This window comes from Lepidochelys olivacea (genome assembly GCF_965140295.1).
Source record: "Lepidochelys olivacea isolate rLepOli2 genome assembly, chromosome: 3".
Lineage (NCBI taxonomy): Eukaryota > Metazoa > Chordata > Testudines > Cheloniidae > Lepidochelys > Lepidochelys olivacea.
In genome coordinates this window covers 16036985-16181163 of record NC_140413.1, presented here as the reverse complement: position 1 = coordinate 16181163, position 144179 = coordinate 16036985, and the positions used below count along the sequence as shown (strand labels likewise).

At 45.5% G+C, this 144179-nt stretch overlaps 1 protein-coding gene across 1 annotated transcript; it reads left to right on the top strand.

The window, feature by feature from the left end:
- Positions 1 to 63022: 63022 nt before the first annotated feature.
- On the top strand, positions 63023 to 142619 carry ADGRF5 (adhesion G protein-coupled receptor F5; the record flags this gene model as incomplete). The annotated part of the gene is made up of 22 exons (XM_084624260.1): positions 63023 to 63126; positions 63867 to 63920; positions 86617 to 86758; positions 107944 to 108007; positions 108576 to 108746; positions 110684 to 110863; positions 112735 to 112850; positions 115214 to 115272; positions 115636 to 115772; positions 116428 to 116640; positions 117066 to 117281; positions 120247 to 120408; positions 120578 to 120790; positions 121546 to 121758; positions 124126 to 124275; positions 127101 to 127306; positions 128831 to 129010; positions 130139 to 131530; positions 133445 to 133486; positions 133586 to 133645; positions 136871 to 136955; positions 142335 to 142619. 22 exons carry the CDS (start codon positions 63023 to 63025, stop codon positions 142412 to 142414), a joined length of 4239 nt encoding a protein of 1412 aa, XP_084480386.1. The 3' UTR covers positions 142415 to 142619.
- Between the last annotated feature and the right edge of the window lie 1560 nt (positions 142620 to 144179).

Below are 144179 nucleotides of genomic sequence, written 5' to 3'. Positions count from 1 at the left end.
CACACACGGCTGGGCAACAGAATTTGGTTTCTAGGCAGCCATGGTAAGGCACAGGGTACATGGGTTTGGCTTCTTATGCATAACGTGTGGGAAGGGTTTCAAACTGCAGTGCCATCCTTTCCCATAGCAAGCAATGGGTTGGGTTTCACATTTAAAAGGAGAGGCTGCGGTTTTTGGGTGGATGTGCAGCACACCCCTCCCCTCACCCCGCAGCTTGGCTATTCTCTGGGATGATCCCTTCACCCTTCCCCCCGCCGCGTGGCTATTCTCCGGGATGATCTCTTTTAGCCAAGCGCAAACATCCCAGTATGAATGGAGTAAATCAAACATTAAACACTATTGCTTTTAAAGCCTGTACTATAGTTACAAATGTGCACTCACCAGAGCTGCCTTCTCCGGCTTCAGGGTCGGGGATCCTGCCTTTAGAGGGTATTGGGTCCAGGGTGATGAAAAGGTCCTAGCTCCCAGGGAGAACGGATTCACTGCTTGCCTGTTGTGCATTCTCCTCCTCCTCCTCCTATTCCTCATCCACAAAATCCTCCTCCCTGTTGCTTGAGACTCCCCCCTTGCAGGTGTCTACAGACAGTGGTGGGGTAGTGGTAGGGTCCCCCCGTAGAATGCCATGCAGCTGATCACAGAAGTGGCATGTATGGGGGTCTGACTTGGAGCACCCATTTGCTTCCTTTGTCTTTTGGTAGGCTTGCCTGAGCTCCTTAACTTTCACGCGGCACTGCTGTGTGTCCCTGTTGTAGTCTCTCTCCAACGTGCCCTGTGAGATTTTGGCAAATATATTTGTATTTCTTCTTTTTGATCGGAGTTCTGCCTGCACAGATGCTTCTCCCCATACAGCAATCGGATCCAGTGTCTCCCATTCGGTCCATGCTGGAGCTCGTTTGCAATTCTGGGGGGACTGCATGGTCACCTGTGCTGCTGAGCTCGCCACGCTGACCAAACAGGAAATGAAATTCAAAAGTTCCCAGGGCTTTTCCTGTGTACCTGGCTAGTGCATCGGAGTTCAAAGTGCTGTCCAGAGCGGTCACTTTGGAGCACTCTGGGATAGCTCGCGGAGGCCAATACCATCAATTTGCATCCGCACTACCCCAAATTTGACCCAGCAAGGTCGATTTTAGCGCTACTCCCCTCACCGGGGAGGAGTACAGAAGTCGATTTTAAGAGCCCTTTAAGTTGACGGAACGGGGTTGGTTGTGTGGACACATCCATTTTAAAATCGACCTAATGCAGCTAAATTTGACCTAACACCATAGTGTAGATCAGGGCACAGACTAAGCTAGCCTCCTCCCCTAGAAAAGGTCCTTCCAGATCAAGGAAAGATCAGGTACATCAAGAATGCAGCATGCTGTGCCTTGTTGTGCATCTTCTATGTTTTTCCTTCATCATGTGTCCAGTTTCCAAGCAGAGCTGGCCGAGACATGGGATTTCCAGTTTGTGGGAAATTGCAACATTCCAGAATCTGGTTTTGTTCTGATTTGGGCTGAAACCACATTTTTCAAAATTATCAACATACTAGAAATTAAAAAAAAAAAAATTTTAGAAACATAGATGCATGATGATTCGAAAACAAAATATGCTCCCTAGGGCAGGCTAGAGCTGGGTTCCCAGGGCCTCCTGGCTCCCAGCTACATGGCAAGGAGTCTGAAAGCCCTAGCAAAGTGGAGCTGCCCCTAAGCCACAGAACCTGGGGTCCCCAACAGCCTGCCAGGAAACCAGACAGGTTTCTGACTGATCCTTGCCTCTGATTTGATGAAAGTTCAGATTCAATGAGTTCCTGACCAGCTCTAATTCCAATATGTGCTGCTTTCTATGTCCCCTTATGCTGTCTCGCACAGCCCCCTTAACTCGCATTACAATTGCATTTTCCAGATTGCCAGGCCACTGAATCCTGAGAGATATTGCACTTGGTGTGAGTAGTGTATGCAATAGTTAGACAGATTTCCAGTTTCCATTCTAAACCCTTTTCTCAGCTGCTCAGATCTTTTAAAAAACAAATCTCTTTGGGGTTGAAATTTTTGCATGTTTGATCTCAGCTCAGTGCATGTGCGTGTGAATGTAAACTCAGAGCAAAACAAAACAGGTTTAATGGCCTGGTGATATGTGAGCACAAAAAAATCCATATATTCCTCCTATATGTTGCTATCAGAAATTTTGCACTCAGATCAATTGTATTTTGTAGAGCTCCTTGAGACATGAAATTCAAGACAACTTTGCTACATAGGCATTAGAAATTTTGTAATTAAAAAAAAATGCGTATCCAGGAAGAATATGTAAAAGATGCTCTCATGTAAGGATGGATTTTCTGCATGTAACCGTTAATAATTTTAAAGCTGCTATACCAATTTCCTTCCAATGTGGCTCTATTTTGTAAATCTCTTTGAGATTTATAATTCAATCCTATTTGGAAAAAAGTAATTTCTTTAGATGTAGAGTCAACATTGTTTAAATTCCACCAGTTGAAACTTACTTAATTTTTTAGATCAGTTCAAAGCTAAAGCAATTTTTAACGTTCAGTGTTTTAGCTTTTGAATTGATTTGAATTGGATCTGGATATTAAGTAGTTTAAACCACTGTAAGGAGTTAGAGCAGGTTAAGCAGAATATTATGTTTTCAGACTTTTGGTTAAGGACGACTGGATTCTGAGGGAATCAAGCTGAATAGCTCCAGATTAAGGAACTGACACGCTTGGCTCTTCTTTCTAAAACCTCTTTTTTTCTCTTTTTCTGTTAAAAATACAAACAAACAAAAAAAGTAGGGAAATCAAATGCCCAAATCTAGTATTAATGCAACATTAAGGTTGAAAACAAACAAAAAACACAGATCACTTGGTGTTTAGAAAATCCCCAAAGGCAAGGTTGCTCTGAAAACAACCTTGTTGCATCTCTATAATGCCTGATATTTTTGTTTTCCTTTTTCAGTGTAAAACCCTTTAAACTACAGGTCTGTTCTGAAAAGCACCTCTATAAGAATTCCATATGAACTCCTGGTTTCCTGTGTTTTGATGATTTCAATTTCAAATACACTCACATTAAAACTAGAAAGATGAGTTTCTTTCTTCTGCCAAACCTCCAAACTCAGGCCTGGCCTACACACCGATTTTGGACTGATAGGGCTACATCAGTTAAGGATGTGATTTTTTTTTACCACTATCGTTATACTGGTACGAGCCCTAGTGCGGATATTATAGTGGTATCAAGGTCTCTTATTCCCCTTCCAGAAGATCATTTATACCAGTATACCCTCCTTCCACACTATGGAGAATGTGCTGCAGCATAGTTAAAAGTAGTACAACTTCTGTGTGTAGACATAGCCTCAGTCTGGAATTTGTCAAGCTGGGTTCTTTCCGTCTTGTGCATGATCACTGGTTTGGTTTGCAGGTTTTTCAGGCTGAATTGGGCCCTCCATTCCACCTGCGCAGCTGCGTTGCCTTCAAAGGGTTTGCACAAGTGTAACTGATGTTTCTGTAGTTGGAACTAAGGGCTTGTCTACACTTGGAATGTTACCGCGGCCCAGTTGCAGCATGACAGCTGCGCCGCTATAGCACTTCAGTGTAGACGCCACCTACGCTAACAGGAGGCGTTCTCCCCTCCGCGTAGGTAACCCACCTCCCTGAGAGACAGTAGCTAGGTCGACAGAAGAATTCTTCCATTGACCTACCATTATCTACACCGGGGGTTAGGCCGGCTTAACCACTTTGCTCAGGACTGTGGATTTTTCAAGTGGCTACTTTTTAGTGTAGGCAATTAGTAAACAATTCTGCTGGTGATGATGAAGGCGGTCCCGCTCCCTTTCTCTTAGGCCTGGTCCACATGGAAAATTGACACAGCTCCAGTGCTCAGAGATGTGAAAAAACCCACACCTTGCCCCCCTGAGCACTGTAACTAGGCCAACCTACCCGCCAGTGTAGGCGCAGCTAGGTCAGTGCTTCCGTCGATCTAATTACCGTTCCTCAAGGAGGTGAGTTCCAACAGTGATGGCAAAACCCCTTCCATTGCTGCAGGCTGCATCATACGACATGGCTATGCTGGCATAGCTACAGTTCTGTAGCTAGTGCTAGCATGAGTTAAAAGCTGTGAGAATATCTGTTAATCACGAATGGGCTCAGTTTTGCCAACTGTGATCACTGGAATCATAGTTAGCTGGGTTGTAATAGTAGCCCATCAATTTCAGAAGAATTAGTCAAACAGGAATTGCTGTACCGGATCAGAGCAGTGCGTTGAACGGTCCAGCAGCTTGTCCCTGGTGCTTTAGAGGAAAGTTCCAGAGCTCTATAGCGGACAGTAGTGTCTTGGCAGAATCAGGGCAATCATTCAACCGAAAATCTCAGGGGGCACACAATGGGGTCCAATAAAAACTTCGGATTAATGATTTGATTAGCTGACAAGAGTTCAGTGGCAGGAGGGAATGTTTTTGTAGCACGCTGGCTTAGTTCATGTGATTATATCGCCCTCTAGTGGAATGCAGCACGCCGTGGTGTAGGACCTACCGTTGACACATAATGACAGAGTTACTCCTTTGGTTCAAGTGCTGCTGCCTTGTGCTTTCAGTGCTGAAGATCTCAGATCCCATCCCTTCAACACTGTATCTATATGTAAGTGTTAATTTCCCCCATTTATAAAGTGATGTCTTTCTTCTCCCATCTCCCTCTTCCACTCCTACCACTTCCCTCATTCCCCAAAGAAAGCCTGCCTCACGTCTCCTGGTCTCACTCCCATCTCAATGCCTTCTCCTATGAAGGGTGCTCCCTCCTTAGCCCAGCATGCAAGATTATCATAGAATATCAGGGTTGGAAGGGACCTCAGGAGGTCATCTAGTCCAACCCCCTGCTCAAAGCAGGACCAATCCCCAATTTTTGCCCTAGATCCCAAATGGCCCCTTCAAGGATTGAACTCACAACCCTGGGTTTAGGCCTGCTCAAACCACTGAGCTATCCCTACCTTCTCTTCAAATCCTGCCTCAAACATTGCTTCTTCTGCAAAGCGCACCCAGAATCACCCGGGCCTTTATGCAGACATCTTCCATCTCTTTCACAGTGCTCTTATTAACAGAGGGCATCGGTGTGCATCAGACTGGACAATATGTTAAACACACTGAACAATCCATCTAAGGGCCTGATCCTGGAAGATGCTGAGCTCCTGTTGATTTCCACAGGAACTGAGGGTGCCCATCATCTCCTGGAATCAGGCCTTTAAGGTGCAGAACAGAGCAGGGTATTAACTCGTGGCTCAGGTGTTTTGTGGAATGGGCAGAGCTTGAAGAGGTTTTGGACAGAAGAGAAGAAAGCTGCTTGAGGAACATTAATTCGGAGGCTTTTACGAACACGAAAGGTGGCATTAAAGTAGGCACACACTGAACACAATGCACCAGTGGTGTGATCAGATTCCAGTCTATTGAGGAGGCTGGTTCTGCAGGGCCTTACAGCACCAAGGAATTTGGTAGAAAGGAGGATGATGTCCAGCCAAAATTTTCCAAAGTAACCTGAGCTTTTGCATGCCTCAATTTTTGGATGCCCAATCTGAGTAAGGAGCCTGATTTTCAGTGGGCAGGTGTGCAGCATGGTCTGGAAAGCAAGTCTTTTAAACGTGCGCATCCAAAATGGAGGCACCCAAAGCCATTAAAAGTCTTGGCCTTAATTACGGGAACCCTTAGGCCTGATTTTCTGCGGCTATGTAGCCGGGGTGAACATTTATGCCCAAGCATTCTGATCTGGTAGCCTGTTCTGCCCACTTTGCACTGGTGTAATTGAAGACGCAAGGCGCAGGGCGATGGAGAACGAGGCCCTTTTCCCCCTAAAGCAGCTTGCGAAGGAATGGCTTGTGTGTGTTTAAATAAAAAAAGAGTAATTTGAGTGTAAGGAACATGCTGGGCTCAACGGTATCACATACCCAAATTCTTGCTTGCAAATCAGCTGCTGAGGAGATCGCATGGAAAGTTTACTTCCTGATTTTAGAACATGACACTTTTATCATTTTTTTAAAAAGGTGCTATCTAGGGAGATGGGCTAGATCTATGTCGAAATCATCAGGATGGAATATTTCATGTTCTTTCCATATTATTGGATGGGATTCATCCTCACTCCATTTCACTAGCCTCAGGTATTGTGTGACCAGGAGAGCTGGTCAAATATTTAGTCATCGGAATAATCACAGAAAATGAACAATTGCAGAGAATTTCCTTCCCTGTCTCCCCCCCCCCCTCCCCCCAGCCACTCCCTGCTTGGTAAACAACAGATCTGGCTTCAGCTTCACTGCTGTGTCTTTTTGTACCATCTTTTTGAAGGATCATTGCCCTCTGGAGGCTGAAACCGGAACAGCAAATGCACGAGAAAGAAAACAAGGGACGGAACAAAAGGCCAGTCCAGAGCTTATTCATCTGAATTTTAGTATTTGTTTGTAAGTAACAGTTGAAATAAACACATATGCAAATATTTGCTGGGTTCCAGAATGATTTCACTTTAAAAGTTGCCATAGTGAGGTACTGTAACGGAGCAAAAAAATAAACAGATTGACTCCTAGGAATACAGCTGTGCTCTTAGCCCAGATCTGTTCCCTGCTGAATATTCTCCAATCCAGATATAAGTGAGAATCATGGCACTTCCATTGGAAGGCAACTGCACGTGAAAAATGGCACTAAACAGACAGCAGTTCCTGTGCATTTAGCTTTCTTCAGAATATTAAACTCCCTCTGAAAATGATGAGCTTGTCTGTACAGCTGATTGGAGAAATTCCACTGAAACCATATTGCATCAGAAGATGCGGGTCCATTGAAACTGAGATGCAAAATAGGGCTGATTTTGTTGGATTTTTGTTTTGGAAGAAACCCCGGGGAAAAGGTTCCAATAATGTCAAACTACCTGTTTTGACATTTTTGGCACAAATTGTTTTGTTTTTTGTTTTGAAACACTTTTTCAGTTTGCAGTTGGTTTGGTTTGGTGTTCTATATTCAAATATAACTACAAAAATACAAAGTTGACATTGAAATAAAGTGTTTGGAATTACTCAACTCTATTTTTAGGGGAGTTTTTCTTTGTGGAAAATTTAGACATTTTCAGTTTTTCGTGTCTATTCGTAAACCAGGCCAAATTCCCTGAAATCCTTTTTAAAATGGAACTTCTGACCTCTGCACATCCTCAGTCATTGTCTCACTAAATGGTTATTTTAACATTCAGATTCCCTTGTTGTTTGTACAGTGTTATGCACACAGATAGAATAATGTTCTTATATTCTCCTGTGTGATCCTTATGTGTTCATGTTAAGCGGAGTTGGGCCAGAGACACAGCATTAAGATCTGGATTTGTTCTGGTCTAGGGCTTTGACCCAGGTTATTACAATTACAGAAATAATGGCTGTCATGAAGATGAGGTAGGCAGTGATTTTTGTTCCCCGGCTCCAGTCACCTCACCTGGGTCAGGATTACAAAGGTGAATGATTCTAGTGGCTTCTGACTGCAGTGGTAACTACTACAGTGGCCAACTGTAACATTTGGATCTGGATCCTGGTTCTGATTTCAGTACCACTCCACACTGGATCTGACATTTTGGTTGTGACTCCCATCAACCAAAATTATTTCCAAAGGTTCAGCAGTGGAAATGGCTTCCTCCAATCAGGCAGTGACAAATGAGAGACTCAGACAGATGCTGCGGCTGCATCTCTGGCCTTGTGTTGTTTTATATGAATGAGCATTGGTTAAAGAGAGGGGAACTCATTGCTTTCGTGCTGGTGCAAGCCAATGGTACCCTTTTCAACATTAAATGTCTCTGAACGTGGCCCTCAGCAGATCCAACTGGTGGAGGCTGAGGGCATCCCTTTATATGCGTGCTGTTTGATTGGGTCCACACCTTCTGAGAATTGCTTAGCTATGGTTCTGTGATTAATTGTTCTCCATGTCCACTGAAGGTAAGACAAGAAATAACTAGCTTAATCTGCAGGAAATTCTCCATATCAGCCGCCCTCCACTGCCCCTCTTAAGTTGGTAAAAGTGCTCTAGGTGCGGACACGCACCACAGAGAGAAGGAGGGGAGTGTGGACATGAACCACCGGCACTGTAAGTCAATCTAACATAGGTCGAATTAAGTTAGTTGTGTAGACGTGCCTCAGAGCTTCCTAGTTCTCTGCTGTTCCACACGTGACCTTCCCTGCAAATTATTTAATGATGGTTAATTAGCATAAAACCATGAACGTCCATTTATGGACAAAAGTCTCTGCCCCAACTGGTGGCGGGAGTAGGAGATGGTGCTGCATCTAACCTGGCAGCTGTGCTTAGAGTACGTGGGAGAATGAGCTAAAATTCCCCAGGATACGTATGGGACCCTCCAGCAGCTGGGGCCAGATGGCCATCCCTTGAGAAAAATATACAGTGTTGACAATAAAGCACCACAACACTTGCACAGGAGCCAGATTCTATCCCATGAGTGGCATTTACCTGTCTGGGACAGGTGGGCTTGTCTAGGCACCTTTTGGCTTTCCTTTTCCTCTTCCCATTTCTTTTTTGTGCTCTGATCAGTCCAGCCGAACTCTATGGCATGTCATCGTCTCTCTGACATCTAGCTCATCCCTGTTGCCATCTTGCTAAAAATACAAACAGTGCAAAACGTGCAAGGATCCTGCAAGGAACATGCCTGATTAAGGACATATCTTCTGTATTAATCCTTGCATTGTGAATTCTCTGTGCATGAGTTTTCCATCCCAGTATTATCCATGCATTTTTGCCACCTTTACAGCAAATTCAAATAATAGATGTTAAGGCCAGAGAGGACCACCATGATCATCTTGTCTGACCACCTGTATAACACAAGTTATAGAACACCTGACCTGCATAACACCAGATCTGTACAACAGGAGTCATAGAATTTCAGCCCCTGATTTCTGCAGTAAGCCCATAACCTTGGCTAAGCAACTGTGGTTGCTTCAGCCTAGAAACACCTTGCCCCTGAAACGTCCGAGCAGCATAGAGATGCTTAGTTCCTTTGGCTTGGGATTTTTTATCCCGCTCCTGCCATGTGCTCTGAGCTGCAAACTCAGCTGATGGAAGGAGTCCACTTTCATGACTCATCTTCACATGGAGGAGATCAGAACAATAAAAGTCCTTTTGTTGATGGTTTCTCAACCCAGATGAAGAGTGTTTCCAGTTGTAAGATGATCCAACGAGAGCCTGTCTGGTATCCTTTGTTCCCCTCTGCCGGAAGGGGCATCACAATTTCTGTAGAAGAGCAGCTCTTCACACTAATTATGTCTCTCTCCTGTATGGCGATTCATACAGTCCTAGAGGCTCACAATCAAACCACTCAAATATTACATTGCAATACAGAATACAGATATTACAAGTAAGATTCACGCACACAGCAACTCAGAGGCATTCAGTAGGGTCTAAACCCTACACATTTCTTATCATTCTAATACCGATTTTATTAACATTAATCCACAAACAAGCCACACAGATTCCAGCTACGCATTTGTCAGTGTTCAGCTGAGACATGGGGACCTTGGCACAAGCTGGTGCCTGGTCTGCCAGTGTCACATCCTGATTGATTTTTTAGAAAGCCCCCAATCTTGATTCATAGACTTCAGATGATGGAGAATTTCCTGCAGATTAAGCTAATTATTTTTTGTCCTAACTTCTGTGGACACGGAGAACAATTAATCACAGTCCTCTTTATAACAGCCCTTCACATATTGGAACACTCCCCTTATTTCATCAAGACTAAACATGCCCAGTGTTTTTTTAACCTTGCCTCATAGGTCAGGTTTTCTAAACATTTTATCATTTTTGTTGCTCTCCTCTGGATTCTCTCCAATTGGTCCACATCTTTCCTAAAGTATGGTGCACAGAAATGGACACAGTACTCCAGCTGAGGCCTCACCAGTGACGAGTAGAGTGGGACAATTACTTCCCATGTCATATGAGTAACACTCCTGTTATGGCACCCCTGAATGATATTAGCCTATTTTTCAACTGCATCACATTGTTGACTCATATTGAAGTTGTGATCCATTATCACCCTCATCTTTTTCAGCAGTACTAGCCAGTTATACCTCATTTTGTATTTGTGCATGTGACAGAGTGGACTAGGCCCAGGGACCCCTGCTGGAGGCTTCAGGGTCCTACCACACCCTGTCCCAGAAAGGAGCAGAAGAGAAATCCTCCAAGTGGAGTAGAGCAATCACAGGGAAGCAGCCAACAAGAGAGGCTTCAGGGATCATCCCAGCAGGGCCATATAAAAGGAGCTGCAGAACAGAGCACTAGTCAGTTGCTGCCTGGAGTTGGAGAAGAGAGTATTGGCTTACTGGGTAGCTGAAAGAACAGCCCGAACATGGACAGCTCAGTGTAGGCAGGTAATGGGGGAGCAAAGAAGGCTGCTGGGACTGAGTAAGGACCGAGCCCAGAGAGGGCTTCAAGACGACAGTGTCACCAGGGAGGACGTCCTGCAGGTGTTGCCCCAGACCAGGGCCAGGACAAGTTAAAGACTGTATGCCCTGGAAAGGGTTTGTTCTGTTTTGCATATAGACAGTGTGTGTGTCTAGCCTGCAGGGCTGAGTCCTGAGAAACCATGGATAGGGCAACTATAAACTGAAAGACTGCAGACACATCTGACCAGAAGGGGGCACTTGTGAGAGGTGGGTGCCATGCTGTTACAGTGCATTTGGTTTTTCCTTCCAAAGTATACTATTTTTTATGTCTTTATTGAATTTTATCTTGTGAATTTCAGACCAATTTTCTAATTTGTCAAGGTTGTTTTGAATTCTAATCCTGTCCTCCAGGGTGCTTGCAAACTCCTCCTAGCTTGGTGTCATCCACAAATTTTATAAGCATACTCTCCACTCCATTATCCAAGTCATTAATGAAAATATTGAATAGTACTGGACCCAGGATGGATGCCTGAAGGATCCCATTAGAGAGATCCTCCCATTTTGGCAGTGAACTATTGATAACTAGACTTGAGTATGGTCTTTCAACCAATTATGCACCCCCTTATAGTAATTTTAGCTAGATCACATTTCCCCGATTTGCTTATGAGAATGTCATTAGGGACATGCCTTACTAAGATATAGCTATATCATGTCTACAGATTCCCCCCCATATCCACTAGGCCAGTAACCCTGTCAAAGAATAAAATAAGTTTGGTTTGGCATTATTTGTTCTTGACAGATCCATGTTGGCTATTACTTATTACCCTCAGGTGCTAACAAATTGATTGATTCATAATTTGTTGCCGTATCTTTCCAGGTACTGTATTGAAGTTAGGTTAACTGGTCTATAATTCCGTGTTTCCTCTTTGTTCCCATTTAAAGACAGGTACTATGTTTGCCCATCTGTGGTCCTGTGGACATGAGTTCTCAAAGATAATTGCTAATGATTTCAAGGTGGCTTCAGCTAGTTTCTTAAGTACGTTACAGTGAATTACATCAAGCCCTGCCAGTGTGAATCCATGTAAATTATCTAAATATTCTTTAATGTATTCTTTCCCTGTTCTGGCTTGTGTTCTCTCCCCCCTGTTGTTATATGAATTGTGCTAAGCATCGGGATACTATTGTTATACCAATAACAAAACCAGCAGGATCTTATTAAAGGGAAAAAGGCAAAATACCACATTTATTGTGAATACAGAAAGAATCATAGTAAGCAGTTAGTTATAGCTAGAACATTCCATTTAATCTCATATTTATTCACACATTCATTCATACACACACACACACACACACACAGGTTCTGCAAGGTTGTTATCATAGTTACCAGCCATAGAGTTGCTCATGCCAAGCCACTGGCCAGGTGGCCTGGACATGAGGAGGGAGCAGGGCAGATGCTCATCTGATGCTCCTGGAAGTTGGTTTGCAGAATCGGACCCCAAAGTTCTCACTTTCTAGAGTCCATTTTTATAGGAATTTCTTCCTATGCCAGTCTATGAGAATTGCTTCATCATGCTGTTGCTGAATCAATCAGCAGATAGCACATTCCTGATGGCTCCGTGCTGCTAGATGTTATCTTGTTCTTTGGTTCTCCCATTCTTGAGGCTGTTGGGTGGATTCCAGTCTGCCCTCCGGGGGTCCTCTGGTTATTTTCACTTGACACCTTCTTCAGCTGATGGACACTGGATTCTTAGGCTGGCACCTCCCTGATCATTCAGTTATTATCCACACCAAGCATCCATCCACATACATCCTCTATTTCTATTTTAATCACAATTGTTAATACAACAAAAGGGCGGGGAGTCTCTGGGTGCTGTTTCTGTTGTTACAGAGTATTGTTTTGAGTCTCTCTCTGTGTGAGTAGTTGTTATTACAAAGAATTGCTTTGAGAACAGACTCTGTCTTAGAATGTACTAACGCAATTAGCAGCTTGCAAGCTTCACACATAGAGAGAGAGAAACAGTACCCAAAACCAAGAGACCTCTTAATTAGTAATACCCTGGAATTTAAACTATGGAGAATCAAACTCATTTGTGATTTTAATACAGAACTTCTTTAATATGATCCAACATAATTAACCTGTTTAGTGAAGTCTGGGGCAGCCTTCTTGATGTCACCTCTTATTAGCTCCCCTTCCCTGCTAAGCAGTGGACCTACACTTTCCTACTTCTTTCTCTTGCTCCTAATGCATTTATAGAACTGCTTCTACTGTGCCTTTTATGTCCCTTGCCAGGTGTAACTCATTTTGTGCTGATTTTGTCCCTACATGCTTGTGTTATTTTGTTTACCACACCCATTGGTAAGTCTTGTGTCTATGACTGTAGCAGAAAGATCCGATGACAAGCTGGCCTAGTGGTCAGGTTATGGCCTTATGGTTTTTGTCAGGCTAGAGGGGGCCCTGGCTCCAGCCTCAATCATCCCTGCATGCTTCAATTGCTCCCCGAGAGGTTCTGTCGCTACAGAGAAGCTTGGGGTGGCAGAAAAGGTTGGGGAACATAGGCCCATCAACTCCACCAGAACCTGACCCAGGGCTGCTTGGGATTTATCAAAGCATCAGGTGCAGTTATTGAGCCACCCCAGACTATGTTTTCCCCTGGGTCACTTCTTCCCAGTTCTGTAGCTTTTGTTGCACAGTCTCCCACATTTTTCTGGGTAACAGTCACAGGCGGGCTGGCACTTTGTGGATGAGTTCAGTGTCTATATGATAGAACACTAGGTGTGTCTGGTCTGGTGTCGCTGAAAACACAGAGGCGATATTGCTAATGAATTTGTGTGACTGCTGCCCCTGTTTGGGTTGTAAGCCTTCCCCGACTGATATGGTCCACAACTGGGGCACCATCAGGGGCTGAGTTTGGGCTCAGGAGGGAACACAGAGACATCCCTCTCATTCTTTCCATGCCTTCAGGCAGGTGACATGATATATTTGGGTGGCTTTCCTCGTGGTGCTGGAACAATTTGTATCATGGGGGTGCTGAGAGCCATTGAACCAAACTGTAAACCCTGTATATGATGGAAACCACTTCAAGCCAGCGGGTGATTCCTCACCCCGAGTACCCCTAGTTCTAGCTCCCCTGGTCTTTCCTCTTCCTGGGCTGGCGAACTTTGTAATCTACTGTTCCGACCCATCTCATTATTTCAAAGGGCCTGTGCAGCTGGGCCAACAGCTTGGATTCAGAGATGGGTGGAGCCCTGCAAATCTGCGGATATCCACTTTACATCCGTGGCTATCCCGCATCCGTGGATGTGGTTGTATTGTTCCCCATGTTTGCAGATCGCGGATTGCTTGCAGATATGAGATTCCTGCATGTACTTCAAAGAGACACAGAGCTTCCCTCCCCCAAAGAGAGAGAAGTGTGACATAGACCAACACACACAGCAGAGTCCACCTCCTCCCTATAGAAAGAGAGACTAAATATTCCCTCTTTTCTCCCCTCCCCCTGCCCTGAACATATACAGAGAAAGGGGAAGAGATAGATCAACACAGGCAGCAAAATTCCTCGTGCTCCGATCACCACAGTTTAAGCAGCCAAGTAATTTAGGAAATCTCTCCCAACTCCATTATTGCCATATCAGGACAGTTGGAGAGGGAGGCAGTGGCTTCCGCAGTCAGGAAGCCATAGTTGCAGACAGCTGCTTCCCTGCCTTTGAGATCCTACTTCCAGAGAAGGTGGAAGTACAAACCTCTCCTTATGTGACGCTCACTGTATCTTGACACAGCTCTGCAACCGGGAACATACAACCTAGAAACCCTTTTAATGGAGCAACTGCACTGCGTCTGCCTAAGGGAAATGAAATGCCCTGGAGAGGGATCTCCATTTAGCCCTGAAGTGCTTAATTTGTATTGAAAGAGTGCTGGAGCTCAGTCCTGGCAAGTCCTGTCTGGGCAGCTGGAAAGCACGTGCACCCCTCTCCTGCACCCCAGTCCTGTGCCCAGGTGGGGAAATTGAGCTGGAGCACAGAGCACGTGTTGCTACTCGTTCCCCTTCGCCCCAAAAGCCTTCCTAGGAGGATGACCTGCTCGGCACTGTCACCCTGCAGTAGTATTCCCCTTGCATGCTTCCACAGGGAGAACAGACTCACTGTCCCTTGCACTAGCTGGACAATTTAAAGTATTATTGGCTTCAGTTACCTCCTTATCAGCAACATACTGGGCAATACAGATAATCCCCTAACCTAGGTTGGGGGGCTCTGTGATCATTTAAAAGACCCACGGCGCCTGCTAGAGGAAGAACAGCCATACTGGATCAGACCAAGGTCCATCTAGCCCAGTATCCCATCTTCCAATAGTGGCCAATGCCAGATGTCCCAGAGGGAATGAACAGAACAGGTCATCATCCAGTGATCCATCCCCTGTCGCCCACTCCCAGCTTCTGGCAAACTGAGGCAAGGGACACCATGGCATTAGTACTCAAGGCCTTTTTTCCCCGCAACATCATCGGTAACACATTACACCACATGCAGCTCACGGCTTGTTTGATTGAGACCTCATTGGGGCTTTAACTCACTGGAATATTGCAAACCTGAGCAGGGAAACTGGTAGTTACAGGACAAGGAGGCAAAGGTTCCCTTCTCAGCCCCTGACATCCCAGCTGTTGGGAAAACACTGCAAACCTCGAGTGATAAGGGCAGGAATCTGGATGGAAACACACTGCTCATTTATTCAACACACGACTTGCTATAGGGGAAAACCAACCCTAAGCCAAAGGTCTGGTGCAAAAACCTGGGATTGCTGAGCGTTAAGTGTGGTGACTTTATAAGTCACAAGCAACTAGGTAGCAGACTTCTTTATTTTATGATTTTTGTGATTTTTTTTAAGCATTGACTTGAGACATTTATTTTATTATTTTGTGTGTAAAAGGCTGTTTGTTCTGATGCCTGTTGTATAATAAGATAATAATAGTGTGTGCATTTATTAAGCCATATAGCTTTCTTATACTGTACACACGCACACAGATAGACACAGAGAGGCACAGTGAGATAGTGTGCTGGTGTGGCATGGATGTGGATACAGATAAGAGATGGAGTGCGGATTAGAGGTTGGATAGAAATTGATTCTTGCGGATGTAGATCAGCTGCCGATCCAATTTTCTGTAACCGTGCAGCACTCTAGAGAGGTAGTAGGAGAAGTTCTTGGTCCCCCTGTTGGAATTCTCAGATACTGGTGTAACACTGACAGACCCCTGTTGTCAGCAGGCAGGATCGAACCTGGGACCTCCAGAGCTTAGTCCATGAGCAGCTACCGTATGAGCTGAAAGCCAACTGGCTGTTAGCTAACCCTGTAGAGCAAACTCATTAATCTCTCTAAGAGGTCTCGTTGCCACTAGATGGGACAGAACACCCCAGGAGGTGTGTGGGTTATGTAGGCACCTTGTTCTAGTTCTTCTCCTGTCGTGTTGTGCCTTCAACAAGTTCTCTTTTGCAGACTTGCCCGGGGATTTTAGCTTCTCTCTGAACTATAATACGTACTGACTTGCTTTGTAGACTCGACTGCAGTGAGTGTGAAAGTAGATGGAACTCAGAATGCTCTACTAGCCAATAGCTGCAAATGGGGATCCATGTTTATCGTTTTCTAGCATAGTACATTTGTACCACTAGGTGTCCCCTCCTGCCTATAGGACATGGATCAAACATGGGCATCAGCTTGGTTAAAACATATATAAAGATGCCCCCTTAATTTAAAGGCACTGAAGTATCACATTGTCCAATGATCAACTTGGAAGTTATGGAATTTGCATTCTGCTCATGCACAGTTGTGGAAAAAGGGAGCAAGAGGTGGAATAATACAATGGCAAAGTTGTGGGAAAAACAGCAGAGAGTAGACAGAGGGGGAGGGAGAGAGAGAGATTATGGGAAAACAGGTGCTCAGACTGGGGAGAGAGATTCTAATGAAAACAAACACAGGTGGCCAGATTTTGGGTTCTGGCTTGGGTGTGTTTAGCACAGAACATCAGAAGGAGGAAAGGCCCACCTTTGCCTCCTTTACACTCCCTCACTCCAATCCTGGGGCCATTTAAGCCCTCAGTGCAATTTAGAGTGACCTCAGGACTGTTCAAAGTTGCACCCAGGTGCAACAGCCCCCAAGAGGCCACTCCAGTAGCTGGGATGTCCCAGAATGCACTTCAGTCACACCCCTGATATTCTCTACACAACTAAATGGTCTCAGAACCATGCAGGGATTTTCTTAACAGTTGTCCATGCCACCTTTTTGGCAGCCCCTAGCAGACAGAGGGGAGTCAAGGATCTGTCCCCAAATAGATACAACACAGAAGACATTCAAGTCCTGTCTGCATTAGAGACATTTGCACCAGTGAGAGCTATTAGACCAGGTCATTCTCAAAATGTTCAATAGTGCAGATTACACCATAGCAGAGCAATGGCCTATTTATTATGATCACTGCTTATTACTGGCATTATAATAGTGCCCACAGCTCCTGAGTGAGAGAGTGTGTCTCCTTTCTGCACTCTGCAAGCTGAACGGAGGAAGCTGTCACAAGCCAATGGCTGGAAGCTGAAGCTAGACAAATTCAGACTGGAAGTAAGGTGTAAATTTTTAACTATTGGAACAATTTCCCAAGGGGGGTGGTGGATTCTCCATCACTGACAATTTTTAAATCAAGACTGGATGTTTTTCTAACAGATCTGCTCTGGAAAATTAATCTCGGGAGGTTCTATGGCCTGCATTATCCAGGAGGTCAGATTAGATCACTGAGGTTGCTTCTGGTCGTGGTATCTATGAATCTGTGAACCTCCTCTCCCTGGTGCTCACTGGCTGTTTTGTGCAAATACCTCCACTCCGCTCCCCCATGGTCTCCAGCCTCTCCCTGCTTTTGTCTTTCCAGCTAGCTAATCCCCTCCTAACATAACCACACTGAAAGAAGTTATGTAGCCAGACAAAAGCAAAAAAAGAAAAAAAAAATTGCACAACTCACGTGGCCATTCGCTGCCAACACTGGGTCTCTCTGCTTCCCCCCACTTTATGTCTGTCTTGTCTGTACTATAGACTATAGACTATTACCCAATTTCACAGACTGGGAACCTGAGACACAGACAGATTAGGTGCAGATGTTTGGGTTCAGGCTGGAGTGTGGGTTCTAGGACCCTGCAAAGTGGGAGTGTCCCAGAGCTCGGGCTGCAGCCCATGCCCAAACATCTACACCCCAATTAAACAGCCTCTTAGCCCGAGGCCCACGATTCCAAGTCAGCTGGCACAAGCCAGCTGCAGGTGTCTAATGGCAGAGTAGACCAACCCTAAGTGACTTGCCTGAGGTCACACACCAAGTCCATGGCAGAGCGAGGAACTGGTGGTTTCACCACTGCATGAGCCCCACCATGCCTCCCCTTTGCAATCATGTGGCCCACCTTCCACTTGTAGCCCCATAGAAAAATGACACTATGTGGAAGAGGAATATGCAAAACATTTAATTTTAGCTGTTTGTGGTGGATGTTGCAATTGAAAGCAAAGAGGAGCCAGCACCATGTGGACAGCCAGCTCTTTGTGGACCACCAATGAGTGCTGCTCAGCTCACTCTGGGGGAGCCTCCTCTTTGTGAGCAGACTGTCTCCAGGACAAGAAGCTTACAGAGCTTCGACCTTCCTGGGTCTGACCTCAGAGCATTCAGCATCCCTTTCCACACCGTGCACGTCCCACAGCGAGTCTGCCAGGGCGGAGCTCCTGTGGAAGCCAGAGGGCCCCACACCCCAACTCCTCAGTCAGACATGACTCTCAGCCAGCTGGTAAAGCAGAAGGTTTATTAGTTGACAGAAACACGGCATAGAACAGAACTTGTTAGCACAGAAATCAATGACTTTCAGCCAAGTCTCTCTTGTGGGGAGGGGAGCCAAGAGCCAGGGCTCTGGTCCTCCCGCTGCGCCCCAAGCCAGCCAAGACTTACCTGCTTCCCGCTGCCTGGCCCCTCCTCTGCCTGTTGCTCCTCCTCCAGCCTTTGTCTCGCTTCGTGGGCCAAGAGTCACCTGGTCCCATCCCGATCCTGGGTCTCAGATGACGAAGGAGCGGCCATAGCATCTGTGCAGACAGCTGGAGCAACCCCCACAAAAGTCACACACCCTTATTCCCACCACCTAGACATTGGTGCAACAAACCAAGGCTTGGGGACACCATGTTAAACATGGGAATAGTATCCCAAATGGAGTAGTGGAAGTCCCATTGTTTTGAAACTTAACTAGACAAAGCACTGGAACCTGCATAATTAGGACAATCATACTCCTTTGTACACCCAGTTATGACCGTTGCATGTGAAATTTGTGTCATTAAGCAGGTAGATGTGTAATCAGGCCACTTGTACACACCCTTACTGTAATTGCAGCAATGGCACGTGCAAATTAGGTGCATATTACCCACCATTTTTTTGAAAACGTACACTTAAATATTCAGTGATTTTTCTCTGTCCCTCTTGATCCATCATTTAACTCGGAATATTTATGAAACTGTAATTGACAGGCTCACTCTGCTCACATTTGCTTTTAGATGTGTTCAGTGTTTTATTGAGAGTCCAGCACGACTCGGGTCATTTCAGAATTCCAGACAGAGTTTACAGGGCTGGCAATTAGACAAAAAAAAACTTCTTGGAACTTGTGAACTGAGCAGATGTTTTTCTGAAGCCAGTAAGAGGCCATACACATGAAAGGCCACAGTGCCAATACCACAAAGCCACAAAATCAGAGCAGAACCACCCTTCAAATAGCCAATGTGCAAGAGCATGTGAATGCAGAATAGCAATTCCAGCCAAAGACCTGAAATTCATTACCGATCAAAAATCAGACTTTTTACTTGTGCTAAAATAATTGGAAACAGCCCATATGCCTGTTCCACTTATCAAAAGAGGCTGGAGCCATAAGAACATCATGATTCATTTTTTGGTGCTGTAAACATTGCCAGCTTCCTGGATGTATTTCCGAGTGCCAGTAAGTAGAGTTGCCTGCTTATTTTACGGGCAGTGCTAGTTGTTTAGATCTTGTCTGTGCACGTCAACATAGCAGTTGCTTAAACAGGTCCTATGGCATTCTGCATCTGAATAAACAGGATTATGAGACAGCTTCAGTTGACAGCAGAGTGTGGCATAGCTTGACCTGCTTTTTCTGCTCCAGAATCTAAGCATTTTTTTTTATTATTTAAAGTAATTCTCTAGTCTTAATGCCAAGAAAACCTTCAAAACATTAAGCCAGTGCTATTGATGCAGTGATGTCTGATTAAGGGCTCGGCTATATGGGGACACTCAAGAAAGTTAATTCAAATTACCAAAAGGTATAAAGTTTGAAGTGTGAATTTAAAGTGGGTTAGTTAAACTGGATTAAGCCCCTGTGTGGACACTCTCATTCAGAATTAAAGTGCATTAAGTGAAATCAAATGAAGGCTTTAATGCAGTATAACAAACCTACTTTTAATTCACACTGTTAGATAATTTGGATTAATTTTCCTGAGTGTTCATGTGTAGACAAGCCCTGAGTTTGCAGACAGTCATCAGTAAATGTATAAAGAATCTGTGAGAGCTGAGAACTACCCCTTTTCATCTCAGGGAGGTTGTTAACTCGGATGCCCACTAGTGATTATAACGATTTCTCTGCTGATCAAAACGAGTATCAAAAAAGAGGGGGAGGAGGATCATTGAAAGATCTTCAGCATCTAGTGTGAATGGTGTCTAACTCTGACGTCTCAAGCGGGTGGAATCTGGTTTGTGGGTGGAGCTTGGAAGACTCCTGTTTTCCCCTCACAATGGTGCAACGTAATTCCAAGAATGCACACCTTTCCAGCAGGTGGTTCTAAAGCCGATTTCAGATATGCCCAAGAAAGGGGGACTTTGGGGGTCTGTCTACCCTGCAATTAAAAATGCACAGATAGCCTGTGCCAGCTGACTCAGGCTTGTAGAGCTCAGGCTAAGGGGCTGTTTAATTGCAGTGGAGATGTTCAGGCTCGGGTTGGACCGGGGGCTCTAGGACCCTGTGAGTCCCAAGAGGGAACACCTTCACTGCAATTAAACAACCTCTTAGCCTGAGCCCCGTAAGCCCGAATCAGCTGGCAAGAGCCAGCCATGGGTGTCTAATTACAGTGTAGACAGACCCTCCGTGGCTCAAATTCATCCTAGGTGTAGCTCTGTTGAAGTCTTACCCATATGCAAGTGTTACTCTAACAATATTAAACATCATGAACAGGTGTAAACATGTAATAGGAGACAAAATAGGAACAACATGACTATTGTATTGGTGCTGGAGCTGGCCATATTGAAATCTGCAAAGTTCCAACTGGAAATAAGATGCAAATGATTAATAGTGAGGGTCACCAACCATTGGAGCAGGCTTCCAAGGGATGTGGTAAAGGTTTAGGTGGATTCTTTAATCAGGACTGAATGTCTTGCTGCAAGAAATGCTCTTGCTCAATCACAAATTTTTGGGCTCAGTGATGGAATCTCTGATGGAAATTCTAGGGCCTGTGCCATGTTGTAGAACTGATTTGCAATTGTTCATTTTATTAATATAACTTATGAAACTTCATTCATTCATAAAACCAGGTACCCCAATAACTGACTAACTGACAGTGTTAAGAAAAAGTTAGCACATGTGACTCCATTTTGGTTTGGGGCCCACCATTGTTTAAATGCCAGCACATCATACACCAGGAGGAGTAATCCTTAGATATTGAATCCCTGTGAAAATCCTCCTCCTTGTCTCCAGCCTGCCTTGACTCCCAGTATCTGGTTTCTGTCTCTAACTCCCTGTCTCTTGGCCTTGATGTGAGGCCTCCCCTCCTGATAATAAAAGTTACTGATGCATGGCTTTAGGACCATGCTGTGTAATTAACATACTGGTATAGCACGAGGAATGCACCAAGCAGGGATAGGTGGTAGATAAGACAAGGGTTTGTTTATTGGCTAAGGTTTCCGATGCACGAGGGCAACATGCTTTGCTAAAAGGTATATAACCTTTGTATAATCTGCATTCAGGGTCCCCTCCTGGCTAGCAGGGGGGCACCACGCTCGAGCGTAATAAACTTAGTGTCTTTTGGGAACTCTGCAGTTGTGGACTTTGTTTCTGTGCCTCAGCCTAGATTCGAACTGTGCGTGTCCTATCAGGTATAATTCGCAGCATTTGTGTGCATGTCCTACCAGGTGTAATTCGTAGCACTTGTGTGCGTGTCCTATCAGGTATAATTCGCAGCAGTTGTGTGTGTGTCCTACAAGGTGTAATTCGTAACAGTTTTGGCGACCCAGATGGGACTCTAGGCTCGCCCCAACAAGCGAGACTACACTCCTCCTCTCGAACAGCTCCAGCCGGCACAGGGTGAGTTCACCTTTAAGAACTCCGAGGGGGGCGGTGTGAGCCGTCGCTTAGGCGATAAGATGGCACATTTTGTGTTCTTTTGGTAGCCCATTATGGGTTCTGGGCAGAGTGTAAGTAAGGGGACCCCTCTGGCTGAAATTCTCGAGAATTGGGGGAATATCTCTGGCACCCATGGGTTAGGCAGGAAGAAAGCTGTTATTTTATGTAAGGTTGAGTGGCCAGCACTAACAACTCAAACATCTGTTGAATGGCCACCGGATGGGTCCTTTGCTGGGGATACATTAACAGCGCTTAGAAGAAGGCTGGAGGACAAAGCTCCAGCCCAAATGGATTATTGGTATGTATGGGACAACTGGGCTTATGCGCGTGCGAAAGGATGTCCTCTTTCCTCTTCCTTTTCCTATCTATCTCAGGGGTCTTCAGCCCCGCTCTGTGCTATGCCTGTTTCTTCTCCTCCCCGGCCTGTTTCTGCCCCTCCCCCGGCTTACCCTCGGCTTTCTGACTTATGCCTATCATCTCCTTGCTCGCCGCTCGCCACCCCCCTGCCCGTCGGGCCCACCATTGACCCACCGGTTACTCTGCAAGCTCCCCTCATTCAGCAACCCCTTGTTACTCATAGTACGGACGGAAGTGAACGGTTTGCTTTTCCCTATGTTCACCGCCCTTTTGGCCCAGGCAATTTAGTAACATGGCAACAGCAGATGCCTCGCCTGCGTGACGATCCAGAGAAGGTTCTGCAAACCATTCGGTTTGTATTTACTGCATTTAATCCTACATGGGGAGATGTCCAGGTAATCCTGGACACACTTTTTACCCCTGACGAGAAATATTCCATTCTGGATGCTAATAGGCGCTGGGCAGGGGAGGATAGTACCCGGGCTTCTTGGCCCCTGACTGATCCCAATTGGAATCCTAATGTGCCTACTCAAATGGGCCTTTTAAAGGCGGGTAGAAACGGCCTTTTAGAAGCTGTACGTAAAGCTGGTAGTAAAAGGGCTAACTGGTCTAAAATTCGCGAATGTCAGCAAGAGCTTACTGAGCACCCCTCCGCCTTTTTGGCCCGGTTGTCCAAGCAAGTTCGTGTATATGGGGGCGGTATAAACCCTGAGGCAGAGGAAAACCGTCCTGTGATGGTCTCCTTTTATGTTGATCAGGCAGCATCAGATATAAAAAAATATTTTTCTAAGCATGTGCCCGATTGGCCAGGAAAACCCCTCCAGGAGGTTGTCCGCCTGGCCACCTTTGTGTTAACGGCAGGGACGAGGAAAAAGCACGGGAAAAACGTAAACAGAAGAAGGAGGAAGTAAGAATGTTAGCTGCTGCCTTGCAGGCTCCTTCGGGAAACCAGCATTGGCGAGGGCGCGGAGAGATGAGGGGAAGGGGGCATGGATGGGGGACAGGAGGAGGGGGAGGTTGGGATAGAATGAGGGACGGGAATTGTAATTATTGTAAACAACCAGGGCACTGGAGGAAGGAGTGTCCCCTGCTTCCCCGAGGGGCTCCTTGGAAGAGCCAGGTAGAGGCTAAGCCTTCTTTTCCCCCTAACGCCCCCCAGAACCTTGTTAACCCCCAGTGACTAGAGGCGGAGGTTTTGGGGACTTTGGGAGAGTTGGAATGGGACTTGGGATTACAGTCACAAATTTATTTAAAGGTTGGGGAACACCTTGTGCCTTTTCTAGTAGATACTGGGGCCACCCTCTCCACTTTAACTTTTGTTCCGGGCTCTCTGTCCGATACCAAGGTTTGGGTGCAGGGTATAGAAGGTAATCCCTGCCCGGCCCCTTTATCCTACCCTGTCCCTATAGAGCTTGGTTCTTTAAAGCTATCACGTAGGTTTGTTGTAATGCTGGAGGGCCCCGCAAACCTCCTCGGGCGGGATGTGCTGGGCAAATTGGGGGCACATATATATTGCGCCCCTGAGGGGCTCCGCATGTCCGTCCCGGACTCGGCGGTTGCTTCTCTTATGGCATCGGTTACCCCTATTCCTGGTGTGCCCTCTGAATTGTTCAGTGTTCCCCATGCTTTGTGGAGCACAAATCCTACTGATGTGGGTCTTCTTAAATCAGCAGTTCCAGTGAGCCTGAAAACAGGGGGCGGACCGCCTCCGTCCGTAAAACAATAACCCTTGCCGAGGGAGGCGGAAGAAGGCATCTCACTCCTTATTGACAGCTATTTGACTCAGGGGGTTTTAGTCCCCTACAGTTCGCCCTGTAATACTCCCATTCTTCCAGTAAGGAAGCCTAAACCGGGACCAGACGGGAGTCCAGTCTATCGATTTGTTCAGGATCTTCGGGCTATAAATGGTTATGTTATAGCCCCCCATCCAGTTGTCCCTGATCCAAGCACTATTCTAACGCTAATTCCTCAGTCAGCCACTTGCTTTACTGTCATAGATTTGTGTGCAGCATTTTTCAGTATTCCTTTGCACCCTGATTCTCAATATTTATTCGCATTTACCTGGAAGGGTCAGCAGCTAACATGGACGCGTCTTCCCCAGGGGTTCTCAGGATCCCCTACTATTTTTTCCCGGATTCTCACCGAGGATTTAAAAGACATTGTTTTGCCTAGTTCGTCTGTCCTGGTTCAGTATGTGGATGATTTGCTCATCGCTGCCTCAGATTATAACGCATGTTTAATTGACTCTGTTGTTTTGCTTACTGCATTAGCTAATAAGGGTCATCGTGCATCCCCATCCAAGTTGCAGCTATGCCTAGATCAGGTAATTTATTTGGGTTTTGTAATTAGACCTGGGGAGCGCTTACTATCCCCTGATAGGGTGCGGGCAATCCAGGATGACCCACGTCCGACTACAAAAAAGCAGTTACGGGCTTTCCTGGGGGCTGCAGGGTTCTGCCGACCCTGGGTCGTGGCTTTCGGAGAATTGGTAAAACCGTTAGTTCAAGCTACTACATCACTGACCCTCGATCCCGTCTCCTGGACCCCGGAAATGGAAGATGCTTTTAAATCCGTCAAAAAGGCTCTGATCTCTGCGCCCGCCTTGGGATTCCCGGATTACGGTAAACCATTTTCTCTTTTCACTCACGAACGGCAGGGAGTGGCTAGCGGCGTCCTTTTGCAATACCTGGGGGGTCGCCCACGCCCCGTAGCCTATTATTCAGTACAACTGGACCCTGTGATTCAGGGCTCTGTCTCCTGTGTACGGTCTGTTGCTGCTGCTGCTGTCATGGTTGAACGGTCACGACCTATTGTTTTGGGGCACCCTCTGACTGTCTGGGTCCCTCATGAGGTTGAAATTCTTTTAAAACAGCATTCTACACAGGCATTGTCTCCACAGCGGGCTCATAAATATGAGCTAATCCTGTTGGCCGCTGACAACGTTACTTTACGCCGCTGTAACATCCTCAATCCAGCCACAATGCTACCCCTCCCAGAGGACGGTACCCCTCACCATGTATGCATGGATGTCGTCGCGCAGAATGGTAAGCCCCGCACGGATTTAGCGGACTCCCCTTTAGTAGAGCCCGATTTACTTCTTTTCACAGATGGGTCCTCGTACTATTTAGATGGCCACCGGGTCTCGGGCTATTCGGTTACCTCTCAGGCAGACGTTATCGAGGCTGCCCCCCTACCGCCTTCCTTCAGTGCCCAGGGTGCAGAGTTACACGTGCTTACCAGGGCTTGCTTATTGTCTTCAGGAAAAACTGTTACCATTTATACGGACTCTAAGTATGCTTTTGGGGTTTGTCATGCTACAGGCCAGCTCTGGAAGCAACGAGGATTTTTAACCTCCTCAGGCACAAAAATTGCTAATGGCCCTCTAATTTCTGCCCTTCAGGCCCCTCGTCAGGTGGCGGTGGTTCATTGTTATGCGCACAGGCAGCCTAACTCTTTTGTATCCCAGGGCAATGCATTAGCTGATTCAGCCGCAAAGGCTGCAGCTCTACAGCCCCTTCTGGTTTCAGCTTCCCTCCCCCTGGATGTGTCCTTCCCACCTGCTGACTGGACACTGCTGTATGCTGACGTATCCTTGGAGGAGCTGCATGACTGGAAACGCTGGGAGGGATCTAAGGGCTCCGATAAGGTTTGGCGAATCGGGAACAAACCTATTCTCCCCCGTCGTTATCTACTCGCAGCTGCTCATTATTTTCATTCCCTGGGTCACGCTGGTATTCAGGGCACGGCGGCTGCCATACTAAAGTTCTGGGCAGCACCGCATGTTTATCCCGCGGTAAAGCGAGTTCTTGGCTCCTGCCCTACTTGCCTGGCCTTCTCTGCTAAGACTCGGCTCGATGCCAACTCAAAAGGGGGGAGACCCTGGGCAAACTTCCCGTTTCAGTGCTTGCAGATGGACTACGCAGAAATGCCTAAATGCTCAGGGTTTCACCACCTCCTTGTTATAGTGGACCAACTTTCCGGATGGCCTGAAGCAATACCAACCAGAAAGGCAGATGCAAGATCTGTGGTCAAGTTCTTAATGAAAGACATTGTACCCAGGTTTGGTGTCCCTGAAGTCATTGATTCAGATCGGGGCTCACACTTTACTGCAAAGATTTTGGAGGAACTGTACCGGTGCTTGGGGATTATTCGACAGTTACACACCCCGTACCACCCCCAGTCTGCAGGTCAGGTGGAGCGCATGAACTGAACGATAAAGACAATGGTAGCAAAGTTTTGTAAGGAAACTGGACTTAAGTGGCCAGAGGCCTTGCCTATAGTTTTATGGCATATAAGACGAACGCCATGCATGCCCCTAGGCCTGTCCCCATTTGAGGTACTGTTTGGGAGACCAGCTTTGGTCCCGGGAACTTATGTTCCTGCACATGCTAGCCTCTTGGATGGAGATGAAACTTTGGCCAGATATGTTGCTAGACTGCAAAAGGAGCTGACTGACAACCAGTCTGAAGCTCAGTTGTTTCAAACCGCACCCTTAGGGTTACAGGTTCATTCCTTTAAGCCAGGGGATTGGGTAATGGTAAAAAAGATCCCCCGCACCGACCCCCTGGAACCCTGGTGGGAGGGGCCGTACCAGGTTCTGTTATGTACTTATTCTGCTTTAAAAGTTGCAGGTAAAGGTTCCTGGATTCACCATAGCTACGTCAAGTTGGCAACAGAACCCCCACCTGACCCTGGCGAGCCAGCAGACGAGCCACTTCATGAATGAACACTATAACCAACCCATGGACTGAGCTTTCCAGCTACTGGGACCTTCATAGCCCACCAGGACTTTTTGTGTTCCTGTTTATTGGACTTACATTGGGGGTAGTGTTTTTCGTATGGTACAGGGGAGGGTGTCGACATTGGTATGGTTTGCCTGGGGGATCCTCTCCCTATTCCCAAGTCCAGTACAAGGATGGGAGGGCAATAGCTTCTTAAATTTAACCCGTGCTATCAAACAGGGTGTAAATCGTACGCAGTGTTGGATTTGTATTCATACCCCCACATATTTAGGTCAGGGGGTCCCGTTGGTAGGGGTACCTATCCCCCTTAATCGAACGCTCCAAACTAAGCTATGGGCAAACACTACATTTAACTGGAATGTTACAATCCAAATATGGTCTATTGATATGGTGGCCCAGGGTAATTATGCTTTATGTGTGTCACGACGTAAGGGCATAGAAAATACAGTTTTTGTAGGGAATTTTGTGGGGTGCAAGGACACCACCCAAATCAGCTCTGGTGCGGGAAGCCCCTCTACCTACTCTAGGACCCCGTGGCCGGTCCCCGAGGGGTCTGGCTGGTATTGGTTATGTAATCACACAGCCTATAAGGTTCTCCCAGCAGGATGGTGTGGTCCATGTACCTTAGGGGCTATAGTAGCCGCCGTGACAGTACACCAGAACCTGACCCGGGGAGAGATCCGCAATCTAGTATGGAGGGACCGACGAAGTATTCCTTTAAACCCCCTTTCTTATCGGCCCAAAGGCTTTCACTCCTTTGTGCGTTGGTTTCTGCCATGGTTGGGAGTAAGCGAGCTGGAAAAAGCTATAGTTAACATTTCAGCTGCTTTGGAACTAATGGCAAATGCTACTGCAGATGCTCTCTCTGCCCTTCAAATTGAAGTCACCCAGCTATCCCAAACTACATTGCAAAACCGCCTAGCCCTGGATTATCTCCTTGCAAATCAGGGCGGGGTTTGTGCTCTGGTCAATTCAAGCTGTTGTGTATTTGTAAATCAGCACCATAGGGTGGAAATGACATCCACATCCTCAAGCAACAGGCAGCCCTATTCCACCACATCAGCCTCGACACTACCAAAGCCGGATTCCAGGAGGTCTGGGACTGGCTCACCTCATGGCTACCGGATGTGGGGACTTGGGGACGGCGTATTTTGTATTTACTTTTTTTGACTGTTATTGTTTTTGCGTTATTTTTTGTATGCATACAATGCTGCAGTATGTGCTGTCGGCAGTTGCTAACCCTGCAGTGCGGTTACTCAGCCCCGATATAGCTTACTGACGTACAAAAAAAAAAAAAGGGAGGACTGTTAAGAAAAAGTTAGCACATGTGACTCCATTTTGGTTTGGGGCCCACCATTGTTTAAATGCCAGCACATCATACACCAGGAGGAGTAATCCTTAGATATTGAATCCCTGTGAAAATCCTCCTCCTTGTCTCCAGCCTGCCTTACCTCTCCTAGGTGTAGCTCTGTTGAAGTCTTACCCATATGCAAGTGTTACTCTAACAATATTAAACATCATGAACAGGTGTAAACATGAAATAGGAGACAAAATAGGAACAACATGACTATTGTATTGGTGCTGGAGCTGGCCATATTGAAATCTGCAAAGTTCCAACTGGAAATAAGATGCAAATGATTAATAGTGAGGGTCACCAACCATTGGAGCAGGCTTCCAAGGGATGTGGTAAAGGTTTAGGTGGATTCTTTAATCAGGACTGAATGTCTTGCTGCAAGAAATGCTCTTGCTCAATCACAAATTTTTGGGCTCAGTGATGGAATCTCTGATGGAAATTCTAGGGCCTGTGCCATGTTGTAGAACTGATTTGCAATTGTTCATTTTATTAATATAACTTATGAAACTTCATTCATTCATAAAACCAGGTACCCCAATAACTGACTAACTGACAGTGTTAAGAAAAAGTTAGCACATGTGACTCCATTTTGGTTTGGGGCCCACCATTGTTTAAATGCCAGCACATCATACACCAGGAGGAGTAATCCTTAGATATTGAATCCCTGTGAAAATCCTCCTCCTTGTCTCCAGCCTACCTTGACTCCCAGTATCTGGTTTCTGTCTCTAACTCCCTGTCTCTTGGCCTTGATGTGAGGCCTCCCCTCCTGATAATAAAAGTTACTGATGCATGGCTTTAGGACCATGCTGTGTAATTAACATACTGGTATAGCACGAGGAATGCACCAAGCAGGGATAGGTGGTAGATAAGACAAGGGTTTGTTTATTGGCTAAGGTTTCCGATGCACGAGGGCAACATGCTTTGCTAAAAGGTATATAACCTTTGTATAATCTGCATTCAGGGTCCCCTCCTGGCTAGCAGGGGGGCACCACGCTCGAGCGTAATAAACTTAGTGTCTTTTGGGAACTCTGCAGTTGTGGACTTTGTTTCTGTGCCTCAGCCTAGATTCGAACTGTGCGTGTCCTATCAGGTATAATTCGCAGCAGTTGTGTGCATGTCCTACAAGGCGTAATTCGTAGCACTTGTGTGCGTGTCCTACAAGGTGTAATTCCTAACAACAGTGAAGCTGCTTGTTAAGAACCACAGCTGTTCAAGCAGCTGCCCTTGTAAGTTTCACTTTCAATCCAATTGCTGCCTAAATCACTGAAATTCACACTGCTTCAATATTGTAACTTCTGATCCCTGTTTCTCATTCCTTATGCGTGTCTATATTGTAACTCAAACTCCATTTTAACTTGTCCCACACTCCATTTTGAAATGTTCCCTCCATTTTGTAAAAGCTTGCTGCAACCTTCATTTTTGCAAAACCCTGCCGTAACCTGATTAGTTTAGTTTAGATGTGTGAATGAGGTATGTATGGATAATGGGATTAACCTCCAGCGCCAGCCTGTCCTGATGAAATAAAGTTCAAACACCAACAGCTGAAGATGCAGACAACAGCCCTAACCAAGTGAGAAGGGTCCACCCCCCCCCAAAAAAAAGAAAAGAACAACAAAAGTACAATGGAAGGAAGATCAAAATCAGGTTCCAGGCTGAAAGTCATGTCTGCAATTGATGGGTGATCAATCACACCGAACCCAGAGGCAGCGTGACACAGCAAAACCTATAGACTTTGGATTCAAACTAAAAACCTATAAAAAAGATGGGTGAGATGGAAGACTTTGGGTAACGTTCTGCTTCCAGCATCAAGGGGCATTGGTGCGTGCCCGACAGAGACCCAGCCCTTCCTCGTGCCTGGCTTTCCTGGCCAGTTAGCCACCATGAGCTATGATCCCGAGCTATGATCCCAAGCTGTGAAATCAAGCCACAAACTCAAGCTACGGTCTGGACTGGAAACTATCTAGCAGCTGCAGAATATTGTGTGTGTGTGTGTGTGTGTGTATAGATACTAGATATTAGTCTTAAATCAAATTGTGTTATTTTAATAAACGTGACAGCTTGTCTTGTCCCCTGAAACGATCCTGTGTAGTTTTATCTGTGTAAAAATGTAAGAGGCCAGATCACAGGCTTCTGAATCTCTGAAAGTATTTGTTGCAGAGAACTTATTTGTTCTTTTAGTCCATTCATGAATTGCCCATAAACATGGTTTTTTCTAATGTTTGCTATTCAACATTGCTCAGCAAGTGGTTTTTTGACTAATCACAAACTCTTAGCAGCAAGTGTGGCTCTGCAGAATAAGAGTATTTTCCCACTGAAAAACATCATCCAAACCATCACTGGGAACTGATGTAGAGAGCTGCATACAGGAAGCCATTTGCAGTGCATGACAAGTTTTATGGGTCCTACAAAACCCAGGCACTATGTTACATATTCTTGAGTGGCATTTGCTGGCACTTTATCTATTAACTCTTGACAACTGTACAGACACAGAGCACTCTCATAACAAATGTGCCCATTTTGTGACCCATATTCACATGCAAGAATAAAGCTTTCCAAAAGAAGGAAACAATGGAGCGGAGGCCTCTGTGCACTGCAAACGGTGAAAGGAGGCAGTTAGCAGCAGCGGAAAGTATCCTGCTCAGTTCCTTTATGGCTACAGAAAAGGGAGAAAAGGTGAACTCATGGGTGCTAGAGCTGCTGGGGGAAAAAAAAAAATCAAATTTCATAACGTTTCGATTGGGGGCGGGGGGAAGGAGACAAACTTGTCCTGCAAATGAGTGACAATTGGTTCCTGGTTTTCGAGCACATCTAGTATGACACACAGCCGCTGGCAAGGTCTGACATCCTCGCTGGCTGGAGCTAGAAGGAGAGCACTGCACCAGCTCGTGTGCCCTTTACCACGCTCCTTCTGTAGTGCTACTTGTCCAGAGTCGCGGCTTGCTCAGCCTCTACCCAGGTCACGTGACAGGTTATCATGCTGACTCCCCCAAGGAGTAATAATAAAAACCCTAGCTCTTATCCAGTGCACCAGACCTCAAAGCACTTTACAAAGGTGGTTACCCACACACTCCAGGGCACCCACCTTTACCTAGTTTCTAGGGCTCAAGGCGTAACCTGGTTGATTGAGACACCCCCACTCTTTCCCAGTTCCTACGGCTCGGGGCCACCCATACCCAATTCCTAGGGCTCAGGGTGTAATCTGGTTCATTTAACTACCCACCCTTACTCTTCCGTGGGCTCAGGGCGTACTCTTCTATAGGTTTGCAGGATCTTTTTACCAGTGAAAGAGCCTTACACAGTAATATCCTTATCCTTTATTTATTAATAATTACAAAGTAAAATACACACACTGAGCATACAGTGCTAAGCTCATCAATCCTGATCACACAGGCGAACTTTCCCTGTTGGCCAGGGAAGGTTGGTCTCTTCTGGGTTCTGGTTGCTGCACATCATGGTCATGCAGAGGATTCTTAGCAGTTCTGATTTTAGGCTGTGTCTTGAGGGTTGAGTTCTTCTTCCTTCAGGTCTTTCCTTCTTATTATTCTTCTTTTTCCCCCATTGGGTCTCCATTTTGGACCCCAGTGTAGATAGTGAAATCTGAGTCCTGCTTAGCTGTATCTTAACCAATCATTTTACTAAAATATTACAAAAGCATTCTTTGACCAATCCTAACATATTGCAAAATAATTCTTCAACCAATCATACCCCACCACCTTAGTTGATTTGCATAACTAATGATCAAAGAACCAGACAGAGACCATACAGATAAACAATAGAGAAGCAGGCACAATAAAGGCAAAACAATAGAAGTAGAGATTTTACAAGCACAACTGTTGATAAGTGATTCCATGCCAGACGGCATGCCATCAAACAAAGTTTTCTTTAAACATCTTAAGAGATTCCTTCCTTATCTGGTGAGGGTGGGGACTATTAGGTGGGGCGTCTTCTTAACAGCCCGGTATTACATTGTTTTGATATAATTTAGAAGGAATCTGAGGATGGGACTTTCTGCTTCTTGGCTCATGGCTGCTGCTCTCCTAATATGACTGCAGCAAAAGGCCTCAGACCTTACAAGCTCAGTATCATTATCCCCATTGTACAGATGGGGACACTGCAGCACAGAGCAGTGAAGTGACTCCCCCCAGTCAACCCGCACCATTTAATCCAGTGCAGCGGAAATGGCTTTAGAAATCCACATTGCAGGAAATGGCCACTATTTCCTTGCTAAAAGAACAAGGAGTACTTGTGGCATCTTGGAGACTAACACATTTTATTAGAGCATAAGCTTTCGTGGGCTACAGCCCACTTCATCGGATGCATAGAATGGAACATATAGCAAGAAGATATAGATATACATATATATATATATATACATACATACATACAGAGAAGGTGGAAGTTGCCATACAAACTGTAAGAGGCTAATTAAGATGAGCTATTATCAGCAGGAGAAAAAAAAAAACTTTTGTAGTGATTAGTGTGTGAGTTGCTTGTTACCTTTGCTTCTGGAAATGTAGCCTGAATACACTGATGATGACTCTGTATTACTTATTCCGTGTTCTGTACGATAGCTAGCTTGTTTCTGATGCTCGTTATGCTGATTTGCATATATATGAATATGTTAAAGGAGCATCAGATGAAAGAGCCAAATTGGCTGAAAGCTTCATGGATGGGGACAATCAAAGGAAACCCGTGAGGTGGCTGCAGTCCCACTTGGCAGAGGGAATTTCCTTTAAGGGATGTTCTGGCTTCCTTAGGTCAGAAGAAGGCCAATGTGCTAGATATTGGACATATTTTGGCTCCGCATCAAAAATTAAATACCAAATTTTCTTCCAACAAACATCCAGGGCCAGACACACCCTGTACTGTCCAAGCTGGGCATTGCTGAAACGAGGCAGAATCCCTTCCCCCAAAGTCACAGAATGGCTGGGGAGCTGCTCCATGGTGCGGCCTCATGGTGGCCAACGCCTCTGCACACTCCTACGTAAAAGGAGAACCTGAAGATTTCTGTGGTGGGATTTGTGGCCCTGCCCTTGCCCCTCCCGCAGCCCACCCATTCCCATTACCCGCTGCCCACTGTGTGCTGCCATGCAGTGAACTCTTGGAGAACCAGATTACCAGCTGCACCAGGGTTGCCCATCCCCACCCCTGGGTGGCCTGTGAAAATTCCCCACCCTCTTCCACAGCTGATTCTGCTGCCAGGGGGACCTCTGCACAGATGGGGTCTAGCTTTGTTCTTCATTCACTCTGTGTGTGGGTGTGTGTATAAACCCCTTCCATTGCCATAGGAAATTTTTATGCTTTGGTGCTATAGCAGCATGGCTGTGCCTCTGTAGCGCCCATAGTGTAGAGGTGGCCTAGCTGTATCTTCAGTTTATGTAAGAGCTACCCCCTCTGGAGCCTACCCCCCTATCTCCGCCCTATCATTTTTACTGCAAGGTCTCCGAGGCAGGGGCCTGTCTGATCGATTCAGCTGTGTGTCCCCCATGTGCACTTGTAGTGTTGTACAAATAATACAGACAAGATTGTGCAGTTCATGCCAACGAGCCCTCGCACATAGTCCCTTGGAGTTTGCTCATTTGAATAAGAGCTCGCACTTAGAACTGGGCAAATGGTGGGGGTTTTTTTTCTTGGTTTTTTTTCAGTTTGGTGGCCAACCAAAAAAATCCCCCCAAAATTGTTTCAGGTCAACCCAAAGTGACCATTTTTCCTCCCCAAAATGAAAAACCAAACACAAATTTTGTTTTGGGTTGAACAAAAGTTTCAATCAATTCAAAACAATCTGATTAATTTTGTTTCCAGGTATCTCTAGGGGGTGTTTTGCAGGAATAGCAATGTCAGGGGTGTGCTTTTTGTTAGCCAATGTATCTATGCCAGCACAACTTTGTGGTATAAACCTGACCTTAAAATGATGCCAATGGTACAGAGTCGCACCTGGTCACATAGGAATGAACTTTTTTCTACAGAACAGAGCAAATCAGATGCTTATTACGATACAAATACTTCCTTTTAATAATAAAAGAAGACTTCACTGGGTTTTAATGAGTGCTACAATCTCCATGACTGACCCTGTAGCTCATTCCAACCAAGTTAATTCCAGCCATGTACCTACAATGAAGATTTGTTTCCAATTCAAGGAAATCAGTTTGGTAACATAACAAAAATGATAGTATTCTCTAAACACAGAAGGAAGAGGGAAGCAAAAGATATACACAGTAATGAAAGCAACCAAGCAGAGGATTTAGTAGGATTAGTTGTCCTTTAACTGGTAGATCAGCAGCTGTATGCAAAACTGAATTAAAATAATTGTATGAGCTTCCTGTTTGCCAAAGCGGTGTTTGCAATCTTCATGGTATCTGCAATACAATAGTGTCTGGAGTCTGATGCCTGCTTAAACCTGTGGGGCACTTGCAAACCAGAGCAAATTTCCTCCTTGGCAACTCATTACATAAGAACCTAAGAACGGCCAGACCGGGTCAGACCAAAGGTCCATCTAGCCCAGTGTCCCGTCTTCCTACAGTGGCCAATGCCGGGTGCTTCAGCAGGAATGAACAGAACAGGGAATCATCAAGTGATCCATCCCCTGTCACCCATTCTCAGCTTCTGGTAAACAGAGGTTAGGGACACCATCCATGCCTATCCTGGGTAACTAAATAAAGCCGAATTAAAAAAAATGTTGAAATTATTTTTAAGAGAAAATTGGATTTTTGATGAAACAACAGTAGTAAATATCTCCAATAATCAGTGATGGAACACTAGATGGGGAGGGTTCTGAGTTACTGCCTTAGAATTCTTTCCCAGGTGTCTGGCTACTGGGTCTTGCCCACATGCTCAGGATCTAACTGATCGCCATATTTGGGGTTGGGAAAGGAATTTTCTGCTAGGTAAGATTGGCAGAGACCCTGGGGGTTTTTCACCTTCCTCTGCAGCATGGGCCATGGATCACTAGCAGGTTTAAACTAGTGTAAATGGTGGATTAGAATAATAGAATCATAGAATATCAGGTTTGGAAGGGACCTCAGGGGGTCATCTAGTCCAACCCCCTGCTCAGAGCAGGACCAATCCCCAACTAAATTATCCCAGCCAGGGCTTTGTCAAGCCTCACCTTAAAAACCTCTAAGGAAGGAGATTCCATCACCTCCCTAGGTAAACCATTCCAGTGCTTCACCACCCTCCTAGTGAAAAAGTTTTTTCCTAATATCCAACCTAAACCTCCCCCACTGCAACTTGAGACCATTACTCCTTGTTCTGTCATCTGCTACCACTGAGAACAGTCTAGATCCATCGTCTTTGGAACCCCCTTTAAGGTAGTTGAAAGCAGCTATCAAATCGCCCCTCATTCTTGACTTCTGCAGACTAAATAATCCCAGTTCCCTCAGTCTCTCCTCATAACTCATGTGCTCCAGCTCCCTAATCATTTTTATTGCCCTCCACTGGACTCTTTATAACTTTTCCACTTCCTCCTTGTAGTGTGGGCCCCAAAACTGGACACAGTACTCCAGATGAGGCTTCACCAATGCCAAATTGAGGGGAATGATCACGTCCCTCGATCTGCTGGCAATGCTCCTACTTATACAGCCCAAAATGCTGTTAGCCTTCTTGGCAACAAGGGCACACTGTTGAATCATATCCAGCTTCTCATCCACTGTAACCCCTAGGTCCCTTTCTGAAGAACTGCTGCCTAGCCACTAGGCCCCAGTCTGTAGCAGACTAGGGACCTAGATTCTCTGTAACTTGAAGTCTTTAAATTATGATTTGAGGACTTCAGTAACTCTCCCAGAGGTTATGCGTCTATTACAGGAGTGGGTGGGTGAGGTTCTGTGGCCTGCAATGTGCAGGAGGTCAGACTAGATGATCATGATGGTCCCTTCTGGCCTTAAAGTCTATGATTCTGCCTTCCTCAAAATTTTTTGATTTTTTTGTGCTGGAAAATGGAAATTTTTTCTGTCAACATTTTTTAGTTTTCAGCCAAAAATGTTTTTTTTTTTTTTGAGTTTTTGGATTTTTGACAAATAGTTAAAATTTTCTGTTGAACATTTATTTTCATTGAGATTTTCCACAAACCCCATTTTCTGAGCAGCTCTATTCTTGAATACTGACGAAAACTGCTGTCCACTTGAATTAGTTTCCTATTCCGTTCAAGTTTTGCAGTGTAAGAACATTCAGAGTTCTGCCCACTTCCGAATGGCTGGCACTTTATTTAATTATGATTAGGGCCCCGTGTCTGTCATGGAGATCGAGGAACTCACAGATTCCATGACCTTCGGCAACCTCTGACTTCTGCAGAGGCCAGTGTGGCTGATTCTAGGGCCACCCAAGCAGCTGCGTCCTGGGTCAGCTGCTCAGGGGACCCCGGGTACAGCCACACCAGCTGCTGCTGAAGCGGCCCTGGACAGCAACCCCGGGATGGCTGGAGCAGCCGTGGTCTGCTAGCCCCGGCACCGGTCCCCAGGCGGCTGGCTGACCAGAGCAGCCATGGTCCATGGCCCCTGGCAGCTGGTGCCACTGGCCCCGGGTGCCCCGAGCCCCTGGCATCTCCCCCCTGGAGGCAGTATCATGTTAAGAAAACAACAGAAACACTTCAAGGAGAGCAAAGGAAAATTTGCCTGGCTTGCTTTGATTCCAGTACAGCCTGGTGTCAAGTATCAGAGGGGTTGCTGTGTTAGTCTGTATCCACAAAAACAATGAGGAGTCCGGTGGCACCTTAAAGACTAACAGATTTATTTGGGCATAAGCTTTCGTGGGTAAAAAACCCACTTCTTCAGATGCATGGAGATCATAGAATCATAGAATATCAGGGTTGGAAGGGACGTCAGGAGGTCATCTAGTCCAACCCCCTGCTCAAAGCAGGACCAGTCCCCAACTAAATCATCCCAGCCAGGCCTTTGTCAAGCCTGACCTTAAAAACTTCTAAGGACGAAGATTCCACCAACTCCCTAGGTAACCAATTCCAGTGTTTCACCACCCTCCTAGTGAAAAAGTTTTTCCTAATATCCAACCTAAACCTCCCCCACTGCAACTTAAGACCATTACTCCTTGTTCTGTCATCAGCTACCGCTGAGAACAGTCTAGAGCCATCGTCTTTGGAACCCCCTTCCAGGTAGTTGAAAGCAGCTATCAAATCCCCCCTCATTCTTCTCTTCCGCAGACTAAACATCCCCAGTTCCCTCAGCCTCTCCTCATAACTCATGTGTTCCAGTCCTCTAATCATTTTTGTTGCCCTCCGCTGGACTCTTTCCAATTTTTCCACATCCTTCTTGTAGTGTGAGGCCAAAACTGGACACAGTACTCCAGATGAGGCCTCACCAATGTTGAATAGAGGGGAACGATCGTGTCCCTCGATCTGCTGGCAATGCCCCTATATATACATCACAGAATGCCATTGGCCTTCTTGGCAACAAGGGCACACTGTTGACTCATATCCAGCTTCTCGTCCACTGTAACCCCTAGGTCCTTTTCTGCAGAACTGCTGACGAGTCATTCGGTCCCTAGTCTGTAGCGGTGCATGGGGTTCTTCCATCCTAAGTGCAGGACTCTGCGCTTGTCCTTGTTGTACCTCATCAGATTTCTTTCCAATCCTCTAATTTGTCTAGGTCCCTCTGTATCCTATCCCTACCCTTCAGCATATCTACCTTTCCTCCCAGTTTAGTGTCATCTGCAAACTTGCTGAGGGTGTAATCCACACCATCCTCCAGATCATTTATGAAGATATTGAACAAAACAGGCCCCAGGACCGACCCTTGGGGCACTCCACTTGATACCGGCTGCCAACTAGACATGGAGCCATTGATCACTACCCGTTGAGCCCGACAATCTAGCCAACTTTCTATCCACCTTATAGTCCATTCATCCGGCCCATACTTCTTTAACTTGCTGACAAGAATACTGTGGGAGACCATGTCAAAAGCTTTGCTAAAGTCAAGGAACAACACGTCCACCGCTTTCCCCTCATCCACAGAGCCAGTTATCTCATCATAGAAGGCAATTAGATTAGTCAGGCATGACTTGCCCTTGGTGAATCCATGCTGACTGTTCCTGATCACTTTCCTCTCCTCTAAGTGCTTCAGAATTGATTCCTTGAGGACCTGCTCCATGATTTTTCCAGGGACTGAGGTGAGGCTGACTGGCCTATAGTTCCCAGGATCCTCCTTCTTCCCTTTTTTAAAGATGGGCACTACAATAGCCTTTTTCCAGTTGTCCAGGACTTCCCTGGATCGCCATGAGTTTTCAAAGATAATGGCCAATGGCTCTGCAATCACATCCGCCAACTCCTTTAGCACTCTCGGATGCGGCGCATCCGGCCGCATGGACTTGTGCTCATCCAGCTTTTCTAAATAGTCCCGAACCACTTCTTCCTTCACAGAGGGCTGGTCACCTCCTCCCCATACTGTGCTGCCCAGTGCAGTAGTCTGGGAGCTGACCTTGTTTGTGAAGACAGAGACAAAAAAAGCATTGAGTACATCTGCATCTCCAGGCATCTGAAGAAGTGGGTTTTTTAACCCATGAAAACTTATGCCCAAATAACTCTGTTAGTCTTTAAGGTGCCACCGGACTCCTCGTTGTTTCAATACAACCTGATCTCTACTCACTGCTGCAGACAGAGTCTGATCATGTTGCTCAGTGTCGCCCCCGCCAGACACACATTTCAGATGGCAGCAGCGGAGCTGGTCAAAATGTTTTCACTGGAAGATGGTCCCTTTGGAAAATGCGGTTTTGTCAAAACAGAGATTTTCCATGGGATTTCAGCAGCAACAACAAAATTCCACTTGGATGAATCACAACAAAACCTCATCTTTTCAATCAACGTTTCAAAAAGGAAACAGAATTTGTTGTTTCAAAATGGCAAATTGTTTTGCTTAGGTGGATGAACGGTTTCTGAACAGGATGACATGGCGGGAGCTGCAGGGTCCCACCACCTGCCGCCAATGGTGGCTAGGAGTCCCCCACTGCCTGCATCAGCCAGGGCGCTGCTAGATCCCCCCGTGGTGGCTGGGAGCTGCAGGGTTGGCGGGACCCTATAGCTCCCAGCTGCGGCGGGCTGAAGTCACGGAGGTCTTTGGAAGTCACGGATTCCGTGACTTCCATGACCTCCATGACAAAATTGTAGCCTTAGTTATACTGAATCCCAGAACAGTTCCCTTTTTCTTTCCCAACAATCGTTTCTATGCTAACTCCCTTTTGTTCCCTTGGAAGAGTGCAGATGCTTTAGGAAACTAAATGCAGATGCTGAGTGTTCAGGCATACATGGACAGGACTGAGAAGTGCACAAGGGTCATTCACTGGAATGCCATCTCTGCTACACCTGACATCAAATCCTAGCCCACTGAAGTCAAATGGAGTTTTGCCATTCATTTCAGTGGGCTTGGATTTCATCCCAGTGTTGTAGACCTGGTATAAAATTTTTCACACAAGAAACTTTCTGGTTGGAAAATGTGGTTTTGTCACAATCAGTTTCTCACTCTGGCTGGAGTGGCCACAGCCATGAATGCCAACTTCAGGGAAAGGAGTACCTGTGGCACCTTAGAGACGAACCAATTTATTTGAGCATAAGCTTTCGTGAGCTACAGCTCACTTCATTGGATGCATACTGTGGAAACTGCAGAAGACATTATATCACATTATATCACAAAAGCTTATGCTCAGATAAATTGGTTAGTCTCTAAGGTGCCACAAGTACTCCTTTTCTTTTTGCGAATACAGACTAACACGGCTGTTACTCTGAAACTTCAGGGAAGACTGTCAAAAAGGCAGGGCAGCGACCTGAAATGGATTATATGTTCTGTAATTAGATTTCATCAAACTAGTAACAAGTATGAATTCTTCAAGCACAATAACAGTTTTGCCATGGACTAACCAATTTATTTGAGCATGAGCTCTCATGAGCTAAAGCTCACTTCATCGGATGCATACCGTGGAAACTGCAGAAGACATTATATACACACAGAGACCATGAAACAATACCTCCTCCCACCCCACTGTCCTGCTGGCAATAGCTTATCTAAAGTGATCATCAAGTTGGGTCATCTCCAGCACAAATCCAGGTTTTCTCACCCTCCGCCCCCCCCCCCCCACACACACAAACTCACTCTCCTGCTGGTAATAGCCCATCCAAAGTGACCACTCTCTTCACAATGTGTATGATAATCAAGGTGGGCCATTTCCTGCACAAATCCAGGTTTTCTCACCCCCCCCCACCCCCATACACACACAAACTCACTCTCCTGCTGGTAATAGCTTATCTAAAGTGATCATCAACTTGCAATCTGTCAGCACTGAATGTCTCTTAGGGCTAACCCAGGTTGACTCCGGGATCTCTGTTTCCTAGCTCCAGCCCTGTGACAGTCCAAAGAGATGAAATGTCAACTATTTTTATTTCCTTCTTCCAGAATTCAAGTTGAAGGAGATAAGCTTTCTTGCACGTAGCACCTTTATTGGCTTGAGAGGGCCATTAACCAAGTTTTTGTATCAAAGCTCCATTTAGTTTTGATAGTTCTTCTTGATGGGTGGTGGACTATTCCTCCTGACAGGTTGACAGTTTCAGAGCAAGTATTTTTGCAGTTATAAAGCACAATTTACATATCACTTTATAGCATGGGATACAAAGATTACAAGTGAAATTGATGCATGCAGCAATTGACAAGCATTCCATAGAATCATAAACACTGAACACATTCGTATAAGTCTAATACCTTTCTTGAACAATGCTAACATACAGGTGAGCTGGCCTGGTTTCCAGCTATGAATTTGTCAGTGCTCAGCTGACACTTACAGCCTTGGCAAGGGCTGGCACTTGGTCTGCCAGCATCATACAGTTTTCTGGAGGAAAACTGTTGATTTCAAATGGAAAAATTAAAAATGATTTTTTTCTTTTTGAATCAACATTTTGAAACAAAACACATTTATTTGATTCATTGCAACTTAAAACAGTGTTTTGATTCAGTTTTTGGAAACCAAAAAAAGTCTCTTTTTTCTTTTTTCAGCTTTTGGATTTGGTTAGGGTCCTGCCTCCTCCCCCCCCCCCCCCACACTTTTTTCTCCTTTTTTAAACTCTTGCCCCAATTTTTACACTGGGGAAATTGGGAAGAAAGGTTTTAAAAAAATGAAAGCAGGAAAAACCCTATTTACACACCAGTTCTTATTGTTTTACAACTTCTTCCCACTGAAAAACATTTTTAAAAGTCTGAAAAGTGGGGTTTTCACTTTTTTTTTTTAACCTTTCTCTTTTTTCCAGCGTAAAAAGCCGAGCACGTGTACTGGATCAGGCTCTGCAGGCAAATTGAGCAGAGAAACTTCTCCCTTCCCCCAGTTTGTGCATTGCTCTGGGGCTTTGGCATCCAGATGCCCAGCCTGGGGTTGCAGTGTGCAAGCTCAGAGGCAGGAATATAGGCACCTAGGGAACTTTTACAGTAAACATTTAAGGGCCAAGCAAGGGCCAGCTGAGGACAGGGGTTGTGATTCTGGGATTTAGGCCTCCAAAGTGGCAGTCAGGTGCCTGAGTCCTTTTGTGAATCTAGCCCTGGGGGTTGTTGATAATGCAAAGGACCCAATCCTGTCAGGTGCTGAGCTCTGTAAGTGCCCAGCAAAGTCAGTGGGAACTGCTGATGCTGGGAATCCCAGTGGCTGAGTGCCAGACACTGCTAAATCAAACTGCCGAGTATGAAGTGTCGTTACCAGGGAGTATGCAAGTTGTTGTTGCTGTGTTGGTCCTGGGATATTAGAGAGACAAGGTGGGTGAGGTAACTTCTGCTGGTGAGCGAGACAAGCTTTCGAGCTTACACAGAGCTCTTCTTCAGGTCTGGGGAACATACGCAGGCCACGTCTACACTATAAGCTTACATCCGTAGAACTATGTCATTCAAGGGGTGTGAAAAATCCATACCCCTGAGCGATGCAGTTATATCAACCTAAGCCCTGGGGTAGACGGCGCTATGTCGTTGGGAGGGCTTCTTACCTCAACACAGCTACCACCTCTCTCAGTACGGTATTAACTACGCTGATGGGAGAAGCTCTCTGGTCGGCAGAGTAGTGTCTTCACTAAGGGCTTCCCTCCACTTACGGGGGATCGACACATGGTGATCGATCCACCAGGGGTTGATTTAGCAGGTCTAGTGAAGACCTACTAAATCAACCACCGATCGCTCTCCCATCAACTCAGTACTCCACCGGAACGAGAAGCATAAGGTAAGTTGACGGGAGAAACTCTCTGGTCGACCTAGTGCGGTGTAGGCTCTGCATTAAGTCAACTTAAGGTACGTCGACTCCAGCTACGTTATTCACATAGCTAGAGTTGCATAACTTAGGTCGACTTCACCCCGTCCTGTAGACCTGCCCTGAAGTGCTACAGTGGCTCAGCTGCAGCTTTGGAAGAGTAGATCTGCCCTCACGGTGTCACAGCTAAATACAGGTGGGACAGATTGTTTAGCATAAGTAGTTAACTCATTTCAAGGGACCACTCAAGGTAAAGTGGCCTGTGAACACCCCTCCAGTCTGGGGAGAGAGGGGGAGGCAGCTGGGGGAATTGTTGGAGATTGTTGAGAGTGTTGGGAATCTAAAGCGGGGGTCGGGCACAAATTCTTTTAATTATGTAGAGATCAAGGTGATAAATTCCTTCCAGTAAGTGCCCCAGGTGAAGGAGCTGGCTTGTAAACAGACTGTAAAAGATTACGTGCTTCATCTCAACGGGAAATGAACGAGGCTTTGCCAAGTTGGCTAGGATTTTTGCAAACCAAACAACTCAGTGCTGCATTCCTAACCTCTCCTCTCCATCTGAGTCGGCACCTCTGCCCCTAGCACCATTATCCAGGACAGAAGCAAACTTACTATAACAAAACAGCATGCACTCATGATGAAGAAGTGGGAAGGGGTGGGAAAATTCGGTGAAGAGCCTGTTTCAGACAAAGGTGAGTAATAAAAATAATCGTTTCATAAAGAAATATATCTCAGCAGTTCCCCTTTCAGGAAGGGCAGTTGGTAAATAACATGTAGAGGAAATAGACACATTTCAGGGGCAGTGGGAGAAAGGAGGAAACACCATTTGTTCTGAGCTGGTTCTCGATTGACCCATGTGTGTCCGAAGGGCCCAAGGAATCTCAGCCTCTCACACCTCCCAGACTCTCCACCAACCACTCCAAGGGTAATGTCTGTGCTGCAGTCTGACACCCGCTGCTGGCGTGTGCCAGCTGACTTGGGCTCGCAGGGCTCAGGCTCCGGGGCTGTTTAATTGTGGTGTAGATGTTCAGATTCAGGCTGCAGCCTGAGCTCTGGGACTCTCCCACATCACAGAGTCCTTAGCCCAAGCCCTGTAAACCTGAGTCAGCGGGCACAGGCCAGCCATGGGGGTCTAATGGCAGTGTAGACATACCCTAATTGGCACAGTCTGGCCCCCTAGAAGAAGGTGGCTTGGGTGAAGCTAAATCTAGATCAGTTCCATTTGAAGGTGACTCATGGCACCTCTGGGCAGTGCCAGGTATTTAACAGAAAGCTAGAGCTATGCAGCTCCTGTCCTCGTGCAGCCCTCCTCTCTGCCGGGAGAGATGCAGGCTCTGATGGGTGTTCATACCAGTCACTGGGGTCAAAGGGGAGTGGCCACTCCCTTAACTCCACCCACTCCCATCCTGAGCATAAGTGAAGTCAATGGACCTGATTCTGCTCTCACTTGCACTAGTGTGTAAACGAGGAGTGAGTCCATGGACTCCCATGGAATTACACTGGTGTGAAATTGGTGCCAATGAGAGAAGAATCAAGCCTCGTGTTTTGAGAGTCCCGAAACCTCTTTTCAGATAGATCGAGCAATGTTTTTAGCACTCATTCCCCATGTCAACTGATCCTGTTCAGCACAATTCCCCCCACCCCAAGTGACAGCAGTGATTTTTATTTCATTGTACATAACACCTTATTGATGATTTAAAAAAATTTTTTTTGCTAATTATAAAGCAAGGAAGCCCGGTCTTGCACTAGTAAAATTGCCACATGCTCTGGTTCAATAATAACTAACCTCACAATGATACAGCCCATAGACTATATATTTCAGGATACACTAATGTGGTATGATAGCAGGATTGTCAAGTCGTTCATTCCCTTTTTTCTTGGAGGATGTGCAGTGGGACCTTTCCACCTCTATCTGTACTATAAGTAGATTTTCTATAATCCTGCCAGATTGCCAGTCATCTGTAGAGTCTTCCAGGGAAGGCAAGATCAGAATTTCTATTGTAACAAACAAGCAAAAAAGATAACCTTCGAAAGCACACAGACTGTAATCCTACGAGGGATAGCCTGCCCGTGGAGTGCTGCATCTTCACTGGGACTCACTGGGGCAGAGCCTCAGCTGGTGCAAGCAGTCATAGCTCAATTAGAATCCATGGAGCTATGATCATTTACATCAATTGAGGATCTGCCCTACTGACTTTAACGCCAAGGCCCTGATCCTGCAAACCCTTATGCATATGCTTAACTGTACTCCCGTGAGCAGTCCCCTAGATTTCCATGGAATTACTCCTGTGCATAAAGTTAAGCGCATCTGTATGTGTTTGCAGGATTAGGCCTGATCCTCTACATTTCCAGCATTTTACATACAGCATAATAAAGAAGAAAGAATACCAGCCCAATATGTTTTTTCCTCTGTAGGTCACCTCTGACTTTACTCTCTAACCCAGTCCAGTCTTGCCAACTAAACTGCAGGTGTTAAATATTGAAATGATATTTACTTTTCATTTTTGCTTCTCTTTGCCCTTCCTGGTGGTGGCTGGGGCCAAACGTGTCAGAATACCGTGTGAGAGGCTGTTGTGCTATTTCCTGCCCAATGAGATTTGCACGATACTACTGTTCTCACGAAGGAACCTCTGCTTGAGTGCCTGTTCCATTACCTGCTGCCAAACCTTCTCCCTCCCTTGTGTCCAGTCTCTCCTGAAACCTCAAGGAGGCAGGCTGTTAAGTGAATGGAGGTGTTGACCTATCCTCCACAGGCACAGGTTCTATTCTTAGCTCTCATGGAGGCCCGCTGTGGTACCTTGAGCACCTTACGTCACCGCTCTGTGCCTCAGTTTCCCCATATGTAAAATGAGGATCATGGTACTTAATTGACTTTGCAAGGTATGGAGGTACTCCAATAAAAGGGATTATTGTTACTGGGCTCTAAAGCCCCCTCCCCCCCCGATTTTATAAATCATAACAATACAGCCAATTTGGCATGCTCAAGAGATTTGAATAATTCCCTCCGAGATACTTCTTTCAGTGCAAGCTTTTGTGGTTTAACTTATTGCTACTCTGCTACCCACAGGAAATGGTGTGGAACCTGATGGGACTTGCTTCAGTAACAAAGCTGTTGTTCCCATGAAGGGAGTAAAACCAGTATCGCTGCATACCAGTGGGTTGCTTTGGGTCCTGGTAGATGCTGGTGCTGACAGGCCTGCTGAAGACAGATCATATTTTTATTAAACTCATTGAGATATCCAAGCTAGTTATTGAGCTGGGCCTTATCTGACCCTTTGCAATGCTGCCTGGGGAGGGCATTCAAAGTGCATCCTGCTCTTAAGGAAGTAAATGACTCCAACAGGAGCAGGACTTGTTACCTTCAGCAGTTCTACACTCTGGAATGTAAATGGATACACAGATGTGTAGCTAAGGGCCTGTCTGTCTACATCATTACTTAGTGCATGGCAAGCTACAGTGTGAATCTACAGCACACTAGCTTGCCACACATTTCTTCTTCTTAGTGTATGTGCAATGTGCCTCAGGTGGCACGTGACCAGGATTTATCACCGAATTTGATCCGCTGGTTAGATCATTAGCTTCCTTGGCTGGGGCTGGTACTGACGGGGAGTGCAACGTGAACACTCATCCATGCCCCCTGCGGAACATCCAAGCATATAGCAGAACTTTTAATGCACAGTAGCAAGGTTCACGTGGCCAGTTAGTGTGTGTCAAGCTGGTGCAGTGCAGATTCACATCGCCGCTTGCAGTTCACTCAGTCTTCGTGTAGACAAGCCCTATCTCTCTTCTATAGTGTGTACCTGTGGTATACATAGTTAACACGACATGTAAGCAGTCCCGGGTTTACAATGGCTCCAGTGGCTCCATGGAGCCGGGCCCATGCTCAGAAGGGACCCCCGGCCTGCTCTGCTTGCACTGTGCCCCGAGATCCTGCTGGCTCCCCCTGCCCACCATTTGCTCCTCTTGGCCTGCCTGCCTGCTGCCTCCTCGGCCCCACCCCCCGCTCCTCTCTGCCTGCTGGCTGGACCCCAATGCCGCTCCGGCTCCGGGCAGTCTCTGCTTCCCACGGCCTGCCCCACCTGTCTCACCAGAGCTGAGCTGCCTGGGATTGGTGCAGAAGCCCAGCCAGTCTCAGCTAGGTGTGTATGTGTGTGAGGGGACAGGCTTGGATGGGCCCCTCCAGGCAAGTGTGTCTTGAGGGACCCTGGCCTGGCTGATTGCGCCACTTCCGAGGAACCGGAATGATTCCCGGCCCTGGGACCAGCCCTGGCTGCATTGCCAGCTCAGTCTGGCAGGTGCAGTCACCTCCCAGCAGGGCCGGTGAGTGTGGCTGGGAGGCAGGGCTTCGGGGAGTGGGTCTGTGGAGAGTCTGGGGGGGCGGTGCGGGGCTGTGAGGGGGCAGGGAAGATCTGGGTGTGTTGGAGCACTAGGGAGTGGGGGTTCTGTGGGGGGTGCTGGGCAGTTGTGGTGGGGCTGTGGGCAGGTGTGGTGTTGTGCACGGCGCTGTGCATTTGTGGGTGGGTCTGGGAGGGGCGCTGGCCATAGGGAGTTGTGGGGTGTTGGGGGCTGTGTGGTGTGGAATAGGCCCAACCCCGAGGGGAAGGGACATGCTGACAGCACAGGGCCAGGCGGACCACTGTGCATCTGGCAACTGACGGTTTGTAAATAGTGTCCTCGCATTGGGCGGAGCAGGGCCGCTCCTGCCATGCCATGTCCCATTGCCTCTGGCTGACCCCTCGCTCTGGGGACTGAACTCCCCGCGCCATGCTACACTGCCTCCATGGGGGCCCACAAAAGGTTAATCCAGCCCTGCATGTAAGAACATAAGAACGGCCATACAGGGTCAGACCAGTGGTCCATCTAGCCCAGTGTCCTGTCTTCTGACAGTGGCCAATGCCAGGTGCCCCAGAGGGAATGAACAGAACAGGTTCATCCAGTGATCCAACCCCTGTCACCCATTCCCAGCTTCTGGCAAACAGAGGCTAGGGACACCATCCCTGCCCATCCTGGCTAAAAGCCATTGATGGACCTATCCTCCATGTATTTATCTAGTTCTTTTTTGAACCCTAACCCTTTTATAGTCTTGGCCTTTACAACATCCTCTGGCAAAGAGTTCCACAGGTTGACTGTGCATTGTGTGAAGAAATACTTCCTTTTGTTTGTTTTAAACCTGCTGCCTAGTAATTTCATTGGGTTCCTAGTTCTTGTGTTATGAGAAAGAGTAAATAATACTTCCTTATTTCCTTTCTCCACACCAGTCATGATTTTATAGACACCTCAATCATATCCCCCCTTAGTCATCTCTTTTCCAAGCTGAGGAGTCCCAGTCTTATTAATCTCTCCTCATACAGAAGCCGTTCCATACACCTAATAATTTCTGTTGCACTTTTATGTACCTTTTCCAGTTCCAACATATCTTTTTTGAGATGGGGGCAACCAGATCTGCATGCAGTATTCAAGATGTGGGCCTACCATCATTTTATATGTATAGTTGGGATTATGTTTTCCAATATGCATTGCTTTGCACTTATCAACATTGAATTTCATCTGCCATTTTGTTGCCCAGTTGCTCAGTCACCCAGTTTTGTGAGATCCTTTTGCAACTCTTTGCAGTCAGCTTTGGGCTTAACTATGCTGAATAGTTTTGTACCATGTGAAAATTTTGCCATTGCAGTACTTACCCCTTTTTCCAGATCACTTATGAATATGTTGAACAGTACTGGTCCCAGTGTAGACTCCTCTCTATTCTGAAAACTGATCATTTATCCCTACTCTTTGTTTCCTATATTTTAACCAGTTACCAACCCATGAGAGGACCTTCCCTTTTATCCCATGACTGCTTACTTTGCTTAAGAGCCTTTGATGAGGGACCTTGTCAAAGGCTTCCTGAAAATCTAAGTACACTATATCCACTTGATCACCCTTGTCCACATGCTTGTTGACCCCCTCAAAGAATTCTAATAGATTGGTGAGGCATGATTTCCCTTTCCAAAAAACATGTTGACTCTTCACCAACAAATTGTGTTCATCTATATGTCTGATAATTCTGTTCTTTACTGTAGTTTCAGCCAATTTGCCCGGTACTGAAATTAGGCTTATTGGCTTGCAATTGCCAGGATCACCTGTGGAGTAGGTTTGCCAGGCGTCTGGTTTTCAACCGGAACACCTAGTTGAAAAGGGACGCTGGTGGATCTGGTTGGCACTGCTCACAGGGCCATTAAAAGTCCGGTCGGCAGCACAGCGGGGTCTTGGGGCTAAAGCAGGCTAACTGCCCTGGTTCCACGTGGCTCCCAGAAGCGGCTGCCAGGTCCCTGTGACTCCTAGGCACATTGGCGGCCAGGGAGGCTACTTGTGCCTCCCCTGCCCAAGTGCCAGATCCACAGCTCCCATTGGCCAGGCACTGTGATCAATGGGAGCTGCAGGGGGGACACCTGCAGGTGCAAGGGCAGCGCATGGAGCCTCCCTGGCTGCCCATGTGCCTAGGCTCCACAGGGACATCTTGGTCCCTCCTAGGAGCCCTGGTAAGCATTACCATGACCCCGCACCTCACACCCCTTCCTGCCCGGAGTCCCTTCCTGTACCCAAACTCCCTCCCAGAGCCCAGACCCCATCCACACGCCAACACCCTGCCCTAGCCCTGAGACCCCTCCTGCATCCCAAACCCCTCATTCCTGGCTCCACCCCAGAGCCCATACCCCCAACCCCACACTCCAAATGTCTGCCCCAGCCTGGAGCCTCTCCTGCATCCCAAATCCCTCATCCCCATCCAAGAGCCCACACCCCCAGCCGAAGTCCTCACCCCTCTCCTGCACTCCAACCCCTGCCCCAGCCCAGTGAAAGTGAGTGAGGGTAAGGGGCCTCGGAGAGGAGGCAGGGCAGGAGCCGGCCTCGAGGAAGGTGCGGGCCAGGGGGTAGGGCAGGGGTGTTCGGTTTTGCGCGATTAGAAAGTTGGCAACCATAGAATCATAGAATATCAGGGTTGGAAGGGACGTCAGGAGGTCATCTAGTCCAACCCCCTGCTCAAAGCAGGACCGATCCCCAATTAAATCATCCCAGCCAGGGCTTTGTCAAGCCTGACCTTAAAAACTTCTAAGGAAGGAGATTCCACCACCTCCCTAGGTAACGCATTCCAGTGTTTCACCACCCTCCTAGTGAAAAAGTTTTTCCTAATATCCAACCTAAACCTCCCCCACTGCAACTTGAGACCATTACTCCTTGTTCTGTCATCTGCTACCACTGAGAACAGTCTAGAGCCATCCTCTTTGGAACCCCCTTTCAGGTAGTTGAAAGCAGCTATCAAATCCCCCCTCATTCTTCTCTTCCGCAGACTAAACATCCCCGGTTCCCTCAGCCTCTCCTCATAACTCATGTGTTCCAGTCCCCTAATCATTTTTGTTGCCCTCCGCTGGACTCTTTCCAATTTTTCCACATCCTTCTTGTAGTGTGGGGCCCAAAACTGGACACAGTACTCCAGATGAGGCCTCACCAGTGTCGAATAGAGGGAAACGATCACGTCCCTCGATCTGCTGGCAATGCCCCTACTTATACATCCCAAAATGCCATTGGCCTTCTTGACAACAAGGGCACACTGTTGACTCATATCCAGCTTCTCGTCCACTGTAACCCCTAGGTCCTTTTCTGCAGAACTGCTGCCTAGCCATTCGGTCCCTAGTCTGTAGCGGTGCATTGGATTCTTCCGTCCTAAGTGCAGGACTCTGCACTTGTCCTTGTTGAACCTCATCAGATTTCTTTTGGCCCAATCCTCCAATTTGTCTAGGTCTCTCTGTATCCTATCTCTACCCTCCAGCGTATCTACCTCTCCTCCCAGTTTAGTGTCATTTGCAAACTTGCTGAGGGTGCAATCCACAACATCCTCCAGATCATTTATGAAGATATTGAACAAAACCGGCCCCAGGACCGACCCTTGGGGCACTCCACTTGATACCGGCTGCCAACTAGATATGGAGCCATTGATCACTACCCGTTGAGCCCGACAATCTAGCCAGCTTTCTATCCACTTTATAGTCCATTCATCCAGCCCATACTTCTTTAACTTGCTGGCAAGAATACTGTGGGAGACAGTGTCAAAAGCTTTGCTAAAGTCAAGGAACAACATGTCCACTGCTTTCCCTTCATCCACAGAACCAGTTATCTCGTCATAGAAGGCAATTAGATTAGTCAGGCATGACTTGCCCTTGGTGAATCCATGCTGACTGTTCCTGATCACTTTCCTCTCCTCTAAGTGCTTCAGAATTGATTCCTTGAGGACCTGCTCCATGATTTTTCCGGGGACTGAGGTGAGGCTGACTGGCCTGTAGTTCCCAGGATCCTCCTTCTTCCCTTTTTTAAAGATGAGCACTACATTAGCCTTTTTCCAGTCGTCCGGGACTTCCCCGGATCGCCATGAGTTTTCAAAGATAATGGCCAATGGCTCTGCAATCACATCTGCCAATTCCTTTAGAACCCTCAGATGCAGCGCATCCGGCCCCATGGACTTGTGCACGTCCAGCTTTTCTAAATAGTCCCCAACCACTTCTTTCTCCACAAAGGGCTGGTCACCTCCTCCCCATGCTGTGCTGCCCAGTGCAGTAGTCTGGGAGCTGACCTTGTTCGTGAAGACATTGAAGGCAAACCTTGTTCGTGCAGGCAAAAAAAGCATTGAGTACATTAGCTTTTTCCCTATTGTGGAGCCTTTTTAAATGTTTGCTGTTACATTAGCTATCTTCCAGTCATCTGCTGTAGAAGCTGATTTAAGTTATAGGTCACATACCACAGTTAGTAGTTCTGCAATTTCACATTTGAGTTCCTTCAGAACTCTTGGGTGAATACCATCTGGTCCTGGTAAATTATTACTGTTTAATTTATCAATTTGGTCCAAAACCTCCGCAATCTGGGACAGTTCCTCAGATTTGCCACTTAAAAAGAATGGCTCAGGTGTGGGAATCTCCCTCACATCCTCTGCAGTGAAGACTGATGCAAAAAACATCTTCTCCACAATGTCCTTATCCCCCTTGAGTGATCCTTTAGCATCTCAATCGTCCAGTGGCTCCACAGGTTTTTTAGCAGGCTTCCCATTTCTGATGTACTTAGCAATTTTTTTTGCTCTTACTTTTTTGAGTCTTTGGCTAGCTGTTATTCCAATTCTTGAAGTTCATGAGCACAGATACTGAGATATCTGGGATTATTCACGTTCAGCCAAATAGCAAGCTATTTGGGCCGTTGCAGTTCCTGCAGAGTCCAGCTGCTTAGCGCTAGCGTTAAACTTCATTTTTGAAACTTGGAGTGTTGCTGGGTGCTGTTTAACAGCTGTGTTGCATCCCAGATGTGGCTGCATTTTAGTGATTAAAGTACTCCTGTAAATATTTGCAAAGTTTTTTTGGCATCCTTTGCCATGGGCAACATTTTCAAATGTGCTTAAATCATTGAAAGCCAATGGGACTTAGAATCCTAAGGGCTAGATCCAAAAATGGGATTTAAGTCCCATACTGCCACTTTAGTTGCTTGAGTCCAAAATTTAGATCCTCAAAAAGGCCCTCACCTGCTGCATAATCCTGTAGGTGCCCACATTTCCACAGGTAAAGTCCCCTAAATTTCTGCCCAGGGGAATGCACAAAAGTACCTAGGTCCTGATAACACTGAACTAGTTGGCATTTAACTTACCTAAGCCCCAGCACAATTCCCAAACTAGGTGCTCCTCCTCGTACCTCATATTCATTGGAGCAGGGACTAGATGTGGGGTTGCCCAGATGAGTGCCTTAACCACCAGCCTATAGAGTCACTCTAATACTCTCTCTGCCCCAATGAATATTTGAGTATTTCATACACAATTCATAGATTCATAGATTCCAAGGCTACAAGATACCATTGTGATCATCTAGTCTGATCTCCTTTATAACACAGGCCACAGAACTGCCCCAGAATAATTCCCAGAGCAGATCTTTAAAACATCCAGTCTTGATCTAAAAGTTGTGAGTGATGGAGAATCCACCACAACCCTTGGTAAATTGTTCCAATGGTTAATTATTCTCACTATTAAAAATGTACAACTTATTTCCTGTCTGAATTTGTCTAGCTTCAACTTCCAGCCATTGGATGGTGTTAGACCTTTCTCTTCTAGACTGAAAAGTCCATTATTAATGATTTGTTCCCCATGTAGATACTTATCAACTGTAACCAAGTCACCCCCTAATCTTCTCTTTGTTAAGCTAAATAGATTTAGCTCCTGGAGTCTGTCACTTTAAGGCATGTTTTCTAATCCTTTAATCATTCTCATGGCTCTTCCCTGAACCCTCTGCAATTTATCAATGTCTTTCTTTAATTCTGGGCACCAGAACTGGACATAGTATTCCAGCAGTGGTCACACCAGTGCCAAATATAAAGGTAAAATAACCTCTCTACATGAGATTTCCTGTTTATGCATCCAAGGATCGCATTAGCTCTTCTAGCCACAGCATCACACTGGGAGCTCATGTTCAGCTGATTGTCCACCACATCTCCCAAATCTTTTTCAGAGTCACTGCTTCCCAAGTTCGAGTTCCCCATCCGGTATGTAAAAACTACGTTCTTTATTTCTAGATGTATACATTTAGCCATATTAAAATGTATATTGTTTGCTTTTGGCAAGTTTAGCAATCAATACAGATCACTCTGAAACAGTGACATTTCTTCTTCATTATCAATCAGCACCCCACACTTTTTGTGTCATCTGCAAACTTTGTCAATGGTGATTCTCTTGGCAAGAATACTGTGGGAGACCGTATCAAAAGCTTTGCTAAAGTCAAGGAATAACACCTCCACTGCTTTCCCCTCATCCACAGAGCCAGTTATCTCATCACAGAAGGCAATTAGGTTGGTCAGGCATGACTTGCCCTTGGTGAATCCATGATAACTGTTCCTGATCACTTTACTCTCCTTGAAGTGCTTCAAAATTAATTCCTTGAGGACCTGCTCCATGATTTTTCCAGGGACTGAGGTGAGGTTGACTGGCCTATAGTTCCCCGGATCCTCCTTCTTCCCTTTTTTAAAGATGGGCACTACATTAGCCTTTTTCCAGTTGTCCGGGACATCCCCAGATCACCATGAGTTTTCAAAGATAATGGCCAATGGCTCTGCAATCACATCAGTCAACTCCTTTAGCACTCTCGGATGCAATGCATCTGGCCCTATGGACTTATGCTCGTCCAGCTTTTCTAAATAGTCCCGAACCACTTCTTTCTCCACAGAGGGCTGGTCACCTCCTCCCCATGCTGTGCTGCCAAGTGCAGTAGTCTGGGAGCTGACCTTGTTCATGAAGACAGAGGCAAAAAAAGCATTGAGTACATTAGCTTTTTCCACATCCTCTGTCACTAGGTTGCCTCCCTCATTCAGTAAGGGGCCCACACTTTCCTTGATCTTCTTCTTGTTGCTAACATACCTGAAGAAACCCTTCTTGTTACTCTTAACATCCCTTGCTACCTGCAACTCCAAGTGTGATTTGGCCTTCCTGATTTCACTCGTGCATGCCTGAGCAGTATTTTTATACTCCTCCCTGGTCATTTGTCCAATCTTCCACTTCTTGTAAGCTTCTTTTTTGTGTTTAAGATCATCAAGGATTTCACTGTTAAGCCAAGCTGGTCGCCTGCCATATTTACTATTCTTTCTACACATCGGGATGGTTTGTTCCTGCAATCTCAATAAGAATTCTTTAAAATACAGCCAGCTCTCCCCTACCCTCTTTCTCCTCCACTGGGATCTGGCATCCAAATCCTCCGTTTGCCAAGTTTAGTTCAGTTGACAGTGACCCCCCTCAATCCGGACAGGCTAAGTACAGTCCTGCTGCCCTTTACTCATACAATAAGGGAAAGAACATTTCATTACCCCTCACAGGCGCTGGCTTCCAACTTGCCTCGGGGGTGCTCAACACCCACTCAGCCCCAGGACCTGGCCCCCTTCCACCCTTTCCCCAAAGCCCCCACTCCTGCCCCACCCCTTCCCCCCCACTCTGCCTCCTGCCCCGAGTGCACCCCATCCCTGTTCCTCTAGGGTGACCATATTTCCCAAAGGAAAAATGGACCCCCTGCAGAGCTGGCCCGAGCCGCTTGCCTGAGCCCTGCCCCCCCTGCCCCCATGTGAGGCTGGCAATGCCACTCACCTGCCTGCACATTCCTCCGCACCACACCCCACTTTTTTGGCAAAAGAGGGCATTTGTCCTGTTTGCTCTTGGCGACTGCCAAAAAAGTCAGGACGGCCAAGATAGGGCTTAAAAAAGGGACGGTCATACCCAAAACAGCACATATTGGACTAGATGACCTCCTGAGGTCCCTTCCAACCCTGATATTCTATATGGTCACCCTACGCTCCTCCCCCACCCGTAGGAGGTGCTGGGAAGGTGGAGGAGGAGTTGCTGGGAAGGAGGAGGAGGAGTTGATTGGAGGGGCTGCCGGTGGGCAGGAGGTGCTGGCGGGGGGTGGAGGGGGAAGGGAGGGAGGGGAGCTTGGCTGCCGGTGGGTGCTAAGCACTCGCTAATTTTTTTCCGTGGGTATTCCAGCCCTGGAGCACCTGCAGAGTCAGTGCCTATGTTACCCCCACATTCAAATTTTTATTAAAGATATTGTTAAAATTATATAAGACACAGGTTAAGGAAAGAGTGTCTGTACACCTGGGTATAGTGCTTAAATTATCCAAAAGTACAAAGGATTGGTTTAAAAGTAATACAATACATATAGTACATAATCAGCAATAACCCAAATAAGATTAAAAATTTAATGATACAATTTAGAGATTAGCATCCAAATATTCGGGTACATCATGAAAAGGTATACAGAGAGTTGGTTGTGGAAAGCAAATATATCAATGGGTGAAGATTGTCCCTCAGTAATACAGGATAGGTTGACCATTAGAAAATACAATCCATCAGAGAAGTATTTCAGTTACTTTCCCAACTATGCTTCTCATCGGCATTCTAGCTCATCTCTCCTGGTATTGCCGATATCTGGTGATGTGTTCTAGGTAGATGTCCCTCAGCCACCTGATGGAGTCCAACACCATGAGTTGCCACGTCAGCTGAGCATAGCACTGACCAATTCCACATTCCTGCAACACTCACTCATTGCTGGGGTCCCGTGCGCCCAGGACTCTGCCGATCAGCGCGTCCGTTTGAACTTGGTAACCCCTAGCTCACAAGATGTCGGCCAGAGGGACTTATTTCTCCAGTTTTTGATATCGGGCATTGTGACGTCCACCATGACGATCTTCTTTTGGTTCTCGTTGGTGATGACAATGTCCGGTCGCAGTTGGCTGTTCGTTCTGGGGATGGCGGCATTCATGACCACCTTCCCCACAGGTGGCAGGGTGGCTCTGACTAGGCAATCTTGGATGGTGCTGTGGTGCAGCTGCCAGGCTCTGGAATGGGACTTGCAGCTACACAAGACCTGGGGTAGCATCTCATTGGCACAGCCACGCTTTCTGCATTGCTTGTCCCAATTCCAATAGCGGACGGCTCCGTGCAGCAGGACACAGTTGAGCCAGGCCCTGTGGATGAACCTCCAGTCAGCAAATTGCATGAAGCTGCCCCAACCCCCTGGGAGGAAGTGGTTGTTGGCATCCCACTTGCACCTTGTTTCAAAGGCCTTGCCCAGGTCTGGCTTCCGTTTCAGGTTTTCCATGTACTGGCAGCGGATGGCATCCTTCAGGGTCCTCTCCAGCATGGTTCTAGCTCTCAGAGTGATGATGGTTTGCTCTGTGTTCTTCACCTGCGGCACCAGGACTCCCAGCTCCTGGCGTTCCTTGCACCATATCCAGCAGCAGCTGATACGCTTCTCCAGTCACCATGGAACATTGCGGGCACGAGTCCAGAGTGAAGCAAAGTCTCCCCCGTCTCTTCCAAATTCACCTTCCAGGGAGCCGCTCAGGTATGTGGCGACATCTTGGTTGGAGTGGTCCTGTCGATTCACTTCCTGATTACATCATGCATAGCACTCTCCATGATGTTCCTCACCATGGCGTTTGAGAGCATCAGAAAGCATAAGGCGTGAGTGATCACTGCAACGTCGCACAGATCACCCATACGAGGGACATTGGTGCCGCCCTGCCTGTGTGAGATGTACATCAGTTCATTGTTGGCTGTCAGGGGAAGAAACATCTACTTCTTCACTAGCTGCCTGATGGTGGTGTCTGCCTTGTTCAGAGGTACCTTCACCATGGCAGATCTCCTCAGGACAAATGAGATACAGGGGATCAGGAAGGTATTCAAGGCATTGATCTTCTGCCATGGTGCCAGTACGGAGGAGTTGATCCTGGCCACATCTCATAGGATCTCCTCAGGTGTCTGCTGGATGCGGAAACCTGTCGGCGTGCTGAGATGTTGGTATGCTTGACCATACTCAAGGAAAATTATGGGACCATCGTGGATCTGAAACAGCACCATCTGGACCGAGTCACTTTTACTGCCATCGATATGCAGGGATGCGCACTTCCTGGCATTGAAGCACAGTCCCGTCCAGTTGGCAGCCTGGCTGGTGATATCGAGCATTTGTTGGAGAGTCTCAGGGTTGTCTGCGATCAGGTCCAGATCATCTGCATAGGCCAGGATAGTCACTCTATTGCTGTACAGGTCAAAATCGCCTAGACCGCTGGAGATAGCTCAAATGAGCAGCTCCATGGCTAAGTTGAAAATGATGGGGCTGAGGGGACAGCCTTGCTTCAAGCCTAGGAATTTCAGATGTCTCTCCTTCCATGGAGCAGATGGCAGTGGTGCAGCCTTCATACAGTTCCCCAACCAGTAGGAGGAAGTTTCCAGACATCCTGTACTCTTGTAGCATGGCAAAAATGTGCTGGCGGGGGCATTGATCCAAAAGTATTAGCCAGGTGGAGCCACCCTACTGCATACTGCCTCCATGCCCTCCTGGCCATGTGGATGACAATCTGAAGAACAAAGTTGTGTTCACAGCAGCCTTTGCATGACATGAAGCCCTCCTCGATGGAGCTGATGGCTCCTCCGTTCACCAACCAGTCTGTGATCCTAGCTGCGAGGCAGCTGGCATTCAGTTTGTACATGGTGGAACAGAGAGAGATGGGTTTCCCGTTGCTGGGGTTGTTCCCCTCACCTTTCTTGTAAACAAGCACTATCATAGACTTCTTCCAGGAATTAGGAGTACGGCAGAACTGTTTGCATTTGTTGAAAATGGCAGTTAACACCAGGCAACCCGGGTCTCGTTTTTTCAGGAAGTTATAGCGAATGCCATCTTTTTCTGGGGCTGTGTTTTTTGTCTTTGTAAGTCTGTTCATTACTTCCTGTGACGTAAAGTCTTGTTCCAGGTCCCACTGGGTAGTCAACCTGGGGGTAGAGGATGAAGCCCTGGACACGGCTCATCGTTCTGAGCTACCCGGTCAAACATACCTTGAAGTATGAGAATAGTCTCTCGGATGGGATTGCGGAGTAAGATGGGGGCCTGTTGAGGATTGCTCTCCTCGCCTCAGGGTGGTTTGACCGGTAGAGCTGCTGGATCCTGGCTGGTGTTCCTTCTCCTGGCTTCTCGGATGTTGTCTTTGTTATGGCTCGATACAGGACTTCTGTGAGCAGTCGGCGTGTTCTCCTGAGTTCCCTTCCTCCCAGTTACGACTTCTGCAGACAGGTCCTTAGTGAGTCTAAGAGGAGATCAATGTCGTCAAAGGAGGCTGTCCTCCATCCAAGCAGCTTGCCATGGTGTGGCAGCCCTCACCATCAGCTGCTGTGCTTCCAACTGCTCAATCTCCACAGGTTCAGGCTGTAAAACTGCTGAGGAATTGGCCTGTTGCCGCTTTTCCTCCTCCTGGTGTTGAGAACTAAAGGGATTTGTAACCCAATACCTGCCAAAATGGGTCACTTTGGCAACACAGCTGTGTTTGCTGGATACCTAGGCAGAGTAGGTGTGTTCATGTAAATACAGTCTAGTCCTGAAGTCTTCCCTCCTTGCTCATCACTAGATGTCAGGGGAGAGCTCATTCAAAAAACTGCTTCCTATTGTCCTTGACTCTTCTGGCCATAAATTGTGTCCCTTTGCTTCACTTATCAATTTTCTGCAACACTGAGCTGCTGATTTATATTCATCACTATCAATTTCCCCTTTCTTTCATTTGTTATATATTATGTTTTTATTTTTTTATAGCTGCCTTCACTTCCCCTCTAAACCAGGTCATTTATTTTTAAGCCAGTACAGCCTTCTTCCTTGAATGTGGCTTTTGGAGAATCTAATAAAGTGTTCTTAAATGATTCCCAATTATCATTCACATTTTGTGATTATATTCTTCCTCCCAGCTGATTTGGCTTATAATTGTTTTCAGCTTTGTGCAATTGGCCCTATTCAAGCACCACGTGTATCCATATAGCTGGTTTGGACTTTACTCTGTTTGCAAATTATAGATGTGATCAAGTTATGATCTCTTGTACCTAAGCTACCATTAATTTATAGTTCTGTGGTCAGTTCCTCTTGACCTGGTAAGAGAGTAGAACAACTTCAACAGGAAAGTTTGAGAGCTTCTCTCACCTCCCCAGTCCCAAATAGTTTACCACCGGGTGGTTAGGGCACTCGCTTAGGAAGCAGGCGAGCTTGGTTCAAGTCCCTAGTGCATATCAGATAGAATAGGGATTTGAACCCAGGTCTACCACATCCTGGGTGAGTGTTCAGCCACTGGGATTTTGGATATAAGCAGGGCACCACTAGTGGCTAAAGAGCTGACCTGACTTAGGTGCTTGCCTCCAGGCAGAGGTTACCTTCTGTGAAATCTGAGTGGAGGGAAGCATCTGCCCCTGATTGACAGCTGGTCACCGATCTCAGTAGAGGGGTAGGGATTACGCCACTCACCCTCTCCTGCTCATAGGTGTCTATCTCTCCCCAGGCATTCTAGGGGGTGCCCAACCCGGGAGCTGGGCATTCCAAGAGGCAGCAGGGTGCCCGAACATTTGATGTTGCAACACTGAGTGTAAGTCTCCTTTGTGGATCGAGCCCCCCCATCCCCAAAAGAGTCCAGGTCACATATGACAATGGGACTTCGGCTCTTAAGCCAGTCGCCTTTTCTGTTTCATAGAATCACAGAATATCAGGGGTGGAAGGGACCCTCAGGAGGTCATCTAGTCCAACCCCCTGCTCAAAGCAGGACCAATTCCCAATTAAATCATCCTTCTTGGCAACAACGGCACACTGTTGATTCATATCTAGCTTCTCATCCACTGTAACCCCTAGGTCCTTTTCTACAGAACTGCTGCCGAGCCATTCGGTCCCCAGTCTGTAGCGGTTCATTGGATTTTTCTGTCCTAAGTGCAGGACTCTGCACTTGTCCTTGTTGAACCTCATCAGATTTCTTTTGGCCCAATCCTCCCATTTGTCTGGGTCCCTCTGTATCCTATTCCTACCCTCCAGGGTATCTACCTCTCCTCCCAGTTTAGTGTCATCTGCAAACTTGCTGAGGGTGCAATCCACAACATCCTCCAGATCATTTATGAAGATATTGAACAAAACCGGCCCCAGGACTGACCCTTGGGGCACTCCGCTTGATACTGGCTGCCAACTAGACTTGGAGCCATTAATCACTACCCGTTGAGCCCGACAATCTAGCCAGCTTTCTACCCACCTTATAGTCCATTCATCCAGCCCATACGTCTTTAACTTGCTGGCAAGAATACTGTGGGAGACTGTGTCAAAAGCTTTGCTAAAGTCAAGGATCAACACGTCCACTGCTTTCCCTTCATCCACAGAACCAGTTATCTTGTCATAGAAGGCAATTAGATTAGTCAGGCATGACTTGCCTTTGGTGAATCCATGCTGACTGTTCCTGATCACTTTCCTCTCCTCTAAGTGCTTCAGAATTGATTCCTTGAGGACCTGCTCCATGATTTTTCCGGGGACTGAGGTGAGGCTGACTGGCCTGTAGTTCCCAGGATCCTCCTTCTTCCCTTTTTTAAAGATGAGCACTACATTAGCCTTTTTCCAGTTGTCCGGGACATCCCCAGATCACCACGAGTTTTCAAAGATAATGGCCAATGGCTCCGCAATCACATCCGCCAACTCCTTTAGCACTCTCGGATGCAACGCATCCGGCCCCATGGACTTGTGCACGTCCAGCTTTTCTAAATAGTCCCGAACCACTTCTTTCTCCACAGAGGGCTGGTCACCTCCTCCCCATGCTATGCTGCCCAGTGCAGTAGTCTGGGAGCTGACCTTGTTCGTGAAGACAGAGGCAAAAAAAGTATTGAGTACATCAGCTTTTTCCACATCCTCTGTCACTAGGTTGCCTCCCTCATTCAATAAGGGGCCCACACTTTCCTTGACTTTCTTCTTGTTGCCAACATACCTGAAGAAACCCTTCTTGTTACTCTTAACATCTCTTGCTACCTGCAACTCCAAGTGTGATTTGGCCTTCCTGATTTCACTCCTGCATGCCTGAGCAGTATTTTTGTAGTCCTCCCTGGTCATTTGTCCAATCTTCCACTTCTTGTAAGCTTCTTTTTTGTGTTTAAGATCACAAGGATTTCACTGTTAAGCCAAGCTGGTCGCCTGCCATATTTACTATTCTTTCTACACATTGGGATGGTTTGTCCCTGTAACCTCAATAAGGATTTTTTAAAATAAAGCCAGCTCTCCTGGACTCCTTTCCCCCTCACGTTATTCTCCCAGGGGATCTTGCCCATCAGTTCCCTGAGGGAGTCAAAGTCTGCTTTTCTGAAGTCCAGGGTCCGTATTCTGCTGCTTTCCTTTCCTCCTTGTGTCAGGATCCTGAACTCGACCATCTCATGGTCACTGCCTCCCAGGTTCCCATCCACTTTTGCTTCCCCTACTAATTCTTCCCGGTTTGTGAGCAGCAGGTCAAGAAGAGCTCTGCCCCTAGTTGGTTCCTCCAGCACTTGCACTAGGAAATTGTCCCCTACATTTTCCAAAAACTTTCAGCGCCACAAACTGTCAAAAAATGAAGCAACAGGTAAAATAGGGTTTGCCTTGTGTTGAAATTAAACTCTCCATCACTTCCATAGGCAACTCCCCCTCCTGCCCCACACACTGCCTCACTTTCCCCCAAGCACAGGAAATCCCATGGAGAAGGTTTTCACTCTTACATTTCCCTGGGCTTTCTCCCTCTCTCCAACCAAATGCTAGCTTAGTGTTTCAGACCAACAGCAGAGGAGAAGGCAACACACCTCTGCTCTCTAGACACTGTGAGAACTGAGACTGTGGGGAAAATCGGCCCTGCCCATATGGCAGAGAGCCATTCAGTTCCATGTGGTATTTACTGGCGTTCCACCCTGAACTGTGAATGATAGGATAGATCCTTATTGGCAACAGAAAGTGGAAGTTGGGATCTTTGTTGGATGTTAGTTTGGTTTGTTCACTTAAATCTAAAGGCTTTTTCTCACTCTGTCTGTGTCTCTGAAAATTGCTCTCAGGCTGTTCTACTATTTTTCCCAAATGGTTAAAAAACAGGTGTGTCTTCCTGATGTCACTGAGCTATAGAGGATTCTTTGGGAAAACAAAGGACAGAGATTGAGACTGAAGCTCACACTTGGCCAGGAAGTGTCCTACCCATTGCAGGAGAAAGATTGCTCAGAGAAGCCAGGCACTTGCTTTCCTTCAGGTAAGGACTGAGCATGTTGACTGTAACAACAGTCATTTCCCCTCATGCCATGAAATCATTTGAATCAGGAAAGTTTTCAGGGCCTGACTCTAAGCTCATGGTGCAAACCTAGAATAACTCAGTCAGAGTCCATGGGACCCTGTGCAGATTTACACTAGCATAATTGTCAAAAGAAATGTTTCATTTTAAGGTGATAAGATGACAGCTCCCAGCATGATATTTTCAGCTTGTGGCAGTGGGGACTAAACTAAGTAACCTTCTGCTATGTCCTTTTGGGTAGATTTTAACTGCAACTATGACTAAGCTAGATAAAATTCAGTGCATCAGAGATGATAGGAGGTGCTGTATTAAGGAGGCACTGGTTTTATGTAGAAAACAAAATTAAACATGTTCCTACAGTTACTTATCAACCTCTGAGAAATTGCAAGAACTATAAAAAGAACTTGATTGTTCAGCCTGGTGATGACAAAATAACGTTCCCCTTGCTAAATCTCTCCTTCGGCTGGGGTTTGCAGTGTAGATAAATGTGACATATTCCATTCAGATTATGCCATAATCATTTATTTTAAGCATGATCTCTTGCAGTCTGGCTCTGCCACTTTCACATTAGACCAAGCAGGGTTTTAAAGGACCTTGGATACGCAGGACCTTGGATACAAAGTGCAGCACAGGAGACCTTAGCATGGGACGTCCTTTGGGTTTCACAGTTATCTTTATTTTCCATCACTTTTTCTACTCTCTCTGGGTTTTTAGTAACTCGTTTATCTGCTGTTAATTTGTATCCTGGAAAAGCAGCCATCATCCTGTGTTGGCTTTTCATCAGTATCAAGTTGTGAGTCAGTGGGAAAGCACAGATGCTTTCGGGGTAGATCACCTTCCTTTGACATGCCCCTTGTGGAAGGATCTGATGATCCTGACTCCAACACTGTAGTCTCATGTAAGCATTGATTTAGCAAAGATGAAACCCTCCAAGCGCTATTACATTTATGCGGCAGCATTATCTAGTGGTTAGCCCAGGGGACTGGAAGTCAAAAGACATGGATTTTATTCCTGATTCTGCTACTGGGCTGCTATGTGACCCTGGGCATGTCACTTCACCTCTGTGCTTCAGTTTCCCCATCAGCGAGACAATAATGTTCAGGTATGTTTGTAAAGAGCGTTTCAATTTTGGGAAGAAAGGTGCTATATAAATGAAAAATATTATTATGAATTCTGTTTTTATCATCGTTTTATCAGGAAAAACAAGTCTGTAACTATGGAAAGCAGTGGATCAGAACTATAAAGGAGATCAGTATTAATTTGTGGAAGGCTAGAGTTTCTTTTTCTAATGAGTTATCTGTTGCTATTATACCCTAGAAGGTGCATTTTTCAATCCACAGATTTCCTGCTTACCAAGAAACTTTTTCAACATTTTGTTCACTTCCATTATCTTGCAATGTTTTGTACCAAGCCCTTGAATGAAAAGTGAAATGAAGAAATTAGGGCCAGATCATCAGCTGGTGCAAAACAATGAAGCTCCATTGAAGTGGATGGAGCAAAGCTGATTTAGCAGAGGACCTGATCCTAGGAGTACAACTTACTGTGAATCTGGCATTTGTTGTTATCAAACTTCCCCAAATCTTATCGCCTGAGTTTGGCTCCTGTGATTTTGATAACAAATAAAAACCCCCTTCTTGAAATGGCTGAGCTGTAACTAAATATGTTTACTCTGGTCCCCTTACATTTGCTTATTGTTTTATCTCTTCCTAGCTGAAAAGATCAGTTTTCTAATGTCTGAACTAGAGGCGTGGGAAATTCCTCAATCAAGGCAGAGCTTCCTCTGATTGTTAAAAAGCCTGAAGCTTTACTAGAGTCTCTGCACTCTTTAACCCATTCACCTAGAGCGAGAAAAGCGGCCCCAGCATCTCTGCCTGTGGATGACATCTCTGGCGTGCTGTGAGTAAGGTGGGATTGTAATGAGGGAACATGGATGTGAATCATTTCAGTCAAAGCCACACCAGTATCTGGAACTATATTTCTCTTTGCAGTGCATAATTAAAATGGACTATAAGGTGGATAGAAAGCTGGCTAGATTGTCGGGCTCAACGGGTAGTGATCAATGGCTCCATGTCTAGTTGGCAGCCGGTATCAAGTGGAGTGCCCCAAGGGTTGGTCCTGGGGCCGGTTTTGTTCAATATCTTCATAAATGATCTGGAGGATGGTGTGGATTGCACCCTCAGCAAGTTTGCAGATGACACTAAACTGGGAGGAGAGGTAGATATCCTGGAGGGTAGGGATAGGATACAGAGGGACCTCGACAAATTGGAGGATTGGGCCAAAAGAAATCTGAGGTTTTAGATTTGGTTTTGGTGAGTAGTGAGGACCTCATAGAAGAAATGGTTGTAGGGGATAGTCTTGGCTCAAGTGATCATGAGCTAATTCAGTTCAAACTGAATGGAAGGATTAACAAAAATAAATCTGCAACTAGGGTTTTTGATTTCTAAAGGGCTGACTTTCAAAAATTAAGGAAATTAGTTAGGGAAGTGGATTGGACTGAAGAATTTATAGATCTAAAGGTAGAGGAGGCCTGGGATTATTTTAAATCAAAGCTGCAGAAGCTATCGGAAGCCTGCATCCCAAGAAAGGGGAAAAAATTCATAGGCAGGAGTTGTAGACCAAGCTGGATGAGCAAGCATCTCAGAAAGGTGATTAAGAAAAAGCAGAAAGCATACAGGGAGTGGAAGAAGGGAGGGATCAGCAAGGAAAGCTACCTTATTGAGGTCAGAACATGGAGGGATAAAGTGAGACAGGCTAAAAGTCAAGTAGAGTTGGACCTTGCAAAGGGAATTAAAACCAATAGTAAAAGGTTCTAAAGTCATATAAATAAGAAGAAAACAAAGAAAGAAGAAGTGGGATTGCTAAACACTGAGGATGGAGTGGAGGTCAAGGATAATCTAGGCATGGCCCAATATCTAAACAAATACTTTGCCTCAGTCTTTAATAAGGCTAAAGAGGATCTTAGGGATAACGGTAGCATGACAAATGGGAATGAGGATATGGAGGTAGACATTACCATATTTGAGGTAGAAGCGAAACTCAAACATCTTAATGGGACTAAATGGGGGGGGCGCAGATAATCTTCATCCAAGAATATTAAAGGAATTGGCACATGAAATTGCAAGCCCATTAGCAAGAATTTTTAATGTATCTGTAAACTCAGGGGTTGTACTGTATGATTGGAGAATTGCTAATGTAGTTCCTATTTTTAAGAAAGGGAAAAAAAGTGATCAGGGTAATTATAGGCCTGTTAGTTTGACATCTGTAGTATGCAAGGTCTTGGAAAAAATTTTGAAGGAGTAAGTAGTTAAGGACATTGAAGTCAATGGTAAATGGGACAAAATACAACATGGTTTTACAAAAGGTAGATTGTGCCAGACCAACCTGATCTCCTTCTTTGAGAAAGTAACAGATTTTTTAGACAAAGGAAACACAGTGGATTTAATTTACCTAGACTTCAGTAAGGCATTTGATACTGTGCCACAAAGGTTAAATTGGAAAAGATGGGGATCAATAGGAAAATTGAAAGGTGGATAAAGAATTGGTTAAAAGGGAGACTACAGCAGGTCCTACTGAAAGGTGAACTGTCAGCCTGGAGGGAGGTTACCAGTGGAGTTCATCAGGGATTGGTTTTGGGACCAATCTTATTTAATCTTTTTATTACTGACCTTGGCACAAAAAGTGGGAGTGTGCTAATAAAGTTTGCGGATAATACAAAGCTGGGAGGTATTGCCAATTTAGAGAAGGACAGGGATATCCCACAGTAGGATCTGGATGACCTTGTAAACTGGAGTAATAGTAATAGTATGAAATTTAATAGTGAGAAGTGTAGGGTCATGCATTTAGGGATTAGTAACAAGAATTTTAGTTATAAGCTAGGGACACATCAATTAGAAGTAACGGAGGAGGAAAAGGACCTTGGAGTATTGTTGATCATAGGATGACTATGATCCGCCAATGTGATATGACCATGAAAAAAGCTAATGTGGTCTTGGGATGCATCAGGAGAGGTATTTCCAGTAGGGATAAGGAGGTTTTAGTGCCATTATACAAGGCACTGGTGAGTCCTCACCTGGAATACTGTGTGCAGTTCTGGTCTCCTGTGTTTAAGAAGGATAAATTCAAACTGGAACAGGTACAAAGAATGGCTACTAGGATGATCCGAGGAATGGAAAACTTGTCTTGTGAAAGGAGACTCAAGGAGCTTGGCTTGTTTAGCCTAACTAAAAGAAGGTTGAGGGGAGATATGATTGCTCCCTATAAATATATCAGAGAGATAAATACTAGGGAGGGAGAGGAATTATTTAAGCTCAGTACCAATGTGGACACAAGAAGAAATGGATATAAACTGGCCACCAGGAAATTTAGACTAGAAATTAGACAAAAGTTTCTAACCGTCAGAGGAGTGAAGTTTTGGAATAGCCTTCCAAGGGAAGCAGTGGGGGCAAAAGATCTATCTGGCTTTAAGATGAAACTCGATAAGTTTATGGAGGAGATGGTATGATGGGATAACATGGTTTTGGTAATTAAATATTCATGGTAAATAGTCCCAATGGCCTGTGATGGGATATTAGATTGGGTGGGATCCGAGTTACTCAGGAAAGAATTTTCTGTAGTATCTGGCTGATGAATCTTGCCCATATGCTCAGGGTTTAGCTGATCTCCATATTTGGGGTCGGGAAGGAATTTTCCTGCAGGGCAGATTGGAAGAGGCCCTGGAGGTTTTTCACCTTCCTCTGTAGCATGGGGCACGAGTCACTAGCTGGAGGATTCTCTGCTCCTTGAAGTCTTTAAACTACGATTTGAGGACTTCACTAGCACAGATATAGGTGTGAGGTTTTTTGCAGGAGTGGTGGGTGAAATTCTGTGGCCTGCGTTGTGCAGGAGGTCAGACTAGATGATCATAATGGTCCCTTCTGACCTAAATATCTATGAATCTGTGAATCTATGATGAGGTTCAACAAGGACAAGTGCAGAGTCCTGCACCTAGGACAGAAGAATCCAATGCACCGCTACAGACTAGGGACCGAATGGCTAGGCAGCAGTTCTGCAGAAAAGGACCTAGGGGTTACAGTGGACGAGAAGCTGGATATGAGTCAACAGTGTGCCCTTGTTGCCAAGAAGGCCAATGGCCTTTTGGGATGTATAAGTAGGGGCATTGCCAGCAGATCGAGGGACGTGATCGTTTCCTTCTATTCGACATTGGTGAGGCCTCATCTGGAGTACTGTGTCCAGTTTTGGGCCCCACACTACAAGAAGGATGTGGAAAAATTGGAGAGAGTCCAGCAGAGGGCAACAAAAATGATTAGGGGACTGGAACACATGAGTTATGTGGGAAGCTGAAGGAACTGGGGATGTTTAGTCTATGGAAGAGAAGAATGAGGGGGGATTTGATAGCTGCTTTCAACTACCTGAAAGCGGGTTCCAAAGAGGATGGCTCTAGACTGTTCTCAGTGGTAGCAGATGACAAAACAAGGAGTAATGGTCTCAAGTTGCAGTGGGGGAGATTTAGGTTGGATATTAGGAAAAACTTTTTCACTAGGAGGGTGGTGAAACACTGGAATGCGTTACCTAGGGAGTTGGTGGAATCTCCTTCCTTAGAAGTTTTTAAGGTCAGGCTTGACAAAGCCCTGGCTGGGATGATTTAATTGGGGATCGGTCCTGCTTTGAGCAGGGGGTTGGACTAGATGGCCTCCTGAGGTCCCTTCCAACCCTGATATTCTATGATTCTATGATGAAGGTAATTCTTTGGCCTTAGGAGACCTCAGCACAGAGATATAAGGGCCCATTATGATCATCTGGTATGACCTTCTGTATAGCACAGGCCATAGAACTTTACCCGGTTATCTCTGCATCAAGCCCATCACTTCTGTTTGAGCTACAGCTGACCCGCCAACATCAGTAACTAATTCCTCCTCGAAGCCTTTCCCCGGCTCATCACAGCCACCATCTTACCAGCTGGAGGGCTAGATCCCAGAGTCGTGCTGGGCTGCTGTTGAATAAGGAGAAGTGGTTTCTTCCACTCCCAGGCTCAGCTTGTTGCTTCCCTGTTTCACTTTAGTATATTAATGAACGTTCCTGTTAGGTGGAGCTCAAAGGTCACCTGGAGCTGGCAGTTCTCAGCATTCTCTTGCTCGGCTCTGTGTGGCACTGAAGCTGTAGCACATTGAGTTCCTGTCAGTCCGGCGCTTATATGGCCCCTGCAGCATCACAGTTTGTGGGCGTCCAAACATTGAGGGATTATCCTCCCGGCACACCCTGTGAGGTGGGGACATCCCAGTACCCACATTTCGGATGGGGAACTGAGGGACACCGAGAGAGTAGGTCGCCTGCCCACGGTCCTGCAGGGAGGCTGTGGTGGAGCTGAGAATTGAAGCTAGGTGCCCTGAGCCCCCATCTAGTGCTTAACCACAAGACCCTGTGTCTTCCCTTCTGCTAACCTAGCTCCCCGCAGAGGTGACGAACACCAGCTCTGACACAACAGCTCTGCGCTGCTTATTCTTTGCCTCTTTCCTGTCTCACCGGGCAGTAATTGGAACTGCTGGGGGGAGGGAGGGGAAGAACCTCAGGAAGACGCCTGCTCTTTTTGCAAACACCTTTGTGCTAAGTCATGTCCCAGCCATGGCACTAGAGGGATGCACTCTCTGGGGCCCTGGGGAAGCGGGGGAAGAAGCAAGTCTTGCTATACCTTTCAAAAAGTGCGGTCCCCACCACTGCATGCTTGCAGCTGCCAGCTGATGTGCAGGAGAGAACAAGGGCCATTGCCTTGCCCCTGAGCTAGTACACCCCTCTGAGCTGGTAACCACTGCCAGCAGCACCAACTAGCTCCACATCCCTGCGTGCTGCACCCAAATTGGCAACGTACTGCATGATGGAGGCAGATGGGGTAAAAGGGCCTCCTGTCCTCCCTTCTGCCACTAGTGCAGCTGCACCAGACCAGTCAGTGGATGGGCTGGTGATGAAAGCCCTGAGCTGTGACTCAGGAGAGCCAAGTTCCATTTTTGCCTCTGCCACAGATTTCCTGGGTGCCCTTGGGCATGTCATTTCCCATTTCTTTGCCTCAGCTCCCCTTTCTTTACCGCAATAAAGTTTCCTTCCTGACACACATAGCTGGTGGTGGGAAGATGAATGAATTCCTGTTTGGGAGGTGCTCTGTTCCTTTGCTGGGGAGGGCTGCATAAGTACCTTCTCCACAGAACCTCTGGCTAGCTGGATGGTTTTGCTTAATTTTTCTAGTTGCAGATGACGTTGCCAGACCTGTCAATCATCTTATAAGAGGGCTATGGAAGGTGGTAGGGGTGCAAGACAGGTGCCAGGAACAGATCTTATTTCCCAATCTGCCCCTGGTGCTAAAACTTCTCTGTTCAGGGAGGGACAATTCTGCTTAACCACTCAAACATATCCAGAGCTTCAAGACTGGAGAAGATCTTGTGGCACTTTGGGTTTGCTGAAGCCCGGCAATGTCTGAGCTCCATTGATCCTCATTTAAATGTTACTGCAGAGCACTTATCTTAAAATACCTGCCAGAGAAGTTTAATAGAGTGGAATTCTAGTGTCCAATTTAGTACCCTGAGAAATTCCTCGTATAAAGCAGGGCTTCCTCCCATTGTTAAAATAGAAAGGAAAAGCTTTACTGGAGTTCCTGCTTTATCTCATTCCTATGGCACTAAATACAATAATAATATTTCACAAAGCTTCCCTACATGCTTTATTACAGGTTCTTCATACAGCTCTCTCTTGCTTCTGAAATTGGCGTACATGTCCTTTCAGGGCAAAGGAGGGTCTTGGGGTTAAGCCATTGGACTATGATGCCAGAGATTTGGATTCCATTCCTGGCTCTCCCACAACCTTCCTGGGTGACCTTGGGCAAGTCAGGAATCCCTGTATGCCTCAGTTCCCCTTCTGTGAAATGGGGCCAATAGTGCTTTCTTTCCCATCCGTCCTGTCTTAGCTATTTGGGGAAGGGACTGTCTCTTACTGTGTGTTTTTACAGCACCTAACATGCCATGGTCCTGATCTCAGTGTGGAGCCTTCACATGCATCTGTAATACAGGAAAGAATCATGATTAGGGAAACGTATCAACTATGTCCCACTCTTGGTGACACTGGCTGAGCTCCACCTGTGTTAGCTATTATTAATTATCATTAAGGCTCCAAGTTTGTCACAGAGGTCACGGAAATCATGGAATCTGTGACTTTCCGTGACCTCCGTGACTTCTGCAGTGGCCTGTGCACCTGGCCCGGGGGTTGCCTGAGCAGCTCAGGCAGCCCCTGGGCCAGTGGCACCGGCTGCTACTGGGGCAGTCTCGGGCCACCATGCCGTTGTCCCCCCCACCCACACCCAGCAGCAGCAGCAGGAGTTTGGGTGTGAGAGAGAGCAGTGGGTTGGGACATGGGACAGGGTGAGGTGGGCTCTGGGTGGCACTTACCTTTGGGGGCTCCCTGGAAGTGACGACATCTCTCCCCTCAGCTCCTAGGCGGAGGCGTGGCCAGGCAGCTCTGCCTGGGAACTGTGGCCAATGGGAGCTGTGGAGCCGGCGCTCTTGGTGGAGGCAGTGCGCAGAGCTGCCTGGTCACGCCTCTGCCTAGCAGCTGAGGGAGTGGGATGTCACCACTTCCGGGGAGGCGCAGAGACAGGTAGGGAGCCTGCCAGACCTGCCAATGCCCCACCTCCCAGCACCAACGGGGGTCCCGGGCTGCGCGCCACCGCCTGCCCCTACCACACCAGCAGAGGTCCTGGACTGCCCCCCCAGTCTCTGCAGCATCCCTAGGCTGCCCCTCCTGAGCACCAGCGGCACCCCTGGGCCATCCTCGTCCTCAAGATTTAATCAGGGGTATATAGTACAAGTCACGGACAGGTCATGAGCCATGAATTTTTGTTTACTGCCCGTGACCTGTCCGTGACTTTTACTAAAAATACCCGTGACTAAAATGTAGCCTTAATTATCATGATTACTGTAGCACTTAGGAGCCCCAGTCCCATTGTGCTATGTGCTGTACTAACACTGAAGAATCAGAGAATCACAGAATATCAGGATTGGAAGGGACCCCAGGAGGTCATCTAGTCCAAGCCCCTGCTCAAAGCAGGACCCATCCCCAATTAAATCATCCCAGCCAGGGCTTTGTCAAACCTGACCTTAAAAACCTCTAAGGAAGGAGATTCTACCACCTCCCTAGGTAACGCATTCCAGTGTTTCACCACCCTCCTAGTGAAAAAGTTTTTCCTAATATCCAACCTAAACCTCCCCCACTGCAACTTGAGACCATTACTCCTTGTTCTGTCCTCTTCTACCACTGAGAATAGTCTAGAACCATCCTCTCTGGAACCACCTCTCAGATAGTTGAAAGCAGCTATCAAATCCCCCCTCATTCTTCTCTTCTGCAGACTAAACAATCCCAGCTCCCTCAGCCTCTCCTCATAAGTCACGTGTTCCAGACCCCTAATCATTTTTGTTGCTCTTTGCTGGACTCTCTCCAATTTATCCACATCCTTCTTGTAGTGTGGGGCCCAAAACTGGACACAGTACTCCAGATGAGGCCTCACCAATGCTGAATAGAGGGGGACGATCACGTCCCTCGATCTGCTCGCTATGCCCCTACTTATGCATCCCGAAATGCCATTGGCCTTCTTGGCAACAAGGGCACACTGCTGACTCATATCCAGCTTCTCGTCCACTGTCACCCCTAGGTCCTTTTCTGCAGAACTGTTGCCTAGCCATTCGGTCCCTAGTCTGTAGCGGTGCATTGGGTTCTTCCTTCCTAAGTGCAGGACCCTGCACTTATCCTTATTGAACCTCATCAAATTTCTTTTGGCCCAATCCTCCAATTTGTCTAGGTCCCTCTGTATCCTATCCCTGCCCTCCAGCGTATCTACCACTCCTCCTAGTTTAGTATCATCCGCAAATTTGCTGAGAGTGCAATCCACACCATCCTCCAAATCATTTATGAAGATATTGAACAAAACCGGCCCCAGGACCGACCCCTGGGGCACTCCACTTGACACCGGCTGCCAACTAGACATGGAGCCATTGATCACTACCCGTTGAGCCTGACAATCTAGCCAACTTTCTACCCACCTTATAGTGCATTCATCCAGCCCATACTTTAACTTGCTGACAAGAATACTGTGGGAGACCGTGTCAAAAGCTTTGCTAAAGTCAAGAAACAATACATCCACTGCTTTCCCTTCATCCACAGAACCAGTAATCTCATCATAAAAGGCAATTAGATTAGTCAGGCATGACCTTCCCTTGGTGAATCCATGCTGACTGTTCCTGATCACTTTCCACTCCTCTAAGTGCTTCAGAATTGATTCCTTGAGGACCTGCTCCCTGATTTTTCCAGGGACTGAGTTGAGGCTGACTGGCCTGTAGTTCCCAGGATCCTCCTTCTTCCCTTTTTTAAAGATGGGCACTACATTAGCCTTTTTCCAGTCATCTGGGACTTCCCCCGTTCGCCACGAGTTTTCAAAGATAATGGCCAATGGCTCTGCAATCACAGCCGCCAATTCCTTTAGCACTCTCGGATACAACTTGTCCAGCCCCATGGACTTGTGCACGTCCAGCTTTTCTAAATAGTCCCTAACCACCTCTTTCTCCACAGAGGGCTGGCCATCTACTCCCCATGCTGTGATTCCCAGCGCAGCAGTCTGGGAGCTGACCTTGTTCGTGAAGACAGAGGCAAAAAAAGCATTGAGTACATTAGCTTTTTCCACATCCTCTGTCACTAGGTTGCCTCCCTCATTCAGTAAGGGGCCCACACTTTCCTTGGCTTTCTTCTTGTTGCCAACATACCTGAAGAAACCCTTCTTGTTACTCTTGACATCTCTTGCTAGCTGCAGCTCCAGGTGCGATTTGGCCCTCCTGATTTCATTCCTACATGCCCGAGCAATATTTTTATACTCTTCCCTGGTTATATGTCCAACCTTCCACTTCTTGTAAGACGATGGTCCCTGATCCAAGGACATTACAATCTAAGTATAAGACAAGAGACAACAGCTGGTGACCCATGGGGGACAAGGAAAAAATTGGACACTCTTGGACAGCATGAGAGGCTGGATCTCAACACAGCAGCAGCCTGACTGGTGTCAAGTTTTTAGAGGAATCCCAGCAAAGGAGAGTTTTAAGGAGGCTTTTGGAGGAGGATAATGCACTAGCTTGGCAGATATTTTTGCGGCGCGTGAAGGGCAGCCTGGGAGAAAGCACAATGGTGTTTGGCTGAAAATTCTACAATAGGGACAGCATAGGGACAGGGCTGGCTCTAGGCTTTTTGCAGGCCCAAGGAAAAAAATTGCCACCTCAAACTGCCCAATCAAAAAAAAAGATGGCCGGAATGCCGCCCCTGGAATTGTGCCACCCCAAGCTTGCTTTGCTGGTGCCTAGAGCCGGTCCTGCCAATCAGAGGCGGGAGCAGACCTCTCAGTAGAGAATAAGAGATGATAACTAGGGTGGAGATAGGTCGTGAGTTGGGATCTACTTAAATGACAGAGCAATCACACATTTTTCGTGAGTTAGTCATGGCATAAATAACAAATTGCACAGATGTGATCATACTGTATGCATACAGCATATTACTACTGCGGTTACATTTGTAAGTCGCCCTGGATAAGGGAGTCTGCTAAATCAGGGGTTCTCAAACTTTTTTTTTTGCTGGGATCCCCTTTGAAAATATTTCAGGCTGTGACAACCGTCCCCCAAAAAGTGATGACCGCCCCCCCACCATGCCACCCTTGCGTCTTCAGAGCTGGGCACCCTGCCAGCCGCTGCCACTTTCTGGTCATGCAGCTCTGAAGGCAGCGCAGAAGTAAGGGTGGCAATACCATGACCCCCCTACAATAGGCTTGTGACCCCCCTTCTGAGTTGAGTTTGAGAAACGCTGTGTACTTTTCAGGGCTGTCAATTAATTGCAGTTAACACCTGCGATTAACTGAAATCAAAATGAATGGTGGGGCAGGAGGTATTGGCAGCAGGGAGGTGGGGGGGAGCCCCAGATCTGGAGGTGGCAGAGGGGCTAGAGCCCCATGCCCTAAATCCCGAGAGTGGCTGGAGGCCCTCGCCCCGATGGGCGCTGGAGCCCCCAGCTCTGACCCTATATTTGAAAATATAGAAAACCCCAAAATATTTAAATAAATGGTATTTGAATATAGTTTAACCATGCGATTAAAACTGCGATTAATCATGATGAAGTTTTTTAATCGCCTGACAGCCCAAGTAGTTTTGTATACTTTACCTCATAGTATATGAGGGGGGAGGGATAGCTCAGTGGTTTGAGCATTGGCCTGCTAAACCCAGGGTTGTGAGTTCAATCCTTGAGGTGGCCATTTGGGGCAAAAATTGGGGATTGGTCCTGCTTTGAGCAGGGGGTTGGACTAGATGACCTCCTGAGGTCCCTTCCAACCCTGATATTCTATGATTCTATATAGGGTAAAAGCCCCCAAACCACCTGATTTCACAGGGGAGACCAGATTTCACAGTCCATTTTTTACAGCTGTGAATTTGGTAGAACTCTAGTCATGAGGGGCCTTAAAATGAAGACAAGCAGCTAATGTTTGATGTTCTGGAGGAGGGGGAGCCAGCGGAGGGATGCAAAGAGAGGGTTGAGATGGTCAAAGTGATGGGCAATGCTAGGACCCCTAGTGTTGATGGACTACTGGCTCCCAGAACTGTTTTAAGCACCCTGATCTCTAATCCTGCTCATAGCCAGTCTAATTGCCACCAGGCTTTAAGTAGTGCCTACAGCCAGATGTCTGTGCTAGGGCTTCCAATATCACTAACGCAGGTGGAGTTGCACCAGTCTTAGCAGCAGGCAGCCTGACTGGAGTGATATCCCTTTACACCAGCAGAAGATCTAGCCCCACATAAATGAAATGAGCAGTTCGGTCACTACTGTGTTATTCCAGTTTTACAACAGAGTAATGTCATTGGCTTGCTCTGTTCAGATTCCAAGGACTCTGCTGACTCAAACCCTTTATAAAGAGCAAATGTAACCCGCTGGTGAGTGTGTGTTAGAGATCCCCAGTCCACAGAGGTCATGAATTGGTCTAGCCCCAGGTACAGCTGAAGCAGCTCATGCTTTTAGCTCTGGAGGTGCCTGGGTCAATGGTGTGATGGCCAAGATGGTGGTCTTCACACAAAGATGTTGCCTTTTAAACTCCTGCACTTTTACTCCACGGGAGCCTGGGGGCTTGTCTACATGGTGCAGTAATGTGCACTACAGGAGTGTGATTTTTAACACGCACTAACATACTGGGCACTAATTGCTCCACCGAAACCCTGTTGGTGTGCACTAAATATTCCCTAGCACTCCTTAATGTCATTCCTTTTCAAACAGTACTACGTTAAAGAGCACTAGTGAATGTTTAGTGCACACCAGCAGCTCAACTAGTGCCCAATATGTGAGTGCACTTTAGAAATCCCACCACAGTAGCCCTCACTGACATACTGTGTAGACATGCCTTATGTTCCAGAACCAGGCTTATTCTCAGTGGTGTTACGTTGGCATAAAACTACAGTAACACAGTGGTGAATCACTAGCTAACTATGTACCAAAGGCCAATGACTTAAATGGAACCAACAGCTTTGATAGCATAAAAAGATCATGAGAATACAACAGCCTTGGCTTAACCCATTGGAAATGCTGTGACCGTATTCAACATATCCAAGCTACTCTGTACTATTTCAGGCAGAACTTGAGTATGTGGAAGGCACTGGACAATGTTTTGGACTTTTAATTCTGGTTGCTAGGAGTAACAGGCTGCTCTTTTGTGCAGGAAACTCCTCCACCCTTCAGAGTAGGTTATGTAAAAATCAAGCCAATTCAGCCACTTCCTACAAAGCTAGCCAGAGCCAGCTGCATTTGTATCATTTCAGCTCCTCCCATGGGGATAACAGGAAAATAAACAGACGGTTAAAAAGGCTCAACAAGCAGGAAGCATCCAGTCATTGGGCTTTCTAGGACTCCAGTGTGTAGGAGTAGCTTGTGCCTTGCTCACTGCAGGGACATGAGCCAACACACATTGAAGTCAATGGAAGTTTGACTTCAGTGGATATTATTAGATTAGGGCCCTCAGTGTGCACATGAGGGGAGAGAGAATGAGAGGTTCTCAAACTTCTTTGTGCTCATGCACGTGGGCCATGATGCTCCCAGTCTTTACATTCCCTGAGCACAAGGACTGAGAGATGCCGGGCCAGCCAACACCTCTAGAAACCCCAGAATGTTACAAGGAGGGGAAGAGAAAGTTACATCTCTCCAATCACAATAGCCAGCAGAGAAGAGCCTGTGCCAAAGTAGGATGACGTGCTCTTCTAGAGCGCTCCCAAACACGTTGTGTTCAGATACCATGGTGAGGGGCAAGGTGTAAGAACCTAAATAGGATAGAATAATGCCTGCCATTTCTCATCCTATTTTTGTTTGGTTTTTTCCTCTCCCTGCTCTTTTTTTCACAGTCTACTTCAATGGAAAATAAGCCCAATAACTCGCAAGTAGAGCTGACTGGGAACTTTTCAACTTATTGTTTTTTCATCCAGAAGTGCCAAGTTGTCAAAATCAAAATGGTCTGTGGGAAAAGGTCAACTCTGATGAATTTCCTCTTTGGAGAAATTGAGAAAAAAGCTTCAAAATTGCCTAGATGGAAAATTTTGACATTTTCTAAATGAAAAAGTGTTGGGTTTTGGGTCAAAACTACTCTTTTAGTTTAGAAATTTAAGGAAACTAATTTATAGTTAAAAAAATTATCAAAACAAAATGTTTTGACAGCAAAATGAAATGGTTTAATGGCCCCAATCTGACTGCTGGTTTTTTTCGATATCGGCTCACTAACATTTTTATGAATTTGACTTTTTTGCCTGATCTGGAATGGGAAATTTTTGCAAAAATCTCTAAAATCATTTCCTACCCAGCTCCATATGCAAGTTGAAGAGAAACTTTCTAAGCCACAGCGTACATGCTGAGTTGAGAATTAGGCAAATTCAACTGCCTGTCCCTGCTGAGTAGCACTATGAATACTGGGTCTGGGCAGCACCATGCGTGGTCGTCATGGTCTTCTTTAATACTCACCATGCATATTCCTAAAACACTGGGGCCTGATTCACCACTAGGTTTATGACAGCATAACTTCTCAAACTAAGTCCGTTGTCTAAATTGCTGCTGTTCCACTGGCATAATTAACTAAATAACTCAATAATTTATAGTTCCACAGAGTTTAAGGCCAGAAGCAGCCTTACGTCGTGTAATCTGACTTCACAGGCCATTACATTTTACACAGGTACATGCCTATTAAGTCCAATGACTTTCGATAGACTAAAGCATTCCAGACCTCCAGAGACAAAACTATACTGTGCCACAGGGAGAGACTGAGGTGTTGTCAGTGTCCATAATCCCTGCAATGCCTGGGAATTGTTTAGGTGAGCTATGCCCAGATGATCCCAGCAGAAGAACTATGCTCCATGCTGCAGAGAAAGGTGAAAAAAACCCTAAGGTCCCTGCCAATCTGACCTGGGTGGAAATTTGTTCAGACTGCTGGCAATCTGTCAGACCCTGAGCATGTGAGCAAGATGCACCAGCCAAGCATCTAGAAAGAGAATTCTCTATACCACCACAGAGCACTGGCCCACCCTGACCAGTGTCACAACTCCAACTGGGGCAGCTCTGGTGCTTTAAATGGAGGTGAAAACAAATCCAGCCCAAACCCCCTCCTATCCTAGCCCACACACATAGGCTGTTGAATTTCTTCCAGAAACTGCATTAAAGTAAATGATATCTAATCTCATCTTAACACCTCCAAATGATGACTTCAGTTTCTCCTTGTTCAAATGTTTAATTGCTCCCACTGCTAAGAAACTGTCTTATTTCAAGGTTGAATTTATATAACTTCAGCTTCCAGCCACTGGATCTTGTTATGCCTTTGTCAACAAGGTTGAGACACTCTCCTCTGTCACCCCACCGTGGCCCTGCTATCAGATCTCTTTTCTATGTGTAAGGACCTACATACAGTGATCAAGTCACATCTCAGGCTTCTCATTGATGAGCTGAATGGCTTAAACTCCTAAAGCCTCACATGATAAGCCTTGTTTTCCAGCCCCTGGGTCATTATTGTGGCCCTCCTTTGAACTTTCTTTAGTATTTCCACATCCTTCTTGAATTGTGGACACCAGAGCTGGACACACTAGCAGCTTATCCATGATATGTTCAGAGGCAAAGATCACTTCCCTACTTGGGTTACCTAGGGAGGTGGTGGAATCTCCATCCTTAGAGGTTTTTAAGGTAAGGCTTGACAAAGCCCTGGCTGGGATGATTTAGCTGGGGATCAGTCCTGCTTTGAGCAGGGGGTTGGACTAGATGACCTCCTGAGGTCCCTTCCAACCCTAATATTCTATGATTCTACTTGACTGTCCCCTTTCTGTACATCCAAGGATCGCATTAGCCCTTTTCGCCACAGCATTGCACTACAGGGCTGTGCAGGCAACTGTCATTACACTGGCATAAAACTGGAATAATTGGTTAGTCTCTAAGGTGCCACAAGTACTCCTTTTCCCGTGTGCTCATTTGCAAAAAGTCAGAGCAGAAAAGTGAGTCACAGCCTGTTTTTTACCCCCTGAATCCTTATCATCAAGTGGTTGAGTCTGGAATCCTTGATTAATATTTGTTTATATTATGTTAGTCTCACCGAGATGCGTTATCTAAAGTCAGTGCAATTTCCCCCACCTACCCTTGCAGCAAATTCTCCCATGAATTATTGTTGCACATGGGCGTGTGTTTCTTACGGTCATTGTGTGTTTTCTGTTTGAAACAAACATCTGCTCACCAGTCATATTCTACCCATGTCAAAAGTCATGTTTTGGGCAATGAATAATAGTATGGAGGCAAAGCCACTCCATACTGGCAGACAGGAAAGAACTGTGGACAACTAAAGAAAGTTAGCACTTAAATTATGGCTTTAGGCTCCGGAAATCTGGTCTCTTAGAACAAATGCAAAGTTGACGCTGGTAGATTTAAAGACCTTGGGCCAGATCCTAGTGTACCTCCACTGACACCAAATGAGCTACGCAGAATTATACCAGCTGTAAATCCGATCTCTATATCCAATGGCCAGTTACAGCAAGCGCTGAGTGACTAACCGATCTTTCAGTTCACAGGCAATTCCAAACTTTATATTAAAAAAGAAAAGTTTTGGGTCAACCCCAAACTAACATTTTTAAAAAATTTTCAGGTTTCAGAGTAGCAGCCGTGTTAGTCTGTATCCGCAAAAAGAAAAGGAGGACTTGTGGCACCTTAGACACTAACAAATTTATTTGAGCATGAAGTGAGCTGTAGCTCATGAAAGCTTATGCTCAAATAAATTTGTTAGTCTCTAAGGTGCCACAAGGCCTTCTTTTTAAATTTTTTCAGTGACTCAGAAAGTAGGAACAAAATTCATTTCAGCACAAAAGTAAGGTTTCATTCGTTCCAAAATGAAACATGTAATGTCAATTTCAGGCATTTTTAGCTTAAAAAAAAAAAGAAAAAGAAAGGAAATTAAGGAGGAAGTGATGCCCATGTGCTCCTTGTACCCAAGAGCCCGGTGGGTAGGGCATTCAGCTGGGATGTGGGAGACAAAGGGTTAAACCCACACTCTAGGGCACAGACTTGAACCGGGATCTCCCACATCCCCTGAGTGTCCTAACTGCAGTGTTATTGACGATAAGAGGGGATCCACTCTTCACCTCATTGCTTTTGTGGAGGGTGCCTACGTCCCCTTATGATGCTAGCCTGGAAAATCAAAACATTTCATTTTAGAAACATCAAACTGGGTCATTCTGATATTTCGAAAACTTTTGGTGTGTTGGTTTTTAACTAAGCCAATTTCCCCAACCTGGCACCTCTACGTGAAATGTTGCAGTCAACCCAAACCTGCATTTTTAGGCAAGAGAAAAGCTTCAGCTAAAATTTTTTGCCCCCACCCCCCTCTCCCCCCGTCACAACCCTTTGTGTAGTAAGGGCCAGATTTTAAAGGCATTTAGGCGCCTAGTGTGATTATTTTAATTTTTCAATTTCTTGGAGAGTTAGGTACAGAGACATTGTTGAAAAACCTTGTAGGTACCTATCTGCATGTTTAGGTACTGCCATGCCTTTAAAAATCTGGCCTTACGTCTCCAGCTTCTCCTAATTCCTTTCTCCCTGCTTTTCTTTCCCCTCAGGTGCTGGCACCATAGACTTTTCCCCATAGGTGTCTGAGAGGGAAAATAGCTCAATAACTGCTGGGGCAAGAAGCATGGTAGTCGAGAGGGGCCCAGATACGTGGTGATGGGCATCTCCGATAATGAATGGACAGCCTCATTGAAATCAGAACATTGGCCACTGTTCGCATAGCTGAGACTGCTGGCATAGGTGCAGAATGCTGGCAATCCCTATTGAGGCTGATGGGAGATGAGGGCACTCGGCGCTTGTAGGAATGAGCTCATAATGTTCCAGGGCTACTCAGACAACACTAAAAACAACGAGGAGTCCTTGTGGCATGTTAGAAACTAAGGAATTTATTTGGGCATAAGCTTTCGTGGGCTAAAACCCACTTCATCAGATGCATGGAGTGAAAAAAACAGTAAGCAGAATATATATTCTAGCCCATGAAAAGATGAGAGTTGCCTTACCAAGTGGGGGGTCAGTGATAACGAGCCAATTCAATTAAGGTGGAAGTGGCCTGTTTTCAACAATTGACAAGAAGGGGTGAATACCAAGGGAGGGAAAATTACTTTTGTAGTGCTAACAAGGCGAATGCAATCAAGGTGGCCCATTTCCAACAGTTGACAAGAAGGTGTGACTATCAGCAGAGGAAAAATTACTTTTTGTGGTGACCCATCCACTCCCAGTCTTTATTCAGGCCTAATTTGATGGTGTCCAGTTTGCAAATTAATTCCAGTTCTGCAGTTTCTTATTGGAGTCTGTTTTTGAGTGTCCAGGGAGATTGAAGTGTTCTCAGTGAGGAAGAAGGAGTAGGGTGAGTCAGTGGGCTATACCCTCACTTTAACAGATTATGATGATCCACTGTGGGGATGTGGGGTATACTTGGAGAGGTGCATGAAACAGTCGCTCGCCATACAACCTCCATGTAAGGGCCCATCACAATCATAGTTCTTGCATTCTTCTGGGTGCAAGGACTGCATGGAGTACTCCTGAGGGCATTCTGCACCAAAAAAAATTAAAAATTCTGCTCACAATATTTTAAAATTCTGCAAAATTTTGCAAAATTTATTAGTCAAATAAATGTGGAGGCTCCAGCATGGTATTGGGGAGCACAGGCCACTGGCTGCACAGAGGTGGGAGATCACTGTGCAGCTCCTCCCGCCCCGGGACACAGACTCAATGGTGATGCTGCACCCAACCCTGACACAGTGCAAGGACCAGGCCTGCCCGAGAAACACCCCAGGGCCATGCCCTTCTGTGGCAGATGCACCACGTGTGTGTGTGTGGGGGGATAGAGCTTAGCAGGATGGGGTCGGGGGGGGGACCTCAGTGGGGATTCCAGATGCTGGTGGAGTGGGGCTCAGTGGAGTGGGGATCCAGGTTCAGCTGGTTGGGGCTCAGTGGGGTGGGGATCTGCGTGTGGGTGGCTTGTCAGGGTGGTCGAGGTGCAGGGGGAGTGGGGCTTATTGGAGGGGGTGTCTGAGTGCAGGGGGAGGTGAGGCACGATGGGAGGGGCTGAGTATGAGGAAAGTGATCAGGAACAGTCAGCATGGATTCACCAAGGGCAAGTCATGCCTGACTAATCTAATTGCCTTCTATGACGAGATAACTGGCTCTGTGGATGAAGGGAAAGCAGTGGACGTGTTGTTCCTTGACTCTAGCAAAGCTTTTGACACTGTCTCCCACAGTATTCTTGACAGCAAGTTAAAGAAGTATGGGCTGGATGAATGGACTATAAGGTGGATAGAAAGCTGGTTAGATTGTCGGGCTCAACGGGTAGTGATCAATGGCTCCATGTCTAGTTGGCAGCCGGTATCAAGTGGAGTGCCCCAAGGGTCGGTCCTGGGGCCGGTTTTGTTCAATATCTTCATAAATGATCTGGAGGATGGTGTGGATTGCACCCTCAGCAAGTTTGCAGATGACACTAAACTGGGAGGAGAGGTAGATACGCTGGAGGGTAGAGATAGGATACAGAGAGACCTAGACAAATTGGAGGATTGGGCCAAAAGAAATCTGATGAGGTTCAACAAGGACAAGTGCAGAGTCCTGCACTTAGGACGGAAGAATCCAATGCACCGCTACAGACTAGGGACCGAATGGCTAGGCAGCAGTTCTGCAGAAAAGGACCTAGGGGTTACAGTGGACGAGAAGCTGGATATGAGTCAACAGTGTGCCCTTGTTGCCAAGAAGGCCAATGGCATTTTGGGATGTATAAGAAGGGGCATTGCCAGCAGATCGAGGGATGTGATCGTTCCCCTCTATTCGACACTGGTGAGGCCTCATCTGGAGTACTGTGTCCAGTTTTGGGCCCCACACTACAAGAAGGATGTGGAAAAATTGGAAAGAGTCCAGAGGAGGGCAACAAAAATGATTAGGGGACTGGAACACATGAGTTATGAGGAGAGGCGGAGGGAACTGGGGATGTTTAGTCTACGGAAGAGAAGAATGAGGGGGGATTTGATAGCTGCTTTCAACTACCTAGAAGGGTGTTCCAAAGAGGATGGCTCTAGCCTGTTCTCAGTGGTAGCAGATGACAGAACGAGGAGTAATGGTCTCAAGTTGCAGTGGGGGAGGTTTAGATTGGATATTAGGAAAAACTTTTTCACTAGGAGGGTGGTGAAACACTGGAATGCGTTACCTAGGGAGGTGGTGGAATCTCCTTCCTTAGAAGTTTTTAAGGTCAGGCTTGACAAAGCCCTGGCTGGGATGATTTAATTGGGGATTTAATTGGGTCCTGCTTTGAGCAGGGGGTTGGACTAGATGACCTTCTGGGGTCCCTTCCAACCCTGATATTCTATGATTCTATGATTCTATGATCTGGATGCATGGGGACTGAGCAGATGCAGGAGCAGCTCCCTGTACGGGGATCCCTCCCCCTGCAGCTGAGGAACGATGGGTGCAGGAAGCATGCGGGGATGGTGGTGGTGGGGGACTTTGAAGAGCTTCCTGCAGCTGGGGGAGAAATCTGGGGGTGGGTCTGACCCCGCCCTAGATGCCTTGCAGGGGAAGAGGAAGTCCCATCCTCCCCAGCCCAGCTGCAACTAGCAGCTGAGCCCAGCACAGGGTAGAGCCACCAGCCAGGTCTTCCCCACTCCCGCCCCCTCCCTCACAGAGATTGACCTCTCTGCTGGCTGCCCTGGGCACCCAAAACATACTGCTGGGGAGGGCTACATGACTGCCTTTGTGGCTTCCCTTTGCTTCCCCCTCAGAAAGTGGAGTGCCGAGCCCGGAGTCCCTCCCCCATTCTACCCCTTCCCCCACGGCCCTGCTTCTGTTCTGATCCCTGTTCCGCCCTCACTCTGCCTCTTCCCGCCGAGGCCCTGCTCCTTGCTCACTCCTTCCCCCTGCTCCAGTGCTGCAGCCCCGAGATCAGAAAAGCTCTGTGACCCCACTGCAGCCCTGGGTCCACGGCAGAAGCAGGAGATTTTTCCAGGGGCCCCAAATCCTCCACTGCCCCCCCTCCCAGCAATATGAGGTTTGTGGAGGCTTAGCCTCTCTCAGCCTCCGTTAGCACCACCCTTGGGGGCAAGCAACGGGGCCTCTCGCCCATGTATGGTACCCAAATGTTCATGGGGAAAGCCATTCCCAACCTTACAGCTCTCCAAGCAACCACTTTGGCTGCCCTTCTAGACCAGTTCCTTAACCTCCTCCACCCCTGGCAACCCTGCAGTCACAGCGGCCATGCTGCAATTTGCCCACCTGACCCTTCTGACTGGGCTCACAGAGCATGGAGGGCAGGTTACTATTGCTCCCGACAGTGAAACTGCCCCAGGTTTGCACAGTGGTGAAGGTAGGGGCTGTCGGCAGCGCTGTGTTCCCAAATGCCATGCTGAGCATTCCGTTCACTATTAATTCCCAACACCAGCACACCGTGAAACTAACAAAGCTGGGCTAACCCACTCCATGCTCACTTGCTGGTATGTCGCAGCCCCAGCCTTTCCTCTGTGCTTGCACTTTTTCAGTTTAGGCTCTCTAAGGCTGAGACTGTCACTTTATCTCTGTTTGTGCAGCACCCAGCACGACCAGTTATAATCTTTGGCCCTGTGACTGTTACAGAAATGCTTACAAATAATACCAGCTGAGTCAGAGACCAGGTTATCACCTACTGACTCATTAACAACCCTTCCTGCAGCGCATGAAATTTCTGTTGGCTTCCCCCATCCAAATAGTGACCCAGCCAGATCTGTCTGAAGTTGTAAAATCTGGCATGATAACAGCCTCCGGCGGTGTGACTGTAAATTATGAATGAGGCGAGGAAAAAACCACTTAGCAGTCTGATTAGGAGGCGTGACTGGCCACCAGCCCTGGCATCTCCTGTTGAGTACGTACCCGATGCTTTGACTTTGGATTTAATGGTGCAGTTTTTTTCACAGGTGCTTATGAAATGAACTTGGAGTCCAGTTACAAAGTTGCATTTTGTGTATACATTAGGCAGAGCTTTGTAAGCACCTGGCAACCTGTTCCCTAAAAGCATGAGCCCCTGAGAAGTCTGGGGTTAGGCCATTGTTAAACATAGGCTTTGCTGACAGTAGTGCATCGCAGCCTGCAATTATGCTGTTATGTATCAGGTACCTGTAAATATTCCTGTTACATATGGGGCTGCTCGAACTCTGTGAATCTCTGAAAAGCAACCAGCCTGCTGGCATATCAGAGTAACATTCATATTCTTTCCCCTTGGCGATTAAATCAAAGGTGGTAAATATCATTCCATTGCAATTTCATAAAGAAGAGCACCCAAGGGCAGCTGGCCAGCCCTCATGTTTGTCAGGTTAGTTACCACTTTCATGACACTGTTTAATCCAAACAAACAGTATGAGTAATGCTGGCAGAACAAGTTAGGCTACTTGCTGGAGCAATGTGCAGAAAAGGGGCTGGAGACTTGGGTCACATGTAGGGAAAAAAATAATAATTACTTGGTAAGAGGTACCAGGAAACAACGCCTTAAAATGCCTGGTGTGTTGTCTACTATAACAATGCCACTGATTCTCCTCTTGCTTACTCCAGTGTAGAGCAGGAGTAAGGCCATTGAAGTCAGTGGAGTTAGTATAGATGTAAATTGGTGTAAGCAAGAAAATAAGTTGCTCATTTTTTTCATAGAAAAGCTTTGCCCCCACCCCCATGAAAAGAGCCTTTAGAAGGAAACAAACGTTTGTACAAAAAAAAATTCCTCAACGTTTTTCCAATTTTTTGATTAAATGAACCCAACATACTTGGTGTTAGAAATCTGAAAAATTGCTGGGTTTTAATTTTTGTATCTTCATTCACATCCTGTCCCTTTGTACTGGGAGTGAGTTTTGTTCCTGCCCCTCACAATGCCATCCTTCTCTATTTTACAAATGGCTTCTCTAGGAAAGCTGGCTCATTTCCTCCTTGTCCAGGAAGAAGATCCGGACACATACCGCGTTGAAAGTGGTGCATCGGCCTTATGTTCATCCTGTACGTAGGGGTGAATATAAACTCTAGCTTGAAGCTGAGACCTTTTTGAAACTCCTCACTGTTCCTGAACATTATTGTTGTTATTACAGTAATGCCTAGAGGCTCCATTGTGCGAGGTGCTGTACAAACACACACACACACAGTAAGAAACAGTCTCTGTCCTGAAGAACTTACAGTCTAAATAAACAAGACTTGGCCAGTCTAAACTCGTGGTGGGGGGAAATCGATCTAAGTTATGCAACTTCAGCTACGTGAATAACGTAGTTGAAGTCGACGTACTTACACCTATTCACTGCAGTGTCTTCACTGCGGTGAGTTGACTGCTGCCGCTCTCTGGCTGCACCTCTCGTGGTGGTGGAGTACAGGAGTTGATGGGAGAGCACTTGGGGGTCGATTTATCGCGTCTAGACTAGACATGATAAATCGACCCCCACTGGACCGATCGCTGCCCACCAATCCGGATATAGACATATCCAAAGAGTGGCAGATGAAACAGAAGCAAAGCAAGAGGTGAAGTGACTCAGACAAGGGTGCACAGCAGAGTCAGAAATAGAACCCAGCAGTCCTGAGTCCCACTCAACTTCTCTAGCCACGAGACCACACTGTCTCAACAAGCTAGTAACTGCTATGCTGATCATGAGAATGGCACTCATAGCACTTTGCTGGTAAAAACCAGACGCTCCGTCTTGTCCTGGGACTGTAACCTCTTTGGGGCAGGGACCATTTTTTCCTTTATCCATTGTGTACAGCACCTGCCAATCCCTGAACAGCACCTCTAGGTGCTCCCCAGTATGCATAACAACAATGAAAGGATTCCCTTTCTCTCCCTTGGCAGGAAGCAGAGCTCTCAGAGCTGGGCACATTTTAGGGAGAAGTATTACAAGCACAAAAAAAGCTGGGGAGCCTTTTAGGGCTAGGATACCCTGGGAAAGGGAGTTGAAGGACAAAGTCATGTGGTAGGAGATAGAAAAATTCCTAACCTTTTGCTATATTTTTCATTCAGATTCTGCAATAAAGTATTGGGTGAAATGCTGTCCCTGGGCATTAAAGTCTTCTGCTTCCTACTTCTAATTGTCACCACATCTACCCACGCTTCGATGGAAGTTAATTTTGAACTTAATTTTGATCCATTCATCCATCACTCAGTAAGTAACTTTTATGGTGGTTTTCAGTTGGTTTATAATAATGCCTAACTCTTATATAGCACTTTTCCTTCCATCAGCCTCAAAGGAGATCAGTGTCATTATCCCCATAAAGACTTGCCCAAGGTCAGCCAGGAGACCCAGGATCTGAACATAGGTCTCCTATAGTGCCCTGTCCACTGGGTCAAATGAGAACAACTTGAGGAGCTGCTGGATTTTGCAATGTAGCCATCCTTTATAAATGCATAGACAGCTAAATGGCCTGCTCCACTGACTGCAGAAATAACCCACTGCGACCAGTAAGTGAAGCCCTAACTCAACACATTCAGTGTAAACTGAGCAAGATGTCATATTTCCTACCTTCTTACCATGTTAGGCTATCAGCGGCTTAGATAGCTTGGTTTAAATGCTCGCTCCGTGAGCTATGCTTGGGTGGGAATTGTGTCAATAGTTGTGTGAACAAAAATCCGGTTCCTGGTACCCTGAAAGCAGGCCCTGGGGCAATCTCTGGACAAAAGCATCAGCTGCTGTGATAATGGTGTCTCCTGTTTAAAACAGAGCTGGGACTCAGATCTGGGTTCAATTTTCACCTCTTCCATTGTCTTCCTGTACAAAATGTCTTTTTACTGTGTCTCATTTCCCACCTGGCGAATAGGGATAATATTTATTATGGCAGCACCTACAGGCCCCCAGTGTGCTAGGTGTTGGACATACACATGGTAGCAGGCAGCCCCTTCCCTGAAGGGCTTACAGTCTAAATAGACAAGACAAAGGGTGGGAGGAGAAACAGTGAAGTGAAATGACTTGCCCCAGGTCACACAACTGGTCAGGGTAGGGAGAAGGACTATAACCCATGTCTGCCAATCCAGTATGCTAATGATTAGACCACATAATACTTCCTTTCTTTAGACTATAAGCTCTTTAAGGCAGATGCTGCCTTTTGCTTTGTCTGTGTATCTACAGGGCCTGGAACAATGGGGTCCTGATCTCCAGTGGGGCCTCAACATACAGCTGCACTAGAAATAAATAATAAGATGAAGATAGCCCACAGGGAGAAGTAGTTGTGGCCAGTTGTGACCCCACTGTAGGGTTCTCGGCCAATAGACCCCCCCCCCACACACACACACACACCCCGCAGCACACATTCTTGTGCAGATCCTCATCTGATTCAGCACCACACACAGGGCACAGAAGCCCCTTGTGTCGGCCTGTAACTTCCAGATCACCTATGTGCAATGGGAACATGCCTTTCCCACTGTGTTTTGGAGAAAGAGTGCCTAGAGAGAGGGTTTGTTTTTCACTGGAGCAGTTTTAAGGAGAGAGAGAAAGAGAGAGAGCGAGACCAACCTCTCCACCCCCTTTGCACCACTGAGATGGACTATGCACCAGTTACTGAATACAATGGAGCAGAGAGGAACCTAGGGAACAAGATGGAGGAGGAGTGTCAAGGTTCCTCCCCCACTCTGAACTCTAGGGTACAGATGTGGGGACCTGCATGAAAAACCTCCTAAGCTTATCTTTACCAGCTTAGGTCAAAACTTCCCCAAGGTACAAAATATTCCACCCATTGTCCTTGGACTGGCCGCTACCACCACCAAACTAATACTGGTTACTGGGGAAGAGCTGTTTGGACGCATCCTTCCCCCCAAAATACGTCCCAAAACCTTGCACCCCACTTCCTGGACAAGGTTTGGTAAAAAGCCTCACCAATTTGCCTAGGTGACTACAGACCCAGACCCTTGGATCTTAAGAACAATGAACAATCCTCCCAACACTTGCACCCCCCCTTTCCTGGGAAATGTTGGATAAAAAGCCTCACCAATTTGCCTAGGTGACTACAGACCCAAACCCTTGGATCTGAGAACAATGAAAAAGCATTCAGTTTCTTACAAGAAGACTTTTAATAAAAATAGAAGTAAATAGAAATGAAGAAATCCCTCCTGTAAAATCAGGATGGTAGATATCTTACAGGGTAATTAGATTCAAAAACATAGAGAACCCCTCTAGGCAAAACCTTAAGTTACAAAAAAGATACACAGACAGAAATAGTTATTCTATTCAGCACAATTCTTTTCTCAGCCATTTAAAGAAATCATAATCTAACACATACCTAGCTAGATTACTTACTAAAAGTTCTAAGACTCCATTCCTGGTCTATCCCCGACAAAGACCAGCATATAGACAGACCCACAGACCCTTTGTTTCTCTCCCTCCTCCCAGCTTTTGAAAGTATCTTGTCTCCTCATTGGTCATTTTGGTCAGGTGCCAGCGAGGTTACCTTTAGCTTCTTAACCCTTTACAGGTGAGAGGAGCTTTCCCCTGGCCAGGAGGGATTTCAAAGGGGTTTACCCTTCCCTTTATATTTATGACAAGGAGCCAATGGCTGGAACTAGTGTTTGGGAATCTCTGCATAGAGGGGTTATCATAGACAGCTGTTGGTGGACTGGGTTGGGGCATTGTTTTTCTCCCCCTGAACCCTACATATTTCCCCACACTAAACCTGATTACCTTAGTGTGATGAGGAGTGATTTTCCCCCCCTTCTGTTCTAGCGGCTTTACTGAGTTAATAGGTTGTCCAAGATCAGGAGCTAAAAGCATCAGCTCTCTGGTTCCATCAGCACATCACTTCCTACAGCTGATGACTAAGAGGGAGAAAGTGTCTCTTTTTGTTTTGTTTTTGCAAGCCGTTCCTTAACCACAGAGCTTTGGGTGGAGAGCATATATTGAACAAAAATATCTGATATCCTAGGTTAAGTTCACAGCATACACACAAAAAAGATAGATAAAAACCATAAAGTGCTCTTTCAGGAAGGTTGTGATGTAACACTGCTTTACTTTTTAGAATCCAGAACCCTAAGACAAGAACCTCAAAACAGCGAGAGACAAAGCCACCTGCTCCCTAAAGCAGAGAGGCCCAACTCACCGCACCTTGCTCTAGGCTGGCTTTCTGCGGAGGACATAGATCACACACTTTCCTTAGGGGCAAGTAGGACTAGGATTTAATGTGACAGCTTGCAATTTTTACCCACTTTTCAATACACCACACCTAATATTTATATAGCATCTGCAATCCAGAAGGGTCCCAAAATGCTTTGCAAACAAGCCAACTTCACCAGGTCTTGAATTGCAGCCACTTCTTGGCGCAACGTGGCAGTTGTTTAACAGTGAACAGCAAAACCTCAATCAGTTAGGAGAGGAACTTAAGACTTCTTTCTACAGCTTCAAACTGAGGGAGGAAGTGGACTTAGGTAAGCATCAAAAGCTCAAAATCAGTTTCTCCTCCCTTGGTGTTCACACCTCAACTGCTAGAAGAGGTCCTCATCCTCCCTGATTGAACTAACCTCATTATCCCTAGCCTGATTCTTGCTTGCATATTTATACCTGCCTCTGGAAATTTCCACTACATGCATCCAACGAAGTGGGTATTCACCCACGAAAGCTTATGCTCTAATACATCTGTTAGTCTATAAGGTGCCACAAGACTCTGTCACTTTTACAGATCCAGACTAACATGGCTACCTCTCTGATACTTGTAAGCATCATGTAACTGTTCAAGCTGAAATTTGGCCAGGAGAAAGGCTTGCATCCCTATTTGTGCAGCAAAATATGCTTTGGGAATCTTTACAATCAGGACTGATGTAATCTGAGGAGGAAGCAGCTCTAATCACACTCTGTGTGGCTCCTTTGTGTGATGAGGTGTCTTAAGGGGTGCCAAGCTATTCACCAGCACTGTAAATAAAGGTTTGAATTAAGTTCCACAAACCGGCGAAGATGCAAACTTCCTGCCTCTGTGTCGCCACTTGTGTTTTTTGGCCCATCACTAGGAACGGTGCCAGTGCATTCTAGGGTTGATCTAAAAATAACACATGCTGTACTCTACTTGGCAGACCCCTGCATGAACTCGGCTACTCTGTGTCCCTTGTGCCATCATGCCCCTGCCTAAAGCATGCTAGTGATGGCCTGAGAAATAGGTGGCTGAGTTTTCAATTGACTGGGATGCTACCAGTCCTTCCCCTGAAGGGGATCCAGATAGAGCTGATAAAACCCTGCACTCCTGCTATTCGGTGGGGGAAACTAGACCCCAAGGTTTTTAAAAAAATTCAGCTAAGTGCCCATATCCTCAGCTCCAGTTCCCTCTCCCTGTCCCCCACTGGGCTCCTCAGACCTTGGCTGGCATTCCTGTTCCAGGGTATGTCTACACTACAAAATTACGTCGACTTTTGCAGTGTCAAGTCAGCAGTGTGCCCTTGTTGCCAAGAAGGCCAATGGCATTTTGGGATGTATAAGTAGGGGCATAGCGAGCAGATCGAGGGACGTGATCGTTCCCCTCTATTCGACATTGGTGAGGCCTCATCTGGAGTACTGTGTCCAGTTTTGGGCCCCACACTTCAAGAAGGATGTGGAAAAATTGGAGAGAGTCCAGCGAAGGGCAACAAAAATGATTAGGGGTCTGGAACACATGAGTTATGAGGAGAGGCTGAGGGAGCTGGGATTGTTTAGCCTGCAGAAGAGAAGAATGAGGGGGGATTTGATAGCTGCTTTCAACTACCTGAAAGGGGGTTCCAAAGAGGATGGCTCTAGACTGTTCTCAATGGTAGCAGATGACAGAACGAGGAGTAATGGTCTCAAGTTGCAGTGGGGGAGGTTTAGATTGGATATTAGGAAAAACTTTTTCACTAAGAGGGTGGTGAAACACTGGAATGCGTTACCTAGGGAGGTGGTAGAATCTCCTTCCTTAGAGGTTTTTAAGGTCAGGCTTGACAAAGCCCTGGCTGGGATGGTTTAACTGGGAATTGGTCCTGCTTCGAGCAGGGGGTTGGACTAGATGACCTTCTGGGGTCCCTTCCAACCCTGATATTCTATGATTCTATGATTCTATGATTCTAACTCTGATGCACCAGCCAGCTACAAAAGAAAAGGCCCAGGAACTTTTGAATTTCATTTCCTGTTTGATCAGCGTGGTGAACTCAGCAGCACAGGTGACCATGAAGTCCCCCCAGAATCGTAGAGCATAAAATGTTTCTACACTCCCCCTATCATCTCCGTCCCTGAGGTTATTGCAGATTAGAAGGTGAAAAAAACGCACTCGCGATGACATGTTTTCCAAGCTCATGCAGTCGTCCCGCACTGATAGGACACAGCTTAATACATGGAGGCATTCAGTTGCAGAGGCCAGGAAAGAATTAAGTGAGCACGAAGAGCGGAGGCAGGATGCGATGTTGAGCTTAATGGGGGAGCAAACGGACATGATGAAGCATCTGTTGGGGGAGCAAACGGATATGATGAAGCGTCCGTTGGAGCTGCAGGAAAGCCAACAAGAGCACAGACCCCCACTGCATAACCACCTACCCTCCTCCCCATGTTCCATAGCCTCCTCACCCAGATGTTCAAGAACATGGAGGGGGAGGCTCCAGGCACCCAGCCACTCCACTCCAGAGGATGGCCCAATCAACAGAAGTCTGTCATTCAAACAGTTTTATTTTTAGTGTGGCTACAATAAGCAATGTGGCCTTGTCCTTCCCTCCTCCCCCACCCCATGCAGGCTACCTTGTCCGTTATCTCGTTTTTTTAATTAATAAAGAATGCATGGTTTCAAAACAATAGTTACTTTATTTCAAAGAGGGGAGGGTGGTTGGCTTACAGGGAATTAAAATCAACAAAGGGGTCTGGTTTGCATCAAGGACAAACACACAACTGTCACACCGAAGCCTGGTGAGTCATGAAACTGGTTTTCAAAGCCTCTCTGATGCGCAGCACGCCTTGCTGTGCTCTTCTAATCACCCTGGTGTCTGGCTGCTCAAAATTGAATGCCAGGCAATTTGTGTCAATCTCCCACCCCGCCATAAATGTCTCCCCCTTACTCTCACAGATATTATGGAGCACCCAGCAAGCAGCAATAACAATGGGAATGTTGGTTGCGCTGAGGTCTGACCTAGTCAGCAAACAGCGCCAGCGAGCTTTTAAACGTCCAAAGGCACATTTTACCACCATTCTGCACTTGCTCAGCCTATAGTTGAACTGCTCCTTACTACTGTTCAGGCTTCATGAGCCATGGGAGCAAGGGATAGGCTGGAGTAGGTGCAACCGCGTGATGCTGCTGGCTGGGAGAGCAGCCTGAGGCAGAAGCCTCCAGCTCGCATGACATTCCAGGCAGGACTAAATCTCCAAGAGAATGACCTGGAGTCTCTGGCTCCCATTGGTGCTCTAAAAGGAGAATATCCATGTCTGTCCAGGCCCCCTGATCGACCTAACCAAGGTCTGCCAGGAGCACCCAGGAGATGTACGACGGCTATCAGTCCTACTGCACCGTCCGCCGTGAAGGCAAGGAGCTGCTGCTGTGTAGCAATGCAGTATCGCATCTGCAGCATGCAGGAGATGTACAGTGATGGTGAGCTGAGCAGGCTCCATGCTTGCTGTGGTATAGTGTCTGCACAGGTAACCCAGGAAAAAAGGCGCAAAACAATTGTCTGCCATTGCTTCCATGGAGGGAGGGAGGGGGGCCTGATGACATGTACCCAAAACCACCCGCAACAATGTTTTTGCCCCATCAGGCATTGGGAGCTTAACCCAGAATTCCAATGGGCAGTGGAGACTGCAGGAACTGTGGGATAGCTACCCACAGTGGACCGCTCTGTAAGTCGATGCTACCCATGGTAGTGAGGACACACTCCGCCGACTTAATGCACTTAGTGTGGACATACACAATCGACTCTATAAAATCAGTTTCTAAAGATTGACTTCTATAAAATCGACCTAATTTCATAGTGTAGACATACCCTAAGTCAGTTGTGCATGTCCACACTATACTTCTTGTGTCAGCGGAGTGTGTCCTCACTAGTAGCACTTCCATCAATGCAGAGAGAAGTGCATCATGGGTAGCTATCCCACGGTGCAACTTGCCAGAATCTAGTACCAGGTGTTATGGGAAGGGCTTGCAATGTCTCATGGGGGCAAAACATTCTCTCAGGGGTGACTGGGAACATGGCGTGAACGTCCCATGATGCAGTTTTCTCTACATCCCATAATATTTCATGCCTGTTTTCAAAAACCTAGCATAGCCATGTATCTGCCATCTCTAGACAAGCATGGATCCTGCACAGCTCTGCACCATTGTGGTGAGCGTGGTGAACACAACACACCTGATCCTGCAGTATTTCCAGAGCAACCAGAGGAGCTGCTGCTTGGAATATGGCAATTTCCTTTCAAGTAGCTGGAAGTCATGGAAACAAACAATTCCTGGTTGCTGTTGGCAGTCGCAGAGCAGATGAACAGAGTGGAGTGCTGTTTCTGGTCCTAAGAAACAAGCACTGACTGGTGGGATCACATCATTATCCAGGTATGGGCTGATGAGCAGTGGCTGCAGAACTTTTGTATGCACTAGGCCACTTTCCAGCAACTTTGTGAGGAGCTCTCCTTAGTCCTTCAGTGCAGCGACACCAAAATAAGAGTTGCATTGATAGTGGAGAAGCGAGTGGTGATCGCTATGTGGAAGCTGGCAACACCAGACTGCTACCGTTGAGTTGTGAATCAATCTGGAGTTGGGAAATCCACCTTGGGGGTTGCTATGATCCAGGTCTGCAGGACCATTGATTGCCTTCTGCTAAGATTGCCTTCTGCAATCATTCTATGATTCTAAGAAGGACTCTGACTCTGGGCAATGTGCAGGAGACACTGGATGGTTTTGCTGCAATGGGGTTACTTAACTGCAGTGGGGCGATAGAGGACATGCATAGCCCTATCTTGGCACCAGACCACCTTGCCACAGAATACATAAACAGAAAGGAATACTTTTCTATGGTGTAGCAAGCACTGGTGGCTCACTGGGGATGTTTTTACCAACATCAACATGGAATGGGCCGGGAAGGTGCGTGATGCGCATATCTTTAAAAACACAGTCCTGTTCAGAAATCTGCAAGCAGAGATTTTCTTTCCGGACCACAAAAATCACCACTGGAAATGTTGAAATGCCCATAGTGATCCTGAGAGAACCAGCCTATCCCTTACTCCCGCAGCTCATGAAGCTGGACACCAGACACCTACACAGCAGCAAGAAGCACTTCAACAATCAGCTCAGCAGGTGCAGAATGATGGTTGATGTGCCTTTGGCCGTTTGAAGGGGCGCTGGAGCAGTCTACTCACTAGGTTAGACCTCAGTGAAAAAAGATATTCTCATGGTTATAGTTGCCTGCTGCATGCTTCATAATATCTGTGAAACAAAGGGAGAGAAGTTTCTGCCGCATGAAGGGTGGAAGTGGATCAGCTGTCTGCTGATTTTGAGCAGCCAGATACCAGGGCTATAAGAGGAACTCAGCAGGGAGCTATACAGCTCAGGAAGGCTTTGAAAGACTGTTTTAATAATGACCCCTCAGCGATGTATGCTGCTTTCCTGTGTTGTGCCTGTCACTGTGTTTTTGGCAACCTGGTCTGAACCATGCTGTGAATGAAGTAATGTAGCATTGAAAATGCACCTCTTTCTATGATCTCTGAATGATATAACCCCCCTCCCAACCCCTACACCCCACTCCCCTCCCAGAGCTAGGGAGAGAACACAGGAGTCCAGACTCCCAGCCCCGGCTCCATCCATTCGGCCCCACTCCCTTGCCAGAGCCTGATGAGTCTCTGTCCCCCAGCAGCATGAGCGGGCGGCGGGAGAGGGCTCGCATTGGAGATGCTGCATGCTGCTGAATTGCGGCCTCTGGGTGCTCAGTGCTGGTCTCCTCTGGCCTGACGCAGCTCCTTGGCTTTCACTCGGCACTGCTGCGAGTAGCCCTAGTAGCCCTTCTCCCCCTACAGCCCAAGAGATCTGCTTGTGAATGTTCACATTCCTACAGCTAGATCTGAGCTGAGTCTGCTCAGGCTCTTCTCCCCACAGACCCGGGCGATCCACCAACTCCTGTGTACTCTAGGCTGGAGTGCATTTGGAGCATGGGCCTGGCATGCTCAGTTGGGCAGTTGCTAGGTGAGCTCTCCACACTGACCAAACAGGAAATGAAAATTAAAAAATTAGCAGTCCTGTAAGGGGGGAGGAGCTTGTTCCTGTGTACCTAGCTGCTGGGCAGAGGAGTTGAAAATAGCAACCAGAGCAGTCACAGTGGGTCATTGTGGGTTGCCTCCTGGAGACCACTTAAGTCGACACAAGCAACACAGTGTCTACTCTGCCACTGCATCAACCTAGCTATGTCAACATAGATTCATGGATACTAAGGTCAGAAGGGACCATTATAATCATCTAGTCTGACCTCCTGCACAATGCAGGCCACAGAATCTCACCCACCCACTCCTGCGAAAAACCTCTCACCTATGTCTGAACTACTGAAGTCCTCAAATCGTGGTTTAAAGACCTCAAGGAGCAGAGAATCCCCCAGCAAGTGACCCGTGGGGCATGCTACAGAGGAAGGCGAAAAACCTCCAGGGCCTCTTCCAATCTGCCCTGGAGGAAAATTCCTTCCCGACCCCAAATATGGTGATCAGCTAAACCCTGAGCATATGGGCAAGATTCACCAGCCAGACACCCAGGAAAGAATTTTCTGTAGTAACTCAGATCCCACCCCATCTAACATTCCGTCACAGGCCATTGGGCCTATTTACCATGAATATTTAAAGATCAGTTAATTGCCAAAATCATGTTATCCCATCATACCATCTCCTCCATAAACTTACAGACTTTAATCTTAAAGCCAGATAGGTCTTTTGCCCCCACTGCTTCCCTTGGAAGGCTATTCCAAAACTTCACTCCTCTGATGGTTAAAAACCTTTGTCTAATTTCAAGTCTAAACTTCCCAATGACCAGTTTATATCCATTTGTTCTTGTGTCCACATCGGTACTGATCTTAAATAATTCCTCTCCCTCCCTAGTATTTATCTCTCTGATATATTTATAGGGAGCAATCATATCTCCCCTCAACCTTCTTTTAGTTAGGCTAAACAAGCCAAGCTCCTTGAGTCTCCTTTCACAAGACAAGTTTTCCATTCCTTGGATCATCCTAGTAGCCCTTCTCTGTACCTGTTCCAGTTTGAATTCATCCTTCTTAAACACAGGAGACCAGAACTGCACACGGTATTCCAGGTGAGGTCTCACCAGTGCCTTGTATAACAGTACTAACACCTCCTTATCTCTACTGGAAATACCTTGCCTGATGCATCCCAAGACCGCATTAGCTTTTTTCACGGTCATATCACATTGGCGGCTCATAGTCATCCTATGATCAACCAATACTCCAAGGTCCTTCTCCTCCTCCGTTACTTCTAATTGATGCGTCCCCAGCTTATAACTAAAATTCTTATTATTAATCCCTAAATGTATAACGTTACACTTCTCACTATTAAATTTCATCCTATTACTATTACTCCAGTTTACAAGGTCATCCAAATCTTCCTGTATGATTTCCTGGTCCTTCTCTAAATTGGCAATGCCTCCCAGCTTTGTATCATCCGCAAACTTTATTAGCACACTCCCACTTTTTGTGCCAAGGTCAGTAATAAAAAGATTAAATAAGATTGGTCCCAAAACCGATCGCTGAGGAACTCCACTGGTAACCTCCCTCCAGCCTGACAGTTCACCTTTCACTAGGACCCGCTGTAGTCTTCCTTTTAACTAATTCCTTATCCACCTTTCAATTTTCATATTGATCCCCATCTTTTCCAATTTAACTAGTAATTCCCTATGTGGCACAGTATCAAATGCCTTACTGAAGTCTAGGTAAATTAAATCCACTGCGTTTCCTTTGTCTAAAAAATCTGTTACTTTCTCAAAGAAGGAGATCAGGTTGGTCTGGCACAATCTACCTTTTGTAAAACCATGTTGTATTTTGTCCCATTTACCACTGACCTCAATGTCCTTAACTACTTACTCCTTCAAAAATTTTTTCAAGACCTTGCATACTACAGATGTCAAACTAACAGGCCTGTAGTTACCCAGATCACTTTTTTTCCCCTTTCTTAAAAATAGGAACTATGTTAGCAATTCTCCAATCATACGGTACAACCCCTGAGTTTACAGATTCATTAAAAATTCTTGCTAATGGGCTTGCAATTTCATGTGCCAATTCCTTTAATATTCTTGGATGAAGATTATCTGGGCCCCCCCATTTAGTCCCATTAAGATGTTCGAGTTTCGCTTCTACCTCAAATATGGTAATATCTATCTCCATATCCTCATTCCCATTTGTCATGCTACCATTATCCCTAAGATCCTCTTTAGCCTTATTAAAGACTGAGGCAAAGTATTTGTTTAGATATTGGGCCATGCCTAGATTATCCTTGATCTCCACTCCATCCTCAGTGTTTAGCGGTCGCACTTCTTCTTTCTTTGTTTTCTTCTTATTTATATGGCTATAGAACCTTTTACTATTGGTTTTAATTCCCTCTGCAAGTCCAGCTCTACTTGACTTTTAGCCTGTCTCACTTTATCCCTCCATGTTCTGACCTCAATAAGGTAGCTTTCCTTGCTGATCCCTCCCATCTTCCACTCCCTGTATGCTTTCTCTTAATCACCTTTCTGAGATGCTTGCTCATCCAGCTTGGTCTACAACTCCTGCCTATGAATTTTTCCCTCTTTCTTGGGATGCAGGCTTCCGATAGCTTCTGCAGCTTTGATTTAAAGTAATCCCAGGCCTCCTCTGCCTTTAGATCCATAAATTCTTCAGTCCAATCCACCTCCCTAACTAATTTCCTTAATTTTTGAAAGTCAGCCCTTTTGAAATCAAAAACCCTAGTTGCAGATTTACTTTTGTTAATCCTTCCATTCAGTTTGAACTGAATTAGCTCATGATCACTCGAACCAAGATTGTCCCCTACAATCATTTCTTCTATGAGGTCTTCACTACTCACTAAAACCAAATCTAAAATGGCATCCCCTCTAGTCGGTTCAGCAACTATTTGATGAAGGAATCCATCAGCTATGGCATCTAGGAAAATCTGAGCCCTATTTTTATTACTAGCACTTGTCCTCCATCTGGGAAGTTAAAGTCTCCCATGATCACGCAGTTTTCTTTAATATTTACTTCATTAAAAACATTAAAGAGGGCTCTATCCATATCCAAATTAGATCCCGGCAGTCTATAGAACACCCCAAGTACTATCCCAGGGGAAGCTCTAATAGTTTTCTTCCCCAATGTAATTTTTACCCAGACAGACTCTGTCTTATCCATTCCATCGCTTCTTATTTCTTTACATTCTACCTCATCATTGATATACAATGCTACTCCACCACCTTTACCTTTATTTCGGTCTTTCCTAAACAGTACATACCCTTCAATACCTGTAGTCCAGTCATGAATACTACTCCACCATGTTTCTGTTATCCCTATAATATCTGGTTTCACTTCCTGCACCAGTAGCTCTAGTTCCTCCATTTTGTTACCTAGGGTATGTCTACACTACGGAATAAGGTCGAATTTATAGAAGTCGGTTTTTTAGAAATCGGTTTTATATATTCGAATGTGTGTGTCCCCACAGAAAATGCTCTAAGTGTATTAAGTGCATTAACTCAGCGGAGTGCTTCCACAGTACCGAAGCTAGAGTCGACTTCCGGAGCATTGCACTGTGGGTAGCTATCCCACAGTTCCCGCAGTCTCCGCTGCCCATTGGAATTCTGGGTTGAGATCCCAATGCCTGATGGGGCTAAAACATTGTCGTGGGTGGTTCTGGGTACATATCGTCAGGCCCCCGTTCCCTCACTCCCTCCGTGAAAGCAAGGGCAGACAATCGTTTCGCGCCTTTTTTCCTGAGTTACCTGTGCAGATGCCATACCACGGCAAGCATGGAGCCCGCTCAGGTAACCGTCACCTATATGTCTCCTGGGTGCTGGCAGACGCGGTATGGCATTGCTACACAGTAGCAGCAACCCATTGCCTTCAGACGGTGCAATACGACTGGTAGCTGTCATCGTCGTGTCCGAGGTGCTCCTGGCCACGTCGGCTGGGAGCGCCTGGGCAGACATGGGCGCAGGGACTAAATTTGGAGTGACTTGACCAGGTCATTCTCTTTAGTCCTGCAGTCAGTCCTATTGAACTGTCTTATGGTGAGCAGGCAGGCGATACGGATTGCTAGCAGTCGTACTGTACCATCTTCTGCTGGGCAGGCAAGAGATGAGGATGGCTAGCAGTCGTATTGTACCATCTTCTGCCAGGCAGGCAAGAGATGAGGATGGCTAGCAGTCGTACTGTACCATCTTCTGCCGAGCAGCCATGAGATGTGGATGGCATGCAGTCCTTCTGCATCGTCTGCTGCCAGCCAAAGATGTAAAAGATAGATGGAGTGGATCAAAACAAGAAATAGACCAGATTTGTTTTGTACTCATTTGCCTCCTCCCCTGTCTAGGGGACTCATTCCTCTAGGTCACACTGCAGTCACTCACAGAGAAGGTGCAGTAAGGTAAATCTAGCCATGTATCAATCAGAGGCCAGGCTAACTTCCTTGTTCCAATAAGAAAAATAACTTAGGTGCACCATTTCTTATTGGAACCCTCCGTGAACTCCTGCCTGAAATACTCCTTGATGTAAAGCCACCCCTTTTGTTGATTTTAGCTCCCTGAAGCCAATCCTGTAAGCCGTATCGTCAGTCGCCCCTCCCTGCGTCAGAGCAACGGCAAACAATCGTGCATCTGAGTTGAGAGTGCTGTCCAGAGCAGTCACAATGGAGCACTCTGATGGGGCTAAAACATTGTCGTGGGTGGTTCTGGGTACACATGGTCAGGCCCCCCTTCCCTCCCTCCCTCCGTGAAAACAAAGGCAGACAATCGTTCCGCGCCTTTTTTTTGTGCGGACGCCATACCAAGGCAAGCATGGAGGCCGCTCAGCTCACTTTGGCAATTAGGAGCACATTAAACACCACACGCATTATCCAGCAGTATATGCAGCACCAGAACCTGGTAAAGCGATACCGGGCGAGGAGGCGACGTCAGCGCGGTCACGTGAGTGATCAGGGCATGGACACAGATTTCTCTGAAAGCATGGGCCCTGCCAATGCATGCATCATGGTGCTAATGGGGCAGGTTCATGCTGTGGAACGCCGATTCTGGGCTCCAGAAACAAGCACAGACTGGTGGGACCACATAGTGTTGCAGGTCTGGGACGATTCCCAGTGGCTGCAAAACTTTCGCATGCGTAAGGGCACTTTCATGGAACTTTGTGACTTGCTTTCCCCTGCCCTGAAGCGCATGAATACCAAGATGAGAGCAGCCCTCACAGTTGAGAAGCGAGTGGTAATTGCCCTGTGAAAGCTTGCAACGCCAGACAGCTACCGGTCAGTTGGGAATCAATTTGGAGTGGGCAAATCTACTGTTGGGGCTGCTGTGATGCAAGTAGCCCACGCAATCAAAGATCTGCTGATATCAAGGGTAGTGACCCTGGGAAATGTGCAGGTCATAGTGGATGGCTTTGCTGCAATGGGATTCCCTAACTGTGGTGGGGCCATAGACGGAACCCATATCCCTATCTTGGCACCGGAGCACCAAGCTGCCGAGTACATAAACCGCAAGGGGTACTTTTCAATGGTGCTGCAAGCTCTGGTAGATCACAAGGGACGTTTCACCAACATCAACGTGGGATGGCCGGGAAAGGTACATGACGCTCGCATCTTCAGGAACTCTGGTCTGTTTCAAAAGCTGCAGGAAGGGACTTTATTCCCAGACCAGAAAATAACTGTTGGGGATGTTGAAATGCCTATATGTATCCTTGGGGACCCAGCCTACCCCTTAATGCCATGGCTCATGAAGCCGTACACAGGCAGCCTGGACAGTAGTCAGGAGCTGTTCAACTACAGGCTGAGCAAGTGCAGAATGGTGGTAGAATGTGCATTTGGAGGTTTAAAGGCGCGCTGGCGCAGTTTACTGACTCGCTTAGACCTCAGCGAAACCAATATTCCCACTGTTATTACTGCTTGCTGTGTGCTCCACAATATCTGTGAGAGTAAGGGGGAGATGTTTATGGCGGGGTGGGAGGTTGAGGCAAATCGCCTGGCTGCTGGTTACGTGCAGCCAGACACCAGGGCAGTTAGAAGAGCACAGGAGGGCGCGGTACGCATCAGAGAAGCTTTGAAAACCAGTTTCATGACCGGCCAGGCTATGGTGTGAAAGTTCTGTTTGTTTCTCTTTGATGAAACCCCCCACCCCTTGGTTCACTCTACTTTCCTGTAAGCTAACCACCCTCCCCTCCTCCCTTCGATCACTGCTTGCAGAGGCAATAAAGTCATTGTTGCTTCACATTCATGCATTCTTTATTCATTCATCACACAAATAGGGGGATAACTACCAAGGTAGCCCAGGAGGGGTGGTGGAGGAGGGAAGGAAAATGCCACACAGCACTTTAAAAGTTTACAACTTTAAAATTTATTGAATGCTAGCCTTCTTTTTTTTGGGCAATCCTCTGTGGCGGAGTGGCTGGTTGGCCGGTGGCCCCCCCACCGCGTTCTTGGGTGTCTGGGTGTGGAGGCTATGGAACTTGGGGAGGAGGGCGGTTGGTTACACAGGGGCTGTAGTGGCAGTCTGTGCTCCAGCTGCCTTTGCTGCAGCTCAGCCATACACTGGAGCATACTGGTTTGGTCCTCCAGCAGCCTCAGCATTGAATCCTGCCTCCTCTCATTACGCTGCCGCCACATTTGAGCTTCTTCAGCCCGCCACTTACTCTCTTCAGCCTGCCACTTACTCTTTTCAGCCCGCCACCTCTCCTCCTGGTCATTTTGTGCTTTCCTGCACTCTGACATTATTTGCCTCCACGCATTTGTCTGTGCTCTGTCAGTGCGGGAGGACAGCATGAGCTCGGAGAACATTTCATCTCGAGTGTATTTTTTTTTCTTTCTAATCTTCACTAGCCTCTGCGAAGGAGAAGATCTTGTGATCATTGAAACACATGCAGCTGGTGGAGAAAAAAAAGGGACAGCGGTATTTAAAAAGACACATTTTATAAAATAGTGGCTACACTCTTTCAGGGTAAACCTTGCTGTTAACATTACATACATAGCACATGTGCTTTCGTTAAAAGGTCGCATTTTGCCTCCCCCCACCACGTGGCTACCCCCTCAACCCCCCCCACCCGTGGCTAACAGCGGGGAACATTTCTGTTCAGCCACAGGCAAACAGTCCAGCAGGAACGGGCTCCTCTGTGTGTCACCCTATTTCAACCAGGTGACCATGAATGATATCTCACTCTCCTGAGGATAACACAGAGAGATAAAGAACGGATGTTGTTTGTACACCAGCAAACATACACTGCAATGCTTTGTTGTACAATGATTCCCGAGTCCGTGTTACTGGCCTGGAGTGGTAAAGTGTCCTACCATGAAGGACGCAATAAGGCTGCCCTCCCCAGAAACCTTTTGCAAAGGCTTTGGGAGTACATCCAGGAGAATCGCGAATGCCAGGGCAAAGTAATCCTTTCACATGCTTGCTTTTAAACCATGTATAGTATTTTAAAAGATACACTCACCGGAGGTCCCTTCTCTGCCTGCCGGGTCCAGGAAGCAGCCTTGGGTGGGTTCAGGGGGTACTGGCTCCAGGTCCAGGGTGAGAAACAGTTCCTGGCTGTCGGGAAAACCGGTTTCTCCGCTTGCTTGCTGTGAGCTATCTACAACCTCATCATCATCATCATCATCTTCTTCGTCCCCAAAACCTGCTTCCGTGTTGCCTCCATCTCCATCGAAGGAGTCAAACAACACGCTGGGGTAGTGGTGGCTGAACCCCCTAAAATGGCATGCAGCTTATCATAGAAGCGGCACGTTTGGGGCTCTGACCCGGAGTGGCCGTTCGCCTCTCTGGTTTTCTGGTAGGCTTTCCTCAGCTCCTTAAGTTTCACGCAGCACTGCTTTGGGTCCCTGTTATGGCCTCTGTCCTTCATGCCCTGGGAGATTTTGACAAAGGTTTTGGCATTTTGAAAACTGGAACGGAGTTCTGATAGCACGGATTCCTCTCCCCAAACAGCAATCAGATCCCGTACCTCCCGTTCGGTCCATGCTGGAGCTCTTTTGCGATTCTGGGACTCCATCATGGTCACCTCTGCTGATGAGCTCTGCATGGTCACCTGCAGCTTGCCATGCTGGCCAAACAGGAAATGAGATTCAAAAGTTTGTGGTTCTTTTCCTGTCTACCTGGCCAGTGCATCTGAGTTGAGAGTGCTGTCCAGAGCGGTCACAATGGAGCACTCTGGGATAGCTCCCGGAGGCCAATACCGTCGAATTGTGTCCACAGTACCCCAAATTCGAGCCGGCAAGGCCGATTTAAGCGCTAATCCACTTGTCAGGGGTGGAGTAAGGAAATCGATTTTAAGAGCCCTTTAAGTCGAAATAAAGGGCTTCATCGTGTGGACGGGTGCAGGTTTACATCGATTTAACGCTGCTAAATTCAACCTAAAGTCCTAGTGTAGACCAGGGCCTAGGTTCCTTGCATTGGTGTACAAACATCTTAATTTTTGCTGTTTGGCCTCCCTCACATTCTGTACCCTATTAGGCATGGTCATTCTACAGCCAGTATAACCTATTAGACTGAAATCCACACTGCCCTTCCTCCTTGTATACATTCTCCTACCCACGGGTGTATCCTTTCTTATTTCGTTTTCTTCCCTCACAATGCTAAAATCCAGCGTGGAGGTTACCTAGACATCTCCCAATCATCTCCCGCAAATTCCTAGTTTAAAGCTCTCTTAATCAGTTGTGCCAGCCTCCATCCCAGAAGTCTACTTCCTTCCCTACTCAGATGAAGTCCATCCCGAGAGAACTGTCCTCTGTCCATGAATGCCTCCCAGTGGCCATACATCCCAAAGCCCTCCTTATAGCACCACTGCCTAAGCCATCTGTTGATAGTCATAATCTTGTCACACCTTTGTTGCCCTTCTCTAGGAACAGGCAGAATCCCACTAAAGATCACCTGAGCCTCAATTTCCTTAAGCGTCTTCCCCAGCCTAGCATAGTCTCCCTTAATACTTTCCAGCGAGAATCTAGCCATATCATTTGTTCCGACATGAAGGATAATTAGGGGATTCTTTCCTGCTCCCTTTAGGATCCTTTTCAACCTCAGGTCTACATCCCGTATCTTAGCACCTGGAAGACAGCACACCCTTCTATACTCTGGATTAGCTCTGATTACAGGCCTGTCTATTCTTCTCAACAAAGAGTCCCCGATCATATAGACCTACCTTTTCCTGGTGACGGTGCTATTCTCCAGTCTATCCCCTGTTCCCTCTGGCTGCAAGTTCTTTCCATTCCTATTCTCCCTTGTAATCCTCTTCAACCCATCCTGTATCCTTCTGGGGTTCATATTTGGTGTAGTCTCCATTGACTCTTCCCCTTTTCCTATAGGACTAGCCGCTCTTCTCGTCTTTCTTGCCTTTCCACCTTCAGTGACTACCTGCTGAGCCCCTTCTTCATTTTCCAACTCTGCAAACCTGTTCTTAAGCTCTTTTTCTCCTTCACTAGCCCGTCTTTTCCTCTGCATGGTTCTTTTAGTCACTTCCACTGACCACTGACCACTTTCCTCACCCAGTTTCCCCTCAGAATTCCTCAGTCCTGCTTCCATCTGCAAGTCTGAGCTTTTCCCTTCCGAAACCTCATGTCTTTGCTCCATAATCTGCTCAAACCCCTTTCTAAACTCAACCAGACTTTGCACCTGCATTTCCAAACCTCGGATCTTTTCCTCCATCAGCTCTATCAGATTGCATTTCGTGCAGACAAAACTCTTACCAGGTACCCCCTCCAGGATCATGTACATATCGCAGCTTCCACATCCAGTCATCTTCATTGTGTCTTCCACTACATGAGTCACTCCTACTTCTGCCTCTGTATCTGTCATAGCCTTCCCACCTAAATCCTGTTAATCTGGGAAACACAAACCACCACCACCCACAGCAAACTCAAACCCCAAACAAGCACCACAAGACAAACTCCCCTTACAAATTCCCACTGAAACTCCCCTGTTTACAGCTCTGTTTGCTAGCTCCTGTGCCGCTATGCCTCTCACAAAGGTGGAGTTATTAAGGGTATGTCTACACTAGAAATGTAAGTTGACCTATATTAGGTTGACTTAAAGCCACTGCAATAATTACTGCCGTGGTGCATGTCCAAACTGCCCTCCTTGGGTCAGTGGTGCACATCCTCACCAGGGGCGCTTCCGCTGACCTAAGAGGGGCAGTGTGTGGACCTGAGAGGTGGGTCTCTCAGCTCTGTTGGCAGCTCCCTGCCAGGAGCCCTGCAGCCCCACAGGCTCCCAGGCTCCCAGTGGGCTGCCCCCCTTCCACTCCCCATTCCTTGCTGGGAGTGGGGAAAGCCACCCGGGGCTTCTCACCCCCAGAAAGCATGGTCCAGCTGCTCTGGCTCCTCCCACCACCCAGCCTTCTCCCTGGGGAGCAGGGCAGCATCAGCAATTTCACAGCTTGGTGAGCCATGAAATTGACAAGGCTGCCCAGCTGGCGGGAGGTTGTGGGGGGTGGTAGAGAAACCAGTGGGGCTCCCACCGTGAAATTGACAAGACAGCCAACAGCCAATGTAAGGGACACAGTGTCTAACAGACATTGCATCGCCCTAACTACACCAACATAAGGCTTACGCCTCATGGAGGTGGAGTTATTATGTCAGTGTAGGAGGGCACTTACATGGGCAGGAGCAAGGCTATAATGTAGACACTGAAATAATTAGGTCGACATAAACTGCCATATGTTGATCTAACTGTGTAGTGTAGATCAGCCCTCAGTTGACATAGCAGGCAAGTTACGACAGCAGGAGGGACCTTGTAGTGTAGACACTGACATTATTAGGTCAACGTAGGCTACCTTACATTGCCCTAACTCTGTAGTGTAGACCAGGCCTCAAAGGTCCTACAGCAGGATCAGTCCTAACACATCTTCTGAATCCATAGCCCAAGGGAGACTCGGTGGGAGGATCTCATAGGCAGCGTCTTCTTGCTTGATCCACATGCTCCCCTAGCAGCTTAGACAAATGACTGTTTGCGTTTCAAACTCTCATGGCCAAATGTTAAAGTGGCAAGAGGTAGGATAGTGCAGTGGTTAGGACACTAGCCTGGGACTTTGGCGACCCTGTATTCAATTGCCTCCTCTACCGGAGGCTTCCAGTGTGACCTTGTTTAAGTCACTTAGTGTCTCTGTGCCTCAACTCCCCACTGGTAAAATGCTGGTACCTCATGGGCTGTTGTAAGGAGAAATCCATTAAAGATTGGGAGGTGCTCAGATACCAGAACTGTAGAAAAACCTTAGAAAAATAAGTGGGGAGGCTTATTTTGAAGTTCTGTAACCCTAAGTTGACATCTTTCACCCAATTTTGTCCCTAGAGTGCGGGTACAGCCTTCCCTACTGTTCTGCTTTCACAAAGCTTCCAGGTGATGGACAGGAGCTGGTTTGAGCTGATCTGTAATAAAAATGAGATGGGATTCTGTGTGTTGGGTTATCTCTCATTGTCTGACAGTCTGGAGGCTCTCAGGTTACAAAACAACAACTCTTGCATGGTTGCTCATAGTTGCAATATCCCTTTAATAAACATTTCCATTGATAGTGCACATATAATTATGAGCCCAGTCCTCCTTGTAGTGAGGCCAATGAGTTTTGCCATCAATTTTAATGAGAGCAGGAGCAAGCCTACTCACATTGACCTTTTAATACATAGTATTACTTTGCTATCAGAAATCATGATGACCAAAAATGATCTAAGATTTACCTACAAAAAATGGGTTAAATTATCATGAGAGTAAAATGAATGGACCCTTCAATATAATCACATAGTGAGTAACAGCATGATCTTATTACTGTAACCCTTGTCACTCCTTGCCCCATCCCCCTGATTGTGTGGTACTGTCATTGGTCATGTCACGTTTAAAATTAGATAGTGAACTCTTTGAGACAGGGATAATTTCCATGTATCCATTCTATAAAGTATGTATGTATAAAGTCTTTGGACTCAAGCATCTTAGAAGCCTTGTGCTGGGCCTCTGCAGAGGAGTGAATTTCACCCTGGGACACACTTATGGGGAGTGTACAAGTAATCAGTAATAACAAGAAGAAAATAAGGAGATGTAAGTGCATTAGCATGAAATCACTGGCTGCTTTTGACCTGTGTAAGCATGTACAAAAGATGATGGACCAAACTCTTAGCTGGTACAAACTGGCAGAGTTCAATTGTCCTCTCAGTTTTCACCAGCTCAGGTATAATAAATAAAATAAAATAAAGCTCATACAACTGCCTTCTTTTTTCAGCCTGGCAGCAAAAATGGAATAGAAGAGAACATCCCAACAGACCTGCACAGGCAGAAGCGACGGGGTATGTTAACACTGGCGTTACAGCAGGTTTCCTTTAGGTAGCAGGGGAACAGGTCTCTTGGGTCATTCCTAGACATAGCGAGTGGCAATGATCAAGCATGTGAATCACTGTGGTGCAAACCTGTGGCCAATCAAAGATGAAAGTGTCTGAACACATTTTACTATGTAGCTCCTCCCCTGCGGAATGGCTTATGCCACCTCCCTTTTCTATCCTTGGTCACTTGGTGTATATCTCCACTGCACACTAAGGGCATGTCTACGCTACAGCCCTAAGTCGACCTATGTTCGGTTAACTTTCAGCCACCACACTAATTAATTTATATCCACATTCCCCTCCTCATGTCGGTGGGCGTGTCCACATCAGGAGCGCGTCCACCAACTGAAGAGAGGCAGTGTGGGGGGACTGAGAGCTCTTCATGTAGCTCCTCGCCTGAAGCCCAGCTGCCACCTTGGCTCTTGGCTCAGTGAAACCTCTCATGAGCTCTTGTTGAATAGACAGCACAGGTGCTAGTCTGGAAGTCTTCAGTTATTATCATAAACCCTAACACATCCATCCTTTTTCTTTTCAGTAGCTGCACTTGGCTTTTCTCCTGTGGACTACAAGGTTGACATTGAGATCATTTCTACAGATTCATCTCTCTTGGAATCCCTCAAAGATTATTTCAAGAATCTTAGTTTTCCAGTCATAATAAACACCTCAGATGCAGCAATGAACATTTCAAGCCTCAATATTACTACAGGTGAGTAGGTCGCTCTTTTGATGTCCTGCACGATGCAGTGGCTTGTCAATAATTCTGTTGCCTTCACATTTTCACATAGCGATCAGTGAACACGTAACGCCGACAGACTCCACTTGTCAGCGGGCAGGATTAAACCTGAGACCGTTGAAGCTTAGCATATGAGCCTCTACTGCATGAACTAAAAGCCATATGGCTCTTAGCTAGCTAAGGCTGTAGTAGACTCATCAATCTCTAGCAGGGCTAGGTGCCACTAGAGGGGGACAGAGCCTAGCTTACAAATCCAGAGCTGTCTCTGTTACCTACTGAGTGGGAAGGACCCAGCAAGACAGAAAAATTCATAGATAACAGCACTTTCTGGTCTTTGCATTCCACACCTCTCCTTCTTACAAAACACTGATATTAGGAGAGGCCTGAATGCTTCTCTGTGCCGAAGGAAGGGAGGGAGCCTGAGAAACCCTCTGCTAAAACGTTCTGCTATGGCTTTATTACCACAATAATAATAGCAGTCTGATTTACTTTTATGTTTCAGGAAGCTGCAGCGCTGATTTTCAAAGTGTTTACTTTCCTCTAATGACATTTGGAATGTAAATCACTTTAAGAGGCTATGCTTTGTCCCTAGCATGTGGACACACACTTCATGGGCTAATTTTCTTTCTGATGTAATTCCAAAGGACATTATTAAAGGGCAAAGAATTGAAGAACCTTTATTTTTCCACTTGTTGTTATACAAAATTGCAGCTATATAGTATTCTGAATAGTTAAAATATGAAACAATATATAAACACCACATGTATTTACAAAAGTTCAGGACCTGTTTTTTTTTTTAATTTAAATCGCTGATCCAGGAGCAGTGGAAGGATGTGCGTACTGGTTCTAAACACGTGTGTTCATCTTGCCAAGTGTTTCTTGTCTGTGAGCTAGTTTATTCAAAACATTTTGTCAATACTTCATGCTATGTCATTGAAAGTTAACTTTGATTTAGCAGCCAGTGTCTCATAAACAGTAAGAAAATGGGTTTATGCTGTTTGAAAACTAGGACTTAAGATTTTAGATGATATGAAGTATATGTGTCAACAGCATTTTTCTGATAGTGCCCTTTGAAATGACATTGCATTCTAAAGTTCAAGATAGCAATCAGAATGGGGTCATTTTATGGTTTAATCTCACTCGAAACAAACACTACAACATGTAATTGAAACCAGTTTGGACGCTATGCGGTGTTTGCTTTTAGCCCAGTAGTTTATGAAATCTCTGACTGCAATATCCTTGCTATCATAGATCAGCAGGGCTATTTCAACACTCTGATCCAAGACTAAACACAAGAAACCCAAGAGATTGGAACAGGGTAATTTTCAGTCCATGCTTTATATTTAAAAGAAAACTCTTAGGCCTGGTCTACACTAGAGGGGAGGAGCGATCTAAGTTATGCAAATTCAGCCACGTGAATAACGTAGCTGAAGTCAATGTTCTTAGATCTACTCACCGTGGTGTCTTCACTGCAGTGAGTCGAGAGCTGATGCTCTCCCGTCGACTCCGCCTGCGCCTCTCGCTCCGGTGGAGTACCGGAGTCGACAGGAGAGAGCTCGGCGGTCAATTTATCATGTCTAGACTAGACGCAATAAATCAACCCCTGCTGGATCGATCGCTGCCTGCCAATCCAGCGGGTAGTATAGACAAGCCCTTAGAGTAATGAATCAAACTTAGCCCCTAATGAGAGTATCACCACCTCTTATTTAGCTGCTCATGATTCATATAACAGGATTCTCAGGGCATTAGATACTCAGGCTTCTATCTTGCTAGTGAACATCTAAGATGCACAGCATATTGTATAAACTTTTGCATACACATCCAGTAGGATAAATATACTTAAGGGAAAAATATTGTGAAAAATATTATGAATAATGCATCATTACCACAGACTTTCTATTTTATACTAGTATGCAGTCTCATCAGTAATAATGAGGCCCATTGTTCTTGTGAAAGTGGGTACGGATGGCCAGCTGCAGTGTGCAGTGCCAAGTCAATCTGTCCTGGTACCGTCCCAACACAAGAGGAGATCTGTGACTGTATCACAGAGTTGCCTTCTCAAGGACCCTATTGTCAGCTTCAGCCTGGAGGTAAGTTGCGCTTAGTAGCATATGGTATGAAATTTAATCAGGAGAGAAAGTGATCTTTACACATCAGTGGGGCTGGCTAAAATGTGACTCATGGACCAAGCACAATACTTTGGGGACTACTGTAGCTGTTATTTTTAATAGGAAAGTGTTTCCTGCGAATTACATCTCCTAGCATGCAAAGCTCCAAGTGGCCCCATTCAGATCATGGTGCAATCTTGCCAACACTCATGATTTTATCATGAATCTCAGGCTCTTTAGTGACAGATTTTAGAGGGGTAGCCATGTTAGTCTGTATCAGTAAAAACAACAAGGACTTCTTGTGGCACCTTAGAGACTAACACATTTATTTGAGCATGAAGCGGGTTATATCCCATGAGAGCTTATGCCCAAATAAATGTGCTAGTCTCTAAGGTGCCACAAGGACTCTTCATTCTTTTTAGGCTATTTAGTGTTTTTCTTATAGTTCCAGCTTCTTGCAGCAGGTAGATTATGTGGTAATGTCAGCTTTCATTACAAAAAGTAAATTTGTACTCCTTGTGGTTACAGAGGAAAGCTTGAAAATGAGACCAGAGTGTGCCCTAAATGCTCAAAAAACCCAGAAGGCAAACAAGGAGAACCCAATGTTTATCTATAAATATATCAGCGGGATAAATACCGGAGAGGGAGAGGAATTATTTAAGCTCAGTACCAATGTGGACACGAACAAATGGATATAAACTGGCCGTCGGGAAGTTTAGACTTGAAATTAGACAAACATTTCTAACCATCAGAGGAGTGAAGTTCTGGAATAGCCTTCCAAGGGAAGCAGTGGGGGCAAAAGACCTATCTGGCTTTAAGATTAAACTCAATAAGTTTATGGAGGAGATGGTATGATGGGATAACATGATTTTGGCAATTAACTGATCTTTAAATATTCATGGTAAATAGGCCCAATGGCCTGTGATGGGATGTTAGATGGGGCGGGATCTGAGTTACTACAGAAAATTCTTTCTTTGGTATCTGGCTGGTGAATCTTGCCATATGCTCAGGATTCACCTGATCACCACATTTGGGGTCGGGAAGGAATTTTCCTCCAGGGCAGATTGGAAGAGACCCTGGAGGTTTTTCGCCTTCCTCTGTAGCATGGGCACGGGTCACTTGCTGGAGGATTCTCTGCTCCTTGAAGTCTTTAAACCACGACTTGAGGACTTCAGTAGTTCAGACATAGGTGAGAGGTTTTTCGCAGGAGTGGGTGGGTGAGATTCTGTGGCCTGCGTTGTGCAGGAGGTCAGACTAGATGATCATAATGGTCCCTTCCGACCTAAATATCTATGAATCTATGAATCTTTTTCAATTTCATGATTTGTAAGCCAATCTCATCTCCAGATCCAGAATAACCCCAAAGTTTGGAAATGTTCAGATCCAGGGTGTGGTTCAATCCCTTATGAAAACAGGAGCTATTTGAGATATATGGAGCTATATCTAAGGGCTTGTCTATGTGGGACATTACTGTACTGCAAGCCAAGGTGTAAATCTACGGTGTGCCAGCTTGCCCTACTTCTCATGTGTATACTGCTACAGCACACTACAAACCCTGGAGGACACGTTGACTTACTATGCTTTACACGTCGTAGTAGCCAAAGTGCATCTCAGTGCACTGTAGCAGTGTCCACACAAGACATTGCTATACAGCAAGCTAATGTGCGGTAGCTTCACACCCAAGCTTGCTATGCGGAAACATCCCATGTAGACAATCCATAGGTCTGAATTTCAAACATTCCAAAGGTTCAGATGTGTCTGGATCCAGAGTTCTGTTTGGGGCAGACCTCACTTTGAAAGAATTTGATTGTGAATATTTTCTTGTTCAAAGTAGTTTTGTTTTCTTGCTGCAGGCATTGCTACCATCACATTAAAATTATCAGTCAGACTTGGTGTAGTTTTCCAGGATGCTCTCAAGAATTCCTCTTCTGAACTGTATAAGACATACGAAAAAGACTTGGAGAATGCAGTACGTCTTTGGCTTTTAAAAACAATCTAATTTGCAGAACCATTGTCTATACAATCTGTGGGCTGTTCATGTCCAAATGAGTGTGGGTTGCTTGTGGGATGAGTGATGGGAACATCTTTCGTAGGTAGGTGGGAAAGAAGGAAGACACTACTGCACTGGTTGATGCTAAGGGAGTTCACAACAAATCTGTAAGATGTACAAAAGACCAGCAATCAGGGAACATACTCTGGCTTTGGTCAGACATAATAATAGTGAAACCTAGCTCTTATCCAACCCTTTTCATCTGTAGATCTCAGAGCACTTCACAAAGGAGGTCAGAGTCATTATGACCATTTTACAGATAGGGAAAGTGAAGCATAGAGAGATGAGGCGTCTTGGCCAAAGTCACACTGAAGCAGAGCTAGGAATAGAAATTAGGTCTCCTGAAACCTAGTCCAGTGTTCTATCAGCTAAGCCACTCTATCTGCCCTTGACATATGTATGGTGACTGGTAATGGATGACAGCGCCTTTCACATTTGATGTATTCTGCTGGTTTGGATGATCCCTAGCTTGGTCCAGTGGCAGAGACGAGGGCCAAGTCCCAATGTCCCAATCCAGAATAACACAAAGTTTGAAAGAGTTCAGAGCCAGGGCTTTCTTCCAACCCCTTATGAAGACAAAGGCCATTTGAAACATTCAGCTCCAAATCTGCATTTGCATTTCAAACAGCCCAATGGTTTGGGTATGTTTGGATCCAGAGTTTTATTTGGTGCAGGGACTGAATGTTGTTTAGTGGCTTATAGAAGTCAGTTAATGGTCTCTCATCGGGGAGGCCCGTGTCTCCACCTCTGTGCTGCTAGTTTTAGGCATGGCAGCATGGGTAAAGCTCATAGGCACCGACTCTGTGGGTGCTCTGGGGCTGGAGCACCCATGGAAAAAAACAGTGGGTGCTCAGCACACACCAGCAGTCCCCCGATCAGCTCCTCCCTCCAGCGCCTCCCACCCACCAGCGGCCCTGCTGATCAGCACTCCCCCCTCCCTCCCAGTGCCTCTCGCCCGCTGCTGTCAGCTGTTCAGTGGCGTGCAGGAGGTGCTGGGGGGAGAAGGAGGCGTGAGAGTGGGGCGCTCTCAGGGGAGGGGACGGAATGGGGCAAAGCAGGGCTGGGAAGAGGTGGGGCCAGGTGGGGGCTTGTGGGAAGGGGTGGAGTGCAGGGGCTGGGGCAGTGCGGGGGGTTGAGAACCCCCCACCCCTCCCCCTCCCCGCAGCTTAGAAAGACAGCACTTCTGGTAAAGCTAGCAGGTGTGCCTACCAAAGCTGCAGTCATGTCTCGGATTGCCGTGTAGAAATATCCGAAGTCAGCACTGAGCCAGTGCCCCGGCATGGTGCGAGGAAACACTGCACAGCCAGAGGTGCCACCTTCCAGAAGAGAGATAAAATGGAGGTCCCAGTGAATGAAAGGTCTAATGAAACTTTTCACAAGAGTAGAACTATTAATTCGAGTCAAATTCCAGTCTGGGCAGGTACCTTCAGCCTACCTACAATGGTGGCCGACAGTTTCAGTTGGAGAAGTTGCTCTTCCCTTCTCCTCCTGAAAAGCTTGGTATAGTGTTGCTGGTGCCAAGTGATGGCATTTAATAGAATGTCAAATTATTCGTATAGGGCCAGGAAGCACGGCCCAGTGATTAGGGCGCTATCCTGAACCGGGCTTCAAGTCCCTGCTCTTCCACAGACTGCCTGTGTGACCTTGGGCAAGTCACTTAGCACCTGATTTTTTAAAGGTATTTAGGCTCCTAAAAATGCAGCTAGGCACCTGGTGTGATTTTCAGAAGCACTTAGGTGCCCAATTCCCATTGAAATCAGTGCTTTTGGAAAGACCATTAGGCACCTATCTGCACCTTGAGGAACCTAAATACCTGTAAAGGTCTGGCCTTTAGCTTCTCTGTGCCTCAGTTTCCTGTCTGTCCAATGGAGATAATAGCCCTTGCTACCTCCTGGGGTTGCTCTGAGGATAAATACATTAAAGACTCTGATACGACAGTAATGCAGGCCGCATAAACACATAAGGCAGATAGAGAAGGCCAGTTCCTGCTCCCATTGGGAATCTATGGCAAAATTCCTATCGACTTCATTTATGCAGATCTACAGTAAAGTGGTTATAGGGATCTTTCAGGATAACGGGGACTAAAAATGTCAGATTATTTGTCCTCATGCTAATCTCCATCACAGAGTGTAAGTGAAAAGAGTCTCGGGCCCACTGTGTCAGAGCTTATATTCCGCGTTCCTATTTGCTGAAGTCAAGCCCGCTCTTCAGTTACCAACAAATGACTTCCAGCAAAAATGTCCAGAGGGTTCACATGGCACAATATATTTCTTCCTTTTCAGTTTACAGCTAGCTACAGATCTTTGCCTGGCTTCGTATCAGCAAGAGTCACCAGTTTCAGGTAAGGAAACCGCCTTTGGGTTGTTTTTCTTTTTCAGAAGATGTGAGCCCTTCTTTCTTCTTGTTGTTTTTCCCCCTTTCAGGAGACACAAAACGAGGCATAGGAATGAGATGGCCCACAGTTACTGTGGTTGGAATCCATACACAGCATTGGGATAATAGTATGACAGGCCCACTAAAACACAAACAAATGGAATTCCCCTAAATGAGTGTGAATATGAAGCATGTGGGTGAAATTCATCCCTGTGCGTATGTCTGTGCAGCACTTTTAGCTCTCAAAATAGGGCCAAATTCATCCATACAGTGCCAGGTATTAGTACATTCTTGAATCAAAACTCTTTTTTAAATTCTTGGCTCTGTTTAGGGCTGGAAGTGTTACTGTGGACTATGAGATCAAAGCTGCCCCAGCAACAGTCTCCCAAATCAAAAGTGCCAGCAGAAACATTCAACACTCGCTAGATGCATCATATATGTTAATCCCTGATTCATTAGAAATAACAGGTAAGATTTAAGCTCTATTATGCATGCTATGAATTTGCTTTAAAGTTTGTGAACAATCGTTTGTAATACAAACAATAACAGTAACAACCATTTGTAGAGCTGCCTAACACTACTGAACACTTGAGACCAGACTTTCAAAACAGCTCAGCTCCCATGGAGGAAATGAACGAGCCAGTTGTCCTACATTGTGCTGCACCGCATCTCCTATTGACAACAAGAACCCTGTCACCACAGCAATGAAGCCCAAGCTAGCCTCTCCCAGAGAGATAAATTGAACATTGTATTGTTCATTGCAAGGGATCAATGAGGCAAGACGTTACAAACCAAGGCCCATCGGAATTGAGGCTGCTCAACATCTCAGGCCCCAAGCACCTGTCCACTCTTTGCACATTGCAAATCTCACAGCTCCTGTAATGAGAGCTGAGGTTTGCACTAGTGTTCTTGGCTAGAATTTCCACTCTGCTGTTGGGCAGCGTGTTATGCACCAGTCATCGGCATAGCTGATGCCCTGCACCCCAGAGGTGGCTGCATATCATTGACACCGAATGTGTATAATTTGTGAAATGCTTTGAGATGGGAGGCACTAGGTAAATGTCAGCTGAAGTAATAAAATAAATAAATAAATACTACTACAGGTTTCTCTTTGCCTTTCCAGGTCAAACCAACATCTCTGTGTCCCCTGAGGACATTTTCCAGGGGGATACAGTAATAATGAATTGTAAGACATGGGTGGATACAGGGAACGTGACCTGGTATCATTCTGGACATGAAATCTTGAATAGCATCCGGCATTCAATACGTACAATAACTATAGAAGAAATTACAAAGTCAGTTCTGGAAATTACCAGTGTTACACAGCATGATACTGGTACGATTGTGTCCCTCTTGCAAAATCTGTATATGGAAGTGTATTGTTTGCAATAGGCAAAGGAACAAAGAAGAATGCAATGATTCTATTTATTTAAAACAGAAGGGCAAATGCACCTTTCCCCCCATCATTTTCCTATGACTTTCTTTAATGAATTAGCTTCTGAATGGTGATGCCAGCATAGTGCATTTATTATATTATAATAAAAAGTAACAGCTTAGAGTTCCATAGCAAATTAAATTGTTAATGTTTGGAGACCCCTTTGAAAAGAGGTGATATATTAGAGCTCAGTATTAAGGAGCCAGGTAACATGGACTGGACTGGGAGGTTAGGTCTAGTGGGTGAATAGCTGAATCTATTTTTCATTGCTTTAGGGGATTAAGGCAGAATGAGTTCTCAGCAGTAATATTGTATTTCCTTTACAGGTCCTTATACTTGTGTTTTCATGAGCAGCAGTGCGGACTACACATTGTCATTTAAAGAAACACAAAATATAACAGTAGCTCCAATAAACGTTGTACAATCAGGAGACACTGAAGTTGTATGTGACGGTACCAAAGTAACGCTGAGCTGCTGCGTTGATGGAAATATACAATACTTTACTACTAACTGGAGACCAAATAGAGCAACAAATATTTTGGGTAAGACAGAAAATATTCAGTCTCACATACTATAGGCCAGTTTTTTCCTAAATCTCTCCTCCTAATTTGCAGCTAAAAAGAGGCACATGCAGCTGTTTCATGCACAGAAGGGCCATATCCTCGGGGACTCCCCAGATGCTTAGACCACAAGTCAGTGGGTGCTGTGCCAAGCCAAGATGAAGTTCCCACTTGCATTGTCTTAGTGCCACTGTAGCCATTGCTGTGCACTGTTAGAGCCGCGTGAGGGCTGCTCTAACTTCTGCCACCCCATAACTGCCACAGAGGGCTGGAAACCTATCCCAGGACAGTGCAGCCTGCTGATATCTAGTCATCTTTCAGAAAGTGCATCTCCCCCTTTTCCTGCTTTGTTGACAGCAAGGTGGGTATGAGGTGTAGAAGTCCCTTTATTGGTTGTCCACAACTTCAGGGTCACCCTTATACTGAGAGTACCTTCCATGGGCCATGTACTCAGCTTTGGCAAGCAAACGGTGTGGCACAAAACAGCTGCAGCACAGCTAAAGATTGGGGCCAAAACCCCACATGCAAGTGTGAACTGTCCTGTGCAAAATGAATCATGCTTGATATTAAAGTTCCATTTCAAATGGATTTATAAATAATGAATAGACGTGTATAGCATAAACATGCTACAGACACCAGCAGAACATGGTATAGATTTTTATAAGCACATCAGTAGGTGGTGTTATAAATGGTTGTAAGTCTTAAGCAACCAGTTGCCCTTTTGGACTCTATAACAACCTATAGCAAAGGAGTAACCATTTATTAAAACACCTATTAATCATTTACTAGCCTTTTAGTAACTGTATAGAAATGGAACTTTAATATGAAGTATGACGGCAAACTAAGTAACTGTAAATGCACAAAGGTACATAAGAACATCCATACTGGGTCAGACCAAAGGTCCATCTGACCCAGTATCCTGTCTTCTGACAGTGGCTAATGCCAGGTGCCCCAGAGGGAATGAACAGAACAGTGATCATCAAGTGATCCATTCCCTGTCGCCCATTCCCAGCTTCTGGCAAACAGAGACTAGGGACACCATCCCTGTCCATCCTGCCTAATAGCCACTGATGAACCTATCTTCCATGAACTAAACTAGTTCTTTTTTGAACCCTGTTATAGTCTTGGCCTTCACAACATCCTCTGGCAAGGAGTTCCACCGGTTGACTATGTATTGTATGAAAAATACTTCCTTTTGTTTGTTTTAAACCTGCTGCCTATTAATTTCATTTGGTGACCCCTAGTTCTTGTGTTATGAGAAGGACTAAATAACACTTCCTTATTTACTTTCTCCACACCAGTCATGATTTTATAGACATCTATCATCTCCTCCCTTAGTCGTCTTTTTTCCAAGCTGAAAAGTCCCAGTCTTATTAATCTCTCCTCATATGGCAGATGGTCCATACCCCTACTCATTGTTGGTTGCAATTTTCTGAACCTTTTCCAATTCCAATGTATCTTTTTTGAGATGGGGTGACCACATCTCCATGCACTATTCAAGATGTGGGCATACCATGGATTTATATAGAGGCAATATGATATATTCTGACTTATTATCCATCCCTTTCGTAATGATTCCCAACATTCTGTTAGCTTTTTTGACTGCTGCTGCACATTGAGTGGATGTTTTCAGAGAACTATCCACAGTGATTCCAAGATCTCTTTCTTGAATGGTAACAGCTAATTTAGACCCTGTCATTTTATATGTATAGTTGGGATTATGTTTTCCAAAGTTTTACTTTGCATTTATCAACATGAAATTTCATCTGCCATTTTGTTGCCCAGTCACCCAGTTTTGAGAGATCCTTTTGTAGCTTTTTGCAGTCTGCCTGGGACTTAACTATCTTGAGTAGTTTTGTATCATCTGCAAATTTTGCCACCTCACTGTTTACCCCTTTTTCCAGATCATTTATGAATATGTTGAATAAGACTGGGCCCAGTACAGACCCCAGGGGGAGACCACTATTTACCTCTCTCCATTCTGAAAACTGACCGTTTATTCCTACCCTTTGTTTCCTATCTTTTAACCAGTTCCAAATCCATGAGAGGTCCTTCCCTCTTATCTCATGACTGCTTACTTTGCTTAATAGCCTTTGGTGAGGGACCTTGTCAAAGGCTTTCTGAAAATCTAAATACACTATATCCACTGGATCCCCTTGTCCACATGCTTGTTGACCTCCTCAAAGAATTGCACTTGGACCCAGGGATTTATGCGCTTGTGAATTACTCAGACATACAGAGTGAAATCCTGGCCCACTGAAGTCAATGGGACATTTCGACCATGAGTTTTGCCTGCACAATAGATGCGCACTCAGATTCTGTGTATGTGATTTAGACAGGCAGTTTTGGTAAATTTGCCCCATTATGTCTAACCCTCTTCTCTTGACATCCAAAATACAGTTACAGGGTGGCCCTTAAAAATGTTAGTTTCCCCTAAGATAAATAGATGAGTTTAATATTTGCAGTATCTCTTTGTACTTTCCACTGCTTACTGTAAGAAACACCTTGAATCTGCCAATACTGAGAGTATCTGACTCCAAATACTTCTCTCAGGCCTGAATCTGAAACCGTTATTCACAGTGACTTGTCCTCACTCACCCAAACAGTGCTATTGGACTCAGTGGGATTACTCGTGGGAGTATGTGCTGCTCAGCATGAGTAAGGATTGTAGAACTGGGCCAATGGGTGTCTTAGGTAATTGGCAAGTATTAAGAGCCACTTCCATATGGGCACTTTGGCCCAATCCTGAAGTCCTTACGAGGCCACTGTGAGTTTTGCCCAAGTAAAGGCTGAATGTGGACTTCAGGGTGGGTGAGTTTAAAATGTCTCACTGTCAAAACTTGTGCCTACACCTAGGGTTTGTATAGGTAGGACAAGTCCTGTATCTACAGGCTTTACTTGTGGTTGAGGTAGACTGACAGCTCTGGGATTGTTTATTTCAATACAGGAACCGTCAGTTTCACTCCAAACTGTGCTGAGTACACTCTCCAAGCCAATCAGTCTCAGTGCCCAAACAAGTCTGACCCTGAGATAACGTACACATGTGATCTGAGCACAGGGCATGGCGCCCTCAGAAGCAAAGCCATCAAAGTGACATATTTACGAGGAGGTAAGGAGCCTTTGCAGAATGCTGATAGAATCTGATTGCACATTGCTGAGTGTAAGTGCCTTGGGCAGGGACTGTGTCTCTGTTCTCTCCATACGGCACCCTGCCTACCTATTGGGCCACATGCAAATGACAAATAACAATAATGTGTCATTTATCTTATATTTTTCAGCAAATGTAGAAATATCTTCAAACACAAAAGCTCAAGTTTCTCAGGGACACAGTTTTTCTCTAACATGCACCAGCAAAGTGAGCAATTGCAATAATGTCACCTGGCAAATCCAGTCTCAAATTATAGACTCGGGGCTGTACCTCTGTAACTTGGAATCCCCAAGCAATGTGAGGTCCGTGCTCACAGTGAAGGCTGCCACTCAGGCCTGGAATGGTAAGTGAAGGCGTCACATCACTGTGTGTTTCGGTCAGAATGACAAGATAGGTGACATTACCAATCATTTGAAAATTAGAACTTCACCTAAGTCCCCATCCTGCAAGACACTTAAACACGTGCACAGCTTTGATCACACAAGTGCTCCCATTGAAATCAATGGAACAAGGGCTAGAACTTGGCATCTCCCAGGTGGATGCCTTAACCAGCAGGCTATATTGTCAGTCTCATGGTCTGTCTCCGGCACAATTAATATTTAAGTATTTCATACAAAGTGGAACAGCTTCAAGGAGAGAGATGGAGAGAACCAACCCCAGAGGTTAGGACGCTCAACTGAGAGGTAGGAGACCTGGGTCCAAGTTCCTCCTCCAAAGCAGGCAGAGTGGGGATTAGAATCTGTCTTTCACATCCTTCATGAGTACTCCAGCTATTGCATATAAAGGGAGCACCATCAGCTCCTTCTCCAGCTGTGTTTTGAGCAGTGCACAATCCAGTAGGCATCTACTAACCTGGCTGTTGTGCTTGAGTGTTTGCAGGGATGCTCCTGATCTGGGTCGTTGTTTTACCTTTCCTGCTCGGTGTCTTTAGCAATCCTTTTTGATCTATCTCCATAGCAAGTAAGCCTCCATAAACAACCACACAGAGACATATACCATATTCATAAAAATGTCATGCAGCTATTTTACCATTCATCACATCACAGTCTGCATTCCGTGGCTTTCAACTGAGGCCTAGTTTTGTTTCATTGCTTTCAGGCACCTACACTTGCACGTTCTTTCAGAAGTTTTTGTCAAGTTCTGCTAGTACAACAGTTGAGATTGTTCCTCTGCCTCTGAAGCAGAATATTGTACGGGATCCCATTCAAGGATTTATCCAATGCAATGAACCTCAGATCCTAAAGTGCTGCATAGATGGAATGGAAAACTATGTTGTTATGTTCACAGTCCGACAAATGGAATTTAAGGGTGGTAAGGAAGTTGACACTTTACTCTGAAAATAGTATTGAATGTGTGGATAATTGTGGACATCCCCCCTTAAGATTCATTTCTTCTATGATGCCCACAATTAGTGAGCAAATAATTATAAGTATTTTTTTAAAATGTGCAGTCTCATTACTGTAATCTGGCCTCTTCTTATCCTTGTGCTTTGTTCCCCTTAATCATTACATCATGTCTAATTTGGGATTGTCACCATTTTGAACCCAAGATTTCTCTGTTCATGCCATAGTACAGGTCGCACACTCTCATAATTTAGTCTGAAAAGGTCTGACCCTGATTCTATTGGAGTTAATGGAAGTTTTGCCATTTACTTCCATGAGTGTAGGATCAAATCAAAAATGTGGTTATGTTAAAGTCCTACAGCAGGAATCGGCAACCTTTGGCACGCAGCTCATCAGGGTAATCCGCTGGTGGGCCACGAGACATTTTGTTTACATAGACTGTCCACAGGCCCTGCCCCCCGCCGCAGCTCCCAGTGGTCGCAGTTCACCGTTCCTGGCCAATGGGAGCTGCGGGAAGTGGCGGGCCACAGGGATTCTGCCTTTACTCTGTACCAGTGACTTTCATATCAGGTTTCATCAGTTTGCCAACATTTTCTAGCCATTTATTTTATTTTACATTCAAAATTTAGGATCATATTTTTCATGTGGGTCCATGTAACTGGATGCATAGCTATGATTCAGGTTGATATGATAGCCATCCCCAAGCATTTAAAATGCATAAACTCCAAGGAAAGAGACATCGTTAAGGGTGGCTCAAGTGTGTAGGGGTAATAGCCATGAAACTAAGCAAAAGCATATTTAAGATGAGTAAGAGGAAACATTTCCTGTTAGTAATGTCTACTAGACGATGGAACAGCCTCTCAAAGCTAGTGGTGAAAACTCCGCAAACCAAACCAAATGGGACAAAACTTTCAAGAATACAATGTAAGGAACTATCCCATATTCACCAAGCATATGGACGAAAGGACTTTTCCAGTGTAAATGTCTGTGGTTCTAGGTCTTTGAATTTAGTGCAGTTATACATTCTACCAATTATTTAGCACATTGTGTACAGTCGAAGTTCCCGAGTGGCTCAAAAAATTAACAAATATCATGAGATTAGAAAAGAGAGAGGAATAACCATCTAATTATGCAGATACAGAGCATCCTGTTTGCATCAGTCAGCAATTGCCATGAATTTGTACTCTGCTTGTAGCTAAAATAAGCAAGAACAGAAATGTAATAAAGTCAAAGGTTTAATTAATTTGACTAAAAATATTCCCAGAAATTACATACACCCTCAGCAATTCAGCTAAACAGTTATTGGAGACTGACATTTAGATTAATTTAGCATCGCTGTGGATAGGCTCTGAGGGGAATTGCATCTAACCTTCCTTGACTAGAAGACTGCTAAAGGATACAATGTGCTGGCCTGAGGTTTCTGGGAGGGCATGTAAAGCAGGAGGAGACTGTGGGTGGGGGATCATTAGGCTTGTGAGTAGGATGCAGAGAACAACACAGGAGAGGTTACTGTTGAAGACCCTTGGGATGACTGAAAGATAAACTGAGAACAGTGCAGAACCTGAGAGTCACCAGATGAAGAGTTAAAAATCCTAACCTAAACTGAAAGGCTTCAGCAGAAGCAGGGAGAGCAGAAATGAAAGAGGTGCACTAAAGTGGCTACCCCTGCCACTGTTGCTGCACCATAAAGGACTTTGGGGGAAAGTTGCTCTCATAGTGGAAGCCCAGAAGGATGCTTAAACTATATGTCTCAGTCTGTAAACAGAAGAGACAGCATAAGAAGGTAGCAAGGAATGAGCATAAGCAGCAGAAGATCATGAGCTCCAACAGTAGGAGACAATCCTTAGAAGGGCTGAGAGAGCTGTTCTTTAAGAGGCTGAGAAAGGAGGTTTTCACAAGCACTTCCTGTTCTACTCTAGCTACAGAACCAAACTATTGCATTCACGGGAAGTGGGTGAACCTGCCCCCCCTTCAGGGAGGCTAGTCCCCAGGCCCTGCCCTTTCTGCCCGAAGCCCCACCTGCCAGAGCCCTGACCACACACGTGCCTCCACCCCCACATGGGGCTGGAGGAGCCCCAGCTGGCCCAACCCCCGGGCTGGCCCGAGCCATCTCTGGCCACCACAGCCCTTGGCCACCAGCCTGATCCCCGAGCTCCAGGCCACCAACTGGAACTGAACCCCCGCCAGCTTCAGGGGAGAGGGGGAAGTGAGATCAGGGTCTCGGGATGGAGCATGGGTGGGGCCACGGCCTGGGTTAGGGGAGGCTTAGCCTCCACTGGCCTTCAATACCTGCTGCCCATGATTACATTAACACACCTAAAATCTTTCTTTGTAGTGAGAAAAACACAAGGAAACCAAGTGTGCTACACATACAATTACACAGAAAGGTGCAACCCGCCGTCAGATGTCGTAGCATATTGTACCTTTGTTAACCGCATTCAAGATAAGGTCGAAAGTTTACCTATGAACCTAAGTATTATACCAGGTAAGAAGAAATCTTGGTAATTATATACAGCAATTGCATGTATAATCCTGACGTATTTGCCAAATCAAAGGACATGTATTGTATCAGTGAGGTTGCTTAAATGCAGCAGCATGTGCTTTGGTTAAATCTGGTTGGTAATTTTCTATCTAAATGGTTTTTGATAGAAAATATGGTTGTCATAAGAAAATGTCAATTTTGCTGAAATTTTGAAAACCAAAACAAGGTGTTTTGTTTTGGCTCAGTTTCACATTGATCTCTGCAGCCATCTGAGCTGCCTTGGTGCCTCATAGGAATTATAGCTCCGGTGCTTCATGCCCCCAATATTCCCCACAGGCGGGACTCCCTGGCTAGACTACATCACCCGTGATGCATCATGGTCATGGGACTCCCATGATGCACCACAGCAGCTCACCCAGAAGGACACACGTAGGAAATGTAGTCTGGCCTAGGAGCCCAGCCTATACAGGAGAATGGTGACTTGAGATACCAAAATTACAACTCGCAGCAGGTCAGGCAGACACAGATTAATGTTAACCTGAAATTAAACTTTCAACATTTCCAAATCGAGTTTTTATGCAATTTTTTGTTTGACAGAAAGTTTTGATATTTTGAATTTTTATTCTCATTTGGAACGTAAGCAAATGTTGACATATGGACTTTCCCCTGGGATGGAAATTCCATTGTTTGATCAGCTGTAGCTGCACTGCCTACCACTAAACCTGTGCATTACAGTAGAAATTTCAGTCCCCTCTTCTTCTGTTAATATAGCATGTATTTAAACAGCTTTCGAGGAAGACTGTGAACTCTGACTCACACTGGTGAATAGTTACTCACACAAGTGATCCTATCAAAGTCAATGAGACTATTTGTGAGAGTAACTGCTTCCCAGTGCGAGTAAAAGGTTCACAATCAAGCCCTTATTACTATTTACGGTTTGTGTTCCGGTAGCATTTAGACACCATCATCAGCTAGATGTTGTACAAACACATATTCAGAGATGTTCTCCTCCCCAGACAAATTTTAAAAATTGGGGGCTTGGATGATTATTCAAACCTTCTAAACTTTCAGGAGTCTGCAAAATTGGGCTGGAAATTCAAAAGATGTGTTTTTCCATAAGACTTTTGGTACTTCCTACTTTCATTTGAGCTAGAAATACTTCATCACCAGTAAAGTTTGCAGCTGACACAAAAATTGGGGAGTGGTAAATAATGAAGAGGACAGGTCACTGATATAGACTCGTGATCTGGATCTCTTGGTAAACTGGGCACAAGCAAACAATGTGCATTTTAACATGGCTAAATGTGATCTTGCAACAAAGAATATAGGCCAAGTTTGCATGGTGGCAAGCAGAGACTCTGAAAAAGATGTGTGCAGTCACAGTGGATAATCAGCTGAACATGAGCTCCCAGTGAAATGCTGTAGCCAAAAGGGTTAATGCAATCCTTGAATGCATAAACAGGGGACTCATGAGTAGGAGTAGAGAGGTTATTTTACCTCTGTATTTGGCACTGGTGCAACAGCTGCTGGAATACTGAGTCCGGTTCTGGTGTCCACTATTCAGGAAGGATGTTGATAAATTGGAGAGGGTTCAGAGAAGAGCCACGAGAATGATTGAGGGATTGTAACACATGCCTTATAGTTCTGGACAGATTCCAGAAGCTCAGTCTATTTAGTTTAACAAAGAGAAGGCTAAGGGGTGACTTGATTACAGTCTATCAGAACCTACATGGGGTTCAAATATAATGTAGCAGAGAAAAGTATAACATGACCCAATGGCGGGAAGGTGCAGCTAGACAAATTCAGACTGGAAATAAGGTGTAAATTTTTAACTGTGAGAATAATTAACCACTGGAAGAACTGAGCAAGGGTCCCGGTGGATCCTCCATCACTGACAATTTTTAGATCAAAATCAGATGTTTTTCTAAAAGATATACTCCAGGAATTATTTTGAGAAAGTTCTGTGGCCAGTGTTCTACAGGAGGCCAGACTAGATGATCACGATTGTCGCTTCTGGCCTTGAAATCTATGAGAACTGTTGAATTTCAGCTCTTCCATTTCTGCTCCCACCTGGAACCCACAAGTGCTGAGGTAGATGAAAATGAAAATAAAATAAATTAATAACATGAGTGGATCGGGTCCTAAACCAAATCTTGCTGAACCTCAGAAAAACTTCTGTTCAGGCTTCAGAAGAAAGGTTGGAGAGATTCACCCATCCTTGTGATTTATTCTTATCCACTACAACAGCAAATCTTTGCATGCTTTTGCTGGCAAACAGCTTCCCAAAACTTATATCTAAGGGTGGGTTATAATTAAGGATAAACCCAAACCAAAATGCTGTATCCAAACACCTCTTAAGTTGGGATAGGTCAGCTGTGGATACAAACATTTCAAACCTGAGCCCATGTCTGCTAATAAATTTGTCCTTGCTTGCACAGTGCTTTGAAAATTGTGTGATTGTTTTAGGAAGAAGGATGATCTTGTGGTTAAGGTCCTAGGTCTAGGTTGAAGATTGTGGCTCTATTTTCACTTTTGCCACAGGAGTCTTGTAAATTACCTTGGGTAAATTACTCAATGCTGATTTTTCCATCCTGGAGATAAGACAACTTTTCTGCCTCTCAAGCGTTGCAAGGTTTCATTCATTAATGCTTGTGAGGCATGCAGATACAACACTACAGTGAGGAATGCTAGGGAAATATGTATGTACATCCATATATATAAAAATATATATATGTATCCAGAAGGAAAATTATCTGTAATAAGGAAAATACAGAGAAATTAGAGAATTCTATTCCCTGTCATCCATTTATTTCTTTTTCTTAATACAGAAAATAAAGTTACGTGCTCAAACAGCATTGGTGTGGGACAGCAAGGAGCACGGATAATAAAACCATGCCCAGACTCTAAAGATGTGAATGGCACGAGCAGCCCTGTCAGAGGGACTATAATCTATGTGTGTAACAACTCCAACTGGGAAGTTGCTAGAAAGAGCTGCATATCTGACCGAATAAACACACTGCTCAGTAGTGCTGAGGTAACAACTTTGTGTTCCTCTCATGTTTTTTCAATAAAGACTAGAAGGTGCTTTCAAAACTTGTTTCTATTGCTCAAAATGCTTTATCCATTTAAAAAGACATTCAATACTGGAAAAATGCAACTGTTCAATTAAAAGTTCTTTTAAAGCTAGGTAATAAACCCCCTGTTCCATGGGCTACGGGGAGTTATGAGTGCGGCAGAGTAATTGCAGTGCTTATCAAGCCAACCGAAGGAACAGGGTTGTGAGGCACTGAAAATTCTATTACAGTCTAAAGCAAAGAAAATCTCACTCCCCCACTCTCCACACACCCTTAGCTTGCAGGGTCCACTGTTCTCTGACAACCTCTCGAAACACACACACAAATAAATTATAGAGTCTGAGCGCTGTTATTGTAGATGCACTTTTTGTGCTTGTTTCCCTAGTAAATATAAGGGGGTAGTGCAAATATGTGATGCTGAATAAGGGGTCACCAACCTGAAAACATTGGCTTAGTCTGCATGATACTTACCTACTGTGCAGACATTACTGTCCAGCTCTCTCACTAGCATTCCTCACTCAGGACAGCACTTAAGTGTGTGCTTAAAAGTATGCGTGTGTTTAAGTCCCACTGAAGTCAATGAGACTTAAGCACATCCTTAGAGGTAAGCATGTGTTTAAGTGCTGTCCTGAATCAAGGCTTTATCCCATGCTCATCATCACAATGTGTGTGCTATATCACACATAACCAACCTTGGGACCATAAGCACAGGCTTCTACCACTTGCCTTAAAGGTGAATAACCCTTAGCTGTTAGACGTAGTAGGGCTTTTGTCTGCCGTAGGTGGGTGTATATAGTACACATAACATGACTAGCTCTGAAGGGAGCATTCATGGCACTCCACAGCCAGAGGGAGGGTCACCACAACACAGAGCCTTCACAGGAAGCGAGGAGGGAAATGAGGACCAAGTCAAGCCTCTCTCCAGAGCTGTCCAATACTAGCACAACATTTGCTTCTTGCCTCTGGTTCTCCTGTAGCGCTGCCGGTGAGCATCGTTGGCTTGCAACTCCCATGAGCATGCTCCTGCCCCCTGTTCATATTTCAATGGCCGGATGGTGACCACGACTCTGTCCTGCCATAGCCTTTACACTGCTCAATAACGGTGGCCCTCTATTTGCAGACACACCCCACGCATATGGCATCGCTTCACAGGTAGCTCCACAGCACAAGCCATCCCTTGCTGTCAGCTAGTCCCCGGCTTGGAATAATTCCCACAGCATGGTGCCTGGCTGAGCGGTTGGTAGGACCACTCCCATTTTTGCTTTTGTCATAACCCCCTTTCTAATCTGCACTGTCCATTGGATACAACAACAGTCCTGCTGCTGCATCCTTTGTCTTCCCTTCTAGAAATCACCTGCAGTCACCATATTCCTCGTTCAACTAGACCAGTGCAGGAGTTACACGTCTTTCCCCATGGACTCATTGTGTATCTTGACTGAAGGTGCATTGCATATATGTAACATCGTGTTTAATTTCCGTTCTAGTCTTTGGTGTCTGGTCCCCAGCCAGCAGAACAGCTAGCCACATATCTTGAGACTCTTCATAATATTACAATAAAGGAACAACAAGAAATAAACAATTCATCTGCAAACCTGGGGGCAGTAATTACCATTCTGGATTTGGTTTCAACCATCCCAACAGATGCAGATCCACACACAATGACAGTAAGTTACAGTTAAGCCGTATAGAAGCTGATTGGCTCTTTGGCCTTTGCATCAGATGGGAATATACTCCCTGATTGGTTAGTACGTGGATTAGGGAGGAGTTGAGGGAATGATAAGGTAAGAAGAAATAAGAACAAAGATACAGATGAAGGCAAGATTATGAAAGGCCTTGAAGGTGAGGACCAGGAGCTTTGCTTTTACATGAAAGGATTCATGAAAGGGTGACATGTCTGGAACAACAGATTATTATCTGTACAGCATCTAGAAGTGTGCTAGGAACTTTACAGAACATAGAAGACAGTCTCTGCCACAGAGCTTCTGGTCTTCATTTTAGACATGATACACAAGTGAGTCTGATAAATAGTAGGGATAGTGGAGAAAAGGAGGAGTACAGAGGTTACGGTGGTATGGTCACAGAGTTACTCAAATCAAGATGGTTCCCCTAGATTTATAAAGGAAGGACTTGGGATATTGTTTCTTTAATAAATTATGGTGTTTATAGAGAGGTTATGAGTTATCTGGGGCATGAGTGAAACCGAGATGATGGAAACGGGGGAGGCAGCTGAGGTGAAAAGCATGTGTGAATGGCAGAGGTGGGTGTTGAGGAATGACAGGTTAGGAGCAGGTACGAGAAAAATGAAGCAGATAAATGTGGAGGGGTTGTGATCAGGCAAGGGAAACGAATTGGCAATAAAACAGGTGAAGTGCAAGAGATGAACAAGGAATAGTCAGGAAGTGGAGTTAGAGAGGACAGGGCTGATTTTTAGTAATAGATCTAGCTGGAAGAAATGGCAAGTTTCAACAAGAGACTTGCTGATTTACACCAGCTAAATGGACTGGATGTTTGAGCAGCAGGCAGACTGGAGTCAGAGATAACACAGAGGATGCAAACCTGGGAGCCAGGACTGGAGCCAGGCAAAAGTGTAGCAGTATTAGAAGGAAAGATGAGCACCTCTGCTTTCAGTGACCCTGACTGGAGACGGGACATCCTGGGGGAAAGGTCTGAGGGATTGCTTGAGACTGGGCAAAAGGAGAGAGGCCAGGCTAGAAAGATAAATTTCAGATGTTATTATTGATAGTAGCAATCATCGTAAAGAACTTAATACCAGATGTTTGTCTTTATTACAGAATTTCCTCTCTACAGTGGACATTATTGTCAACAGTTCCACAATACCTGCCTGGAAAGATCTGAACAATCAGCAGACAGAGAAAAGTTCTCTGTTACTGAAATCAGTGGAGAGATTTTCCCAGTCCCTCCAGCCAGCTAATAATATCATTCCTTCTATCACCAACACCAACCTTCAGCTGCAAGGTATCATTATCACAGAAAATAGCATGTTGGACTATAATAAGAACTTTACTTTCCCCAGTTCAGCAAACCTCAGCGGTAATGTGCTAATTAGAAGAAATGAAACTGAGAACTTGCAACCAAACTCGACCATCATCACCGTGGCTTTCTCAACCCTCAAAGATATTCTGCCCAAACCCAACGAGACAGGTAAGGTTGTGAATGGTTTGGTGATGACGACAACAACAATGAACAGCACGCTCTCTCCGGACTTCCAGATCTCTCTGACATTTGCCAAAAGCAATTCTTCCCTGGAAAAGCCCCAGTGTGTCTTTTGGAACTTCTCTCTCTCTGGTAATGCAGGAGGATGGGATGACACCGGTTGTCACCTGAAGGATGAAGGAGACAATATCATTTGCACCTGCAGTCACTTGACTTCGTTCTCAATTCTGATGTCGCCCAACCTGAAGCTGACCCATCCTGGAACCCCACTAGATTACATTACCTACATCGGCCTGAGCATTTCCATAGCGAGCTTGATGATCTGCATATTAATTGAATCCCTGGTATGGAAATATGTGACCAAAAACAGAACCTCCTACATGCGTCACGTCTGTATATTGAACATAGCTGTGTCTCTTCTGATTGCAGACATCTGGTTCATTGTCACTGCCTCCCTACAAGACACAAAGAAGCTAGTGAATGGGAATGTCTGCATAGCTGCCACCTTTTTCATCCACTTGTTCTACCTCAGTGTCTTTTTCTGGATGCTTGCCCTGGGCCTCATGATCTTCTATCGCCTGGTCTTCATTTTACATGACACTAGCAAGACCATCCAGAAAGCTGTAGCATTCTCTTTGGGATATGGGTCCCCTCTTATTATATCAGTCATCACCATAGCTGTCACTCAGCCGCATGATGCTTACAGAAGGGAAAATGCCTGCTGGCTCAACTGGGAGAAAAGCAAAGCTCTCCTTGCCTTCGTTGTACCCGCGCTGATCATTGTGGCTGTGAATTCAATCATTGCGGTTGTAATCCTAGTCAGAATACTAAGGCCTGCCATTGGAGAGAAGCCAAGCAAGCAGGAGAGGAGCTCCTTGATTCAAGCCATCAAAAATGTTGCCACTCTGACGCCACTATTAGGCCTTACCTGGGGATTTGGACTCGCAACCCTTAGCAAAGACAGCTCAATAGTATTCCATATACTATTTACTCTCCTCAATGCTTTCCAAGTGAGTATCATGTATGCACTGCTTTATTTTTCATGACCACTTAACACAGACTCATAGAAAAAGAAGACAGGAAGGACTAAAGATGCTCATGCTCCCGAAGTTACAGGAAATAGATTGTGTTTCTTACTGACTGGTCACAGATGCAGGTGACACCCCTACTCCCAACATCTCTGCCAATAAGTTGTGAGGCAATTCTTTCCCCAAATTGCGCAAACAGCTGTACTTTGTGCATGGAATCAAGATTCACTATGGTGAAGGATGTATTCCCATTTATTACACAGCCTGAGATACCATCAGATTCTGTCTCCTCCAGTGTTATTTTAGCAGGTTATCACTTCCAAATAATTAGGGATTGTAGGACAGCAGTCCAGGTCTAAGGCATCAAAGACACAATACATTGATGAGCAATACTAATAATTGCTCATCAATTTATAATAATAATAAGTGGGAAGTAAACAACTGAAATGGACCAACCCTGTTTTCTGCCAATCATGAGCTAAGATTTTTACTTGCAGAATGAGTTCTAACAGTTAATGAAGTAACCTGGCAGTATGGACTCCTGGGTTCTAGTCCTCTCTCTGCTTTTCATTCTGCCCAGGGCTTTCAGGTTCTATAGCTCCATGGCATCCCATCAGGCAGACGGCTCTAGAGCTGGAACCATATTCCCTTTCACTGAGAATGTTGAAATTTTTGATTTCTTTGCAGATGAGAAAAACACCCAACAAATTCTGAAATATCAAATTCTCCATAAAATGGAATTACCTTTCTCTACCCAGCTCTGTTAACAAATAATAATTCACATGTGTAAACCACTTAGGTTTCCTGGGTGAAATGCTTTATAAAATTGAAAATAACTATCAGAATTATTGTGTCACTAAGGTGCAGGTCTGGGGGGAAAAGGAAACATTTGGAAAAGATATTTGAGGGGGGAGGGTCCATTTTTTTGCCCGGTATGGAAAAATTGTCAATTTTGGGGGGACAATTGAAAAGGAACTGTTATATGAAACATTTCAGTGAAATAATTTGTAGAGTAATGTTAAAATAATGTTACTGCTGCCTTTCTTGCCTTCAAAATATTTTCTAATAATAACTAATAAATATTTTACATTAACAAAATGTTTCTCTAGGCAATAAAATGCACCTAAGTACCTAAGTGTACAGCTGCAGCTCATCCTTAATGCTAGATGTATTTGTTCTTATTATCTGAATCAAAACAATAAACTGTATACTTCTTTATTTCATCAGTATACCAAACAGTACTTTTTATAGGCTAACTAAATTATACATAATACGTTTCTCATTCTTAAAGAAGTCAATCAAGTTTAGTTTTGATAAGCAAGTAACTACTGCAGATATTTCAATTTTTCACAAAATTTCATTTCTTTTCTGAAACAAAAAGAGAAAAAAATGCTTTTTTTCCCCCGTCTTCTAAATTGTACATGCCTAGTCACTTTGCATATTACTTTTTGATAGCAACATGTTAACCACACGGTAACAGCCTGGAAAAGAATGGTAGTTAATATTGTGGAAACACTGAATAAGCACTACTGCATTATAGAACAGGGCATTTAACTGCTCGCCATCTTCTCATGCAGTACCAAGGAACAATGGGATGATTTAAAGACACAATGACATCCATAACCTGGAAATTCCTTGTCTGTGTTGGTTTGTGTCACCTCTGTGAGCTGAACTATTATTGCTATCTATATTACAGCAATGCCTAGAGACCTCAAACAAGATCAAGACCTCATTGTGCTAGGTTCTTTACAAACATATAGCAAGAAACGGTTCCTGCCCTAAAGAGCTTATGATTTAAATAGTCAAGACAGACAAATGGTGTAGGGGAATGCTCTAGTGTGGTTGAATGTGGACAAATGCATATATTGTTTATATTTAAATATCATATTTTTATAGGGATTATTCATTCTGGTGTTTGGAACTCTCCGGGACAAGAAGGTAAGAATTCAGATAATGTCTTACACCTGATACAAAGATATGCTTATTATTTGAATTGACTGCATGGATTTACTGATTTACTTTGTTTGCAAACCACAGGTATTAGAAGCCTTGCTGAACAAATATTCATTTACAAGATGGAGTATGCAGCAAACAAAGGTTAATCCTCTCTAAGAACGGATTTCATAGTTACTTTATTAATACTCTGCAGTGCCTCAGATGTATTTTTAATCAATGTTAATCATTAATCATATTTTATATTCCTACTTATTTACTAGAACTACTCAAAAAAGAAAAGAGCTGGGAGAAATTAATTATTATTTTTTTAAAATCTCCTCCTTTTTTCAAAATTCAAAATATTTTGATCTATAGTTGGTCAAAAATGTGGGAGGTGGAGTTATGTAAATTTAATCAATATTTTTACTTTTAAAAATTATATTCAAAATTTCTTTGAAACTTTGAAATTTGGTTGATATTTTTGAAATTCAAAACATTTCAACCAGCTCTACTATTGACACACACAGGACCACAGAAACAAATGGGTTGCCTGATTCTGGGGGGAGTGCCCACTGACTACAAACAGGAAGGGATAGAAAGCCACGTGCTTCTGGGCATAAGACAGCTTCGAAGGGCACGTGTTAGCGGGGCTCGCATTAGCATGCTAAAAACAGCTGTGTAGATGTTGCTTTGACAGTGCAGCTCAGGCTGGAGCTCAGGTTCTCGTGCCCACCCCTTCCAACCTCCTCCCCTTCAAGCTTGAGAGCCTTTGCTCCAGCCCAAGCTGTGAGGTCTACAGAACTATGAGAACCCCACTAGCATGAATCTGTGTGCCTGGGCTGGGAGGCTCACTCCCAGATGCAATGTAGACATGCCCTGACTATTGGGGGTCAGGAGGGACTTCCTCTGGAGGCAGGTTTATCCCATAATTTCCTACTGCAGGGTTTCCTCCACTTCTCTCTGTACCATCTGGATACTGGGCTAGACGGACCATGGGTCTGATCCAGTATGGCCATTCCTGTGGCCCTGATGTTTTTAAATGGTTAAATTCATAGAAATATGGGCCTATGAGAGACAATGGAGTTTATGCACAGAAGAATGATTTATATCTGTCGTGAAGCCACTGCTGCAATTGATACAGATTAGCACCCTTACTGGCGGGCACGTTAGAATCCCAGGATGAAATACACTTGCCGTCCCAGAGCTGATGCCGCCACATAAAGGGTTAAGGCACTTTGTCCAGACAGTACAGGAAAGCTTGCGCTGTGCCTCCCTGTGCTGGACTTATTCCGTGGCTTGACAGAGGACTTCACCAACACACCTTCACTACAGACTCTTTGCAAACAGCGTTTGTCAGCCTCCTGTCAGACTGGGAACATTTCCATGAAAATATGTCATTGTTCATCTGGTGCCTGCTAATCTGCAGCCTCTGGTTGGGTTGTTGTTACGACTGGGTAATAGCGTTCGATCTGAAACTCATCCAGTGAGCCACTCCAATCAGAAATGACTAGCCTAACTAAAATTATACACTCCTTACTCACTCCTTATTCAGGTAAAGCCCCCATTGGGCCAACACAAATGCCCAGCAACATCAGTGGAAGTTGCACCCTTCAAGATTTTGGCCTCTTTCAAAGGGAGTTTTGCCTAGTAAGCAGAGAGTAAGCAGAGCAGATCATCCTTCTTAAAAATAATTAATTCACGTTCATCTTCTTCCTTGATCACTTTATGAACTTGTGTTTCACATCTATTAAATTGCACCCTTTTTTCCATAGTGACTCAGTCTGACAAACCTTATAAAAACACTATCACATTTAATAGGGAATGAGGACCCTGCTATAGAAAGTTTAAACCGATCTATTGCAGAGATCTCATTAAATTCTATAGGCTTTTAAAGTATTTCTATTGAACCCCTCTTTATTTCTGGAGAACCCTGTTGGTTCCAGCCCTATAGAATTCTATGGGACTTTTCCATAAAGGAAATTTCCTTCGTCTCCAGCAAGATAAACTCATTCTCTCCCTGCCCCTGTGTAAAGTACCAATTGCTTTATAGGTTTCAGAGTAGCAGCCGTGTTAGTCTGTATTGGCAAAAAGAAAAGGAGTACTTGTGGCACCTTAGAGACTAACCAATTTATTTGAGCATGAGCTTTCGTGAGCTACATCATCGTTTTATAGTTTGTGTTCCACCTACCCTCTGGTGGATGGAATCAGATTTGCTGAAATGCTTGTGTAATCTCATCTGCTGAGGACTGACCTAAAGAGCATCCGATGAAGTGAGCTGTAGCTCACGAAAGCTCATGCTCAAATAAATTGGTTAGTCTCTAAGGTGCCACAAGTCCTCCTTTTCTTTTTGCGAATACAGACTAACACGGCTGTTACTCTGAAACCTAAAGAGGATGTCAGCCTTAGTGTTACTGGCCATGCTAATGGGAATTCTCCTTGAGCACAAGTGGCAGAAGCCCTGTGCTGTCTGGAGTGAAAGGTCCTGTAGTCTAACCCCATATATCATATGCGCTATTTAAGCAGAGGCTGTTTGTGGCTGTGTCTTGTACTTTATTTTAAGTTTAATCTGTCTGCTTCTCTCTTGTCCACGATCATTACCATAAATGTACATATTCCTGGCTGGAGAATATGCCAGACAAGTAATAGAGTGACAGCACACATAAAAAAAATTCAATCTAAAACCACAATCCAGTCCAAACAGAGCAAGCCACAAGAAAGCACACGCAGAGAGAAGTGAAGGCTCTAATTTGCGCTGATAGGTTGAATGCTACTGGATGCCTCAATAGCATCATTATTCCCTCTGCAATAGATTGCTTTAAAGCAGTGGTTCTCAACTTTTCCAGACTACTGTACCCATTTCAGGAGCCTGATTTGTCTTGCGTACCCCCGAGCTTCACCTCACTTAAAAACGACTTGCTTACAAAATCAAACATAAAAATACAAAAGTGTCACAGCACACTGTAACTGACAAACTGCTGACTTTCTCATTTTACCAAAATAATTGTAAAATAAATTGATTGGAATATAAATATTATACTTACATTTCAGTGTATAACATGTAAAACAGTATAAACAAGTCAGTGTCTGTACAAAATTTTAGTTTGTACTGACTTCGCTAGTACTTTTTATGTAGCCTGGTGTCAAGCTAGGCAAGTATCTAGATGAATTGCTGTAAACCCTAGAAGACCCCTGTGAACCCATAGGGATAGTGTACCCTTGGTTGAGAACCACTGATTTAAAAAGCTCCTTTATCTAGCCTGCCCAACACCCCATTTATATGCCTCCTGTGTGCTCCACTGAACAGCATTCTGTTCACACAATCTCTTTTAAAATGTAGCTGCAGAAAATGTTCCTGACTTTTAACTAAAACCAGTTTCTATCTTACAGTCAATGTCCCTGGGTGATTCTGCCCCCGTGTTCTCCATGAGCTCTCAAGTCTCAGGAGCACTAAACAACTTATTTGGCAAAACAGGTATGTGACAATGGCTACATGATATCAAGGACAACAGACAGGATTTTTGTGTCCTTTCAAATCCTTTTCAAATAGTGTCTCTCTCTCTAAAATGGTAGTTCCATTTTCCAGTAGCTGAAGGCAGTGGAATGACTAGATTTACAGCAGTATAACTGGGAGCTAGAGCTGGCCTATTAAGTTTGTTTAAAAATTCATTAGATTAGGTTTTTCTAAAAAACTCAGTCATCTCAAGCAGTTCGTGGCCCTCAGAGACCGAGTACGGGCTCTTGAAACCAGAGTGACTGAACTCGAGAAGTTAAGGAAACAGAGAAGTACATAGAGGAGACTTTGTGGGAGACAGTAGAACAGTCCCACCCCCAGTCTGACAGTGTCTATGCTGTTAAGGAGAATGAAATTCTTATGGAAGGAGAACATCAAGCTGCAGAAGAGAGAATTGATCCTGTAGCTGGGACCATTCTTCCAGATGAAGCCATGGTATCCTCTCACACCGAGGATACCCCTTCCGGGGAGGGGACCTCCGTTATTAGGAAGAGACAGGCAATAGTAATGGGGGATTTGATTTTAGAAATATAGGTAGTTGGGTATGTGGTGACTGGGAGAACCTCATGGTGAATTGCCTGCCAGGTGTGAAGGTTGCAGTCCTCTCAACACGTATAGACAGACTTATGTGCAGTGCTGGGGAGGAGCCAGTGGCTGTGGAAAAGGTAGGTACAAATGATATAGGGAAAGTAAGAGAAAGGTAATGGGGACAAATTTAGGCTGCTAGGTAAGAGATTAAAGTCTAGATCTTCCATGGAAACATTCTCTGAAATGCTTCCAGTTCTATGCATAAGGCCACTTAGACAGGCAGAACTGCAGGGTCTCAATTGTTTGGAGAAGGAATTTAGGTTTATTAGGAACTGGAGAACCTTTTGGGAAAGGAGGAGCCCATACAGGAATGATGGGCTCCACTCAAACCAATTGCTGGCATGTAAAATTAAAAAGGTCATAGAGAAGTTTTTACAGTAAGGCCTGAGGGAAAGCCGACAGGTGCAGAGAAGCACATGGTTCAGACAGACACATCCCTTAGGGGAGGATTTATTAAAGGGGATGCTCTATATCCTAGATAAGAGGAGAGGATAGAAGTTGATAAAATACAGGTAGAAACTGAAGAGAAACAGTCAAATGAAAAACAGTCTCATTCAATTACATCACATGAAGCCCGACAACTAACTACTGCTAAATTTTATAAGTGCTTGTGTACATATGCAAGAAGTCTAAATACTAAGATGAGTAAACTTGAGTGCCTGGTATTAAATGAGGATATTGATATAAACAGGCATCACAGAAACTTGGAGGAATGATGATAATCAATGGGATATGGTAATACCAAGGTACAAAATATTTAGGAATGACAGAGTAGGTTGCACTGCTGGGGGAGTGGCACTATATGTGAAAAAACAGAGTCAAACATAGTAAAAATTTTAAATGAACCAAACAGTATCATAGAATCTCTATGGATAGAAATTCCATGCTTGAATAATAAGAGTATAGCAGTAGGAATGTACTACCAACCACCTAACCAGGATGGTGATAGTGATTGTGAAGTGCTCAGGGAGATTAGAGAGGCTACAAAAACAGAAAACCCAATAATATTGAGGATTTCAACTATTCCCATTTGTCTGTGTGTAACCGTGCCTTAGTGGATCATAACTGAGAAAGCCAAATTCAGGGCAAACTTCTGAGGAATAGGGCAAACACAACCCAGAACTGGTGGCTATTCTTTTATAAGATATGCCAAACCAGCCACAAAATTAAACTCCTATTTCACCACACTGGCTAACAAGAAAACATAAAGGCAGTTTCCTCAGGCAGTCCAGTTCTTATATCACCACTAGAAACACTGGATTCAGAGATGAGTGGGTCTTTTCAACCAGTCTCATCAAATAATAGGTTCTTCTGATCCCAAAGGATCAGCCACACACCCAGGTCAATATATAACTTAGATTGTCCCGAAAATCACGTTTGTGCCAATCCTTTAGTATCTAAAATCTGAAGGTTTATTCATAAAAAGAAAGAAAGAAAGATGAGAGTTAAAATTGGTTAAAGGAATCAATTACATACAGTAATGGCAAAGTTCTTGGTTTAGGCTTATAAAAATGATGGAATAAACTGCTGGCTTAAGTCAAGCCTCTGGAATACATCCACAGCTTGGATGGGTCATTCAGTCCATTGTTCAGAGTTTCAGTTTGTAGCAAAATTCCTCTAGAGGTCAGAAGCAGGATTGAAGACAAAATGGAGGTGTTTCCAGGGCCTTTTATGGCTTTTGCCCTGTGAAGGGCACCCCGTTGTTCTTACTGTGAAAAATTACAACAACAAGATGGAGTTCGGAGTCACATGGGCAAGTCACATGTTCATGCATTTCGCCTAGTCACAGCAGGGAATTCCATTACCTGTAGAAAGGCATCTTCCATGGTCATTGTCAGTTAAAGGTTTTTGCATCTGATGAAGTGAGCTGTAGCTCACGAAAGCTTATGCTCAAATAAATTTGTTAGTCTCTAAGGTGCCACAAACACTCCTTTGCTTTTTGCGAATACAGACTAACACGGCTGCTACTCTGAAACCTGTCAATTTGAATAGTTCCTCCAAGAATTGCTGGCTAATTACTTCATGGGTGTTACCCCAGGGGCAAATATTTGAAATCCAAGTATAGAGCCAATACTTATAACTTCACATACAAAAATGATGCGTGCATACAGATAGCATAATCATAACCAGCAAATCAGAACCTTTTCACAGTCACCTTACTTGACAAACTTTGTACAATAGTTACTGCAAATATATAACGGTGGTTGCAACAATGATCTATATGATCATATTGTAATCAGATAATGTCACACTGTGTGTGTTACCTCAGGATGGGATGCAGAGATAAAATTTCTAGACACCGTTAATGACTGCTTCTTCAAGCATCTATTCCAGGAACACACAAGGGGAGAGGCAATTCTTGATTTAGTCCTACATGACTCACAGTATCTGATCCAAGAGGTGAATGTAGCTGAACTGTTTGGTAATATCAACCCTAATGTCATTAAATTTAACCTCCTTATAGGAGGGAAATACCAAAGAAAACCACCACAGTAGTATCTTACTTCAAAAAGGGGAATTACACAAAAACGAGGAGGTTAGTTAAACAGATATTAAAAGGAACAGTTGCAAGAGTGAAATACCTGCAAACTGCATGGAAACTTTTAAAAAACACCATAATAGAGACTTAAATTAAATTTATTACCCCAAATAAAAAAACAAACAGTAAGAGTACCAAAAAATGTCACCATGTGTAAACAAGAGAGTAAAAGAGATGGTTAGAGACAAAAAGACATCCTTTAAAAAAGTTGGAAGTCAAACCCTACTGAAGAAACTGGAAAGGAGCATAAACTCCGGCAAGTCAAGTGTAAAAATATAATTAGGTAGACCAAAAAACAATTTGAGAGCAACAAGCAAAGGACACGAACACTAACCGCAAGAATTTTTTTAAGTACATGATAACAGCCTGCCAAACGGTCAATACAGCCACTGGATAATCGAAGTGCTAAAGGAGCACTCAAGGAAGACAAGGCCATTGCAGAGAAGTTAAATGAATTCTTTGCATCGGTCTTCACTGCAGAGGATGTGAGGGAGATTCCCACACCTAAACCATTCTTTTTAGGTGACAAATCTGAGGAACTGTGCCAGATTCAGGTGTCAATACATGAACAAACTGATAAATTAAACAGTAATAATTCACCAGGACTAGATGGTATTCACCCAAGAGTTCTGAAGGAACTCTAATCTGAAATTGCAGAACTACTAATTGTGGTATGTAACCTATTGCTTAAATCAGCCTCTGCAACAGATGATGGTGGATAGCTAATGTGACACTGAATTTTTAAAAAAGGTGATCCTGGCAATTACAGGCCAGTAAGCCTAACTTCAGTACCAGGCAAATGGGTTGAAACTATAGTTAATAACAGAATTATCAGTCATAGATGAATACGATATGTTGGGGAAAAGTCAACACAACTTTTGTAAAGGGAATCATGCCTCACCGATCTATTACAATTCTTTTGCGGGTCAACAAAAGTGGACATGGATGATCCAGTGGACAGAGTGTTCTTGGACTTTGAGAAACCCTTTGACAAGGTCCCTCACCAAAGGCTCTTAAGCAAAGTAAGCAGTCATGGGATAAGAGGGAAGGTCCTCTCATGGATCAGTAACTGATTAAAAGACAGGAAACAAAGAGTGGGAATAAATCGTTAGTTTTCACAGTGGAGATAGGTAAATAACAGGGCCCCCCAAAGATCTGTACTGGAACCAGTGCTGTTCAACATATTCATAAATGATCTGGAAAAAGGGCTGAACACTGAGGTGGCAAAGTTTGTAGATGACACAAAATCATCGACAGGATATGGGGCTAGATGGACCATTGGTCTGACCCAGCATGGCCATTCTTATGCTCATGACATGGCACAATTAGTATAGTTCTGAGCTACACTGTACCACCTAGGAGTGAGAAGATCTGAGCTGTTGCTTGAAAGCAGCACCTGTTGGCACAGGGTAGCTGTTTTACTAAGGCTAACTTATTAATTGATACTTAGGGAGGTATCATTCTAAATTAAACTCAGAATAAATTGGTCCCTATAGCTGTGGTCTTTTTAATCCAACTATAGCTCAGAGGAGATGAGGAAAGGTTTGGGCTGAAAGCAGCAAATGAGGGATCTTAATAGATAGCAAACAATTATGCTTTAAAAGTGTCTTTTTAACCACATATTGGGGCAAAATCTAGTGCCAGAACCTACTGAAACCAAAAAGATTGCATCAGGACAACCGAAAAGAATTTGTCCGATATTTTTAAAAAGCCAGGCCACGATTTTCCCAAATGGGTGTTTAAAGTCATACTCCCACATTCGTATTCAGGCCCCTCAATAAGTAGCCTGATTGCTTGCTATGGGAGCTGCTGGGTGCTCAGCACGTTGAAAATCGAGTCACTTCTTTAGCTACCTAAGTATTCATATATTTTAAGGCCAGACGGGACAATTAGATCATCTAGACCTACCTGAATATGAATGTACGAGTTTATCATTGAGCACGGACTTTAGAATCCAGGCCTCAGTTGGTTTGCAGAGGCATAACGGAGAACAGAATTTACATCAGCATCTGGAACTCTGTAATGGAAGTCAGGGGTCACTGTCAAACAATCTAATCTAATGCAAGTCAACATAATCTATATGTGTTAGCATGTGATACAAATCACAAGTCATGTTGTTTTTGTGGTCCGTGATGTAGCCACAGTCCAGACGGAATCAACCAGTTCAAGGCTATTGTGTGTTCAGCTCCAAAACATGTTTTTTTTCTTTTCAGGAAAATACAAAATTTCTTCCACAGAAACAACAGGTTCATTTAGTGAACCCACCTCCAACACATATTCTCTGCTTCACTGATGTGTTGCAAATGTTGAACCAAGAATGTGAGAAAGGACCTGCGTCTTTTTGCAAGCCATACATCAAAAGAATGAAAAAATACTCTGAATCATAGAGAAGTGGACATCACCCAGATTGCACTGTGCCTTGGCGTGTTTTTTAACAAGCATCCCTTCTATTTAACATGTATGGAAAGTTCATGATGTGGAATGTTAAAGAGACCACTAATGCTAAAAGAAATTTAAAAATATTCCACATAGGGTCCAATTCTATGATGGGCTCCCCCTAATCTCAGTGACAGTTGAAGGCGGTCAGCATCAACGAGGAGGTGCTTGGCACTGTACAGGATTGAGCCATGAGACTACACTAAACTTCACATGGTCTTAATAGTTTCGCTTTGCCAATTTTCTGAATGATGCCAAATGCATGCATATATACATCCAAGCCCTCTCTCTCTTACTTGTTCGTGTAGGGGGCAGATGGTTTAGTAGTTTACATTTCTTGCTTGAGCTATCTAGACTTCCTGGAATGACAGGTTCAAACCCCAGATGGGTTAGCTCAGAGTGCTGACCTTCTGAGACCTGGAGTACCCTGATGATTACTACAGGGAGGTCTGTCAGATGTGACTTAACAACCTAAGTGTTTCTTGCTCTGGTTTAACACTGAAGGGCCTCTATGGGACTTTTGTAAGAACATGATGGCTTACCTTATATCCTTAGCTAAAATTCCCCCTTTCTCACTGGTATATTATGTATTAGAGATGGTTGGTTGCTGCACTCCACCCTACAGGTGGCTGCATTCCTGTGGTTTATGTATATAAGGTCCCATCATGTAAGCGCTCAGAGATCTTCCATTGACAACAATGGTAGGCCCAAACTCGGAGGGCTTGCAGGATCAGTACTACCATCAAACACTTTGAGTGCCAGGCAGGATGAAAGGTTTGTAAATTATTATTACAGTGCTGAATTTGTAGCTTCACAATTGTTTCCAGGGCTGCAGATTTTGATGTCTTAAGCACAGGATTATGAGAGTTGCCTGCAAAACAGTCATGGCCAAAGACAACATTGTTTGCAATCAAAGGAACTCTTCATGCAAAATTTGGCATAAGGTATTTCACAAATTCACCCAGTTCTGGATTAGGGGCCAGATTCACCACCATTATCAATGGGTGCAACTCCATTTGGCGTCAGTGGAATTAGGCCCACGTGTGCATGGGGCAAATTTGGTCCTGTGACTGCACTGTAGGATGAAACCTGTGTTGTGGGGAGAGAGATGTCACTGTTCCAAGGGTGTGGGATGGTAGCAGAAGGGAAATAGAGAAGTATTGGTCAAGCAAATTCTTTATACCGCCAGCAATTTATTTTTGCTTTAAAATCTCCTCCAGTGTGAAAGTTCTTCTTTGAAATGACCTCCTTATTCTCAGAGCTTAGGATAGGTGTGAGATATTGTAAATGGGTTGTAGCTTCAATGGCTAACAGGAAATGGATCCTGCAGTAATGAGAGCACTGTGGTGTGCTTGCCGAATGACTCCGGCCTCAGAATGAGGACAAAGATCCTACTTCAGAGGAGTCCATCCTTATGCTGCTAAAGCACAAAGCATGTGCTTCATTTCAGGGGCTTTCTTCAGTCTCATTGATATCAAAGTGTTTCAGGACTTTGCTGAGCAGGGACAGATTTAAATACGTGCTTAAGTGCTTTGCTGAAAAGAGACCTAATGGGGAATACGTAACAAGCACATCCCCAGTGTTAGGGGGCTTTTTCCTTCACCCACTTACTTCCCTGGTCC